The sequence below is a fragment of the Lissotriton helveticus genome, chromosome 2_1, assembly GCF_964261635.1.
Source record: "Lissotriton helveticus chromosome 2_1, aLisHel1.1, whole genome shotgun sequence".
NCBI lineage: Eukaryota > Metazoa > Chordata > Amphibia > Caudata > Salamandridae > Lissotriton > Lissotriton helveticus.
This window is the reverse complement of record NC_136059.1, coordinates 1,897,870,771-1,898,014,949: the sequence shown is the minus strand read 5'-3', so window position 1 is coordinate 1,898,014,949 and position 144,179 is coordinate 1,897,870,771.

Sequence of the window (144,179 nt, the reverse complement as noted above, 5' to 3'; positions counted from 1 at the left end):
GCATCATGTTTGTACAGTACCGGTGGGATCCCGTTGGGGCAGAGTGATCCCATGTCTCTTCCCTTGGTTATTAGGCCTTTTATCTGTTTTTCCGTGGGAGCATATCCTTCCTCTTCAGTGGGGTATGTAGAGTCTAAATCGCCAGCCAGCAGAATCCCCTGTTGCTTGTGGATGTTAGTGCTGATAACCAAGTGAGTTTTGGTTGTGCAATTTTGTGTCACTTTTCCCTTATTGGGGGATTCGATGTCCGGTACCACGATGCCAGCTGCCTTGTTTGGTTCCCCTCCCTTGTTGTTAAAATGGGCGGAGAGGTAGTCTACCCAGTCGGCCTCTGTTATATTGGAACTAATTCCTGGGTGGTTCAGTCGCTCTAGCTTGTGGATTGTTTGCCAGAACTTTGCGCTGTTGTGTTGCTTGGCATTGTGCAATAATTTAGCCCACGTTTAATCATTCTCTTGCCTTATTTTTCTCCACTTCCTCCTTCTCAATAGTGCCTTCGTTTGTCGAAGGGTCGACTGCAGCTCCAGGTTCCCTGGTGTTTTTTGCAGTTGTCGAAAGGTCTGGTTTGTAATACGTTTGAGGCACTTGCTTACTGGACTGGAATTTACTTTTGTTAATTCGTCTTCTGAGTGTCTTGATTTGGTCCCGATCCTGGTTGCAAAATTGCCACTGAAGGTTTTAATTAAGTTTTCCCATGCTGTTACAATTGCAGTACCAGTTTCTTTTTCTCTCTCAAATAGTTTTTTAGCAGTGGCTGAGAGTGCTTCAATGTTGTTGCCGTCGCACCTTAAACGCTTTAGATTAGAGAGTTCTTCATTTGCAGCCGGGTTCCAGGTGTCTAGTGTAGCAGAAGACCTCGCATTCAACAGTACTTCTTGTGGGAGGTGATCACTCTGAACATTGTCACCTATTTTAAAGGTTGCTATTTTGTCGAACATGGCTAGTGTTACAAACGTGTAGCCTAAGTAGGAAGATGTTTTTGAGGAGTGAAAAGTGGCAACTGGTGGATTATCCTCTAAGAAGCGGCCATTCAGAGCTCTTAGATTTAAATGTTCTAGTTCTTGTAGCAGATACTTGGCCCATATTGTAGGTTTGGTAGTGCTTGCTTGGCCCTGGCTCATACATAATCCGTTTTATTTCATTTGACAGCTCCTTTACTGCATTTTGTTTTTGTTTGGGGTGCATGTAGGTGTTAATTATTATAACTTCTTGGATCGTATTGTTGAATTTAAGCTTTATCTGTATTTGCATGAACGGCATTGGGTGATGTAATTTTCGCCTCTAAAAGCTTTATTGAGCCCATTGTGCTTATTGAAGCCAGCATCATTAGTACCCCTGAACTGCGACCAAAGTTGGAGCACTTTGTTGCTGGGACTAAATAGGAGGAATATCCTTGCAGTTCCTTGGCGGTTTCTTCTCAGGTTTCCTGGAGGAGTATTAAATGAAATGTTTTCAAGTAGTTGACTACTTTGTGATCGACCAATTTGGCTGCCAGGCCATTAATGTTCCAAATGCAGAGTTTAATTTGACCTTGCACAAGTAGAGCTGTATGTGGGGTATCACACTCTTGTCAGTTTGGACAGTCTGTTAATATTGTCCGTGTTATTTGCAACCGAGCTTCTGGCCCCGGTTTCAAAATTGGAATTATTGGCACTATGCTTCTGCTTAAATTAGAACCCTCTATTCCAGCAGGGAGTTCGCCAGGGGTTCTGCTTCTTACCCCTCTTAATACTGAAGTGGTGTTTTTGTCTGAGATAATAATTCGGGCTTTTAAGAACGGAGTTGGATAAGAAGGTTTCAGTTCGACACCCATTTTTATACCCCAGTGTTTGAGCGTGCATTCCTCCTCCTTGATTTTGTTCGCGATTTCGCTTGAGTTCCATTTTGTCCTGGTCACCTTCGGGCACTGGCGGTTATTACTTGGACGGAATTCTATGGAAAGTAGGTCCGATGAATTTATATTCCCAAGGCTCGAGATGGAGTTTAGGAGTCGTAAAATGTTCCCCCTGTTTAGTATGTCATCTCTTCCCCGTGATTCATATTCGGGAATGAGAGTGATGCTTACCAGTTCTTTGGTTGTACTTTCCTTAGTTCTGTAAGTGGGGGTTTCGACCTGTAAATAAGGCCTTTGTTCAAGAAGATGGTTCTGGTCTGCTCCTACATCGGCAGAATTGCGAGAGTTTGACGGGAGGGCAGATAAAGACTTGTTTTTGCTGGGAGAGCAGCTTTGTTTTGCAGGGCCCCCGACTGTTTTTGTCGCTACTCATTTTTTGCCAAGAGAAATTAGTTGGATAGTGTCCTCTGGGATGATCCTCCCCAGTGTATTTCGGAGTTGCTGGGTTGTTTGCTGTTAGTGTTGACTCCTGCCTCTCCTTCGTTGTTGGGATATTCCTTTTTGCTAGGCCTTTAGCGGTTGGTGTTACCTCCTGCCTCTCATTCACTTTGGGGATGTCCCTTCTTGCAGGACTCGTGATGGCCCCAAGGTGACAGCCATAGTTGTTATGGGCTCTACGGAGGAGTAATCCAACCTGCCAGGCAAAACGGGACAGAAAGTGGACCCTGTTTCTTCAAATTGGGGGTGTGTTTCTACCGCGGTAACAGACGGTTAATGTATATAAGGCATCAGATAGTGGCTTCTTGTTGCGACCCTTCCTTTTTTGTTTATTACGAGCTTTTCGAGGTGTAGGGTTTTTATTTGAAGGAGCCGTTTTTATTGGGGCCATTATTGGTGTTACGTCATTATCTGCAACAGTGTTGGAAAAGTTAGTTGCTGTTAGTTTGATTTTTAGGGGTTCTGTAGAGGCGGTCTCTGCCATGTGCCGGCCATCTGTAGATGTAAGGGGTGATGGAGCACTGCCTTTTATTTCTGATAGAAGATTCCCTAGCATAGTTGGTAATGTTGTTAGCTTGTCAATTATTGGTGCACAGGTGCATTAAAAATGAATGGTTTGACTACCATGCAGCGCTTCTTGTCCCCGTTTAATTAGGTTATTGTGTTCAGATAGTTTTTTGTCGATCCCCGACGTGAAATCGGCCAATGTCTGGAGGACCGTAAGCTTTCGGTCCATTTTGTGCGATTGATATTGTAAAGCTGTAGTAGAGTATTGCATTGAGTTTAGAATTGCTGCCCATATCGATTCAATGGGCGTAATATTACTGTGGTTGATTCTTTCCTGCTTTGGTGTATTAGTTGGTACAGAAGATGTGTTATTTTGAGCAGGTTTTAGATTGTATGAAGCGACAAGCTCCTCCCATTCCTGTGAAGCCAGGAAGGACAAGTCTGGGCTTGATATATGTGTGTCTTCATAGGGAGGTATAGTGCGGCGGCCTGGTGGTTTACCAGCCAAAAAGCTGTGGGAGACCGCCGGATAGTCGTGTGCACCCAATATCTCTGACTTTAATTCTTGCCGCTGATGTGGGGAACTATTTTTTGGAGGTTCTGAATGGCCAAGAAGCTATGGGAGACCGTCGGATAGTCTGGTGCACCCGATACGCCTGACTTTAATTCTTGCTACTGGCGTGAGGGGCTGTTTTTTGGAAGCAGCAAGAGCGCCATTCCTAGATGATCTCTGAGCAGGTTCTGGGCCGTGCCCTCTAGTATGTCAATTCCAACTTTTGCCCCATTACATCCTCAATGACATTTTCATCTGTCCTAGTATCAACGGCGCTTTTTAGCGGATTCTGGTCGTCTGTCGTGGATGTGTTCCTTTGGTCGGTTTTGACCTGGTTTTCAGCTTGGTTATTAAACTGGTGAATTGAGGGTTGGAATTGGGGTTCAAATGGCGCACTAAGTGACGTAGGAGGAGCCTGATCGACTGACTGATTAATTGGCTGGTAGATTGGTCCAAACTTCTCTGGCTGTAATGGTGGTTGCAGCCCTTTTACATTCGTGCTTTTTGAGTAAATTAAAAACGCACATTTTGTGTAGATATTAGGTTGAAATGTACAGGGCTTTTCCTTTGAGAGGCCCCGCCAATGCTTATGAGGGCACAGTCCCCTTGTCCTCCTTGTGTTCCTTGTGACTTCATCAGATTAACTGGTTGATGAGAAGTTAATTCCCCCATTCTTGGCTTTGCTCAGACGTCATCGCCAGTAGTGGGGGGGTTTGTGCCAGGGCTGGTGCAGGTGGACCCCGTGACTGGGATACTCTCTGTGCTTTACGTGCTTTTGATGGTGAATGCTGGCCCCAGTCGTGGGCCACTTAACTCTTCTATACTCGCCTTTGCTTTACATTGTTTTTGTTTGGACTTGGGCTTGGACCTTAAGGGGGTCTCCCTTACTCGGCCCGATCTCATGACTGGCTCTGTAGATCTTATCTGGTATAACTCGTAACTTGTAATAATTTGAGTCTACTGAACAGATGGAAGTTCCGGGTGGATGCTGCGCTGAATGAGGAGGGGGTGGCTGCCGATGCCCCGGATACTGGAGGTTCCAGACCTAGATGTGGCAGTTGCCCTCCTCACACACTTCCATGCACCTAGGGGTACGTTCTGCTGGAGTGGGGGACTGGCTGCTATTCGCGCTCCTCTCCTCCTTTCTCACTGATCTCTAGGGGACCCCAAGTGCCCCAAACAGAGGCCCCGCAGTCCAGCAGACGAGCAAGGGGGACCTTAGCCTTGTCTTCGCCTCAGCCCACCCCCCCTAATGTCGCACAATGGGCTGTACTCCACTGCACTCCAGACCGGGGGAGCCGAGAGGTTGATTTTGGGTGCTGATGCAAGGGCTGGTGGCAAAGCTGGTGAGGCTCAAAGAAGTCAGAAATGAGGAGAGGCGAGGTGAGGACAGTTTATCAGCTGTTTGGAGGTTCCCTGCCCACTCTCTGCAGGAAGCGGTGGCATGCAGGCCCACCTTGTCCAAAAGCCGCCCCACCTCTGCAACCTGTCCGCGCTCTCTCACTGAAGTTACCCCCCCCCCCGCGGAAACACAGACCTGCAAACTGTGACAGCCACCACTGCTGCCACTGCTGCCTCCCCGCCTCAACCCCCTAAACCATGGTTGGTAGGTGGTAAAGGTAGAGGATAGAGGCAGTTGGCAAAGGTGGCAAGACGGCAGATGGCAATACAATATCAAGCAGGTAAGCAGGGGCAAAGTTGAGCAAATCACTGATAGCTGGTAGCTGCACCGGCCTTGCGCCAGGGCAGAGGGGCAAAGGTCAGAGTAGAGGGCCAGGTGTGCTGTAATGAACCAGAGGGTGGCAATGATGAACCAGAGGGTGACAGTGATGAACCAGAGGGTGACAGTGGTGAACCAGAAGGTGGCAGTGGTGAACCAGACGGTGACAGTGATGAACCAGAGGGTGGCAGTGGTGAACCAGAAGGTGGCAGTGATGAACCAGAGGGTGGCAGTGATGAACCAGAGGGTGACACTGCTAAACTGCCCGGGAGCCCTGTGGGTGTGAGCCCCCACGCTGCTGAGCTGCCATGGGGTTGTGAGCCCCCGCGCTACTGAACTGCCCCGGGGCCCAGTGGGTGTGAGCCCCCGTGCTGCTGATCTGCCCCGTAGCCCTCTCAGTGTGAAAATCATTTGTGCTCAATTGCCTGGGAGCCCTCTGGGTGTGAGCACACATTGTGCTAAGTGCCCCCCTGCCCCCAGTACATATATACCCGTACCGCACAGCACCATTATGCTCTTTCATCATGAATTCTGGTGCCTGGATGCTCCTGATCCGTGTAGGTGGTACCACCGTCTGGTGCTGTCAAAATGTAAAGTCATAACTTGCTACACAGCACCAATAAACACGTGTGCCCCCTGGCACCGGTATGCGCATGTACCAGGCATGCAGCACCCGCATGCCACTGCACCCTACTGCCCAGCGCCAGCATATGCCTGTACGGGCAGTTTAGTATGAGATGGGACATTGTCCAGCAGCAGCTGCATGCGCCTGAACCCACTGAGCAGGATCAGAATGGCTTCGTACCAACACGCGCAGCAGAGCTATCTTGGACATCTGAAGGATTCTGGGGTCCTGTGCCAAACGTATTTTTGCATCCATGAGTTTTCCGAGCGCCATCCCCGTGTAGCTCCTGTGACCAGGAGGCTGCTTTCTCCTCATCTGCTGCTCTGCTCTGTCTCTGACCATTTATAAACAAGATGCATGTGAACTCGCATAGAAGCCCCGCCCATTTGGCCCCGTCCACCACACACTAGTGGTATGAAACGTCTTCCCGCCCGTCCCCACTATAATGGCCAGCTCACTCAAGGGACCTCTGCCCCTTTTGGCGCGCTGGCAAAGTTACATACACACGTGGTCACATATTTGTGCAAAAGGCAAAAAAATCCGCGAGTTTGCAGGAAAATCCGCAAACTCGCTGATTTTTTTTGCCATTTCATGCGAATTCGCGGACCGTCAAATCCGCACATTTCGCCCATACTTAGTCCAAATACTGTTAACATCCGCTTTGGTGGAACTATTTTTTCATAACATTTTCTCTCTTTTTGCTTTGCACTCTTGCAGCATATTATATAAAAATGTATCACCCAGAGAGATTAAGTGACTTGTATAGAATCACAGGATGTTGGGCCACAGAAACATCCTCTCCACCCCTGTGATACTTGTAAGGGAGCTCTTTCCTTTCGCAGGTAGTGATTGATAGAATTCATACATATTCATTACATAGGTGAAACAGATGCATTCTGATGCATTACAGCGTCTTTGTGTGCACTGGGACAGGGCCATCTCCTCTGCTGCTTCACTGTGAACCCACACTCATTATCTTGCGAGCCGCTACAGGAGTTTTCATAGTAACTATAACTTTTTTCTGGTCACAGAAATATCAGCAATTATGACGTAGCCCATGAGATCTAATCGTCTAAGAATTCCGTTGCTATGCAGGCGAAGCTGCAGTGCTTGTGTAAAGTCACTCGGAAGTAGATGGCAGATCCGAGCTCAAACCTCTAAAATGTCAGCGCCTGCTGTACAGGCAGGCCTTCCTGCTTCTAAAATGGCCAACGCATAAGATGGTTTGCCTAGCGCTCGGTATAGTGTTTCAAGTGGCCATAGTTACAGCTTTGGTTGCTATGACACTGCTGGTAACAGGATTGAACTGTATTTTAAAGTGACCCACATGACTCTATTTTGTGTTGCCATGCTCTTGGCAACCTGGTGAAGAATTGCTTTCCACGTCCCCTTTGAAACTTGCAGAACCCTCCCCTCTCCTTGTGGTCGAGCCGATTCCAGGAAGCTGCCTGTGTGCCTCACCCCCCCCCTCAGTTGTGCCAGAGACTCAGCCACATACTGTCCATTGTTGGCAACTCAGCCTGTCACGACCAACTGCCCTGTGACCACACCAACTGATAGAGGAAGCACGAGGCTGTGCCCTGTGACCACACCAACTGATAGAGGAAGCACAAGGCTGTGCACTGTGACCACTCCAACTGATAGAGGAAGCACGAGGCGGTGCCCCATGACCACACCAGTTGGGCAAGGAAGCACGGGGCTGCGTACATTGTGCAATCAGAGACATATGTCCCCTGGCCACGATTGCACCACACAAGACTGTCGAAGAACTTGTCAGATGAGGAACTTATCTGAATAAGGAACTTGTACTGTGCAAATGGGCATGGCTAGCTCTATAAATATGTGTAGGCTGCGGAGTAAAGCAGCAGTCTCCGTAGAATTGTCTTTGTACCATTCTGGGACCCTGTCTTTAGCTCAAGCTAATAAATAACTTGTCCTCCCTCCATGGCTGGTTGTCCTGGTCTCTCTGGTAATGTATGATTTATGCAAGAAGAACCCGTAGATTCTAAGGTGTCCCCTGCACCGCTGGCTTTGACTCTCCTAGTGGGGAGGGATCTCCAAAAGCCGGTTCTATAACAGAATTGGGAGCCTGTACTGGCGTAACTGAAAGAGTGAGTGATGCTGGCCCACTTTGCGCTGTGTCCACCGAAAGCAGGTAACCATCCAGGGGTGGTAGAGACTCCACCCCACAACTCCAAGCGAGGGATGCATCCTGGGGCAGAAAGGTTTTAAAGGGTGACCTTATGCACTCTATCGAGGTGGGTGCTACCAGCGAGCTTTTGATGACCCTGATTGACCCAGATTTAGAGAAAGGACGGGCTAGTCTCTTTGATTTCCTTAGGATCTGAGTGACTTATCTCTTCACTTGACTGTTCATTTTGTGAAAATGGCCCAGCCTGCAACCTTTACCGTACCAAACCGAGTTCCCTGTCTCACGTTCCCTTTCCCCTTGCTGTCCTCCCACACCTTCTTAACTAAGCTGCTCTAATACCTATCTACCACACACCCTCCATTATCCAACCTCTCCTGTACTGCTCCCCATCTCCCTTTCCTCATTGTCTTTCACTCTTAAGTTCCCTTTCCCTCATATTTGTTCTCTACATTATGCTGTTGCCTATATCTATCCCTTTCATCGAGTTCATTTTATCATCCTACATTTTCTTCTTACATTCTTTACTTATCTGTACTTCTTCCATCCTCTACCTCGCTATCCCTATCTGAATACATTGCCTACTCCAACCCCATTTGCAGCTTTCAGAAAAAAATGCCTGATAAACAACATCAAAAACAAAGCCTGATGAGTGTGTGTGGGAAGGAGAGTGGGGATAGCAGATAAATCTTTTAGTTTGTTTTCCGTTTTAGAACAGGGCTCTGTTGCGTTGTAAGTCCAGCACTTATAGGATAACAATTGTACAAGCCCTAAAACTATAAATGTTCTAAACTATTTAAATCTGGCTTAACAAGTCGAGTTTTGGCCACCCTCTTCCAATAGTTTAAAAGCAACACTGTGGTCGTTGAAAACGGAACTTCTGTATAAATGAGGTGCATCAAAAATTAAAACGTTTCCTATTATATTGACCTGGGGTTACACGCAGTGGCAAGAGATGAGTGGATGCATTGACTTCCTTTTCTGAGATTAGAGATATAACTTGCAGGTTAGCAGGTTCTGACTGGGGTAAAAATTAGGCCTGGGCAATCAAAATAAAAGTGAACCACATTTATAAATTGAGTAACTCTTGACTGTTTAGGTTTCGCCTGCACAGCGCTTGGGCTGTGCTTGTGAAATCTATTGTATTTGGTATATCTTACAAGGGATTTAAATTGCACAATAGAAGATTGCAAACATTTTAAAATAGCATACCAGGCTTCTAAAACCAGCATGCATTGGGCAGCTTTTTCACAGCACAATCGGCCTGATTCAGCAATGTCCCGTTTTGCGAGTCCTTAATAGCGATTATTAAGGAATCGCTATTAAAGACTCGCAAAACGGGATTCATGTAGAAATCGCAAAAATAATTGCGATTTCTACAGCTTCCTTATTTGCGATTAGCAAATTGCTAATCGCAAATAAGGAATGACGCTAATCGCAAATAAGGATGCGATTTCAAGGGTGCCTGGGGTGTCCAAAGGACACCCTGTAGCACCCCTGAAATGAAAATGTAGACTGATGTTGCGCACACACATGTCCAAACGACATGTGTGTGTGTAACATACAACTTAGAAAAATGCACTAAAGTGCATTTTTCTAAGTTTTCGCTATTTACCACAAAGTCAGACTAAAGGTAAATAGCGGCCAAAAATTGCGATTTCGCAATTATAAATTGGTTCATGAATTGCATTTAAGGAATCTTAAATAGAGATTCCTTAAATGCAATTCCTCGCAATTTAGCGATTTCGCAATTTGCGATTTTTGCATTTGGGATGATGAATCCCAAATGCAAAAATTGCGCTCGCAAAGGGCCAGATTCTCAGAATCTGGCCCTTTGCGAGCCGTTTTGTGCTTGATGAATCTGGCTGAATGTCTCATATATGCCCCTGCAATCATGGTGAATGCCGGGAGATTTTCATGCGCTGCATGTTCAACGGAACATTGAATCATGCTTGACACGTTTTTTTCATTATAAGCATCAGGTATACTTTGACCTGGCCTATTGAAAGATACCTAATCCCTAACGCGATTGCTCTGCAGAAAATGTTCTTGGCTAGAAGACAATCTCTGATCAAGGATTTGCTGGAAAGAACCTTTCTATATGCTACACTTTTCTGTTTTTATTTTCATCTTACTGCTAGTTTGTATTCACATTCAAGCTTTCATGAATGTCAGCTGCTGTAAGTATGTTTTATTCAATTCATGCAGTTCAGCTGTGCCTAAAATGCGAAAAACTTTATCCTTTAATATTCTAATGATTCTTGCACAACTCTGCCATGTTGTATTCATCTGTTCAGCAGACATGGTGGTTGTTATGCCTTCATTTTACGTCAGTGGAGGCTGGAAAAGGGGTGCGAAATTGCACATTTTATCACAATACTCGCATAGATTTAAAAAAAATATATATATATATTTCCTCAAAGCACTCATGACATTTTGCAGTACTTTCTAAGTACTGTTTCCATACGCTTCTGTGGAAATATGTTTTAAGGTTTTGCATGTAAGGGAACAGAAACAGACTCTGCCGCTCCCCAGCCTCACCCACACTCTTATCTCATTGACAGCATCTTGTCAAGTTGCTCAAAGCTGCATTACAAACTCAGCGGCGGAACTGAATTCTGCAGTGGTGGAAACAGGTGGCATGCATGGTGCAGCGTTTGCAGAATTTGCAAGACCTGCAGATGCCACAAGCCAAATGCGGTGAGCATTTTACTTTCTTCTCCACACTCCAAATGAGTATGTGTTCCGTCATCTTCATGCTGCTGGGCTTTTTTAGGGCTCGGGTCTACGTCACCACGAAGTGGGGCGGAGCTTCCGAGCTCTTATGCATTAGAAAAAAAAAATTCTTTAGGGGTCCGGGCTGCCACATTCCTTAGTGCGCGCCGCGTTTTTTATGGCATCTGCCTAGTGATTCGTTTTCGCTGTGCTGTATATTTAGTAGCCTTGACGTGATAGGCTATATTTACTTTTCGTCCGTCATTTATTTCAGTTTCATGGCATATTGTGTGTGGTTACGTGCACGGCAGACTTATTAATCTTAATTAGGAGCTGTCAGAGTGCCCGTGTAATGCAATACAGAAGGTGGGAGCGCGTTCACCATTGCATTGCATGTATCATGCGCGCGTGTAACATGTACCTTTCGCGCACGGCAGTCCATTCATTTTAATTAGGAGCTGTCAGAGTGCCGCGTTCACGGCGGAGATAATTGAAAGAAGTTTCCTGTAGCTTCAAGGGCAGTCACAGTACTTTTTAAGATACCTCGCATATTCTTCAAGCTAAGACAAGCACCCTTGCCTCGCCAATCCGCGTGTCTTCTAAAATAAAAGTGCGCATTTGCCTCTTCTCTGCGAGGAGTGATTTCCGTTGCTGTGCAGCAGGTGCAGTGACACCAGGGCCTCGAGGGTCTCCCTTAACCCAGACAGTGCTGTATGTTACTACCAGTGGCTGTGAGGGTGCAGCAGGTGCAGTGACAACGGGGCCTCGAGCGTCTCCCTTAACGCCGACAGTGCTGTATTTTACTACCAGTGGCTGTGTGTGTCCAGGGGTGCAGCAGGTGCAGTGACACCGGGGCCTCCAGGGTCTCCCTTAACCCCGACAGTGCTGTATTTTACTACCAATGGCTGTGGGTGTCCAGGGGTGCAGCAGGTGCAGTGACACCAGGGCCTTGAGGGTCTCCCTTAACCCAGACAGAGTAGTGAGTGCAGAGTAGTGAGTAGTGAGTAGAGTAGTGAGTAGTGAGTGTAGAGTACTGAGTAGAGTAGTGAGTAGAGTAGTGAGTAGAGTAGTGAGTGCAGAGTAGTGAGTAGTGAGTAGAGTAGTGAGTAGAGTGGTGAGTAGTGAGTGCAGAGTAGTGAGTAGAGTAGTGAGTAGAGTAGTGAGTAGTGAGGTGAGTAGAGTAGTGAGTAGAGTAGTGAGTAGTGAGTGTAATAGTGAGTAGTGAGTAGAGTAGTGAGTAGTGGGTAGAGTAGTGAGTAGAGTAGTGAGTAGAGTAGTGAGTAGAGTAGTGAGTAGAGTAGTGAGTAGTGAGTAGTGAGTAGAGTAGTGAGTAGAGTAGTGAGTATTGAGTGCAGAGTAGTGAGTATAGTGAGTAGAGTAGTGAGTAGAGTAGTGAGTAGTGAGTAGAGTAGTGAGTAGAGTAGTGAGTAGAGTAGTGAGTAGAGTAGAGAGTGCAGAGTAGTGAGTAGAGTAGTGAGTAGAGTAGTGAGTAGAGTGGTGAGTAGTGAGTGCAGAGTAGTGAGTAGAGTAGTGAGTAGAGTAGTGAGTAGTGAGTAGAGTAGTGAGTAGAGAGTGCAGAGTAGTGAGTAGTGAGTAGAGTAGTGAGTAGTGAGTAGTGAGTAGAGTAGTGAGTAGTGAGTAGAGTAGTGAGTAGAGTAGTGAGTAGTGAGTAGAGTAGTGAGTAGAGTAGTGAGTAGTGAGTAGAGTAGTGAGTAGTGAGTAGAGTAGTGAGTAGTGAGTAGAGTAGTGAGTAGAGTAGTGAGTAGAGTAGTGAGTAGAGTAGAGTAGTGAGTAGAGTAGTGAGTAGAGTAGTGAGTGCAGAGTAGTGAGTAGTGAGTAGAGTAGTGAGTAGAGTAGTGAGTAGTGAGTAGAGTAGTGAGTAGAGTGGTGAGTAGTGAGTGCAGAGTAGGGAGTAGTGAGTAGAGTAGTGAGTAGAGTAGTGAGTAGAGTGCAGAGTAGTGAGTAGTGAGTAGTGAGTAGAGTAGTGAGTAGTGAGTGCAGAGTAGTGAGTATAGTGAGTAGAGTAGTGAGTAGAGTAGTGAGTAGTGAGTGTAGTAGTGAGTAGTGAGTAGAGTAGTGAGTAGTGAGTAGAGTAGTGAGTAGAGTGAGTAGAGTAGTGAGTAGTGAGTAGAGTAGTGAGTAGAGTAGTGAGTAGTGAGTTGAGTAGTGAGTAGAGTAGTGAGTAGTGAGTAGAGTAGTGAGTAGTGAGTAGAGTAGTAGAGTAGTGAGTAGAGTAGTGAGTAGAGTAGTAGAGTAGTGAGTAGAGTAGTAGAGTTGTGAGTAGTGAGTAGAGTAGTGAGTAGTGAGTAGAGTAGTGAGTAGAGTAGTGAGTAGTGAGTAGAGTAGTGAGTAGTGAGTAGAGTAGTGAATAGAGAGTGCAGAGTAGTGAGTAGTGAGTAGTGAGTAGAGTAGTGAGTAGATTAGTGAGTAGTGAGTGCAGAGTAGTGAGTATAGTGAGTAGAGTAGTGAGTGGAGTAGTGAGTAGTGAGTGCAGAGTAGTGAGTAGTGAGTAGAGTAGAGTAGTGAGTAGGACATCACAGGCAGCAGCTGTGCAAGCTTCTTACACTCACAAGGAGACCCCAGGCAGCTGAGTTGCAAGCTTCTCCCACTCACAAGAAGGACATCACAAACAGCAGCGGTGCAAGCTTCTCCCACTCACAAGAAGGACATCACAAGCAGCAGCGGTGCAAGCTTCTCACACTCACAAGAACGACATCACAGGCAGCAGCAGTGCAAGCTTCTTACACTCACAAGAAGGACATCACAGGCAGCAGCAGTGCAAGCTTCTTACACTCACAAGGAGACCACAGGCAGCAGAGGTGCAAGCTTCTCACACTCACAAGAAGGACATCACAGGCAGTAACGGTGCAATATTCTCACACTCACAAGGAGATCACTGGCAGTACACACCACATGAACACACTCCATAACACATAGCAACAATACATTGGCATTTACAATGCCATTAGCTCAAACTCAAATAAATCCGAGCCCGATTGCATTTCCAATGCTTGTTATGGCTTGCAATCTCCCTGTCCTCTGGCTCCCACGTGCTGCTTTACCTTTCCCCACTGCGTGTGCTCCCTATCACTTCTTCCTGCTACTGTTCGCTCTTTTTTAAAAGCAATTTTAGAAAGGCCGAATCAAAAGGTATCCAAGCGCTCTGCATGTGCCCAGACAATAAAATTGCGGACGCAGCACGGAGGAGGTAACTTTGTTTGGGCCTGGTGAGAACCATTCTGTTCACACTCTGTTTGGGGGTATACGTTTACTGCACTTCTACACTTTTTAGCCCCTGTTGCATGTGGGGTACTACTATCGTCTTTTTAAAAAAATTATCGTAATTTTAGCTGCTTGATGTAATTCCTCGTTACTTGACTGGGCTTTCTAGAGGTGCCATTCTATCATGGCAGCGCTCTAGTTTTTGCATGTTCACACCATTTACAGTGTCTGGCTGCATGCATTTACAGTGTAGTTGACAGGGCTTTTACATCACTCAAATGTGCAAAGAGACGTAAAATGTTTACAGAAGGGGTCATTGGCAGCAATAAAACCCTCTCTCAGGGCTGAGTGCAGGCATTTACAGTTCCTTTGCCAAGATGACTTGTTTGTTACACACCTTATTTGCAAATGTATTGCTAAAGTTAACACCCTCCCCCGACGTCATATATTTAATCAATGTTGCCAAGGAACCACCTCTGTCGCAGAAGTCTAATTTACTTAATGCATCTAAATTGGGCATTGATATGTTCTGTGCCTATTGTATCTTTATTTCTGGCATGACAGAGGTGTAGGTTGGTGTTTCCTTCACCAAAATGTTTTTTGGGGAAGGTAAAAGAAGTACATTTGTATGTATGCAAGCAAAATGCTTTCGCCCCAAAAAAAAGTCCTAACACTTTTAAGGAGTTTCTTACTCTTAGATTGGCCAACTGCTCACCAACTTAGAAGTGACCCGATTTTGTATTTATTATTAATCACATAGGTGAAACCTAATGCATGTATCAATGCTTGTTAAGTTTACTTGGTGATTTTTTAAATTGCAAATACTCAGAAGAGACGAAGAGTTTGATGACGCTAAGTGATACTTACCAATGGTAAGAGTATCGTATTGTATTGTATTGTATCTGTGCTTATATAGCGCTACTGCCACCCTATGGGTATCCTGACGCTTCAGATATCAGAGCACTTGATCAACATGATGGCGAGCAGAGAGAAGAACATGTGGATCAGAGTTTCGGAAATAGCCATGTTTTCAATCTCTTTCTGAATTCAGTTAACGAATGCAGAATTTCGCGGCCAAAATTGGGGGTAGACCCGTTAAGGAGTTGATTTTAATTTATAAGGCTAAATGTGTATCCACGGCCATCTATGGCTCAGGTATCTGGGGGATTGACACATCTACCTCAATTCAGCAATCTGAAAACTGCTTCCTCAGATACCTTCTGGGGGTCCCTAAATCCTCAGCTAGCTATCTTACACATATAGAATTGGGTCTCCCCTATATCTCCGACACTATAAAGATTGAGCCTATCCTATTATGGCACAAGCTCTGGGTTACTCCCAAGACAGCCTTTAATCGCAATATAATTTCTGACTGCCTAAACCTTGATGGTATAAGGCAAATTAAACGGCTGTCTTATGTGGAAACAATGCTGACCGAGATTGGTCATCCCGAGTTTTTTAAGAATCCACCTAGCATGGAAATGATGCCTAGGAAAGCCCTGAGAAAACTTGCAATGGACTACCTGGTGAATCAGAGATGGTCTTCGGAAAAACTGAAACATTCTGTTTTAGCTCACCAGCAGATCACCTCAGAACCAGGACTTCAATTGTACCTTGCAAGTGATCTTAGCTGCTATATTAGAATGCTCCTTTCAAGGTTTAGACTGGGATCTTTTTATCGTTTAATTACTTTCCCAGTCTGTAACGACTGGTCGAGAGATTTACCGCCCTGCCCCTGTGAAGATCTCACCCTCCAAACTAATATGCATAGTATTTTATTTTGTAAATTTTATGAGGTTCCAAGAAGGATCCTACTTAAACCAATTTTCAAGAAGTTGGGCCTCCGGTCTTGTAGAAACGCTTTCCTTAGACTGCAACGACTAGAAAATATGGAAGTGGTCCACACCCTAGCAACATTTATGAAACTTTTGGTAAAGTTTAGGAACTCGATGTAACATATGACATATGTTTAGGTATCCTAGATCTTTTTTAACTCATTGATTTTAATGTACATGACTTCTGTGTATGTTGTTTTTATGGTTATTTTTTGTTTTTAATGCACTTGGCACTTTGAGATTATACCTCTCCTTTTGTAATTTACAGTCTATTCGTCATGGCAATGTAATTGGCACTTTGTGATATGTATTCGTTTTTAACATTGTATGCTTTTATGATATTAATTTGAATATCGAAATAAAGCTTCTTTGACCTTTGACCAGTTAACAAATCAATCTGTCTGATCCTTTGTGGCAGCACATTCCACAGCTGTGCCCCTACCACACTAAAAGCCCTCCCCCCCATCCGGGAGCGTTTAAATCTTGTGGTTGCCAGTAGACTGGCACCAGAGGACCAGAGCTGTCTCTGAGGAAGGTACCAGGAAAACGTTCCTGTAATGGGATTGGGCCCATCTCATGTGATGCTCTGAACACCTGGCAGAGTGATTTAAAGAGAACCCTTTCCTTGATTGGTAACCAATGAAGCTCTCTTAGTGCAGAGGTAGAAGACGAATTACGTCGCAGATTCAGCACCAGTTTTGCTGCTGCAGACTGGACTCTTTGCAACCCCTGGAAAATGTACTGAGGGGCCCCTAAATGTTGTAATTTAACAGCGATTAGATGGAGCATTAGCGAAAGACATCTTAGTTCCAGCCGTTATCTTGACATTTAGCGGACTCCATTTTGTATTCACGGCAGCCATTTTGACTGCTACATGCTGACTTGTGTCGACCATGTGCTTTGTCCTATCTTCCTGTTCATGGCACTTGAATCTGCCCAGCAACAGGCTATTCTTAGCGTCCCCTACTTTGCCGCTGACCGTTAGGGTTCACATCTGGTAGTGATTAGCTCTAGATTGCTATGTGTTTGTCAAACCCCCAAGATTGTTAGCTCCTCCCACTGATCGATTGTGCCTCTCGATATTACCTTATATGTACATAAAATGTGCTCTTGTGCTCTGTACCGCCTTCTTTTGAGCCCCTGTGCGGGTATAAATAAACCATGCATTCTTAGTTTGGGGTGCTACTTCTTGCAATGCCGAAGGGTACTGTTTGAACCGTAGCACCACCTCATGAGGTGTAATACATGTTACGTTTTTTATTTCCAGTTTCTGTGCCAACTTCTTTCTATTTGGTCTGAGGACTTCGTGCAGAGAAGGGCGAACCCCTTGCACTAGCGGGTCTGGCTGAGGCCTGCACGACAAATTGGCGCCCCATGTGGGGCTCATCGGCGACTCGGATGCCCGAAGGATTTGTCGTGACGAAGATTTGGAACCTCGCTGAGGACGCGATCGCTGCCAGAAGAGACCCGAGTGTTGGCACCCGAGGCGTTTCTTCCCTTCTTTCCGATCTGACCATCCAGGCGGCGCCGGTCTTCAAATGAGATCTCTTGCATTGGTTCGCCGTGCAGTGACCGTTTGGTCGAATTTAGAACTTGGCAGTTGGAATCTGGACACCCTATGGTTGGTAAGAGCCGTTTTGCGGCACCTATTGTGGGTTTTGGATGCCCTTGTATGGTAAGGTAGTTTTAGGAACACTTACTGTGGCATATTTGTATTTGGAAAAGACTAGTCTAATTTGTATTTGGAATTTAGTATATATATGTGTTGCAACCCACATAGGCAGGCAATGCGAAGATTTTTCTTCAACTATTTGATTTGAACAGCGCAACGTACTAAAGATACTTTAAGTGCTACTTTGTGTATAATACTGCATATTTTGCATTATTTCTGGCATGCCTGTTTTTAGCGCACTTCGAAGGTTGTGTTGCTTTTGTAATGGTACCAGTCTACGACTTGAGGAATCGCAGCCGGCTCCCCCAGAGGGGACGCCTAATAGAATTATGTATGTGAAATTTGGTCTTTCGGCCATAATGTACAGCACGTTGTGGCATAAATATACCAAAAAGGATCCTGAGTTACGGTGGCCACTGAATAGGTCATTGGATGCACGGAAGGTTGAGTATGTGAAGCGATGTATGTTTGAGCGAAGGTCTAGACGAGATATGTTTGAATGCGTGCGTATGTGGGAGAAAGAAGTATGTCAACAAGAGAAGCGTGAGCAAGAGTTGATTGAGAAAGAACAGCGCAAGAATGTGTATGAGAAAGCGCTGGAGTTGAGAAAGAAAGAAGTGAAAGAGTTAACAGAGAGAGGAGAAAGAACACAGGCTGCAGGTATCTGGCCAATATCCTGTCCGACAGCCTCTCTATCCTGTCCTTAATAAACCGTAAGATGATTTTTTGTTACTAGATCGACCTCCACCTCTGTATGCCGTTCCGTCCGCTCCGGCCGAAGGCGAGAAGGATTCTGACACAGAGCAACAAAAGGCGCGGGACACTCGATCCATGTTGTCTGCTGAGCGTGCATCCGATATCAGACAAGCTGCTCGTAAAGCATTACGTAGTGCTGATTCTGCTCCCGATCTTTTAGCTAGTATACAGGGATGGTCGAAAAAGGAGCAGTTATGTTCTATTGACACATTTGCTGCGGAAGTTGTAGAACTGTTTCAAAAATACTCTTTAGTGTTAGAACCTAATGATATAGCAGCTGATCGTAAACAGATGCGTGATGGTCTTTTTGTTCTCTCTCAGGTGGATGACACGATTAGACAGTTGGTTAAATTACGAACTGAAGCGGTTCACTTGAAGGAGCTTGCGGACGCAGCTGCGCAGTCCAATCCGTCTGGAGTGTCGCAGTCTCCTATCTCCAGAAGAGATAAGATAATACCAGTCGATATGAGACCTATGCGGGAAGCCGCGCCCTTGTATGTTCCTCCTAAAGGAACGGGTGACGATGATGATAAAAATTCTGTTAATGCTAAAGGATATTTTGTTTATAATTGGGTATACACTCCTTGGAATAGAGCAGATGTAATGGCGCTTAAAGCAGCAATACCCGATCCGCGTAAAAATCCAGCCGCTTTCTATGAGGAAGTTGAAGGCGCTATAAATTCCTGTACTATGACCCCATGGGATATAGATTTATTTTTTGGCTCAATCTTACCACCAGACGTGTGGCGGACTGTTCGCAAAATTGATGATCAAGTTACTCTTGGTGCCGATTGGAAGATTTTAGAACGATTGGATTTAGAAAGAGAGCCTGCCCAAAAGCCACATCGGTTGATATTAGATCTCCCCGCAGCAATATTAACTAAGCTTAAAACAGTTATTCCCCATAAAAAGATAGATTGGACTGTTTTAGCATCGTGTAAAAAAAAGGTAGATGAATTGGTTTCTGATTTCTTTACACGTTTTGAGGAAGCTTTTCATGATTTTAGCGGTCAGTCTTTGATGGATGATACCGGCAGACATCTGTTTGTCGATAAATATGTCACGAGTCTGTTGCCAGGGATAGCTAGCCGCTTAAAAGCCAGTGAAAGTTTCTGGACTACATCTTCTCCAGCATCTGTTTTAACGATGGCTCAATATTATGAGAGTCAAGAATTAGAAGCAAAGGGTAGCGAAGAAAAGAAATCCAAAGATTTGAAAACAAAAATTATGTTAGCCCAAGTCTATGGTCCGCCCTCTAGAGGCTATGATAGAGGCTACGATAGACATTACGATAGAGGCGGACGTGGATCTTTCAATACCCCCTATACTCGTACGAATTTGTCTATCAATCAATGTGCGTATTGTAAGCAGTTTGGTCATTGGATGGCTGATTGCCCAGTGTTGCGTGCCCAACAGAATTCACGGGGGCGGGGACAAATGAGAAATCGTTCAGGGTTTTCAGGGCCTAGGGGAAAGGGAATAGAGGGGTAGTACGAATGATCGTGCTCGATTTGATACTAATGTACGAGCACAAAATGGACCAAACACTTTTGATAGACAAAATCAATATCAAATGTCTGATTATGTCAAGCCTGACCTTTACGATTCTGCTCATGCATAGGATTGCCTAGGATGGGGTAAGGAATCAGTTGAAGTTCCAGTAGATCAGACGGGTCCCTATGTTACAGCACATGTTTTGGGTTCTAATGATCGGTTTCTGGTTGATACAGGAGCTACTCGTAGCGCTTAGTCTAAACAATTGGTTCCGAGGGCTCCCCTGTCTGGCGTAACTATTACTTCGATAGGTTTCAATGGAACACCTTCCCGTAGCCCATTGTCACAACCACTTGCATTTCATGTCGATAAATTTAGTGCTCCATGTCCGTTTTTGCTTTCTCCAAACACACCAGATAATATTGTGGGTCTTGATATGCTAAAGTATTTCCGAGCCACAATACGATGTTCCCCTGAAGGAGTGCGTGTCATTTTGAATGATAATCATTCCGAGTCTGAAAGAGTTTGTTTTATTAAAGAGGATATTGCATTGGCTTCCCTTCCTAAAACTTTGTGGGCTACATCAGACACTGTTGTGGGTCAAATGGTTATCCCACCAGTACAGATTAGTGTGAAGGAGGGAACTGTGTTACCTCGCTTGCCACAATATAGGATTTCATAGGAGGGTGAAGAAGCACTCATACGAATTGTACATGATCTCATCCAAGTTGGGGTTGTTGAGGAAGTCCCATTTAATGTTTGCAACAGCCCGATTCTTCCAATTCTGAAATGGAGACACTGACACACGAGTCTACAGATTCATCATAGACTTGAGGGAGGTAAACAAGATTGTTGTACCGCAGTATCCTGTGGTTTCTGACATCACAACACTTCTTACTTTAGTTCCCCCGACTGCCACCACGCTTTCGGTAATAGACTTGAAGAATGCTTTCTTTTCGATCCCTATTCATCCTGACAGCCGATACTTGTTAAGTTTCACTTTGAATAATCGATCGTATAGATTTTGTAGAGTTCCTCAAGGCTATACTGAGAGTCCGAGTATTTACAGTCAAGCATTAAAAAGATAACTTGATTCTTTCACGTTGCCCGAAGGTGTAGCTCTCATACAATATGTCGATGACATCTTGCTGCCAGCCAACACCCCAGAACAGTGTGAAAAGTGTACTCTGTCTTTGTTTTCTTTTCTTGCTTCACATCATCACAAAGTGTCGAGAAAGAAGCCGCAATATTGTAGACCAAAGGTAACCTACTTAGGTCACCTTTTGTCTAAGGAGAGACGTGCACTGACATCAGATCGTATACAAGCAATTTTAGACACGCCAGTACCTACTACACAGAAAGGAGTACGTGCATTTCTGGGTCTTACGTCCTTTTGCAGGCAATGGATTTTGGGGTTTTCATACATTGTTAAGCCTTTGTTAGCACTTTTGACGAAAGACACTCCCGTACCCCTTCCATGGACAGATGAATGTGAAAATACTTTTCGACAGTTACAACAAGCCCTTTGTTCAGCACCAGTGTTAGGTACACCAGATTACATAAAGCTTTTTACACTTTACGTGCACGAGAAAGATGGATGTGCATTGTCAGTTTTAATCCAGTTACATGGCGATAAGCAACGTCCTTGTGCTTATTTTTCTGCAGTTCTTGATCCTGTTGCTAGAGCATTACCTGGGTGTTTTCGCTCAGTTGCAGCAACAGCTGTGTCAATACGACAGAGTGAGGGAATAGTTTTGTCACATAAGCTGTTAGTGTTGGTACCCCATGCGGTTGATGCACTTTTGAATCAGACAAAGACGCAGCACTTAACTAGCGCTCGTCTGACAGGATATGAACTGACATACTAGCTCCTCACATTACATTTAAGAGATGTGCAACTTTGAACCCAGCTACTTTGTTGCCGTATCCGGTGACTCAGCCTCAGTCACAAGAAACGCATGATTGTATATTCCTGACTGAGGAACAGACAAAGGGTCGCATTGATTTGCAAGATACGCCCCTTCCAGATGTGGATGGTGAATTGTGGGTTGTCGGGTCCTGTTTGAAATTACCAGACGGTACGACCTCAGCCGCATATGCAATCACCACGCTTGAAACAATAGTGGAGACAGCTCGCATACCAAAGAAATCGGCTAAAGCAGCTGAATTGATAGCCTTGACACGAGCATGTGAGCTTAGTACTGGTTTGTGTGTGAACATTTACACAGATAGCCACTACGCTTTTGGAGTAGCGCATGATTTTGGCCTACTCTGGAAGGAAAGAGGCTTTCTTACATCTCACGGAATGCAAATAATGCACGGAGAATTAGTGCATAATCTTTTGATTGCATTGACATGCCCAAAGAAAGTAGCCATAGTGCAGTGTAGTGTGTACAAGAAAGTGACAGACAAGATTGGACAAGGTAATGCCTTTGCAGACCACGTTGCACGTGAAACTGTGATGCAAAGAAACACTACTCCCATGTATGTAGTGAAGTCACAAGCTGAGAGATGGCATGATGCTAGGCAAGAAGTACGAGAGATACAGAGGACAGCCTCTGATAAAGAACGTGAACAGTGGTCTAAAGAAGGAGAGTTAGATGATGAAGGTTGTTGGAGGAATAAGCAGATGTAGAGATGGAAGCTGCCTATAGCTTTTGTACAGCCTATGGTTCAGATGGCACATGAGCTAGCACATGTTGGAGCTTCCGCAATAACGAAAGTGCTTACGCAAGTTTGGGAGCATCCAGAAATTATTAGCACAGCTAAGAGAGTAGTACAGTCTTGCTTGATCTGTTTACAATACAATCCTGGAAAAGGAACGCGAGTTCCATCTGGAGGTTTTGCTACACCAACTGCACCTTTTGAAGTCTTGCAAATGGACTACATCCAACTTGAGCGTTGTAATAACTTAAAGTATGGTCTAGTGGTGGTTTGTGCCTTCAGTAAATGGATTGAGGCGTACCCCACAAAGGACAATACTGCTATTACTACTGCTAAGGTGTTACTGAAGGAATTCTTCCCGAGGTTTGGTGTTTGCAGACTCCTATGGAATGATAACGGACCTCATTTTGTTGGGGAAGTTATCAAGGAAGTCTTGAAGGGATTAGGAATTAAACAGAAGTTCCATGGAGTGTTCCATCCACAATCAGCAGGATTGGTGGAAAGGTATAATGCTACTCTGAAGCTGAAAATTGCGAAAATTCAAGCTTCTACATACTTGACTTGGCCAGATGCGTTGCCATTGGCATTGTTGTCCATCAGATCAGTACCACATTCTAGAACGGGTCTTACCCCATACGAGGTGGTATTCGGATGACCCATGAATATTTGGGGAGTTCCAAAACCGAGTTCTGTGTATGATGTGCCTTGTGTCTTGATGAATGACTATTTGGCACAGTTAACCGACAGTTTGGTTTCTATTTATCAACAGGTTCGAGAAGCACTTCCTGACAGATCTACAGGTGAAGGCCATGAATACCGTCCTGGCGACCTTGTGATGGTTAAGGCGATCGAGAGGTCAAGCAGCTTGGAGCCGAGATGGTGTGGACCAGAACAGGTGCTCCTTGCTACGAGAACAGCGGTTCGAGTCACCAACAAGAAAAATTGGGTGCATAGTACTCATTGTCGGAAGGTATCGTCGACCTTGGTGGAACCTGCTGTGCTGACCGATCATCGAGATATCTTGACCACGGAGAAAGGCCCTGCTGTATCACCTGACGAATCTGCGGAGTTCTTCGCAGACCAGACGACTCCTGGAGCAACGCGATACAACTTGAGACCAAGGAAAGAGTCTACAGTTTTTTTTGGAGAGACAGGTTGAGCAACCGCACTGGGTAGTGGAAACGGAATGCCGATATGACAAGGGAGGGGGATCAGCCCTGAGTAGTGTAGTGACACCTGTCTTGATCTGCGGTGAAGAAAACAACGTCTACCCACGAGAGAAGAGCTCCTATGATTATTTTTGTTTTTGTTGTTTTGTTCTGTTTTTTTTTTAGAAAGTTGATTTTGTTACTATGATGACCACTAAGAAACAAATATTAGGAGTTATAGGTGTTTTTGTTGCTCTGACAATTATAGCAGTGATCACCTGGTCTATTGAAATGATGGCTCCTGCTCATGAGTTTTTTGTGGTTCCTACTACTCCAGTCCCAGAAGAGCACCAGCATTTCACTCTTCCGTATCATGAGCAGAAGCATCGAGAATCTTATCTTAATAATACGTTTGTCCAGATGCTCCACCACACACACAATGCTACAAATACCACTAATTGTTGGATATGTGGTATGCTTCCAGCACATCAAAAGAAAGGTGGAACCCCTTTTGTTCCACTTCCTTTCTCGCATAATGGTTCTTGTCGAGCCTGGTACACTCTTTTGTTTGCAACTAGGAAACATACAGTAGGTGGACTTCTTTTTCGTCTGAATAAAGAGTGTTATCAAGACAAACATGGGTATCCTCAAGCAAATGGAACTATATGGGAATGGGAGGAATACCGACCGGACAATGCTTCTACGCCATATGTTTTCACCCACACAACAGACTTTACCACAAGCAACCAGTCTGTAATTACTGTTACAAGGACTAAAGCAGACTTATGTGTACAAAGTACTGGACGAATCCCAGTTGGAATTAGTGATTGTGTTACTGGATTAAATATAGATGGAATAAACAACAGCTCATTTTTGGCCTCACATAACACATATCTAGTATGTGGAAGTCATAGATATCATAGACTACCAGTAGGGTGGTCAGGTGCATGTTATGTTTCTTTTCTATTGCCTCCTGTTTTCCTGGCACCTGCTTCATACCACCGAGATTTTAAACTGTTTAGGAATATCTCAATAAATCGTTATAAGAGGACAATAAGAATTGATGAAGTGGATCAAACCGATACTAGTCTGCAGCAATATGTTGATATTAATTTGGGCCTGTTCGCTTTTGTGGGCGCTACATTAAATAGCAGAAAAGTGCGACGATTGACTAGAGTTGTGGAAGCTGTCACTAATCAAACTGCTCTAGCTCTTGGAAATATTACTGAGGAGTTACAAATTGCTAGAATTGTAGCTCTCCAAAATAGGATGGTGCTAGATGTTATGTAAGCAGATAGAGGAGGTGCATGCAAAGTTATCGGTAGTAGTTGCTGTGTTTTCATCCCTGATAATTCGCCCTCAATGTATGACGCAATTCTTAAGCTGCATAAAATAGCTGCAGATATTCATACTAAAAATGGCACTTAGACTTTTGCTGGTTGGTTTTGGACTCTAGTTTTTGCTTGGGGTTGTAAACTACTGACTATTCTCTGTATTGCAATTGCAGTGATTTTCACCTGTTGTATGTGTATCCACTGTGGCCCAATGCTATGTTCTATGTGCATACCTGCTTGTATACCATCCAAAAAGAATACTGTGAAAGCACAACACATGTTAGATAAAGAAGTAGCTGATATAATGCGTATACATATACCGGATGAATGTTTGGATTATCCCAAAAGAGCATATGTCTTTAGCTAATGCTAAAAGGGTAGTCTGTTGTAATTTAACAGCGATTAGATTGAGCATTAGCGAAAGACATCTTAGCTCTAGCCGTTTTCTTGACATTTAGCGGACTCCATTTTGTATTTACGACAGCCATTTTGACTGTTACATGCTGCCTCGTGTCGACCATGTGCTTTGTCCTATCTTCCTGTTCATGGCACTTGAATCTGCCCAGTAACAGGCTATTCTTAGCGTCCCCTACTTTGCCGCTCACCGTTAGGGTTCACATCTGGTAGTGATTAGCTCTAGATTGGAATGTGTTTGTCAAACCCCCAAGACTGTTAGCTCCTTCCACTGATCGATTGTGCCTCTCGATATTACCTTATATGTACTTAAAATGTGCTCTTGTGCTCTATACCGCCTTCTTTTGAGCCCTTGTGCGGGTATAAATAAACCATGCATTCTTAGTTCGGGGTGCTACTTCTTGCAATGCCGAAGGGTACTGTTCGAACCGTAGCACCACCTCATGAGGTGTAATAAATGTTAGGTTTTCTATTTCCAGTTTCTGTGCCAACTTCTTTCTATTTGGTCTGAGGACTTTGTGCAGAGAAGGGCGAACCCCTTGCATTAGCGGGTCTGGCTGAGGCCTGCACAACATAAATACAAAGAGTTACAATAGTCCAGTCTGTTCATCACTGTGCTGCTCACTACCAAGGAGCGCAAATCTTTTGGTAGGATCGGAAGTATCCGGCGTAGCAGACGTAACAAACCAAAGCAGACACTAGCTGTCTTAGTTGCCTGTAACTCCATCTGGAGGTTCTTATCTATTAGGACCCCCAGATTCCGTACCGTGCTGGCCGGAATCAATGGCTCCTCCTCCGGGGTAAGCCTAAACTCCAACGGAGTATACGTGGGCAGCCTCACTGAAGAGCAATACAGCACCTCAGTCTTTCCACCATTGAACTGCAAATAGTTCCTCCGCAGCCAGTCTGCAGTCTGACGCATGCACTCTTGGAAGTGGTCCAAGGAGACTGCCTGTTTTCCTTCCAAAGAGAATGCCAGCTGCGTGTCATCCGCATAGTTTACCAAGTCAACCCCGAACGATTTGATAATTGAAAAAGCGGCTGCAGATAGACATTAAAAAGAAGAGGGCTGATAGCGGAGCCCTGGGGGACCTCGTGGGTAACCGATGATTTGCAGGATGTAAATGGTGCCAAGGTGACTGTCTGTTCTCTTCCTGTCAGGTAGGACCGTAACCATTACAAGGCCCGTCCCCTCACCCCTATTCTTTCCAGTCTCTCTAAAAGGATTGGGTGACTCACTGTGTCGAATGCGGCCGACATATCGAGAAGCACCAACACTGCGCCATTCCCGTTGTCGACCCACATTCGTAAATTGTCCATCATAGTTCACAGAGCAGACTCCATCTGTAGGGAGACAAAGAACTATAAGAAACCTATAAAGACAAAAATATAAGTTTGCAAGTGTATGCTAAATGTCGCATTCATACATGTTTTTCAGTGCACATTACTGATAATAGAATGCTGTATAACTGTATGCAACAGTGATTACTTAGAAATAGATATATGTTTACGAAGCTACAATAAAACAAATCTTAGTCACTCTGCTCAACCAGCAAGTAGTTTTGGAGGTCAGTCGTAAACATACAGTTGCTTTGCATTGGGGAGACAGTAACTGATTAAGTGTTGCTTGATCATGAAATACCTTAAAAAATCAAGAGACAAGATGAGTTTGGCAAAACAGGAACAGTTTATTTAATTAAACAGAGCGACAGGGAGAACAGTTGCAGACACAGGGTCTAATGAGTGTCTAAATTTACAATTGGTCTGTGGCCTCTTTTTTACAGTTCATCGTAAATAATAAAGAATTTCCAGTGATCAATGTATGGTAAGGAATGTAAGTTGCCTTTCGAGTCAGAAATTAGTTGTCTAATGGAGAGTACAGATGAGCCTCGAACTTGTGTGGAAACAATATGGCTAGTGGCTAACGTGTCAAGATGTCCAGTATGGGGAGCACATATTCACTGCGTGTGCGGTATCCTGATTGACTATATGATCTTAACTTATGTGGCATCTGACTTTATGGTGTTTTGGGAGCACACACACCCCTCAGGCCATCTGTACTTTATTGGGGACAATTTCCCTGGACCATTGTACTGTCACTGCGCCTATCTTTCGGATTGATCTAATGTTTCCTGCGTTTGTCAGCCGACTACGTACGGCCCTGCCTGTGAACTATCAATCAGTGACCTTGGGCCTAAGTCTCAGAGCCCGCCTTACTACATATTTGCAAGTTGGGTTGATGTGGCATTTCACAAAGGGCATATTAAATTAATAAAGGCGCAATTTTGTTGATCAATGAATGTATCATCGTTTCATTTTAGCATAGTTTGTTCCATATTAACATAAGGATGTCTGCATGTCTCGTTTTAGACAATGTCCCTTCCAGAACAAGCAACAGGGTGACAAATAAGAAGAGGAGAAAGAGGTTATATCAGGCAAACCCAATAAGAGGTTGTACAGATTAAGGAGGGGTGCACAAGGCATTGAGATATTAATTATGCATTGTCATTTCGGGGGATAAAACTACTTCACAAGCCCTAACCTCGCTCCCTTCAAAGGCAAGCCACATCCATCACATTTACAAGGTGACGGGTGGAGTTGTCTAAAGTGAAATTGGGTCTTAGCATCCAAGATTGCTGGATCCCATTTGGCTCCCACGTGATAAAGCACCAGGTAACTTCATGAGTCTTGACAGAATAACAAGCCCTTTTTTAAATCCTGTCCAAGAGCGACATGGATAACATGATAATGAATCCTCAAACTAGGGCACACGCCCTTTCACAGCAAGAATATCAGTTGCAAGGTCAGATACCCATTTCAGTAGAAATTCTACATGGGGGGAGCAGTGCCTCATAAGAGCGTCGGGAAACCTTTGTTGGAACCTGCAACCCTTTCTCTCCCAAAACTCCTCCAGCCCAGAATATTTCAGATAGTGGAGGGAACCAAGGGTTATTAGAACACTGGAATATTGGTAGCTTGATTGAAGATAATGGAGTGCTCCAGGCTTCTAATGGCTGGTAGAAGCCTGGAGCGTCAACATTCCAATGGAGATTTCAACCCTCTCTACCTCTGTGAGGCCTTTGTTTTATAAATTAGAGCCTTCGACCCTCTAGGGGCAGAATGTTCTAATAGCCTTTGAACTCCCCATAGATGGCTCTACCGGCCATTAAATGCCAGCTCCCTTGTTAAAGGCCCTCACCTTTGGCTCTGGCCTTTAATGCTGGAGTGGGTTTAATGGACAATAGAGCCCTAAGGCTATAGTAATCCATGTAACTATCCCACCCACTGTTCCTTTGGATGCACCGGAACGATTGTCCTGCAAAGCCACTAAGTTTGGCATCTTTATTAATCAATGCAAGTTTCACTTTATGTGTATAACCAGATACTTTCCAGATGTACAGTCTAAAGTTGCCTTTTTGCTTTTTTACTTGGGTGGCACAGATGCCACCTCGAATCAACGACTTGTTGAAAGAAACAACCCACTGTTATATAGCTTTGACAACTTCAAAGCTGTGATGATGAAACAGTTTGACCACCATACACCAATCAGTAGATAACCAATTGTTAAGACTTAAATAAGGCAATAAAGATATATTGATCTATTTAATTACTTTCAACAGACTTGTAACCGAATCAGACAGGCCAAAGCAAAGGAGAACTTTCCTATTTTACAGAGGAAAGAAAGACGAACTCAAAGATGTTTTATCCCATGTACTTAATCCACCTGAGAATTGAGAGGAAATATAGACCTGGTGGTCTAGATTAACAATAAACTAAATGAAAGATGTTCTAATCGAGGGAAAACAGAAACCAAGGTCATGGTGGTACGTGAGAAGATTGCAGAAGTAAAAGGACCAGATGACCCCAAACCCATGCAAATTGGAACTCTACGTGGACCGCTGTCCAAAGAAGAAAGACAAAGCAGTATGGAACAGAAACTCTGTCTGTACTGTGGAAAGAGTGTCAATTTCCTAAAGGACTGTAAGGTAAGTCCTAAAGAGAAAACCAAAAATTCGGACACCACAAAAAAAGACTCCTGAAGTAATACACATGATTGAAGGAAGCAAACTTTCATCTGGACTAGTAACAAAGATGACCAAACTCTTTGTTTTAACAAGACACAACAGACGCGCTATGTAATTCAATTTAATTTGACCGAGGCCACATAATTTAAGACAATTCTGGAAACAGCATGGCTTGAGAGACACTACCCAAGTATAAACTGGTCTTCTAAGCTCTTAAAGCTACAATTCGCATTTTGTCAAGAGCATTGTTGGATGAATTGTGAAGATACATTGAAGTGACCTTGGGTGGTATAACTGTACAAAAGGGCTCATAGCCTGATGCTTATAAGGATTTTGCCAATGTCTTTGATAAAGTTAAGGCAACAACATTACCTCTCCATGGACCATACAGCTGCAGTAACAATTTACAAACAGGGGCCCACCTTCTGAGCAATCTCATTTATGCCCTGATGGAAAAAGAAAATAATCATCTGTGGTAATACCTGCATGTGATGTTGGAAATTGGTTTTATTTGACTCTCCAGCCACGGCTGCCCTTATTCTTCTTCTCTAAAAAGACAGCAATCTCAGAACCTGTATTGATTATAGAGCTTTAAACAGAGTTACAGTGACCAGGTAAAAATGCTGACCACTTTTACAAAACTGAGAGGTGCTTAGCATCCGGGGCATGTTAGAGAGAATGACTAATGGAATATCGCCTTCCATACCACATTCAGCCTATACGAATACTTGGTTATGCCATTTGGCCTATGCCATGCGCCAGCAGCATTCCAGTTTTTTTCAATGAAGTCCTGCACAATTTTATAGACCAGTGTGCTACCATCTATATCAATGATATCATTATTTTTTCCAGCTCTAAGGAAGAGCACATTACTCATGTAAGGCACATTTTACAACATCTGTGTAAAAACCAAATTCATGTCAAATGCCATTCTGAAAAGACAGAATTTTTAGGATTCATTACAACTCCCTCTTGAATTTTAATGGACCTCAAACAGATGGAGGCAGTAAACCGATGGAAATCTCCTCAAAGAGTGAAAGAAGTACACAGCTTCCTTTGGTTTGCAATTTTTTTTATCATGGATCATTGAGCATTTTTTGAGAACTATAGACCCGGTCACAAGACTGTTAAAAAAGGGAGCCACATTTCAGTGGGATTACGAAGCAGATAATGCCTTCCTATAATTAAAGAAAGAATTTGTGAGTGCTCCTAATCGTGCACACCCAAATTTAGAGTTACCCTTGTTGAGGTGGATGCCTTACAAGCTGCGGTAGGAGGAGTGTTGCCACAACAGAATCCACAAACTCAGCTTTTGCACCCTGTGGTCTTCTTTTCACGAACATTTAATCAAGCTGAACAAAACTACTCAGTGACTAACAGGAATGCTCTTGAAGAATGGTGACATTACTTGCTTAGTGCACGTCACACAGTAACCACTCTGACAAAATAGGAACGTGCAATTCCTCAAGTTGGCTTGGACCTTCTCCTCCCGCCAACTAAGGTGGTCCCATTTTTAAGATATTATAATTTTGTAATCCAATTGCTCCCAGGAAGGATAAACAGGAAGGCTGACACTTTTTACCGGTATGGCTGTACAAATGCTGAAACTATCTCGATCCACCTGTTATAATTTCTCCCAAAAACATTTTAAGGTCAATGTCAGTGTCAGAGTCTTTTACCCAACTACAACATAGTCAATATGACCTAGATGTTCGACAACTGATTCAATACAAAAAGGGAAACATTCAATCTCAATTATGTTACGTAAACCATGCGGTACTTTTTACCAACCTAAGAAATATAAAGGCAGGAAATGGATTGGTGTTATTCAAGTACCATGGTAGGTCATCCAGGGGAGAAACAAGCCCTAGACTTACTGCAAAGACACTTTTGGTGGCCATTAATTAACTTATACGCTAAGGAATTTGTGAAGACATGTGCCGTTTGTGTGCAGGGTAAAGGTTCCTGCAAGGTCCCAGTCGGTCTATTACAACCATTACCCATTCTACCACAGCATGGCATACCTTGTTTTTAGAATTCGTAATAGACTTCCCTTCGTCCACAGAATGATTCACCACCATCTTTGGAGTAGTAACCATTTAACTAAAATGACTCACTTTTTTCCTCTTAATGCTCTACCTACTTTCTCTAAATTGGCAACAGTTTTCCTCCAAAACTTTGCCAAACTACATGGAATTTGAGCTGTGATAATTTCGGACAGAGTGCTACAATTTGTGTCCAAGGTCTGGATTTCCTTTTGTGATCTTATGGAAATTCCAGACTCTCCTCAAGTCACCATCCTCAAACAGACGGCCAGAATTAAAGAGTAAATTAGGAGTAATTCCTACTGTGTCAACTACTCCATACAGACAAAGATTGGACTAAAATTTTATGGGTAGCAGAATTTACTTAAAACAATAGAGTTCACATATCAACAGGTTGTTCACCCGTTTACTGTGTAAATGGAATTCACCCTAGGATGTAGACTTAGACCTGACAATAGTTCACTCTAATCCAGTAGTATCAGAATTTCAGGAACACTTAAGCAAAATCCAAAGCCTGATACACAAATACAAAGAGTATGCTGATAAACATCGTAGGTAAAGCATATTTTGTAGTAAAATAAAATTAGAGGCAGACTGTATTATCTCGTTGACTAGAATAGATATGGACTGGATGATAGTACCTGGGAGCCTTCTGGCCATGTTCACTCTTCAAAGCTGATTCGAACCTTCCACCAGAGAAATCCCTCCAAGCGCAAACCTATGGGAGGGGTACTGGGAGAGGTGTACTGTCTGGTCTGTCTCTCTATCAGCAAAGGTCTCATGGGTCAGGAAGACCAATGGCCAATCGACCTTCAAGCGATTATGGGTCAAGAAGACCAATTGCCCATTGCTCTAACATTCAACCAACACCTGCAAAACTGGAGAGAACATGCTTTCATAACATTACGTCCTGAAAGAATGTTTGCCATCTTCAGCGCGGTCCTATTTAAACTGTTCCCAAGAAAGTTTTGGTGCATGTTATTTGGATTTCCTTATCTGTGGCATCCTTATGGTGGAGCTCCGCATTGCCCAGAGATCCTGCCCTAATACTCCAACGGGCTGCAGGATTGGCACTTTGCAAACTGTGTTTCACCAACATAGAAAAAGAGGAAACAATATTGATTGACTTGAGGAGTTTGCTATCGGAAAGGCAAAAGAAAGGAGACTATGTTTTACTGTCCCCTTTAGCCTGCTCTGTGTGTTCCAACTTGTTTCACTTTGTACCACACAATTTTGAAAATCGCACTGTCTGAAGAATGGAATGGGCCACAAGTGCATCCTCAGACACCTCCAACTTATTTCTACAAAAGGAGTTGGATTTAGTGTAGTGAGTAAACTGAAGGGGCATGAAAGACAAATCTTCCTGAGCCTGGAGCAGGCAGCCATTTGGAGGCATTAATAAAGGTGCACCTGGAATCTAAGTGGCCATTCTATAATAATGGGGTAACCCAGAAGGTCAATTACGGACATGGGCACAATACGGGAATGAAAAAAGTGGTCCGTGACCGTGTATTATAGTGCACTAAATTCAATCCTAAACAGTAGGTGCCGCGTAGAGTTTATACAGCACTGTTAACTGATAATTAAACACAACAAATTAAATAAATTATGCATGTACTAGTTTCCTTTTATGCATGTCTATGTCAAAAAACCACACATGAAAGAGCGCCACAATGTAAAGTGAATTTTCAAAACAACATATTTATTTTGGAATAGTCAAGAATTGCGTATTCAATAGTCATAGGTTGCGCGCGAAAAAAGGGAAGGATAGTAGGATAGTGGTGGTGAGTAGTGGAAAGTGCAAATCATGAAGATAAGGAAAAAAGACATTAGGATATTCAAAAAACACTGGTAACTGAGATCAGACTGTGAAAACCTGTCCAGGTTATCACTTTCATTTACATGTATTCTGTAAATTGTGGTGAGCATTCAATGCATTTTTACATGATAGAGCAAGAAGGGTATTGGTACAGGTTTTATTCAGAGGGGCAGCGTTGACGTTTCGACTCGGCTGATGCAAGGTGGGAACTTTGGGGCCTCAGCTGCGAGTCTTCATCCGGACAGAGGGTGGCAACCTAAACCTGGTGCCAAGCCTGGCTACTCAGGTATATGATCCATAAATGTTTCCAGGGTCCAATGTCGCCGAGGGTAACAGCGTTCTGGTCAATCAATTAGACATCCGTCACTGTACGTGTAATTCATCGGTGAGGAACATCTTCCTGGAGTGAAGTGCCTCTCGTCAATCCATCCTGCTCGGTAGCGATTTAGTCCCTTTTTTCGCGCGCAACCTATGACTATTGAATAAGCAATTCTTGACTATTCCACAATAAATATGTTGTTTTGAAAATTCACTTTACATTGTGGCGCTCTTTCATGTGTGGTTTCTTGACATAGACATGCATAAAAGGAAACTAGTATATGCATAATTTATTTCATTTGTTGTTGTGTTTAGTTATCAATTAACAGTGCTGTATAAACTCTACATGGCACCTACTGTTAAGGATTGAATTTAGGTCACTATAATACACGGACCACTTTTTTCATTTCTGGAATCTATGTGGGTCAGAACTCTGATTGAGACAGAGACTTGAACAGGTAGTCAAAGATTGTGTTATAGGGATATCTTTTTTTGGTAGAAGGCGAATGGCAAAAAAAGGAGTTCCACCAAAAAGAAGGCATCAACCACTTGTTGGTGGTATGAGTGGCTGGCGGTATGGGTGGTTGTTGGCTGGCAGTATGTGTGTAGTGATTTGGTGGAGGTGTGTTTGTAAGTTAGCTGAAGCTAGCGATGGTACGATTGGTGTTTCAGTCTTATGACATATGAATGTGATGAGCCCTTGAATGAAAGTGGTTTGTTGATGTGAGTTTTGTGGCGCCCATGGCTGGTAGCATGAATTACTTTTTATGGTGCACACGAAAAATATGCGAGCGGTCAGTGATGTGGTTGGTGCCTTGATGTGACTTTACTGCTCTCTACCAGAAAGTCATGGGTTCAATATTCCAAAACTGTTATTAGTATTCACTCTTTGAACCTATTACTCCTCGAAGTGCCAAAACCACTGTCCATGAGTATGTACTTGAGAAGTGGGTCGGACCAAGGTGGGAAATATAATGTCCTCCACCACTCTGGCAAATGGCGGGCTGTCCTTCACACCTTAAATTATGCTATGTATATATATTTTTTTATGATATACTTACTTTTGATATTAAGTTCCACAATGTTGTTACAGTCACAATAGTTTGAGATGAAAATAAAATCTCAACTGCACAGTGGAGGGAGCAGGACTTTAGGAAACAATGGTGCATAACCCTTACCCACCTAGCAAGTCCTATCCCAAAAACAGTTCTTGGTGCTCAACATTCATAAGAGACCTGGAAGCCATGATGAGGGAACAGTTCTTAGTGCTCAACATTCATGAGAGCCCTGAAATCCATGATGAGGGAAAAAATATGAATGACAGTGAACAGGCAGAAGCTCGAGATGATAAAAATGACTGCTGATGACTGTTGGATGGTTTATATTAGCGCTGGCTGGGTGGGGGATGATGCAGAGGGAGTACAGGGGGTGGAAGAGATTGAATGTTACAATATTTTTTTCCTTCCTCACAGACGTTAATGTCCATCTGAATGTTGTGCATTTAAGCAAAATGTATTGAAACTTTAAAATGATCAGGCTTCTACCAGTATTACTGGCCTAATGTGCTTTCAAAGAAACAATAGTACACTTATTCTCAAAAAATAACCTTGGGACAAATCCAGCAAGGTCTCGTATAAAGTCATCTTTAAGGGCCTATTAAGCTTGACCAATGTGAGATTATGTGGTTCCGGCCTGAGCTGGAGTCTGCGGAGCCAGGGGAACCAGGTTCGAGTCTCAGGGTCGGCGTCAACATCCTGTGATTCTGAGCAATTCAGTGCCTTGAGACCCTCACAGGTGATTTGTTGCGCTTTGCAAATCCTGGATTTATTTAATGTTACTGGTGACACAGTGTGTGATGGGAGATCTTGCTGTAATGACTCATAAGCATTTTCACTTTCCTAGTAGAGCTAGGCCCTTGCCGAGACCTTTTTTGTACCATCACGTTAAAGGTATGGTACCCTGCCTAGAAGTTGATGTATTATAGCAGAAAATTGTAGAAGGCATTTTGAGAAGCCCTCATTCTATTATTATAATGATGATGATATAACAGATCCCATTTAAATTAGGCACCCTATCAATGTCTCCATACCGTGATGTAGAAGCTCCATCCCACCCTGTAATAATTTCCAAAACTGCAAGCAAATCTGTTCATTTCCAAAGCAGACTTTCATGCTTTCTCTAGCTGAAGGGGGTCTATTCACAAGGGTATTTTGGAGGAAGTAATACTACTCCTGCAGTATTTTCCAACACACTCTTACATACATTTGTGAATTACCCCGCAAATATCTAAAATGGGAATAAAATGGGAATATTCTGATACAATAAATACAACTGCACAGACTGTGCCCTCCTTGCACTTTTACAAATAGGGAGTAGGCTGTGTTGGGGCAGATGCAGAAAGGTTTCTAAGAGTACATCAAAGTTTACTTCTAGTAAATAAAGGAATGCTTTTTTCAATCGGCTCCAGTGTTTGTTCACAGCATGCAAGTGTACTTAGTAGAAATATGGAAACTCTTGTTAGTTTTAACGGATATCACACGAAAATATGATTCTCTTTTGAAACAAGTTAATGTACTTTTGCGTTTGAATTAATGCAACCTGAATAAATAGATTAAACACACGGTGACTGAAAAATAAATAATCAAGGATACCAAATAGAAGGAAAAATAATTGATCAGGTATAGTATTGGGCCCCCAGCCCTGACACTTAGGTGGACGACGTTTTAGGTAGATAAGCACATGTGATTAGGAATAAAGCCAACAATCATAGTACTAGAGAGCTTATGCTGTAGGTTGTTAAGGGTGGAAGCAAAAGGCGAATGACAATTGAACTGACAAATATTTGAGGAGGGCTGACCCAGAGTTACTTTTTGTATATTGATTTGTGATTTTTTATTTATGATTTTTTATTCCAAGAACTGACAACACACCTAAAGGTATCCCTATGCGAGCCCAAATGGCTACCTGTGCTGCTCTGTATGTTCTCTTGAATTTAGCGTTTTTTTCTAAGCTCAAAATGAATCCTCACATCCATTTTAGGCACCTGGGTGCATTTTGTGCCAAGAACCTATGACTAAATGCTGGGAGTGGATTGGGGGAATATCCTACTCCAATTGCATATTTAGTGAGCGAAAGCAGCTGCTTGTGTTTGCTACTTCTTTTCTGTGGCCTTTACTGTTATTCTTAGGTCAAAATACATCCTTGTTTCCATTTTGGAAGTGAGGGGCATCTTTGCACTAAGAAAATAGCGATAAATGCAGAATTACTTTTCATGTGTAATTCTGCATAATCTTGCAGAATTTTAGGGTAATCCCGCAAGATTACACTACAGGAAATCAATCAAATTATGCCCATCCCTACAAACCTTGCTTTGGAACACAACACATTGTATCACATTTCTATAAATTATCAGGAGGGAAACCCACAATATAGTGCCACCCTTTCATATTACCGTCATGATTCATGTTGAAGTAAACGTCTAGTGGCTGCCGGCCTGATTTCCTGAAGGCTTGATGAGCCACTGTGTATTATATGAGTGATCCGGCAGTGGAGCAGGGTATTCGATGCTACTTGTTTCCCCCACAAGTAAGCTTAGCCGTGTCACCTTCAGGAAACCCGGCACATCCCCCGTTTTAGGTTGTACGTTATTAAAAGGGGAGAAAGGGTGGGACGCCGCGCCAGCAGCCATTAATCAGGCATAGAGTCTGGCTGGAGCCAAGAGAGAGGCCTGCGGGTAGATTCTACCTAATGCTAAGGAAATACAACAAGACAGAGACAAATGCTTTCCAGCCCAGCGGCACAGTAAACCATAACCCCTTCACGGTCCATAAGAGGCATGCTCGAATTGATTTTGTCCGTTTACATCCGTGGCCCAACCATCTATTTTCCTTGAGGAGTGACAGCTTTATGCGTTGCTACCGTGTTATCTTGGGCCCACGGCCTTATCGTACGTACTGTTTCAGAGTCATTTACTTCCGACGTGCCGTTGAGTTCCCTCGCTCCTCCCCAGCATCGCTGCTGCTTTTAAACAATTTGACTTTTATAGGGTGCAAAATTTTTCGAGCATGTCACGGACACTTTTCTGCCAGTTGTCAGCACATTCCAAGAAAAAGCCTTAGATAAACGCGCCCGTTCTTGGGAAATGCTTCTGTCAGGTGATGTCTCTGGCTCGTTCCTCCTCGTATTTCGGTTGCAAACATCATGGCATTCCTGCAAGGCTCTGGAATGCCGACTTAAAGACCGCGTTGTTGCACCTAGAGCGGGACAGTAACACAACAAAGGGAGAAGGCAGCATATATATAATACAGGCGGCTGGATGGTATAGAACATCTCATCAGAAGCGGGGGTCGCGTGGGGTCAAGCTCAATGTTCTTTCTTCTCTTTGTGAACACAAAAGGAAGTGGATTGGATCCTCTCTTATACCTGCCTCCTACTGAAACTCCTACTTCACAAATACCTACCTGCCCGCTTTACTGCTTTTGTAGATCGGAATTCTCCATTTTCCTTTTGCAATACCAGCTTAATATTGCATAAGCACGTATTTCTTTTGGAGGGGGTAGGGGCATCACTTTAACAGTATAAATATAGGCGAGTAGACTTATCTAACTAACATTTACTTTTTTGGGAGTAATTTACTTACTTGCAAAGGTCACGTAGGACAAGATACACTTTTCATAGATTTCTAGTTTGCCTAAGTATCCTACCATTGAGATCCCTTAAGATTGCTAACTCTAGTTCAGTTAACAAATGGGTTGAAAGCACGCTTCAAATTTACTTTAAAATTTGTTTTTTTCTGCACAGAGAACACCCCTGTAGAAATGAATGTCTTAGTATTCATGTACTGCAAAGTTGCTGCAAAGCAATGGAGATCTGTAGATTCTATGTCAGGGCGAGAGTCTCTGATTATTTTTCTTTTACTTTACTTTATTTTGACCGCAACCAAGTTAAAAGACTACACTTCCCATGAACACCCATCAACGCAGTCACATGCCCTATATAACAGCAAACAGCCATCTTATGTCTTCTTTCTTTGCTGCTGTGCAAACCAGTGATGTGTCTCATTCCTTACTTATTTTACTGCTTTCTATAATGTTTATTAATTAGAGCTTTGCTCATGCTAATGTGCATGGAACTATGCGCTTTAACTGCATGACACCATGTGATAATGATTTTTGATTGACGAGTGCGTGACCTTAATATTGCTTTGCGCAAACTGTATTCAATTGTTGTGGAACTATATACAGTGTTTGTCTGATCTTTGTGGTGCTTTGGAATTGCTCTAGCTTACCGGCTCAGCGGTGACGCCGCAGGACCCTAATTTGGTGGAGTGGGAGCATGGAGAAAGCACTTGCTGGCCTACTCGGCTGCGCAGTCCTTAATTCTATTTTCATGGGCATGCGCATGTGCGCTTTTTCTTCCCAGATTTCCTGGCTCATTAACACAGCTTGATTGAACATCTGTACCTCTGGCCCTGTGATTCTCCCCCTGAGACAACCTGATAATGATATTATCCATGATAGCAATTAACTAATGAAGTCTTACACCTAGAGTGCAGCAGGCTGCTCCTTCCACATTCTATACATATTTTCTCTCGGGTGCCTGCCTGGCGTTTTATTCTTGTGACACTCCCTCCTTGAAGCAACTTTTCAGTAGTTGGTCATTCTCCCCTGAGGTGTAACTGGTGACTGCTCTGCAGCATTATGGCCCTGGCTGAGGCATTTGGTGTGGAGAGGGACCAATATTATGAGGTCCCTGGGAATTCATTGGAGCAGGACTTGGTCGAAAAGCTGGATTCAAGAGTCTAACAATCAATGAACAAGGCCTTAGTTAGGGCTCTATGCCCCATTACACAACACTTGTGAAGTTAAGCCCACCAGCAAGGATGGATCCCAACTCCTCCCTCTCTGACTGGGGATGATGGCTCTCCGCCTCCCGTACAAGGCAAAACCAAAGTCAAATCAGTAAGGGGACTCCATTTGGCGGCCTCCGAAAAGCTGGTGGACTCTCTTTCTCTTATGTTTATAGCACACCCCCTGTCACTGCTTTCTCTCCTTCTTAAAAATATGAGGATTCAGACTCTTTGGGTTCCAGTAGCCCTGACCATGAAGACGAGACAGGTTCCAGCAACCGACAGCCTAAAACTCACCACAGTGAGTCCCAGAAACACCCCAAGGTGCTTGGTTTTGAGCCTGGTGACATCATCCACCTTTGCTCCACCAACTGGCTCCCTCTGCAAGAGTTAGGTGATTATGTGCAGTCTCACATACAGCAAAGATTTGATAAGGAGGTCAAGGCCAAACTCTGCTCTGAATGCCCCAGGCCGGATCTTCCCGGCAAAGTGACTGAAACCCCGGAGATGAATCCAACTATGGTCACATTCCTTAAAAAGTATTCCAAGGATCTAAAGATAGGACTAGACAGGGACTTGCACAATTCTCAGGACAAATTATTGGATGCCACTGGCCCGCTCACTAAAATCCTAAAACTGGCTTTCCAGCCCAAAGATTCAGTGACCGCCCATCGATCCTGATGTCTTAATAGGATGGGCTCAAAGAGCTATGTGATATCCAGGGAACGAAAACTGTGAAAGCTCTACAGAGCACAGGCTATCGATTCCCATGAGAACTAACCCCAAATTGAAGAAGTTGGCATCTTCTGATGTGGGTCCAGTATCCTATTTGGGGCACCTTTTCTTAAGGAATTGGCAAAGTTCGTAGCGACGTATAGTACACTTGACAAAACCCAGGGGTCTCTCAAGAAAGTTTTCGGGCAATCCCTTTTTGGCAGGTCCGGAGGTTTCAGAGGCCGTGTATCCAGCTGAGTTTATTACCAAGGCCCACAGCATGATTACTTCCCATGAGGTAAGGGTGGTGGGCAAGAAACCACCTACAACTCCACTTCTTACCCTTCACATGCCCGTACCTGAAGGAACCACTTCAGAAGAGGGTGGAACAGAGGGTCACGAGGATCCTCCCAAGAATCCAGAGCTACAGGAGAAACTTATTCCTCTCTCTGAAGTTTCTTTGGGGGGCAGAACCAGTCTTTTTCTACACATTTGGCAAAGGTTGGCCCAAGGCTCCTGGGTCCTTGAGTCCGTACAAGGGTACAGGTTGGAGTTCTACAACACCCCTTCCCTGAGCTGCCCGCCCAAAGAAATGTATTTTTCCCAAGAGGGGAGATTTCATCACATCAGAAATATAAAGTCTCCTAGAGAAAGGGGCTATAGGTTAAACAAATCCTCACTTGCGGTCTTCTCAGCTCCATCTTCATTCTGAGGAAGAAAGGGGGTCGGGTCACTACTATTTCCAAACCTGAAAGATTTCAATGCCTGTATTATGTACCTGTATTTCAAGAAGGAGGTATGTATCTTCTACGGGACATCCTTCAGGAAGGGAACTGTGTGGTGCATTTGGATTTAAAGGACGCATATTTAACCACTCCAGTTTATACCTCTCCAATCTCCATGTCATTTTCTGCAGTTTCTGTGGCTATATGCAATGTTATGAGTTCAAAGCCCTCCCCTTGGGCCTCTCCTCTGCACCTCATGGCGCAGTCTTCAGACTGTCCTAACACCTTAAATGACCATCTGTCTCCTTGAAGACCTAGGTTTCATTATTAATACCACAAAATCTGTTGTTATCCTAGCTTAATGCTTATAGTTCTTGGGGTTTCAAAGCTAGTCCTTCCCCCTTAGAAGGTCCGGAATATGAAGAAGGAATTGAGGTCTGCTTTGTCAGCCAGACAACTTCATTGAGATCAATAGCCCATCTTGTAGCGCTTGTAGCCTCTTCTATTCAGGCCATCTTCCCAGTGCCTCTCCACTACTGTGCCCTTCAATGGCTGAAGATCCAACACCTCCAGAAGTACTTCAAATATTCGTACCAGGTCAACTTGTTAAAGGAGGCCATGATGGAGATGTCTTGTTGGTTAGATCACATGCAAGCGTGGAATGGCGGGGTAATCTTTGGCTCTGTTCCGGAGATGATTATCAAATCGGACACCAGCCGGTGGGGCTGAGGTGTGATATGTGGTTCAATCCCCACAGGAGACCGCTAGTCAGAGTCGAAACTCTCTCTACATATCAGTTGTCTGAAAGTCCTAGCAGGTTCTTTTGCAATAAGGAGTCTCTCGCCGGGGAAGACAGACTGTTATATTCTTCTGCAGATGAAGAACATATCTGCAGTTCAATATGTCATCAAAATGGGTGGAACCAGACACACCTCTATGCGGAGATAGCCAAAAACTATTGGCACTTTTTCCTCCAGCATCGGATTTCGGTGGTGGTAGAGTATCTTCCGGGACAATGCAATCTCATCGCGAATTGGAATTAGTACAACCTCCATGGTTACAGAAGTGACTGGAGACTTCACCCGAAGATCTTCAATGCAGTTTATCACCTGTGGGTGTCTTGCACGGTGAATCTGTTCCCCTCTTGCCTCAACCAACAGATTTCAATATTTTTCAGTAGGCGTTTGGACCCGGATGCGATGGATGCTTTTCTTCAGGACTGGTCCCCGTTCCCGAGCTATGCATTCCCTCTGTTTATGATGATTCCCAGGTTACTCTCCCAGGTGAGGTGTCAGAAGGCGCAGATAGTTCTGGGGACTCCATTTTGGAAAGTGCAAGCCTTGTTACCGGTACTCCTCGAGCTAACTTGTGCTTGTCCAGTGCTGATTCCGTTTTAATGGAACCTGTTGCTGGACCTAGTGGGACAGCCTCGTCCTCTGATCCTCTTGGGACACTTCTTCCTATTAGCATGAAGGGTTTCTGGGAGAGATGGAATTTGATAGGTATTTTGAAGAATGCTGGGGCCTTTGTCAGACAGGTGTGGCACACTAGTGCACATAAACGATATGCCTCAGTCTGGAGGATTTGTGCCGTGAACAGAGAGCAGATCACATTGGACCTGATTGCTATCTAGTTATAAACATCTTGGCTACTTTAGCATCTGCAGGTATGGCTTACAGGTCAGTTAATTACTTAATATCTGCCATACCTGCCTGGAGACGATGTCTGCTCCCTTTGTTCAGAGGGTTTACTGCTGCTTGCGGACACTGTTGCTGTCGGTCCTCCCCGCCGCCGCAAATCATTCCATCAGCGGCCGCGGAGCGGGAGGACCACAGCCCCCACAATTCCTGGCGTGACCACCACGTGCTCTTTGGCGCCTGGAGGCGCATTTAACACGGCGCTTCCTCGGCAGAGAGGGGGAAATATCTGCCATACCTGCCTGGAGACGATCTCTGCTCCCTTTGTTCAGAGGGTTTACTGCTGCTTGCGGACACTGTTGATGTCGGTCCTCCCCGCCGCCGCAAATCATTCCATCAGCGGCCGCGGAGCGGGAGGACCACAGCCCCTACAATTCCTGCCGTGACCACCACGCCCACCGACACGCGCTTTTTGGCGCCCGGAGGCGCTTTTAACACCGGCGCTTCCTCGGCAGAGCGGGGAAAATATCTGCCATACCTGCCTGGAGACGATCTCTGCTTCCTTTGTTCAGAGGGTTTACTGCTGCTTGCGGACACTGTAGCTGTCGGTCCTCCCCGCCGCTGCAAATCATTCCATCAGCGGCCGCGGAGCGGGAGGACCACAGCCCCCACAATTCCTGGCGTGACCACCACGCCCACCGACACGCGCTCTTTGGCGCCCGGAGGCGCATTTAACACCGGCGCTTCCGCCGCGTCGTGGGACGCGCGCGGGCGTCTGCCGGGCGGGCCGTCTACGGCTGTCCAGGGCCAGATAAGGCTGGGCTGGGCCAGCTCTCTGTTCACTACGCTCCCGGGTAAGCTTTTCTTAATTCTGCTCATCACGCCTAAGATACCCTATTGATACACTCTGTGGTGATGGAGGGTCGGCGCTGCCTAACACCTGCTCCTATAGGGGGCAGATCTACTGGGACTCTAGATGACTTCTTCACCAGAGCAGCTGGAGTTGTGGGTAGAGAAATTGCTTTGACAGAAAAGCGTTTGTCTATTGAACTTTTGAGTGCCAAACGCTCCTCTATAGGTGGTCTGATAAACGCCGTCTCACCAGCCAACATTGCACCTACTACCCTACTCACGTGTAGCCCCATTGACCTGGATAAACTTGATTTACAATTTGACTACCTCTCTGGGGGTGAAGCTGCCCCTCCCCTGAATGTTTCTTCTAGTAGTAATGCTTTGTCAGAGGGGTTCTATTCTATTGAACCAAGGAAAAGCCTCCAGCCACCAGTTACTCCACTGGTTTTGGAAAATGTACCAACATGTTCAAAGCTAAATGGGAAAAGGAAGATGAGAAGGGGACGACATGCGGGCAGAAAACCTAAGGTTTCAAGAATTTCAAGCCGTCCGAGTATAATTTCCTTAATGAAACCTAATAATACATCTAAAAAACCAAAAAAATCAACCAAAATCCCCCTTGTCCCCAGTGCTTATACTAAACAGAAGGTAAATGTGACTACAGAATGCAAGGAGGAGGAAGAACCAGTGTTATCTTTTAACAACTTGACTCACTTGTTGCGCTCATTTGCACTACCCTTGATCGAGAGGCTCAAAACTATTAATAGAAAGATTGATGCCCTCAGTGAATTAGCTAACGACAATACACGCAGACTTGACACACTAACACTACTTAAGTCTGTACCTGACAAGGGGAACATGTCTAGTACTAACTTAGACCCTAAAGCATCTTCACTAATTTCCATAACTAAGACACACACAGGTCACATAAGAAACTCTGTCCAAAGTCTGCCCCCACCAGCAAGTAAATTTCAAGAACATAATTCACATTCCATACAATCATCAGATTCAGGCAAGAATAAGGACAGGGGGAAGGAAACAACCGAACCAAATATAAGAATCACGGCATCCTTGCCAGTAATTAATCTTCCGCCAGATTCGGCACCTCTGGTTCTGGTACTAGTAAACGTTCCTGTCTTGAATGAGGGCACGAGGGAGAACTTTGACCAACTAAAAAATAAGGCAGTTCACTGGATCACTAACAACACTTCAGAGGGAAATATTATCTGGCAGGATATAATTATGGTCCGTAGAGTTTCTTGGATAGGGAGAAAGAAAAAGAACAAAGCAGGGGAATGTATTGTCCTGAATTTTAAAAGACCTGACCCTGTCAGACGTATACTGAGTGAGGTAATGTTCAATGCTAAGCCACAAAGGAGGGCTATCGAGATTTGCCCATTAGATTATTTCTATAGGGAGCTGAATAGATCCAATTTTAGCAGAGGAAATAATCAGAGTTATATCAGGTACGTGCAAAAACCGATTAGACAGGGATGGGAATATCCTAAATTCTATTCACACCAACAACATAGAGGGGCGTATGGGCAACCCCCCAACTTTGAAGGGATAAATCGCTACTCAGCGTTGCGCGGACTAGAGGAAGTCGACTGACGAAGAACCATCGAAGACAGGGAGGTTTTAAGCACGGGTTTAGAAACAGTGGTGGCACGAGATAAGGGACAGAGTGAGTGTGGACCATATAAGGAAAAACCCATGATGGAGCATTTGGAGGCTCCTCTTCTGATAAGGACGGAACATCTAGTGACAAATAGTGAGGTCGTCTGCACATCAGAAATCTGCTTAAAGACCTACCGGAAGTATTCCCTCAGAAGGGAACTAGGGTCGCCTTCTGGAATATTGCAGGACTCCACACAAAGATAAACAATCCTATCTGGTCGGACTTTATTAAGGACATAGACATTCTCTGCCTCCAGGAAACCTGGTCTCGCGAAGCAATTCACATCAACGGCTTTAAAACATTCTATGTACCAGAAAGCCCCTCTAGACATGGGAGGTGTAAAGGCGGATTGACCATCTATTTTTCAAATCTGTTAAAGATATCCTCTTTGAAATCAGTGGGCTCTTCTAGTGAGTTTCAAATTGTTGTAATACAGGTGACCGATAAGGTAGAGGTTATAATCGCCAACATGTACAACAATATTGAAAAAGGGTTGGTAAATAACATGATAAACACCCTTAACAAAGAAATCAGAATGTTGATGGGCAATACAGCTAGGGACTCTATCTTGATATGGGGAGGTGATTTTAATCACCATCTTTGCAAGATGTATCAAAGTGGATGTGGGGACCATGAAATGTATAAGTCGGATAACCAACCCCATTTTGAGCACATTAATGGGGGAGACGCCTTTAATGACATGATGGCGTCATATGATTTGGGTTTTGTTAACTTGCTATGTAGCCCCCAGGTAGAATTTAGCCCCACATACGTGGGAAGAGGGCACAGCACACTGATAGATTTTGTAACTATAACCAATTCCCACTCTAATTATCTAACTGACTTCTATACATACACTATAGGCCTGAGCGATCATCTTCCTCTTTGCTTTGGATTACAGCTTCCTGTAGACAAAGATTGTTCTATGATTGAAAGTTTAGCTTGGACAAATAACTGTATTTTAAATAGACAGAATGGTTATGCCCTCAGGTGGTCATCGACTAACCCAGAGGTAACAAACAGTAAGATTATCAAACAAGCATTCGTACCCATCACTAGATCTCTCCAGGATGAGGTTTTACACTCAGAGGTTTTGGATTGTTTTTCTGATATTACCAGAATTATTAAAATGAATCTTATACGCCCAGCTGGAAATAGGAAACTGGCTGAAAATGGGTGGTTTGACCCAACATGCTCGAAAACTCACGCACAACTTAAGAGAGCTTTGAGTAAAAACCCAAGAAATCAGGCCGAAATAGTCCAGTGTAGGCGCGATTATAATCTGGCAAGAAAGGCCCGGAAAAATAATATAAAGAATGAAGCGTGGGTAAACCTACATGAGGCCTCCTTGAAAAGGGACAGCTGTGCCTTTTGGGCGGCAGTGAAGGCCCCCTTTTTTTTTAACCAAGAAGATAATGCAAGATTAGAAGTGGCAATAGCAGAAGATTCTTGGATAGACTTTTTTGCAGAGGTCTATAATCCGGGCAGAGCGCGCAAATTGGCTGTTATTGGGGAAAAATCATTAGGGCTTGGTAAGGCCGGTTTTACATCAATTGACCTACAGGTATTCGCAAATGAAATCCAAGTTGCCATTGCCCAGAGTAGGGGTAATAAAGCACGGGCGCTGATGGTATCCCCATTGACTTATTTAGACATCAGCCCGAGTTGTGGTCCCCGTTACAAAAGCGAGTCCTTGATGCTAGTTGTGAATTGGGTTTTATTGATACCTGGGCGGAATCCATAATCATTCCTATATTCAAAAAAGGTGATTGGGAAAATCCCGCCTGCTATCGCCCAATATCCCTCCTGGACTCTTTTATGAAAGTTACCGGGAGGGTAGTCTTAAATCGTTTACAACAATGGGCGGAAGACGAAAAAATCTTATCCCCTGTCCAATATGGGTTCAGGGAGGGCCGTGGAACTGTAGAACAGGTTTTAAACTTTATTATGCTTTTAGGAAAATATTCCCAAGCTAAGGAGGGCAAGCTTTACGCCACATTTGTTGACTTAAGCGCGGCGTTCGATTGTGTCACACATGACCGCTTATGGGAGATCCTGAGGGATTTGAAGGTGGAAGAAACGATAATTTCCTTTTTAAGACAACTTTATGCTGGAGCCAGGGCCAAAGTGAGGTTCGGCACAAAAGGAGAATGTACCAAGCCTTTCCTTGTAAAAAGGGGAGTGAGGCAAGGGTGCATACTCGCCCCATTTCTTTTTAACTTGTACATCAATGATTTAGAAAATGAATTAGTGGCTAAAGTACGTGACTCTCCCCAGGTTAACCACCAACAACTTGTGTCCCTCCTATATGCGGACGATGCTGTGATTATGTCACGGACCCAAGTAGGATTACAAGTGGCCTTGTACACTTACTTAAATTTTATGAACAGTAGGGGCCTAAAACTTAATGGGGCAGATTTATGAAGGCCTTGCGCCGCCGGTGCGTCACTTTTTCCCATGTTAAAAATGACGCACCGGCGGCGCAAGGCCTTCATAAATCTGCCCCAATGTGTCAAAAACATATGCAATGACGTGTGGTAGATCTGGGAATAAAGTATGCCGTTTGTTTGCCGGGAAAGAAAAAATAGCAACTACTAAATCGTTCTCTTACCTGGGTATCGTACTTGAAGAAACTGGGTCATGGGGGTCAGCCATTAGGAATAGGACTCTGATGTTTAAAAGAGCTACTGCAGTACTTATGTCATTCTCGAAAAAGATGGGAAAGAGACCTCCAGAAATTTTGCTTAAAATCTACCAGGTTAAGTGTATTAGCACAGCAATTTATGGAGCAGGTATCTGGGGTATCAAAAAGTGCAGTCAAATACAAAAGGTAGAGAATGTGTTCTTAAGATTTATTCTGGCCATCCCTGCAAGCTCCCCTGTATTCAATTGTCATGCTGAGTTGGGTATTCGATATATCATTGACCTGATCATTATGCAACCTGTTTTGCTTTGGCACCGAATTTGGACTACCCCCGACCTTTTGCTAAACAGAGATATTATTAAGGATTGTATGAGCCTGAATAAGGCCAGCAAAATACCATGGCTGGTGTACATTCTTAAATTTACCAGGGATTTAGGAAGACCAGAGTTCTACCATCAACCTGATTCATTGCTTAAGATTTCTAGAAAAGCTCTGAAACAGTTGTGCTGGTATCATGTTTTTTATCCAGTGTTCCCTGTTAATAATAAACTGTGTGTTGCACAAAGCTTGAATGCTTACGAGGTGTGTACTCGTGAGTTTCCTTCTGACATGAGGAGTTTATTGCTAATTGCGTAACAGAAACACTTTATACCTGTAACAGCTGACACCATGGCAAGGTGGATGCATTGACCGTTTTCAGACACAGGGTTTGATACTTCCATTTTGTGATCTCTTGTTCATTGCAAAAGGTACAGCCGTTGGACCTTAACACCTTCAGCGCGGCGCCAATTTTCGCGCTGTGCTGAAGGTTCTAATGAGCCTACCGGCTCATGACGGAACGGTTCCGTCATGAGCACAGGCCAACCGACGCTCATGACGGAACCGTTCCGTCATGAGCATCAAAGGGGTTAAAGACTTGCTGGTGAGATCACAACCTGAAGCAGCGGACGATCTCTATTCCTTGGTGGAGAATTTTACAGGATGGTTAAGTACGGCAATCACTTCGGTAGCCCCTGCTGAACCAAAAATAATCAGAAGAGGTAAGCCCACTTCCCCTTGGTCTATTGCCACTCTAAGGTCAGCAAAACAAAGTTGTTGCAGACAGGAGAGAGTCTGGAGAAGAGATTACAATAGTATTGAAAGAGAGAAATACAATGTGTGTATTGCCCAGAATAAGAAGCTTATTACATAGTTTAAATCTCCTTTCTTTGTTGAACAAATAATATCTGCCAGTAATTCTACCAGGACCCTCTTTCAAGTGGTCACAAAGCTTTCTGCCCCAGCTTCTGGTAGTGGGACAGAAGGCAGTCAGACATTCTGTGATGCTTTGGCAACAATTTTCAGCAGAAAGTGGAAGTAATCTTCAATAAATTCAACCGTAACGGGTATATAGGTCAGTCTAGGCAAAAAAAACATAGAAAGCCCTCTAAACAAACTCACTATTGTTGAGTTTTTTGCATTAACGGAGGAACAAGTGACCAAAGAGATCTCCAAATCTAAGTCTGGATCCCCACTAGATCCATGCCCTCCTAAGATCTTTCATCTAATTCTGGAAGCTGTCGCTCCTTATAAGACTAACATTTTTAACTCTATGTTTAGTTCATGGATTTATCCCAATCTATGGAAGACAACCTCAGTGCTGCCACTGCTAAATAAACCTAACCTCAGTGATCAGGTTCTGGATAATTATTGTCCGACTTCCAGTCTTCTGCTCCCAGCAAAATTATGGAAGAAAGCCATGAATTATATCAGCCTTTTTGGTAGAGAACAGCCTTCTTGATGACATGCAAAGCAGCTTTAGTAGCGGTTTCAGCACTAAATCAGCCATAATGATGGCAACTGCCGGGTTTAGGGATAAGGGAAGAAGTGCCACCCTTATCCTATTAGATCTATCTGCGGCCTTTGACACAGTCATTCGTGATCTTTAGATTGACCATCTCTGGAATTTGGGGCTTCAAGGCGTAGCGCTTAATCTATTGAGAGCTTTTTTGACAAATTGTATTGAATCAGAAGCCTTTAAGGACTTTACCGCCAAGTCTTTCGGGTTGCCTTGTGGGGTACCACAGGGCTCTTCATTGAACCCTACTTTGTTCAATCTATATGTGAAACCCCTGGCAGCCTTAATTAAGTCATTTGGGTTGGTATTGGTATGTTATGCCAATGACACCCTAATAATTGTTTCAATATCTAACAAAGCACTGGATTTGAGTGAGACCTTTAGAAGCTGCATGAATGCGGTAGGTCTTCCGATGGACCACACCTGTTTAAAATTGAATTCTACAAAGACAGAGGTCATTCTGTTTGGCAATAACCCTAGCTCCTGACCTCCTGCTGGGGCCGGAGGAACTAGGCAATTTGCCAAAACCAATGCAGAAAGTAAAAAACCTAGGCGTTATTATTGATGACCACTTGTCTTATAAGGAACAAATGAACAAGGTCATCTCTGCCTCTTTCTTCTCTCTCTGCATCATCAGTAAAATTACGGATCCTTTGCCTTTAGATATGCTGAAAACTGTTTTCATTCCTATAGTGATATTGAGGAAGGACTACTGCAATGGACTTTATTTAAATTAAGCATCAAAACATTAGACAAAAATGCAAATTGTTAAGAACTCAGCAGCTGTTTTCTAACCAAGACCTCCAGATTTGGTTCAGCCTCCAACGTGGTCAGTAATGTTCACTGGCTGCCAATCAGAAAACATATAATCTTTAAGGGCCTTTGCACAGCTTATAAGGCTCTTCAGGGCTTGGGCCCAGCTTACCTCAGGAACAGGTTTAGTTGGTATTCCCCCAGTAGCACTCTCCATTCTAGTCTTTCTCATTACCTGTCATTTCCCTTCCACAGACTGGCAACCTGGGGAGGAAGGAGCCTAATCCAATGCTCGGCCTTAAACTGGAACCGTCTTCCCCTTGAACTGAAGACAGCTACTCAGCTCTTAAGTTAGGAAGGGTTTAAAGTCTTGGCTTTTTACCCTGGATGAGACCAATTAATTATCTTTGAAGTTTGGTAGCTTTGTTGTACTTTTCTCATTTAGGTGGCGCCAAGATTCCTTTGGGCAATCGTTTCCGCTTTAGAAATATTTTAATCAAATCAAATCCTTTGATGCCGATTTGAATGGAGGAGCCATGGCCTCGAAGTCCTTTACGTTAAGGTCACAGCTGGATGATATCCTGAAAGCAGCGGACCGGTCATCCAATCCACTTTTAAGTCTTTTTACTATAAAGCTATTGTGGATATGGCTTCAATGGAGGTGGCACAGCTTTGAACAAGCATAATCAAAGCCTCCAGTCCTGACATAGAATTAAATGTTTTCTAGCATACGCAATAAGAATTTTCAATTTGATTAAGGACACAGAGGCAAGGATTATTCAACCCTAGAATAAGTATGTATTTGTATTTATACTGTTTGGATCTAATGTTTTTTTTTGGTCTTTTTTTTCAGAGTTTTATATAGCGCAAAGTAGACCCGAAGATATCAGGCATCAGAGCACTTTACATGAGCACCAGTTTCATTACAGATGGACACATTAATTTTTGTTAGGCATGGGGAGATAAAGTGATTTGCCCAGAATCACAATGATTGATGATGTTAAAAGTTTCCAACCTGTTCTATATTATGGGTTCTTCTTTTTTTATGATGGCCAGTGATTATGGCTTCAGTTTTTTCGTTCTTCCTTGGGTAGCAATTAGAAGTAAATGCGAACAAGGAGGAGTTTGGGATATAGTTGTAAGTTCTACTTTGTCGGTTAATGGCCTTCGTGGATATTTTCACCTTATGATGAGGTCTTCATCACCCTGGAACAAAGTTCTTTAAGTTAGACTCCGGTTGAGTCCTGTGGGTTCTTTGAGTTGGCAGGATGTACTAACGTAGTAGGATTCTGGAGTTATGAAAAGTTGATTCCAGTTTTAGGTAAAGAAAGAGGGATAAGATGCCAGTTTGTGATATATAGGGGTGAGGGCTCTGGTGCATGTGATTATATTGATGGTGTTCATGGGAAGTGTAGCCTTTTCACTTTAACATTTCTTATTGGCTGCTGTTAAAATAAAGTAAAGAAAGAGAAGCATAATCCTCACCTCCATGTCCTAAATAGAATTTAATTTTTTTATTGCGGAGGCTAAAAAATGGTACATTCTCCTGTCCCACCAAACTCGTGTAGAGGTGGGGGAGTAAGATTCTAATGATAGTGCCGGGCTTCCTTTGCATCAGGGCCATTCATTTTTTGTTTTGCAAAAATAAACCACCACTTTGGGGTTATTTCTACAAAACAAAAAAATTAGACTAGATGGCATCTCCTTTTGGCCAAGAGGGCTAGCATTGCACATCTTTTGACAGAACAGTTCTCACAGACATGGTGATGATCCTAAAGCATGGTAAACTGTCTATTGCCTAAAAGTGGAATGCCATCATTGATGTTGTAAGCTGCCCAGTATCGCATGATTTTCAGTCAAATGACGAGCATTGGATTTGGCCCAGAGAAAAACAGCAATTTAACTACTTGATCACATCTTGATTTATTTACTAATTCTTCATTTCTCCAGAAGGGAGGACTTTGATAAGGAACTTGCTTCACAAAGCAAAAATATGATACATAGCATGAGAATCAAGTTGGATAAGCCAGATAAACCAGATGTGCAAAGTAACTGTTTTATGAACAGAGACAGGAGGTACACTAACATATAGATACAATGTAAATTAGATTTACAAGATGACAACTCTGTTAATTGTATTGGTGTCTCCTTCCTTTCACACCATGGAAATGCTCTCAATCCTGCCTTTTGTTGTAATTGTCCATGTGTTTCCAAGGAGAGAAATGACTTGGAAAATGTACAACCTTGTGGGTGGTCATAGGAATTTGGCCAATCGATCCTTCTTCTTTGCAATCCTTTCTTTTACCTTTCCCTTCCCCAAAGTGCCAGGCAGTTGTCTTTTTTGAATATCAGTACAAATCTACTGCACGGGCACACATTTAACTTTTATTGCACATTTCTTATTGTTAGGTGATCAACACGTTCTATGAAGAAAACCATTATTTTTAGGCCCATTTATTTTTAAGTCTGGCATTAGCCAAGACCTTTTCATTTTAATAAGTCAGCCAGATATTATTATAAATAAATTAAAATCATTGCAATATGACAACATATGCATAAAAGCAGTACTAACATTAAAAAAAGACTACTCGCCAGAAAACCACTGTTTAATCTCACACTGCTTTATTGCCCGAGCCCCGCTTTTCTGCCAGCTCTTGTGTTTTCAAGTTCAATTTTACTGTTGTTAAAAGTTTCACAAATTGGTAGATGAGTCTTATGTCCTTTGGCTCAAAAAAAGTAATATAGCTGGTCTGCACGAACATTTGCACTATTCTTTAAATAGCTGGTGCAATAAGACCCGACGACTGCTTAGCATATTTTTTTTACAAATGCAAACAACATGGATTAAGTCCTCTCTCATTGTCCTGCAGAACCTGAAAACCACATTTGCTGGTGTTATTAACCAAGGCGGATTATGATTAAGTGAAGGAATGTTTCCGAATCTGTGTTTCATTAATTTTTGTTTTAAATAGACCGAGAAGCTTGATTCCATGCATGGTTGCGGTGCAATTTTTCTGTAACTCTGAATCGGTGGGGGCGTTTGGGAAGGTGAGCTTGCCCTTGACCTAGGATTGGGATGTCATAAGCTTGTTTAGTGAATTCTTGAAAATGGAATATGTGCACTGAAGTTCCCAAATTGGCTTTAAGGTTAGGTTGACCATTGACTGGTCGAGGTAGCTTTTCGCATGTGAGTTTAGGGGTGTTTGCTTATTTCTTGCCAAAGATACTGATTTAGGGTTTGTCTGTTGTATTTTTCAACCTGTAGCATGCTTTTACAAATGCTCACTGCCTGGCTATTGATTGTTTTGTGAGGCCAAACTCCATTCTTATGTGCGCTAGTGATGAATTTCTGGGGAGGGCCAAGATATACCAGTATATTTTTGTAACTGTGAGGTCTAGAATTTTGGCATCACTCCCACAGAGTGCTTTGCCTCCGTATGTCAATATGGATAGGATTTTGGTGGATAATACATTTAGCACTAGGAGAAGTGATTGACCCTTCAGAGATCTGAATAGCATTTGAAAAGCTACCATTAGGGCCAAATGTTTGGATCTAAGTTGGTTCAGATGTGTTGTGGAAGATCTCTTGTTGCCGACCAGAACCCCTAGGCACTTGTATGCCATCGCTGTTTTAAAATGAGTTCCACCCAAATTCCACCTTTGTATGATTTTTCGTCTAGTGCCTACTGCCAACAGCTTGATCTTGGCCAGTTTTATTTCCAATCCATTTCCCTGCGTATATTTTACTAGGAGGTCCATCGGTCTTTAAAGGCTGACTTTAGTTTTGCTTAAAATCAGGTCATCAGCATAAAGGTGTCTGGATAGTTGGAATGCCTCCAGTTTTGGGGTGTCGAAGTTGACCAGATTCAATTGTGTCATCAGATCGGCTAGGCAAAGATTGAACAGCTTTGGTGTAAGCACACATCCCTGTTTTAAACCTATGTGTGTGCCAATTTTCGATGAAAACAATGTTCCATTCCAAGCTTTTTCTTATCCAAGTGTTAGTGTACAGCAGTTGTATCTGTTTTAATAGAGGTGGCCGTATTTTCCAATGGCTATCTTTGCCCATAGTTTCTCACGTTTTAAACTGTCAAATATGGCTTTAAAGTCCACAAAACAGAGCCATAAGGTTGTGTGACTCCTCTGCTGTTGATCCATGATGAAAGAAAGTGTGAATATGTTCGTTAAGAGACTTACCTCTTGGCTGAAAGCTGTTTGGTTTAAGGAAGTGTTTATATATATATCAGATACTTAGTTATAACGGCTTTCTGCCAGCTCTCCACCAATAGCATCAGGGATAGGGTGAGCCCACTTCAGCCAGCACCATACCTCTCTGTGCAGGATGACATTATACCTTTGCACAACGGGCACATATAAAAAGTTGTTCCTTGGAACAGTTTTATAAAAACCACCCCAAAAATTGGCAAAGCCAGGAGTAGGCAGCCAGCACCAGGTCTATTGACTTTGTCTTTGGTTGTTCTTAAATGTTGTACAGCTTAACAAATTACTACAATCTGTTTTTGCACTTTCAAATGAAACTGTGCACATGGACATTTCTGCATGGAGACATTAATCTGGACCTCATTTTCTCTACTTCTGATCTATGAGAATTCTATGACCTGATGTCTCTTCAAATAGCACTTTGATGCCTACGAAATATTTTCGTGAAATGTGTCCTCGTTTCCTCTTACCGGAGGCCAAAACCGACCTTTAATTCTTTTGTGGTGTGTTTGCTACTGTAGCACACCTTTACATTCTCTTTTTCCTCCTGTGTGACTCGAGTTGGACAAAAGAAAGTACATTTTAGTAAATGTCGAGGGAAATTATATAAACAACCATAACAATTATTTATATAATAATATAAGAGGAAGCCTTACGTGATACAACGCCATAGATTGAGGCATGACAATGAAATGCTCAAGTAAACATAACAGAATTACTACATTACCTTACTACACTATTTTTTGCAAACACTGGTAACAGGATAGCACAGAAAGAAAACAAAGGGGTCTTTCTTCCTGAAGGTATGTGGTGACAGAACTATGTTCATGTTGCGTACTGTAAAAGAGCACTCACAGTTAAGGATTTTACATTTTAATACATGTTGTGGCAGCATGTCGCTTTTGAAAGGTAAAAGGCTGTAAATGTGCCATTTTATTTATATATCGTTTGTGTACACACACACTCAGGACATGTTAGAACGCATGCATTTACAACGCATGCCATTACAACGCCGTCATTACAATGACTGCGTTGTTACTACACATACCATTACAACGCAAGTAATTGCAATGACTTTCTGTAGGGGGGGCACTGGAGTTTGGAATAGTATAATTTACTATTCCAACTCTAGTCTGTGCAACAGTAGGGAAGGTCTTGGATTTGAAATCCAACACCTTCTGCCCCCTACAGCAAGTTGTAACGACTTGCATTGTTTATGGTATGCGATGTAACAACGCGGTTGTTGTAATGATGCGTTGTAATGGCATGTGTTGTATTGCATGCGCTGTAAACGATGTTTACCACTCAGTGCCTGATTGCAAGTGTCTGCTTTTGATATCGGATGCGGTAATTACAGTACAGAATTTGTTGGGTGCAGTAATTATCGTTAATTCTGAGTTTTGCCCTGCAAATGGGCTATAACATGCATACTTACTGCCCCAAATCCTGAAGTCTAGATGTTTATTACTCATTTTTTACCTGTTAAAATTTGGCAGGTTTGACTTGCCGAACCTTAATGGGGGTTGCAAACTTTATCGCAGCCGGTAGTAACTTTGTACAATAAACACTGCACCCCTTATAATTGCGATCCCTGCTCAAACAGGTTCCTTCATTGGAAATGCAATATACGACCACTTATATTCGGGCTGATAGTTTCCTTGTTCTTTGGACAAGTCCCTTTCTGTTCATCATGTGAAAGCTTATTTCTTGCAGAATGTCTTCATGAACTCACCTTCCAAGCTAGAAATACAGTGATGCGCTGTCCTAGTCTGTCCTACAGGTCTATACATGCCTTCGCTCACTGTGCTTTCATAGGACATCTCCACCCTGGCTACACCTGCTTCCTCAACTTTCTCCATCTGTTCCTGCTTAAACACACAGGAAGTGTTCGACCAATTCACAGCACGTGTCTCTTATTGTAATTAATGCTCCCGGTTTCATTCATGTATTATCCATATTTATTTTTAGCCCATCTTATTGGTATTTATTCATATTTATGTTGTGCTTTGAGAATAAATGTTATATCTGCAAATGTATTTAACTGATAAACATGGCCATACTTCGATGCATATTGCATTCAGCAAATTAAGCAGCCAAATTTAGCAAAACACTACACCCACAGGTAAATATCGGCATTATACTACAGCTATATTTTAATGTGTCTGTATTTAGAGAAACCTCAACATGTTTTTCAAGTTCCCATTCTGTCTATCTGTTCAATTGTTGCCCTGGAACTCACGAAAGCCAGCATGGTGAGTCACTCTTAAGAAGCGTAACTGTCAGGATTTTTCTGCTTTTAAAAATAAATACAGACTGGAAACATTTTGTTTTCTGTCTGTATTCATCTGTTAAAATCAATTAGTGAAAACGGAAAATTGGGAGCCTTAATTATAATTAATTCTTACCAGCAGAGAGAACTTCCTCGGGAGTGTTTGTCTGTATGGAATTTATAATTTTATGGCAAGACCGGAGGCTCCTATTATGCTTTCTTATCTTGCATTTATTATAATAGCAGCCAAGATAAGTGCAAGAACTACATTTCCCAGAGGGCCAGGCAACAACTGGGCCATGGGAATGAAAAAAAACGAGAACATGTCAACCAATGAGCAGTGACCACACAGATAAGAGTACACACTGACTGCGCAGCTTCCTCTTTTCTTGCTGCTCGCAGTCAGATAAGTGTACCCTTATCTTTGCTCACATTTTACTACTGTTATTTGTATCTTTATATGCATTGCTATTGCTTTTACATTGTTGTATTTCCTTATTGTTTCTTGGACTCGCGCTTTGGCGCCTCTGTGTTCGCGCTAGTCGCGCTTTTTTCCCTTGGTCCGGTTTTGTTTACCGGCTCCTCTTCCCCCTCCCCCCTCCCGCTTGGTATCGCCTGCTCGCGGTCCTCGCGCTGCTCGCGCAGGCTGTTTCCCGCTTCTGAGCTGTTGTCAGCGGCCCCATTTCACCGCGTTTACTCACCGTTTCTCCACAATTGCTCCTGCGCACGTCGGAGCTCTTCCCTCTGTGTTTCCCCTCGCGCTGTGTCCCGGAGTCAGCCCGCCTCCGCACACGCCCCTGTTCACGCCCTTCTCTTCCACTTTTCATTAACACCTTCCTGCCATTCTTTCTCCATAATGGAAAACGACAGTTCTTCTGAGGAAACACCCTCTAACATTGACAAAGGGTCTCTCAAGCAGGACCTTCACAGGTTTATAAATAATTCTGTCGACCAGGCAGTTGAAGTCTCCATGAAGAGAATGTCTAAGCACATGGAGAACACAATGGTCAGCATGTTGTCCAAGGTTTTGGCCCAATCTGCGGGGGATAGCAGAAAACGCAAGGTGGATAACTCTGCTTCTGTGCAAAAGGCTAAAAAAGCGGCAACTTTGGTTAGCGAGTCCTACTCGCCTATGGATGAGGACGATGTGCCTCCCAGGCCTCCTGTTAAGGAGGGGTTTGTCGGTTCAGAGGGCAAGAGAAAACACAAAACCAAGCATGCAGAGTCGCCCAAACAGAAATTAGTAATTTCCACCATCTTGGACACTGACGACGACATGCCTGATGCTGACGACTTGTGCGATATCTTTGATGTCACTGACCCACCCCCCCCCAAACTTCCAAAAAATGATTCCTTTAATTTTGATCCAGTCTATGACTCGGAGGGTCTCCCTATGTTTGACCCGGCCTCCATCCGTCATCCCAACTCCACTGAATGGCTTCCTTCCCATCACGTTGGTGAATATATTTCTGCTCGCCTGCGTCTCCCTCTTGAGGCAGCTGTGCGTTCCAGATTAAAATCCGAATGCCCCAAACCTGCCCTCCCTGATAAAATCACCCTTGTCCCTGCTATCGATCAACCACTACTTACCTTCTTTTCTAAATTTGGTAAAGACCCTCGAAGGGGGGTTGACAAGGCATGGTCCACATGCCAAGACAAAATGTTGGACATCGTTGGTCCCTTGGCCCGTATTTTTGACATGGCAGAGTCTGCCCGTCTGGAGGGGTCAGAGCTTTCTGCCGAGGACATCTCCATGTGGGTCCAGCGTGCCTTCTGCCTTTTGGGCAATGCCAACGCTTCCATTACCCATGAACGTCGTAAGGGTCTTTTAATCAAGTTAGACCCCAAGTTGGCTAACTTAGCTCCTATGGATCCCGGCGCTAAGGCCAATGGCCTTCTCTTTGGAGAGAATTTGGTTCGCGACATCAGTCGCTTTGTCTCTACCTTTGCCTCTCTTGACAAGGCTCAACAATCTATAAAAAAGACTTTCGCCCCTCGGGTTTTTGGACGGGCCGGACGAGGCAGGGGTCGCTCTTCCGGCCGTCCCTACAATCAAGGCTCCAAAGGTGTTTACGACAACTCCCAAGAATACAGGCCGCACTTCTACCCACAACGAGGACGTGGTTTCCGCGGCAGGGGGCGCAAAGGTTATCGCCACAACAACAACTCCAATCAACAAGGTAAGCCCTTCTTCTTTCCCTCCCGTTGGAGGTCGGTTAAAACAGTTTCTTCCAAAATGGCAATCCATAAGTGTAGACCCGTGGGTCCTCAACACCGTTCAGGGCTATCTTATAGAATTTTACTCTCCTCCTGTCCAGACCTCTTTCCCTCCTCCTCTTGTATTTTCAACTCACATGGCTCTTCTCATCTCCACGGAGATTCAGTCCTTACTTCAGAAACAAGCCATTCAATCTTTTCCCTACGACTCTACAGGCTTTTTAAGTTCCATCTTTCTAGTCCAAAAGAAGAACAAGAAATTACGCACTGTAATAAACCTAAAATGGTTCAACCACTTTGTGGTGTATCGTCATTTCAAAATGGAGACGATCCTTCACCTCAGGGATACCCTTCGCCCACACGATTGGATGGTCCGCTTGGATCTCCAAGATGCCTATCTTACAGCTCCTATCCACCAGTCTCACTGGAAATTCCTTCAATTCCAGTGGTCAGGAGTGACTTATTGTTTCACCTCTCTTCCATTTGGTCTCTCTTCTGCACCATGGTGCTTCACCAAACTTCTGAAGCCGGTGGTCGCCTTTCTTCGTTCTCTGGGTATCAGACTCATAATATACTTGGACGATATTCTAATCCTGAATTTGGACAAACAGGGTCTCCTGGCGGATCTCCAAACCACTCAGTGTCTTCTTCTGGACTTGGGTTTCCTTGTAAACCTCGAGAAGTCTTCTCTAGTTCCCTCTCAAAACATGGAGTTTCTGGGTTTTCTTGTGGACTCGAAAGCGGCGTCTTTACGCCTTCCTCTTTCCAAAATCTCAAAGATAAAGGCAGAGATTGCCTCTGTGCTCCACCTTTCCGTCATTTCCCTCAGATCTCTGGCCAGGATTGTCGGCCTTCTCTCCTCTTCGATCCAAGCGATCTTTCCGGGCCCCTTGCATTACCGGGCCCTTCAGCGTCTAAAAATCAAGCATCTTCGCCAAGGTTTAGCTTATTCAGACGTCCTCGCTCTAGACCAAGAGTCACGCACAGAGCTACAATGGTGGATAGACCATTTAGATGCGTGGAACGGGCGCACTATCTTCGCCACATCCCCAGATCTTGTTTTAGAATCAGATGCCAGTCTATCGGGCTGGGGCGCCCGATGTGGTCCAGTCTCGACTGGAGGAGCATGGTCAAAAGAGGAGTCCAGACTGCACATAAACTGTTTAGAGATGCTTGCTGGTTCCTTTGCGATCAAAAGTCTTTCAAAAGACAGGATCCGCTGTTCCATACTACTACGCATGGACAATGTTTCTGCGGTTCATTACATAAATCATCTGGGTGGAACCAAGTCCAAGCCTCTAGCAGACTTAGCGAAAAGTCTGTGGGAATACTGCCTAGCTCATCATCTCTCCTTGACAGCGGAGTATCTTCCGGGCGACCTCAATTCAGTGGCGGATTGGCACTCGAGGTTCCTGCGCAACTCCAGCGACTGGAGGCTTTGTCCCTCCGTCTTTCATTCTCTTTCTCTTTTATGGGGTCCCTTTTCCATCGATCTCTTTGCTTCTCGCCTCAATTCACATTTGCCCCAGTTTTTCAGCTGGCGTCCAGACCCCCTGGCTCTAGCCACGGATGCTTTCCTCCAGGATTGGTCTTGTCATCTCAACTATGCCTTTCCTCCTTTTCTAATGATCAACAGAGTGCTGGCACAAGTCCACCGTCAAGAGACTTCTCTAGTGCTGGTAGTCCCCTTCTGGCAAGCTCAGGTCTGGTTTCCCGCTCTTCTGGAACTGGCGATGGATTTTCCTGTACTTCTGCCGTCCTTCAACGATCTTCTTCTCAATCCTCAAGGCGAGTGTCACAGTCTGATCCTGGACCACTCTCTCACTCTGTTGGCTTGGAAAGTTTCCGGCCTTCCCCTCCTAACATCCTCATTTCACAAGAGGCTGCTCACTTTATCGACCAAGCCTGGGCTCCAGGCACTTCCAAAGCCTACAAATCCGCCTGGTCTCTATGGACAAGCTGGTGTCTGGAAAGGTCTCTCGATCCCTTTTCAGCCCCTCTAGGTCTTATTATCAATTTCTTGGCTTCTCAAGCCAGTGCTGGTAAGGCCTATCGCACTGTCAACCTCTACCGCTCTGCCATTTCCCTCAATCACGCCCAAATTGATGGAAAGCCTGTAGGCTCTCATCCTCTGATTTGTCGCCTCCTAAAAGGTGTTCGCTGCTCTAAACCACCGTTGGCTAAGTATACCTCTTTATGGGACGTTTCTGTTGTACTTAAATTGTTTTTAAGTTGGCCCTCCAATTCTGCTTTGTCTCTCAAAATGTTATCGGCCAAACTGACTATGCTACTTTGCTTGGTGTCTATCAAAAGGGTTTCTGATGTTAAGGCTTTGGATGTTTCTGCTCGCCAATTTTCCCCTACAGGTGTGCTGTTCCAGATTCGCAGATGCACGAAGACTCATTTGGACTCTGTTTTTTATCCCTATTTTCCTGATCAACCCCAACTTTGTGTGGGACAGTGTTTGAAAATGTATGAACAAAGGACAGCTGCTCTCAGAACGCCCTCTTGCTCTCAACTCCTCATTTCTTTTCGTAAACCCCACCTTCCTGTTTCCTCCCCTACCCTCGCCAGGTGGGTTCGCTGGGTTATGTCCCTTGCCGGCATTGATGTCTCTGTTTTCGGAGCTCATTCGGCTAGAGGAGCCATGGCTTCCAAGGCCTTTTGGATTGGCTCCCGCTTAGAGGACATTCTGAGATCAGCTGATTGGTCCAATGACAGTATTTTCCGCATGTTTTACTGTAAGCCTATTCATTCTGTTGCTTCTGATGTTATTGATGTGCTTTAAACAAGCATAATAGGAGCCTCCGGTCTTGCCATAAAATGTAGATTTTCCTAGTTGTTATGACGGAAAGTCTTAATTTTATTAAAGACACGGAGGCGAGTATTATCCCACCGCTACACTATTAACATGTGTTCTCCCTCCCAACAGCATCTCCTGCCTTACCACCGGCTTCATCATAGAAGATCTTCCCTTCAAAGGCTCCGTTCATCTCCTGCTGGGATTTCCCCTCCGGTCCTTCCAGCTCCTTCTTCAGTTTCTTTCGTTGGACTTTCGTTCTGGATTTCAGTGATCAAGGATATTTTCTCCTGGACTTTGGCGTTCTTACTGGTTATGACTATTTTTCCTTTATTTTCTGTTGTTATCTGACTGTCTCTCAGCGAAAAGAGGAAGCTGCGCAGTCAGTGTGTACTCTTATCTGTGTGGTCACTGCTCATTGGTTGACATGTTCTCGTTTTTTCTCATTCCCATGGCCCAGTTGTTGCCTGGCCCTCTGGGAAATGTAGTTCTTGCACTTATCTTGGCTGCTATTATAATAAATGCAAGATAAGAAAGCATAATACTCGCCTCCGTGTCTTTAATAAAATTAAGACTTTCCGTCATAACAACTAGGAAAATCTACATTACAGTGTATGCCGAGGGTTTCTTGGCGCTACAGAAAATGAATGTTTAGAAAAGCAAAAAGAATGACTTATTAATGTAAACATAACCAACATGCTTTATTGAATTGTTCTGACCAATATTGTGATTGTTTGGCAGGCATACACATTTGCATAAGTGACCTGTAGCACAGCTCACAACAAACAACTAATGTAAACAGTTACGCTGAATCTCCAGCTCTTGTTTTATTTAGCAGACTGTACTGCAACAGCAAGGTGGGATAAGAAGGGATAAAAGCACTTATCTGGTCGCTCATGCACAGCCCCAAAATGCTTGCTGCAAATATGGCAATCTTTCAACTAAACCCTCCAACAAGCAATAGCATATTACTCATTCGATAAGTGCTATACAGATGTAATTACAAGTGCAATTACTTTGTATTGAGTTACTTATGTGATATGTTTAATAGTGTGCCAATCATACCCAAGAGGGCATAATAGAGGGATAAGAAAAATGGAGCCAGAAGAGACAACTAAGGCACAGGCCTGAGTTCTGATAGGTGTTTGTCAAGCTTTACTTGTGCTTAATCACAGAGGTTTGATATGAACCATTTCCAAATTGCACTCTCTGTGCCTATTCTGGCGGGGATGATGTTTAGGTGGATTTTTGCAATAAAAAAGAGGTTCTCCATATCTGCACTTGTGTGTATTTAGCATTAAGTATGATATAGTTAATTAAATGTTCAATTGATTCATTATCTGATTGCAACGGAACAGTGCTTTGACATATTTTCATATCATTTTATTTTTTAATAATTTTATTTTTATTACATTTTGTAGTTAAACTTATATTGTTAAGATTTTAGAAGTAGGATGTTTGGTTTATAGGGTAAAATGGTGGAGGGAATTTAAGTTTATGTTTATTTTAATAATTTAGTTTTATTATTTGAGGTTTTTTTAAATAAAAAACTTTCAAAATACATTTTTACAATAGTACTGCATGTTTAAACTTTTAAAATTGTATGACAAATATCTAAAAAAAAATGTAAGTTTATTTTTATATACATATTTTAAATATTGATTGTGTATTATCAGTATAGTTATATTTTGTTATATTAAATATATTTGCTTTATGTTATTTACTAATGTGATATCCTCATTTACAATTTTAAACCAATATTGTTTAAAAAATAATTAATAGATTTGTTTTTAAAAATGATTTTCTTATGTTGGCCTTTCATACAGTTTCTTGTTTTTGTTTTTTTAAGAAATTTGTATTGTATTAATCAATCTCCAGAATCACAGTAAGATAATCATCACAGGAGCTATGACAATAGTACCTGTACATTCCGTTAAAAAATAAGACATATTCTCAGTACTGGATCCGGACATAAACAACTGTAGCCTAAAATTATAGGTGATAACTTTTAAACTACCCCCCCCCACCCCAGGTTGCGAAAGGTATACCCCCTCCATGCCAGGTACAATAAGCCGGACTGCTTCTCACAAGTGCTACAACTACTCTAAATTTTTGGGCTCTGAGTGGCTCCCATGTATTGTTGCCTCCCCTGAACCAGCTTGACCCACCTGTGCCCCCACGGTTCCCTGCGAGGGAGGGGCTTCTCCCATGGTGAGGTCTGCTATCATAACATTCCAAGCCATCACATCATCTTCCAACTTTTCACCTCTCCTGAGACTCTTCATTTACATTTTTATTTTTGTATTTTTTTTACTAGCATTTTCAGTAGTTACATCATAATACAGCAACTTAACTTGCCAGTTTGCAGGTCCATTGTTCACTAAACATGGTACACGCACATGTCAAATAATGCATACAAATAGTGGTCACGGTATGGCTGCAAGTGGAGGATGTACACATCTTTAACACCTGTACAATTTCGAGGGTTCTCTAGCAGTACACAAAAAGAGAAAGATAACAAACACATTTAAGCATGGATACTGAAGTCATCATTAGGGCACCACAGGAAACCCACAATCCCATGTAGACTTAGCCACCCGCCGAAGCCTGCCACCCAGAATACTATTCCCTAACCCCTTGCACGAGACTGCTTCCCCTCCCTCCGGTCACTCCACAGTCAGCCCAACCATCATCGGCACCAGCTGCTCGTGTGTTGGCCCATTGTACATACGGTTCCCAAATGTCCGGAGGTCGGGAGGTAGGCGGCATCAACTCCCAGAATAGTCCCAATTGTGTGTGTCCATATGCTACATCGGCTAGCCAACCTTTAATCCAGGGCACTCGTTTCCTACCCCAGTGTGCCGCCACCCTCCTCTTAGCGAAAAGGAGAAGTAGTGCATGCAATTTACGTGTTTTGGGTGGAGTGTTTTTGACATATCCCAGTATGCCTAGTTCAAGAGATGGGGCATCTGATCGTCCGACAATTTGATTTACCGAGGTGAAGACCTCAGACCAGTATTCTGCAATCGCCGGGCAAGACCATGCTATGTGTAGAAAAGAGGTGGGGGAGAACCCACATCTCCAACATTCATCTCCCTCTCTAAGACCCATCCTGCGCAGCCCTATGGGGGTCCTATAGAATCTATGCAGGCATTTAAAATGTATCAAGCGCAGCCTGTAGTTAGGTGAGAGCTCTGTAAGATGACCGCAGCAGTATGACTATTGCTCTTCGGTTAGGGGCACCAGAAGTTCGTCATTCCAACACTGCAGGGACTTCGGCTCGACCACTGGCACCGTGACCTGCATCTGCATATAGCCTAGTGACCAACCTACGGGGGGACGGAGATCCTACCAGATTCTCCAATGCAGGGAAGACTGGGGGAGCTGACGGGAAGTTGTCGCTTATGGCACGGCACGCCGTACGCAATCTATGGTACAAGAACAGCTCTGAAAATGGCACAGTCATAACATTCCAAGCCATCACATCATCTTCCAACTTTTCACCTCTCCTGAGTCTCTTCATTTACATTTTTATTTTTGTATTTTTTTTACTAGCATTTTCAGTAGTTACATCATAATACAGCAACATATCTTGCCAGTTTGCAGGTCCATTGTTCACTAAACATGGTACACGCACATGTCAAATAATGCATACAAATAGTGGTCACGGTATGGCTGCAAGTGGAGGATGTACACATCTTTAACGTCTGTACAATTTCGAGGGTTCTCTAGCAGTACACAAAAAGAGAAAGATAACAAACACATTTAAGCATGGATACTGAAGTCATCATTAGGGCACCACAGGAAACCCACAATCACATGTAGACTTAGCCACCCGCCGAAGCCTGCCACCCAGAATACTATTCCCTAACCCCTTGCACGAGACTGCTTCCCCTCCCTCCGGTCACTCCACAGTAAGCCCAACCATCATCGGCATCAGCTGCTCGTGTGTTGGCCCATTGTACATACGGTTCCCAAATGTCACGAGGTCGGGAGGTAGGCGGCATCAACTCCCAGAATAGTCCCAATTGTGTGTGTCCATATGCTACATCGGCTAGCCAACCTTTAATCCAGGGCACTCGTTTCCTACCCCAGTGTGCCGCCACCCTCCTCTTAGCGAAAAGGAGAAGTAGTGCATGCAATTTACGTGTTTTGGGTGGAGTTTTTTTGACATATCCCAGTATGCCTAGTTCAAGAGATGGGGCATCTGATCGTCCGACAATTTGATTTACCGAGGTGAAGACCTCAGACCAGTATTCTGCAATCGCCGGGCAAGACCATGCTATGTGTAGAAAAGAGGTGGGGGAGAAGCCACATCTCCAACATTCATCTCCCTCTCTAAGACCCATCCTGCGCAGCCCTATGGGGGTTCTATAGAATCTATGCAGGCATTTAAAATGTATCAAGAGCAGCCTGTAGTTAGGCGAGAGCTCTGTAAGATGACCGCAGCAGTATGACTATTGGTCTTCGGTTAGGGGCACCAGAAGTTCGTCATTCCAACACTGCAGGGACTTCGGCTCGACCACTGGCACCGTGACCTGCATCTGCATATAGTCTAGTGACCAACCTACGGGGGGGACGGAGATCCTACCAGATTCTCCAATGCAGGGAAGACCGGGGGAGCTGATGGGAAGTCGTCGCTTATGGCACGGCACGCCGTACGCAATCTATGGTACAAGAACAGCTCTGAAAATGGCACAGTCCCACCCTCCTTGGGCTCCGGGGTGGGCATGAAACCGTTATCGGGGAATAAATCAGCAAAGGTATGGAGGTGCAGCTTCTGGTCTAGGGATCTACAAAACCCCCGTTCAATACTTGACAGCATTGGATTCTGCAACAGCGAAAGCGAGGGGGTGTACAATAATGGGACCCTAGCCCTCTTCCTCAGCTCCTCCCACACCCATCTCAGCATGCCCGCGGTATCTATTTCCCCCCTGGGGCACCTCACTTTCGCACAAATGGCCACCTTCAGAGGAACAGCATGACCATGTCCTGCTCCACTGCCACATGAGGCAGAAAAGGGGTCAGGTGGACTCAAAAATGCAGATATTGAGCTTGAGCACAGAGCACATAAAGGACCATGTCTGGGGCGCCCAGTCCCCCCCACTCAGAGGCAAAGTCAAAATGTCCCAGGAGACCCTAGCTTAACCGCCCGTCTAGGCAAGGGTTACAAGGTGAGATCTGAGAGTCTTAAAGAAGTGCGATGTGAGTGGAACCGGAATATGTGCGAACAAGTACAGACATTTGGGCAAGATGACCATGTTAGCCAGGGCCAGCCTCCTAGGCAGTGACAAAGGTAACTTCACCCATAATTTGACCTCCTCCTCCAAACACGCAACAGCCCTTCCAAAATTCAAATTCCAAATTTCTTGGACATCCCGGTTTATCCAAATGCCAAAATATTTGACCGCCTCTGCTTCCCATTTCAGGGGGTATTCGGAGTCAACCCATGGGGCAGTGTCAGTTAAAGGGAAGATTGCCGACTTCGATCAGTTTACAGAGACCCCAGCCAGTCCGCCAAAGCGAACGAATTACCGCAATATCAGGTGCAAATTGACCTCCGGGTTCACAAGGTAGAGAGTCACGTCATCTGCATACAGCGATATGAGGAGGCTCCTCGAGCTGAACACTATGGTGTTGTCGCACACGGGCAGCTAAAGGCTCCATTGCTATGGCAAATAGCAGCGGGGACAGGGGCAGCCCTGCCTTGTGCCTCGCGAAATGGGAAAGGGTTCAGAAATCAGGCTGTTGACCCTAATCCTGGCGCTGGGAAAATTATACAACAGACAAATCCTACTAATAAAGAGTGGGATGAATCCCATACGCCCCAGTATGGCAAATACATACAGCCACTCACGGGTGTTAAAGGCCTTTGTGGCATCCAAGAACACTGCTGCAGCGTGGACTGTCGGTTGAAGGTAGTGTAGAGTGGAGAACACTGTCCGTAGATTGTGCGATACTGATCTGCCCGGGATGAATCCCGACTGATCAGGGAGCGCTATCATAGGGAGTAGTGGCTGTAGCCGATTAGCCAACAATTTGGCAAGGATTTTTACATCTACATTTAATAGTGAAAAAGGTCTGTAAGAGTCCATCTCCTCCTCTGGTTTGCTGGGTTTCAACAATGTAATAATCATGGCTTCTCTCATGGTGCTGGGCAGTACTCTCTCCCCTAAGGCCTCCTCATACACCGCTAACAGTCTGGACGCCAGTTCTGTAACATAGGTTTTATAGAAGGCCGTGGTCAGGCCATCTGGGCCAGGGGCCTTGTCAAGGGGCAGACTCTTGATGACTAGGGCGACATCTTCCGTTGTTATTGGGAGATCCATATATTTCCTGTGAGTGTTATTGAACCAAGCTAATGCGATGGAATCCATGAAGGACTCCACACCCTCTGGACATGTTTCCTGAGTGGCAGTGTACAGTGTGGAGTAAAACCCGGTAAAGGCATACAGAATATCCACTTGGCCTCTAAGTGTGGTGTCTGGTGCAGCACGAACCTCATGAATATGAGTTGTGGATTTCGGCGACCTGATCATGCCCGCCAGTGTGCGCCCCGGCCTCTCACCCTTGCCATACCTCCTGGCCTCTGCATATTTACATAACAATTTCACCTCTTGTTGTGCCTCCTCAGCATAATCTAACAGTCTAGATTTTAATCATCCAGTAGTTTCCGGATCCCCTGTGTCATAAAATTGTGTCTCAAGGCCCTTTATGTAGGCCTCCATTTACACTATTGTGCTTCTTATGGCTTTCAAAACTCCAGCTTGTCGGGCTATGCATTGGCCTCTGATCACCACTTTAAATGCCCCCAGAGAGAGGCCTCAGTCCCAACCGACCCCGTGGCTATCTCAAAATAATCTGTAATATCTTTCCGGATCTTTTCCTTAAAGGCTTCATCAAGGAGGGAGTGAGGCAGGAGTCGCCAAGAAAATGCACGCCTTGGCAGGCTGGGGATCACTAATTTCAAGAGACATGGAGCATGGTCGGACAGGGAGCGTGGCATATGCTCTATACTAGTAGTCGAAGTAGCCACATCTCTAGACACCAACCAAAAATCTAAACGGGACCACGCATTGTGATGATCCGAGATGCAGGTACCGTCCCTCAATGTGTGATGTCTATTCCGCCATATATCCACCAACTCGCCATCAGCTATGATCACCATAAGGGCGGATCTAGTCGCCAGGTGCAAAGATCGGGCAGCCCCCCTCCAGTCAAACACGTCATCTAGGACAGCATTGATGTCACCCCCCTATAATATTGTGCTACAGCCAGTCGCCCTGATCCTGTTCAAGACTGTATTGAAAAAGTCAGGGGAGTCTATATTAGGGCCATATATGGCAACAACCACTATGGGCGCACCACACAGGAAACCCTGTATCAAAACATATCTGCCCTTCAGGTCTCGACTGATCGACCCCTCCTTCCAATCCAACCCACCCTTGATTAAGACAGCCACACCGTGGGCATAATTGGAGTGTATAGAAGAATATACATGACCCCACCTTCCATGCCGAAACCTCTGGGATGACGATGCATTTAAATGTGTCTTTTGTAAGAGGCAAATGTCGATGCTATGTTGTGTCAAATAAGCGTGCACCAATCTCGACGTCCTACCATCACTGAGCCCCCGAACATTCCAAGTTAGGCAATTCAAAACATTATCATCCAGATGTGTACCAGTTACCCGCAGTCATAAACCTAGGATTAGTACGAGGGAAGAAGTAAGTATTGTTTTTAGCATAGGTTTAGTTTTGCCAAGAATCTACCAGAGGTTTCTCTAGGTTCTAATCAGCTCCATACCTTAGAATGAAGGCGGTCTGGTATCTCTGTCTCGGGACTCGATTTCCCAACACCCCGCAAGGGGAGTCAGAAACACTGGAGTTGGATTTCTCAGCAGAGGAGGGCAGCTTCCTAATCAATGCGTCAGCTGGAGAGTCGGCTTCCTTCGGCACTTGCTGTAGCAAGCTGCGTCGGGCAAGTAGGTCTTCGAACTGCTTCGAACCACCGTATCTTGCTATAGCAAGTGAAGGTATATTTATAACTTGAAGGTCTTTAGGAATGAAATTGTTGATGTAAAAGTTGGGCATATGAACGATATGAATGAACCCCTGGGGAATAGTTGTTCATTGTAAAACTAACTGAGTTCTTGGAGAAATCAATATTCAAGCAAGGGGAAGTCCCTAACGGCTTAAGCTGGTTTTCCAAGAAATCGTTATGATGTTTGGTGAACAGATGGAAGTAGCCATGCCTGTATTTGGGCTGCATGGACTATGCCTTAATAAGGGCTGAATTTCTATGCCTATATAAGGGCAACGTGAATTGTACCTATATAAGAACATGAATCTGGAAAATTCGATCGGAGCCTAAAACGCCACACAACACCCACTCCACTTTCCTATGTATGACATTACTAAGTTCTAAACACGTTAAACATATCTAAACATGATGTGTTAAAACCCACCCAAAACACATAAAAATTCATTTGTACTGGTTGTACACGAAAAGAGCATTTGTGCTGTACGCTTTTAATGCAATGTTTCATTCTAAGTATATATGTTCACATTTGTAAATGCTGTCTGAATGAATCACGAAAATATACATTTGTGAAATGGCTCATAAATACAGAAAAGAAATGCCGAAACCATTCCATAGAAGATTACATAAACTGTATGAATGTGGATAAGGTCAAATATTGTCTCTGGAAGTTTTCAAAGAATTCTAGTTCTCTATGAATAGTTCTACTTTAAGCAGATTACTTTGTGCCAAAAAATAAAAAGTACAAATTTGGAAAAAGAAAAAGTTAATCATAGAAAAAGGAATCCCAAAGTTAGAATTTTGTTTTGAAAAATGAAGGTCGAATTCAGAGTCTCTCAGAACACTGTGCCAAATCAAAAGTCAGTATCATTGTTTGGAGAAAACAACAAATCTTCTAAGTCTGTAAAGAATTTGTCTACCATTGTAGGTGAAAGTTGGACTACCTTGTTAAGAATATCAACCGCACATAGATGCGAAGCATCGCCATCAGCATTGGTCGCATTACCAATGTTCGTAGTAGATGATACCTGTTTCCTTTCGTACCTCACCATCAGCATTTTGCGTCTGTGAGTGCTTGGGCCGATACTGGTTCAAGCAAAGTATCAACATCCGTTGGCATGACTGATTGGAGTGTGAGACAGATGTCTAACACGCATTCTTCTCCGCAAAGCAGGCAGCGTAGAACAGGGAAGATGCAATATTGCCAAATTGGTCTGAATGACAGAAACCATGTGGTATTTCATTCTCTAAAACGAGTTAATCCCAAAATTTTGACAATGCGCTCACGACACTTCATCACCAGTAGAGTTGTCTCCACGGTGATCTGGGTGTCCCTTGTGGATTGGCTTGCCGTATCGAAGCAGTAGGAGCAAAAATAGTATCCCTGCAGCGAGTCCCGAAATGAGAGGCAATCCGCCAAACACAGAGTGCACGAAGTTTGGAAATATTCCTAGGACTGCTTCAAAGGGTTCTAACAGTCCCAAAAAAACTGTCTTAAATACATGTACAATACCACTCGTATAAGACATGTTTAAGATACGACTTAACATTTCTGAGAAGTGTATAGGGCAATTTTTAGTAAAGAGGGCATGTATCTCTGCAGAAGTCCTTGCGACTTGCAGATCATAGGTCTCTTTGGCCGAGGTCAGAGGCACAGTTTTCTGTAAAAGAAATGCTTTCATTCTGCTTAAAGTATCAATTTGTATAGAAGAGATGTTCAGTGAAGGCCATAATGGTGACTCCCGGTCTGTCTTGGTTTTTGGAAACAATACTTGCATACAGCAAGTGACCCTGGCTGACACAGTTACGAGATAGGGTAAACCTGGCAACATGCCACAGCAGCTGTGATCGTTCAACATGACATAACTTCTATTAGAAAGTTGTCCAAAAATTGGATCAATCACCGAAGCTGTTGAACCTTGCAGGTGTCAGGATAAGTTGCTAGTGGAACCATTGCAGGCCCCATGTAAATTAATACCCTGACAAAGGAGAGAACCGCTTAGTGCGTTTTCACAATTTTTACCACAAAGAAACACTTGTTTCCCCCACTCCAACATTTGTGTGTGTATGGTAATTCCCAGGATGTCTTGATGTATTCTTTACCCAATCTTTCATATATGCCTGCTGGTATATGTTTTAAGCAATACTGAAAATGGAAAATTGTAACAGGCAGAGTGATTGTTCAGTGTATTATCCATTCAATTACTGGCTTTTCAGCGACTGTAAATGACAATCTTTCCAGTTTTTTAATGCTTTGCACCGTATAGTCTGCTCCCCTCTGTGCCAGTTTGATCTGTTAATCAGTGAGATTGAATTCTGAAAACAGTGACGTAGTATTAATTAAACGCCAAGTCACATAGCCTGAACGAAGGTTTTGTAACATCCAGTCTAATAGCATGATAGAACGTAGTTGCGAATGACCATGTTGCAGTATGACCAAGTCCTGTTCCATTATGTCTATGGTAGAGGATACTATGCTGTCCAAAAAATATATCCTGGACGTCAGAGTCGTTAACCCATTGTCAACTACAGAGAGAGTTTTCTCTTAATTAATACGATCAATTTCTCGTATTCGTTCTGCAGTCTCAGCTTGCGTAATCTTCTATGCTTCATTATACAATGCATAGATACTGGTGTATATAAAACATTTATGAAGCGGTGTTCTTGGTCCTAGCAAGAATTCCCTAAGATCAGCGTCAACTTTAAGTAAAGATAAGTGTTGTTTAACATCCTTTAGTGTAGATCTATGTAGCCACGCAAGGCACAGCTTCCCTACACGGTATGTTGTTACTATTCCTGGATGCTGTCTCTGAACATATCTCGGATCTGGCCTAGTGAATGTGAACCACCGTGTTATATTCAGGAATCTATCTTGACAGGTGTTTGTGTCTGTGGGTCGGATTAACCATTTTTTCCAATCTGGATCTGTTCTGTTGTGATGCAAAATAGTATGTACGTCGACCTCTCCCTCTGAATTGTTACTGCTATCAGGTGTTTGTGTAGGTATAGACGGATTGTTTAAGTCTTTTATCCTGGCAAACCCAAGACAATACGTCTGTTGCACAGTGTCATTCAAAAACATAATTTTCTCTGGGATGATGCAGGCTCTAAATAAAGCTTTTATCCCCTGCACTTGCCAATCTTTCGTGCCCCAGACAGTTTTTGTCTCAATGTTGTCTTTCCAAAAGTCAAAACCTAATGTAGACAGCTGAGCATAAAAGGCTGTAGAATACATTTGCTTGGTATTTGTCAATATACATTTCAATCCTGTCTTATTAATATATTTAAAGTAAAATGATTCTGGATTTGAAGTATTAAAACCTGAAAAGTATGGAAATTTTCCATTATATGTTTTTGAGCTACCCTTTGGTGGCGGAGGACAATGTTCCATTGGTTATACATCAGTACATTTCTAGGATTTGCAGATTTGTGCAACAAATGATGACCATTGTATTTATAACAATACATTTGTTCATAATCTGACGAACCTTCTAAGTATTCATGGTTTGTAAATTTTGTAGACATTTCCAAGTCTGACATCATATTATTAACAGTCTCGAAGTCCCAATCATCAGAAAAGGTACTAGATGAAACAAAGTCATTCAAGGAAATCTTGAACTGGTGTAGAATCTTCAACAGCTCTGTCGGGCCAAAAATGTCATAGGCAGTTCTGTCCCAAGCTATACTACCAGGTATAGGAATGGCTGTGATGTTCACTGATGACAAGTCTCTTCGTTCACGATGAGATGATTTGTGTGTTGTAAGTTGATGTTCTTACTTGCTGTGTCCTTTTTAACAAATCTTCAATTTATCAGCATTCCCAAAGTTATTACCAGAGTCACCCAAAGTAGAAGAAAAAGCACTCCCAACACAATCCAAAGTTCAATCCATGGTGAAATCAGATAAGTCTTTTCCAGGTGATGAAAAAAGTCATTTGCTTATTCTTTGAAAGTTCTTTTTACTGGCGTCGTTTCAGGTTTGCTGGTATCCTCGGAAAACGTATCAAAGTTAGTGAAATAGCCTGACGCAGTTCTGTCAATTGTAGGGATTGCATTAGGATTCGTTGAAATCACTGGTACCTTTTGATCACGTGTTACATTTGTATAGTGAGATGCAATTTCATTGTAGACTGGTGTTTCTTGACAAATTGTTATTTGGGTCTCAAGAGGTACAAGTTCCATATCTTTGTTGCTTAGTCCTTCATTTCGCACTGCAGATTCCTGAAAGGTGATGAGTCTCTCAGTTTGAACCTCTTGGACAGTAGCCAGATTGGGGCATCTGCTACATTGTCGGAGTCCACTTGGCCTACTGCTTATGATGTGGTTTGACACAAACCTGTTCTCCTTTTTACCAGCAAGGGGCGGCATTTATACTGTTCTTGATCCGTGGATTGCTAGGACAGGTACTGGTTGTCTGTAAGAAGGTCCAAATTCCTTCTTGTCCGCGATCTTTTCTCTGACTAGATCCCCAAACTTAGGAATCCAGACAGGCCTTGCTGGGACCGTCGGTTTCTCTTCAGTAGTTGTTGGCTTCAGGAACACTTCATTTTGTTTCATTCTTATTTCATTTAAGTCCTGTAAAACAGCCAAACGCCTTAGATATCAAAGGGTTTTTGGTCGACCACTGAAGTCTGACAATCGAGATCCGAAATTAACATTCTGGTCCCAAAAAAGACTTCATATGCATTGATACCCCCTAGAGAACTTCTTGGCAGATTGTTAAGACTACGTTGGACACTTATTAGATGTTTGACACACCCTTCACCCGAGCCTAATACCCTAGCTGTTATAGATTGCTTTATGTCCCTTTTTTTCTCTTCACTACCAAATGACCTCAGGATGGAATGGACTAGAGTACCGCAATACAACGCCCAATTTTGCCATGGCCTCCTTGTAAGCTCGAGAGCTAAACGCAGGACCCTGGTCAGAATGTAGCGTGCCGACTGCGTATGTGCCGATATAGACTCCCAAATATTTTATAACAGTTTGAGCGTCAGCCGAACGCTGAGGCCACATCCAAATGAATCTTGAACACGAATCCACTGCGACCATGATATATTTATAGTTACCATCCCTCTGTAAAGGACTGCAGTAATCCAGGTAAACGCAAGCTAATGGTTTATCTGAAATTAACAGGGGCGTCTGTGCAGGACGTTTCACTGTAGAGACCTTCATCTTTTGGCATATTTCACATTCCAAAACATAGTTTCTGGTTTGTTTCCTCATGCGTGGCCACCATTCCCACCCCAATCTATCCCAATTTGATTAAGGTATTGGGCAATATAGGGGTAATATTTACTATTGAAAAAACAAATACGTCCCTTGTCAGTGTCAAAGCTATTTTGGAACTATGATCTTACGCAGTGCTGGTACTTGAAGTCAACTGCAAAATACCATACAGAATCAATGTTATGCAATTTAATGTACGTCAGTGCAACACAGAGAACAAATCACAAACTAAATCATATATGTAAAATGTATTCCATTAATTTATACAATCAAAATTAAAAACGTATCATATTAAAAACAATTCACGATTTTACTAGAAAACAGAAAAGCCGATGCTGCGTTTCGGTGAGTAGACAATTGTTCACCTTCTTCAGGACAGTTTTCTAAACAACAGAAACATTAGTTATTAACAATCTCATGTGTTGCTGACGTACAACTTCAAAACAGTTCTATGCATACATCTAAACTTAATTTGGTATTCATCCATTAGGCCATACAGGGAGCAATTTTGTGCCAGGGCTGACCACAGTATCTATATTATAACACTGTTAGGACTACCCACATTTCTCTCTAGGTCATAAACATATTTATTATACACACCATAACACATTTTATCATACCCCATATCTTTTTTAGGAAAAAAACAAGCAATTTTCATTACAAACAACACATATTACCAAAACGGACTATACCAAAAGTTTAGGAAGTTGCTAGGATTAAGTTCCACTAGACTTCTGATAAAACAGCAATGTGTATAAAAATGGGGAATCTTGAAGATGTCTCACCAATTCAAAATCTGTTGGGATAAAAGAAGAAATACAGGGCTAGAGAAAAAGTCTTTTCTCAATGATACCTTCTTGAACATAGTCTCTGTTTAATGACCCTATAGTGCTTAAGAGAGAAACCAAAGGATGTTGGTTATGTTCCTGGGTGCCACTGTTATTTTATTGTTAATTTATTGCGAACAAAGAATCTAAAGAAAAATTATACACAGAACTTTACACATGGTTTAATTGTTGAATGGTTAGCCCGAGGAATTATATATGGGCTTACCTTAAAATAGGATAAAAACCAGAACCACATTCATGCCAAATGATGAACCGTGATTGGAGGTATATCCATAATTCCTATTGCCAATATAAAGTTCAGAGACTATAGGGGGGAAAGACAATATGAGAGATAATCACTACCAAACTCATAGGACTAATTTATATTATTGTCTTAAGGAAATAATCCCAATATTACCTGATCAACTTGTTGTGGGTTTCATATAGCCAGTAAGTAAAAAGGCTGTAGGAATAAAACAACATATTATATTTAAATACCTGGAGGGCCTCACTGTCTCTGTTCCAAGTTTATTCTGGTAACTTTATATTTCTCTGTTACTTAGTTCTGCAGAGGAGGTATCCACACCTACCTTCATTTAGACGTAATGCGTATAATAAAAACGACTGGTACTTTTGGTACTTCGATATAAAAGTCACCCTCTTTGTGCCAGTGTATATTTAATTTGTTACACGACATTTGGACGAGACCAGATGTTTATAAGTAGGTATCACTTCTTTGCACTAGATTGTGTCAATCGGACAAGCAGAGCGAATATTTATTGTTTCATACATCACCTCTCTATAGACGTAGCGTTTTTGCGTGTGCCGCTTCAACTTCAAGTACCAGCACTGTGTAAGATCATAGTTCTGAAATAGCTTTGACACTGACTAGGGACTTATTTGTTTTTTTCAATTTTATTTTTTATTATTCTTAATAAGGGTACCTCCCCCTTTGTTCTTTACGCAACATTTACTATCCCCACTCCAATCTAAGCCAACTTGAAGAAGGTGTTGGACTCCACAGGGGTGACATTTATTATTTCTACTACAATCTAAAACATTTTATGCAAGATGCTACATACTCATTGTTGTATACACAATCATTACTCCATACCCACACAAATTTTAGAATATTTAAAATTCACTTAAATACCCACTAACCAAAACTACAAAATGCATGAATTGATATTTAAACATTATATTATCTAAGAATGTTTTACTTTTATTATTAAATCATATATTTTAACATGTATTTATTACCATTCTTAAACTTATAGCCATAGATTAATTTAGTTATTTTATTAACAAATTTATTAAAAATTATGTACATCATTACATTTAATTATTATATATATATTTTTTAAAATCTAAATATGTATTTTAATATTTAGAACATTTAAAAAATCATTCACTTATCATTAATATATATTTATAAAAAGTAGTATAGAAAAAAACATTTATACATTTACAATATTAATTTTCATATAATTAAAATAATCAAAATTAAGGGCCTTATTACGAAGTCGGCGTTGTGCAACCGTGATTGACCAACCTCCGGTCTCATACTCCCATTTCTCTATTGGAGCTTGTACTGCGGCTGTAAACCGGCTATAGCACAAGCTCCCAAAGAGAAATGGGAGAATCTGTTCATCCTTGCACCGCGTGCCACATGATGCAGGGATCAACAGAGGGCACCATAGGTGCCCTCTTGAGCCCCAACCAGAGGCTGCACGAAGAAGGGGGCCCTGCTAGGGCCCCCCAAAGCCCGACATGGAAAGCCTGTCAGAAACTGATATCGACGGTGGAAATACTGTCCATAGGGATTACAGTGAGACCTCTGTCTGGCCGATGAGTTCCTTGAGCCCATCAGAATCCAGCCAGAATGACGGCCGGTTTCACTTTTGACCACCTGCATTGTAATGCAGTGGTTGAAAGTGAAACCAATGAGGTGACTCAGAAAACCCCTGACCTGTGGTCGGAGGCTTTCCGAGTCTCATCATAATGAGGCTCAAAATGAACTTTAAAATATTCACTTTAAAATAACTCCCCAACCTTAGCAACTAAAACCCATTATCCTTCTGTTAAAACAAAATTATAAATCCATTATTTTTATACGTAATACAACTCTAACACAAAGTTCAACATAATAATAAACTATCTTATTAAAAACACAAATAAAAAAGTAATAGATAGAATAAAATATACCAATCAATCATATACAAAGCAACACAAGCAATATTGCATACCATGATATTTACTAAATCAATATTTTTTTATAACGATATTAAAAACAACGCTTAAACCGATATTTATACCTTTGATATACCTGTCGATTACATTTTTGACATCACAAAGTTTTTGACACATTGTTTTGGTATCATGATATTTTGTTCTGATACTTTGTCCAAACATCGCCCAGATTATTTTATGTACATGGATCATCCCTTTTACTTACATATATTACAATTTGTTACCTGTGCTCCAGTGACCATTAGTAAAAGACATGCCTCTGGGGCATTCCAAAGTTAGTCCAAGCTCCCTGTCATCGTCCTATATTCCTGTACTGACCTCCAGCCTCTTGGCCAACATTCAGATTTTCCTCCTATTTCGAATTCATATTGGGCTTCGTGACAGCCTGGATGCTTTTCCTACCAAAGTCTACACCAATACTGACAACTAACTTCATGCAGGACCTGACTTGCATTACAGATCTACTCTGGGTTTTGTAGCAGTCCAGTTATTTTCCTGGCAGGGTCTGCACATCCAGGAATATCCTGCTCAGTGTGTAGGCTCTGAATTTCTAGGGTAAGGATGGGTGGAGTAATCAGCAAGTTTATAGCTGGCAAGTGCAAAGTAGGTTTGGGCAAAATTTTAATTACGCAAGTGAAATTCAGGAAATTCCAAAATTGTGATATTACAAAATGTGCAACATTTCTCAAAATTTAGTACTGTGCAATCTTCTCATAATTTTTGCATGTGGGGGAGTTGCTTGCACAGTAAATGTGTTGCCAGGAGACATTTTCTGCTCAAACGAGTCTCCTTTTGGTATCTTGCAAGACTTTTTTTAAAGTGAAGTGTGTGTTTTCTGTTCAAAGTCATGCAAAATATTGGCAAACCATAAATTTACATTTCGTGAAATTTTTCAATAAACAGAAATATGTGATTTCACACATCCCTAGTGCTATTTTGATCACGCCTGAGATATGATCATTTAAAAAAAAAAATCTTTATTTGGTTTTACAATTATTATCTGCCCACCCCCCCGGTCAGACAAGTCAAGAGACAAGCTAGGAGAAGGGAAGTAGAACATGTGATCCACAAAGAGGAGCAAACTTATAAATAATTGCAAAATACCATACCCCATCCTGATTTTACCAAAATTACATAATTTACAGTCCTATACACTTTATTTGGCGCCTGGCCCGACCATTGCTCCATTCTTTGGTCTGTTCTGAGGCTAAGTTCCAAACTTTTTTGAAGCGACAACTACTGCTGGATGTGGTCTTGAGATTGAGACCATTCAATTAAAGGGGACCATATTCTCTGTCCTTTAATCCACCGTTTCCTGCCTTTTGTTCTGTATATTGCCATTTCAAGATTAAAAATTGCTAGTAGTCTAGAAAGCCACTGATGGAATGAAGGAGCAATGGGATCCAACCAAGCTGAAGCTATACAAATTCTTAGCACCGCCATGGCAATAAAAATGAATTCATAACCAGTAGTCGGGTTAGTAGGATTCGTTGCCCCCAAGACAACCACTTCATTAGGCAAAGTTATCTCTGTCTTCAGAACCAGCGTTAAAAAACTTTCAATACTTGCATTTAAGGACATTAGGCCTGTACAGGAGGAGAAGATGTGTATACAGTCAGCATTTGGTAACATACATCTGAAACAGCACGTGCCCCTCCCATTCCCCCATTTAGCTATTCTGTCTGGAGTGTAGTACATAAAAAAGCACATTTTGTAAAACTGCGTCTGGAGTTTAGTTGACATAAGAACAGTTTGAGATAGGCCGTAAGCAAGTTCAAATTCTTCTGTCGTAGTAGTTAATTTACTCTGCCATTTTTGTGCGGTTTTCTCTAGATTATACGGGAATTGTTTTAGTAATAGTGAATATATTCCCCCAATCGTGAATTTCTTTTTGGAGTTGCTTAGTATTTCGGCTGTGTCTATTTTGCCAAATAGTGCATTTCCTCTGGTATGCTGTAATAAAAAATCTCTAATTTGGAGATATTTAAAAAAGTCTCTCTATTCCAAGTGGTTCTTTTCTCTCAGTTCCTCAAAAGAGTATAACCCTTCTGTGGAAAGAAGGCATCCAATATGTGTGATTCCTGCTGTATTCCACCTATTATTACAAACATCACTAAATATTCCAGGAAGGGCGGGATTGTTTTGGAGAGGGGTGTAAAATGAAAGGCGCCCTATGCCCAGCAGTTTCCTTACGGCTTACCATACCTTAAATCCACCCAACAGTGTTTTTAATCTCACTTTTTTATGATAGCTGTCAAAGAGATATCTCCAGAGATAGCCAGTACTTCTATAGCCCAGGGTTAGCTGGTGGATAGAAGGCCCATCATCTATTAGAGCTGTCTCAGTCCCACCAAAATTGAAAAGTTTGTGATTATATAGTAGTATTGTAGCCCAATAATATACCCTCAGATTTGGGAGGGCTAATCCTCCTTTTTCTTTGGGAAGTGTCAGGAGTTTATAAGCACGTCGTGGTTGAGTGTATGCCCAGATGAAACTAGAAAAGGTATGTTCCATTGCCTTAAACCATTGGTCTGAGATTTCTAAATTTATAGCTCTAAACATGTAGAGGATTTTTGAGAAGTATACCATTTTCAACGCATTTACCCGGCCGATCAGGGATAGATGTAAGTTATCGATACGGCGGAGATCTTTTTGCATTGTATCCAGCATGGGTTTTAAGTTTAGGTCAACCAGACTTTCAAGTTTAGAGGTAATGCATATGCCTACGTATGTGGTCTTATCCGTGATGCGAGTATCAGTCACATCACTTTTGTTGTTCAGGACTATTTGTGTTTTCCCATGATTAAGTGCATACCCTGCTACTTTCCCAAAGTCTTTGGCTTCAGTTTCTATAATGGGCATGGCTAGGATTGGATCAGCGGTCACTATGGCGATATCGTCGGCATATGCAAGGGTCTTGGTAAGATATCCTTGTGTCGATATGGGCACTATACCCCATTGTATTCGAATCGGCGAATGAAGGGATCTATGTATATTGCAAACAGCAACTGTGAGCACGGACACCCCTGTCGAGTTCCTCTTGAAATTGCCAGTTATTTAGAAAGACTACCATTGACCATAACAGTGGCCCGCGGGTTAATATATAGTTTCTGGACAGCCTGTATGAATCCTTGTTTAAAACCCACGACATTGCAAGCCAAAAGAATGGCCAGGAGACCCTATCGAAAGCCTTCTCAGCGTCGAGAAGTACTAACGCCATAGGGTCTCCCGCCACCTCGGTGCTGTCAAACAAGCGGATCACTCTCCGAATATGATTTGTGGTCTCCCTCACAGGCACGAAGCCGTGTTGGAATTTGGATATAACTTTATGAATGATTGGTGAGATATGATTAGGTATAAGTTTAGAGTATATTTTTGAATCTACATTAATCAAAGTAATAGGGCGGTAAGAGCCCATTTGGACCGGGGGTTTGTGTTTTTTGGGAAAAATGACTATTTTAGCCCTCGACTAGGAGTTTGGGGGTTGTCTCCCTTCAAATATATGTATGCATAGGTCTAGTAATATGTCTTTAAGCTGTTCTAAAAATGTTACATAAAATTCCAAAGGAATAGCGTACAGTCCGGTTGCTTTCCCACGGGGAAGATCCTTCACTGTTTTTAGAATTTCATCTATACTCTGGATTTCTTCTAGTTTTTCCTGATGTTCTTCGTTAAGTTTCTTGAATGTATCTTTATAAAGGTATTCATTGACCCTTTCTAGATCCGCTTTCCCCAATTCTGTCTATAGATTACTGTAAAAGCACAGGGAATGCCTCTCTGATCTTCCCCGGGTCAGATACCAGACCTTATACTGGATCCTGAATCTCACGTATGATATTCTGTGTCGATTGTTGTCTCATACGTATCACCAGTTGATGACCAACCAATTCATTAACTTCGTACACTTTTTCACGGTGAGTTGTAGCCTTTTTGACCGCTTTGGTAGTGAAGATATTTGCAATAGGCGCTTTGGCAATTGTCCCTGATACTGAATGTTAGTAATTTCTCCAGTAGTTAAGGATTCTTATGTTGCCCTTATAAGATCTTTTTCAGCACTCTGCAAGGCCTCCTGTAATTCTCTGAGGGAGTCTCTTGCTAGCTTGTTAGCCCTTAGTGAGTATTGCATTGTTTGTCCCCTAATCTCCGCTTTTAGGGCATCCCAGACATATACTACCGAGGTACTCCCGATATTATCTTTTAAGAAGTTAGAAATCCAGTCTCTTATGTGACTACAGTAGTCATTCTCAAGGAGCAGGTATTTCTCAAATGTCCAAATTATTTGTGTCTGATCCTTTTGGGTCAAAGCTACCATACATAATAAAGGGTTATGGTCTGAAAGGATTCGGGGTAATTTTTTTGTTTCTGCAGTAGATCTCAGTGGGTTGGATATCAAGAAATAATCCAACCTAGCGGGCGTATGATGCGGGTTTGAATAAAAGGTGTACCCTGGGTCATTAGAGTTGGAAGTTTGCCATCCATCTCCAAGCCCGTGTGTGAGGCATAGTTGCTTTAGGGCCCTAAAGACCTTAGGTTTCCGACCATGATACTGCCAGTCGTCTCCCGTTGACCAATCGGGAGGAAGATTTATATTAAAATCCCCACAAATGAGTAATGGTAAGGGCCAGTGGGTGAGTTCATTGGAGATTTGGTTAATTACAGAGGGGTCGTAGCTGTTACTCCCATAAAATGAGCAAATAGTCATTGACTGAGATTGTCCAGCCTGATACTCTGCAATCACCCATTTACCATATTTGTCTGATTTCCTCTGGGTAAATCTATTCCCTACACCTTTAGCGAGAATTGCGACTCCTTTTATCCGGGCTCCCTATGTGGTCGCACCAATCAAGTTATACCCCAGTGATTTTAGCAGATGTGACTGAGAACCCTCAATGTGAGTCTCCTGTAGGCAAACTATGTTATCACCTAGAGTTTGTAATCCTACTGAGACAGTTTGCCTCTTTTTGATATCATTTAATCCACAAATGTTCAGTGACAAGATTTTTAATATCCCCATTTAAGCAAGGTTTGTTTCTTGAATGTATCCTTCAATGGGTTGATTAGTGCTTTAGATACATAATATTCCACTCCCACCATCACCTTCACCATAAAAACAGCTATGACATTAGAATTGCACTTCTCCCTAAGAACACAAATGGACCTGCCTGACCTGACCTTCCCGCCCCTCCCCTTACCCCCCTTATCCCCCGCCCACCACCACCTTTGGAGGTTTGACATATGATCATTATTCAGCTCTTTTGAAGTCTCTTTGAGCTTCAGCTCATTGGTGACTTCTTGTGCAGATTTCCTGTTCAACTGACCCTCTGTTTCCAGAGACTTCCGGATTTCTGTGTTACAGCAGTTGTTAGCTTTCCTAAATATGCCTTGTTTAGCATTGCATCCTTGTTTGTTGAGCTACTGCTGATTATGAGTGGTTTTTGTTCCCTGAGCTAACGATATGTTCGGTGCTAATTTCACAATAATGCAAAAATGATTATAATATGACTTCCTTACGGAGTAGCAGTATTAACTTTACCAATGGATATCATCAGTGCACTATTATTTCATCATCTTTCACTGATTCCGTGAGATACCCCCTTCTTCAGGTATTATTAAAATATCCCTAATCTTTGGATCCCACTTTACCTATTGTCTCAGTTCCCAAGTTCCTAGTGCACTTTATTCCCATCTGTTCTGCCTTAATTCACTATGTCTGGGTCTGTTGTGTTTGCTTGCATTATGCCAATTGTTAAATAAGTTTTGCTTCTTTCCTGTTAGGCAGTTTTCTTCTTTTGATTAATGTTTATCAAGGTTGTATAGTAAGTACTTCAACCTTGTGTGCTCCTCTGTGATCTTCAGAATTTGTGGCCAGAGCTGTTAAAGTAGGGGGGGGCTTATTTTCCACAGTGAGTATTTGGTATGTGTTTTAATTTAGAACATCATAAACATCAAAGCACCACTGAGCCTGCCTTTCCATGTCTGCCCTGGATGTGGATATTTGGCAGACAGTGTCTGCAACACCAGTTGTGGATGAGATACTTACTGAGCTCATTCTTACTCTGTGGAGCTCTCTGAGTCCTTTACTCAACATCCTTTTCTGTTAATTCTATGTATTATCAGTATATCTTTGCGCACTCTGGATATTAGTTATTCTGAATGCTGAATTACCTCCATAGTGTTTGTTCTTTTTGAGCAATGTCTTATTTTGTTACATTTTACAGGGTGTCCTACTTGGGTCCCTCTTATCCTCTGACTCATTGACTGGTCTTGTGCAGCTCTCTCTGGCCAATATAATTTTCCTGCTTGTTCTCTTGTTACAACGCCCTAACAGACCCTCGACAATTTAATGGGCTCAAATAAGTACAAAATGCTGTGACCAGACTGCTTCTTCACATATATGGAAGTTACTATATATTTCCAGCAATTTATTTTTTAACTATTTGCCAATCTTTAACTAACTATGCTGATCACATAAATCAGTACACAATGTAAAACTTAGATAACTGCCTGTTCATGATGGTGGGACCGCCATAAACTGATAGTTGGAAAGGGATATCCTAATCTCAATGGTGGTGCATGCACAGGCATCACTTCCATTGTAGGGGTAGGAATCCGACTGCTGTGCTGACAGGATCTTTGATCCCGTCCGACCTTTACGGTCCTACTGGCTGCATTGTAATGCAGGCGTCTGACTGATGCCTGAATGGCCTGTTGGTAGCAATACGTCCGCCATCATAATGAGGGCCTCTGTTTGCAACTGTCCATCACTCAATAAAAAAAAACTCAACTTTAAAATGTGGCACACAGAAGATATGCATTTTAAATTTCTCAGCTTACATGGGTAAAAAAATTTGATCAATTGTATAAACCTTTCCCTCTCTACTACTTTTCAAACAATTCTTGTACTATGTTGTTTTAGAATTTCACAACAAACTCACGTACAATAAATTACATGTACAGCACAACACATTACCTCCAGCAAGTTAATTCAGAAAGAATCACAGTGTATTAAACAAAAAGTGTATACAAAAGCAAACCCCATAGAAGAATGTAAATAATTATGTTTCCCCTTCACAAACAAGGTTAAATGTCAACCCATACCAAGCTCCTACATTAATGCTTCAAGGCCAAACCTTGATAGTTTAAATGGGATTATTTTATTAAAGATGACTGACAGAGTTCTGCCATTGCAACATTAGTATTTGTTTTCCCCTTGTGTCATTGGAGTGATATGTACAAGAGGTATATTACTCCAAGAAAACTATTTTATAGCAAGGCAGAGCCAGCTTTAGTTTAGGGCAGTACAATTGGTATGGCTTGACTAGGCGCTGACCTGGAGGGGGCGCTAACCTGAGGTGCAGGCACTGTCTTTAGCAATAACTTACAATTTAAAAGCAGCTGATGCAGAGTTCCTTGTGCATCCAGCTTTCGTGCAGCAATAAAAATGTCAAGATAACTCTTGTGATTAATGTTCCTGCTAGAGAGAGCAATCAGAGTTTTGTCTAGTGGCAGTTTTGACTTGCCATAAAGTAGCACAGAGTGTTAATATGCCTGCAGCAAAGAAAAGATCTGTATTTGAAGTGGATAGCTGAGTGGATTAGTAAAGCCAACCTTTACCAGTGCTTTAAAACAAATGAAATGCATGCAAGAGAGGGACTATGGAGAGATAAGGGGCTCTTTAGCCGGGTGGTAGTGAGGGAATGTGAGGAGAAGGTCAGGGTGGCACTAAAAACGATTGTTGCACTGGGCGCCAGCAGTACTTTCATTTTCTTAATATGCTAAAATCATCAATGTCAATGAGTATTATACGTTTTGAATTAAGAAAATGAAAATACCATTCAAACAAACAGCAGGCCTAGAGGAAATTAGGCCTAGAGTCCATTTAAATTACGTGGGCAAAATTAACGAACATTTGCTCAATATCACATCAAAAGATTTTGCATAGTTTTCAACCACAACAAATTCGCTCATGTATAAAACATCTCATCCAAAGACTGATTTGTTTACACAAGTTACACCATTGCGTGGAAATTGCCATGTGAACTAACAGCAAATTACATTTTGCTTTAAAAGCAGCTTCTCAAAATTTCTCAAGAAAATTGACACATTTCCCCACCTACCTTGCTCTGCTCACTACCTTAGATTTGGTGCTCAAGTGACACTGTTTTGTGTGAAAGAGGACAATAGGTGCTTATGAAATCATTATGTGATGTGGCTTGATATAGTTTGACTATGGGAGAGGGATAGGCTTGCATGCCTCAAGATTCCTTTGTCAACTGCACTGACAGAAAAAATGAATTTGACATACATTACCAAAATTATTTCTGGGACAATTTGAAAAAGGCTTGTATCATACAGTGGCTTCAGTAAAAGATACACCTACAAACTAAACTGTTGCTTGCCAGTTCTTGGTCATTGCCACATCCTAACCCTCAAAGAATCAGTGTCAAAGGGAACACAAAATAACAGGTATTGAGACCAGGCCCGGACTGGCCGTTGCAGGCACCGGGCAATCCCCCGGTCGGCTGCGAGGGTGGGGGCCGGTTTTGGGCCCCAGGGGGCCGGTTTTGTTACAGGGTCGTTTTTTGCAGCATAGCTGCAAAAACGGCACTGTAACAAAATCGGCTGAAAACCGGCCCTAGCAAAGAGCACGGTCGCACCCCCCAATGCCCTGGGGGCGGGGGGGGGGGCGGCCGAGCACTTTGCCAGGGCCGGTTTCGGTTCCCAGTCCGGCCCTGATTGAGACTGAGGAACTTAGGTACAGCCAAAAGGAAACAATTTTGCACTGTAACTATCAGTTCTTTGTAAGTGGAATCTGCTGCCTGCCAAAGACATGCCTTACAACTACCAAAGAGTGCTCCTCTGCTCTGCTGGTGGTTTCTGTCCTCCCTGCACTCGCCTTAGGACACCTGCATTATCATTTGGCAGATGTACGCCCCTGGTCAAACTCTCCAACTGTCACTGTCCCCAGAGCAGATATCTAAGTCCTATGTCAAACTCAAAACTTTCTCTTCGTTGCCAATTCCTGCAAATAACACCAAGTCACAATTTACCGTACTGGCAAGGAAACCTGGAACCTCCACTGCCCACCTTGTCATTAGCCCAAAGTCCCTTGGCTTCCATAATGGATAGTACCCTCAGCTTCAGAACACATCGCACAATAACCCATGACCACATGGTACCAACTTTTCCTGCTGTAACAAGTACAATTTTTCCTACCAGAAGCTGAATAAAACATTACAAATGTTTACCCTGTTGGAGGTGAGGCTCTATTCTAGGCTTGGGAGTAATTTTAATACTGCGGAGTACTTTTAAGAAATTCTTCTTTACTCTTTGATGCGGAATTAATCAATAATTACATGACTACGCTAACTCACATAATTAGGAGTGATTTTGGAAGAAAATATGCATGGAAAAAATTAATTTAGCAACTGCAAGCAGCTGCTCACACTGGTATGCATTTGTTTTGTATTAGCTCTATTTTCTTAGCGTATAATGCAGTCTCATGTCCCTTTTGGCGGCAAGGGTATATTTTGCGCTAAACAAATATTGCCAAATGCTGGGAGTAAGCTCGCGAGCTACAGGTAACTCGCCAGATACTCATAAGTAGCTCTCCTGTAGTTAATCTTGCCAACGAAATTATAGGCTTTTCCTTAGTTTAATTAATACATGTATACCAAAATCGAAAAGTGTATATTTGGGACAGAAATGCTTGTATTTTCAGAACTCACAAGCTGATGCTTTGGGAGATGTATTACTAATAATAACTTGGTGCCAGGGGCATTGCAGCAATGGCTGCTTTGAATTATCCATGTAGAGGTATTCCACAAAGCATTTTTTACATTACTGCTGGGAACCATACATTACTTTGCTGGTAATATTGCACATGGTGGCCACTAAAGTAAACTTGTCTGATGTGATCAGTATTACAATTCTGATACTTGTAGCTTGGGGTGATTTTCATTGAACCTAAGTAGCTCATACTTTAGAAAAGGTTGGAGACACCTGATTTAGATGCAGGTGGGCATTTTTGCGCTAGGAAAATATTAGTAAATAGTAAATTACTCTTCATACGTAATTCCGCCGAAACGTGTGTTATTTTCTTGCAATTCTGTGTAATTACTCTACAGCAAGTTATGCAAATTATACCCACCACTACTCTTTTTACTGCCATTCTGGAAAATACCCTGGGCCCTCAACAGCCCTCCTCTCCGCGATAAGTGTCCTACCTGCTGTGTGTTACCTCATGAAAGAATACTGGAATATTTACAGAAAAACATGTATTAACACATATTCTTTTAAAAATAAACAGCATTAGTGGTCAACAATGGTGCTCTACAGTGCCGGCAAATGTCAAGCTATTCAAAGTCTCCAATAAAGCCACAGCAATTATATTGGCAGATGACAGACCAGTAGATGCAACAAAAGAAGACACCAGATTTCTACCTTGCTCTTAGAGATCAGCTTATATCCCTGTTTTAATTCAATACCCTCAGATAAGAGCTCAAAGCCCTGGTCATCAAGTAATACTTGGTCAATGTGTAATAACAAATCTGTGTACCATGCATCTAAATGTTCCTCTGAGTGTAGGCCCAGAAGTCAGCATCTAACCCTCTTCTCTTAGATTCCTTCTAACCCTACTTGATCCACATCCGACCTTGTTATTCCACTTAACCTCCTCGCCCACATATGTATAGCTCTCCATACTAGAACTGTGCTTCATAATAGCTAGGTTTGTTCTATATAAATCTTCAAATATAAATATTTCAAATTTTGCAGGTGACAAAATCCCAGTTTTAAAGAAATTGATACTTACTGATATTTATGGATGGGATATGTAATCCCACAGAACATTTACATTTCAATTAAAATTTCAAGTTTTGAGTTTACATGGTTCAGTAGGATGACAAACCCATACAACAATCACACCAACCCACTATCATCAATGGCAAAAGGCAATAACGAGCTCATTTATGATGCAAATACAATTAAAAAGTGATAGGCAACACAGTGCATATACATTTGCAAATTAATAAACTCATCATCGCAATTTTCGGAATTTGCCTATGAAAGGTTTACACATAGCTATTTCGTGGACCTTATATTAAAAGATCTTAACAATAAAAAAACATTTATTATTAATGTATTTGGGAAGGGAATAAAACAATACAAATTGCTTACTAGTTTCAAGTACATCAACCTGGCATAGGCGTTATCAAGATGCAGCTTTACTCCATTTTCTTGTCACAACACCATTTGGTAGAATTCATAATCTGAATTTGACATAAATTGATCGGGTGCATGAAGGGTACAAACTCTTACAATAAGACTTGCAGCCCTTGACCTTTTTATTGGCAAGATAGATATTGTCACTTGGCACTGATAGTATAAGCTCCAGATTAAAGTTCTCAGTACATTCATGGAACCTTTACTTCACTATAAGCCAATGCCTAGCCTCTAATGTGTCAAGGCGGACACATTAAGCGGGTATTGTAGCACAAGCGAACCGTAGAACCAATTAAATAAGCTCCCTAGTTAAAAGATCTCGCAGAGTATTTCTGAAGCCATATCCAGAAAAGTAAAGGTTTAAGTGGGCTTGGTCCGAAATAATTAAAATATGCAGCACCGTGGAGAAAAACTATGTGGGGGTCGCTGGAGAGAGTGACAATAGTGTTTTGAAAAAATATTTTGTACAGTAATTAGGCAGATAACTTTGGTCCATCAAGCGAGGTCTGCCCTGTAAAATGAACTAGCAAGCACAAAATATTCTAAGCAGCAAAGATTGCTGAAAGCAAGACAGTCATCAAACTTGCAGTTGAAAGACTGCAAGACAGCCACTGTTGATCTGATGAGGTTTCTAGATTGTTTCTGCTGTTTGGCACACTTGCCAGACATGGCAAACCAAATTCCTAAATTATCAAACTCTGATACTGAGATCAAAACACAAACCTTTACTTTGAACCCAGTCAATATTTTAGATTTGTGCTCAATAAGCATGTTTAGATTCAGTGCTGCAGTTTACAAACCTTGCCAGAAGCAATTTAAGTTCATTTTCTGTACGATCCCATAAAAGAACATCATCAGTATAAGCTAATATTGACAGTTGGTCAGAAACCCAGTCTGGAACATTGAACTGGATTGCCTTTTGATCAGCATTGAGGCCATTACAAAAGATATCAATAAGGAGTATGCTAAAGGACAGCCTTGACATGCTCCTTTTCAAGATGCCAAAGTGCCCTGTAAGTGTTCCATGCAAGCCACATTGGACACAAACCACAGTACCTAAATAAGGTAAATGGAGCAACTCTATCACAACTGGGTCCAACCTCAAACATAATGTTGATCAGTGGAGGTCTGTACACCACATCAAAAGCACTTGCTAAATAGGTGGTCCTGTTTTTAAGGTGCACATATTTCATAATAATGGCTTGCACGCAAAATGCTTGGTCAACTGTCCCCATACTCTAATAGAAACTCGCTAGAGCCTTACTCAGGTGACTTTGGGCCATATGTATCAAGCAAAATTGCGATTGCAAATGCTGAAATTCGTGGAATTTCAGCATCTGCGATCGCAATTTTGCTTAGTGGTATGTATGAGGCAAATCTGCGTGCAAAATAAGGAATCGCAAAATATGCGATTCCTTATTTTGCAATTGCATTTAAGGAATCGCAAATTTTGCGATTCCTTAAACTTCAAGTTGGTGGTAATTTGCGATTTCTTCGAAAAAAATGCACTTTTTTGCATTTTTCAAAGTGCAATGTGAAGCACATACATGCCCTTAGGGCATGTATGTGCGCCACATGCGCACACATGCACATTTCAGGGGTGCAGCAGGGTGTCCTTTTGACACCCTTGCACCCTTGAAATTGCATTCTCAATTTGCGATTCTCTAATTGCTAATCGCAAATTGAGAATGTCTTCCCATTCATTCCTATGGGCCTCTAGGCCCATAGGAATGAATGGGGAGGTATTCCTTAATTGCGAATCGCAATTTGAGATTCGCAATTAAGGAATATGTAGGATTCGCAAAATGTATTGCAAATCCTACATACATAGCATTTTGCGATTCTCAAATAGCGATTCGCAAAAAATCGCTATTTGAGAATCGCAAATGAGGATTTTGATACATATGGCCCAAAGTTCCTCGGTCCACTCCTGAAGCAAATCCAAGACTATATGTATGTATGTATGTATAAAATATTTATAAAGTACGGCTATCGCTCCAAGGGAGCATCTTGGCACTAGGAAAGGAGGATAATACTCAGGGTTGCTGCGGACCAATGCAGGGATCATATAAGCGAGAGGCACAGGTAGTCCAGGACTGCGAAGATCCAAGTTTTCAGCAATTTCCTGAAGGCGCATTCTGAGTGTGTGAGTCTGAGATGGCAAGGAAGCAAGTTCCAAGCTTTTTTCCCAAAAACAGCTACAGATTTTCCACCTTTTGTTTTACTCCTAGAGGGAGGAGGTTTTAAAAAGTTTGCTGACTAAGATCTAAGCAGACGGAAAGTGAAGTAGGGGGTGAACTTGGCCCCTAAATATCTGGGACCTGATGGTTTCCCTGAAAGTAATAAGCAAGATCCTAAATATTACTCTTTTGTGAAATGGTAGCCAATGTAGGCTTTTAAGGGTTGCAGAAGCAGAAGAAATGTGAGGGAGCTTCAACACCAGATGTCCTGCAGCATGTTGTACTGTCTGCAATTTGTTTAGAGTTGTTTTAGTGGTCTGTGCAAACAAGCTATTGCAGTAGTCCAGTCTCAAGGTGATGAGGGTCATGGTCACTGTCTTTCTTGCCATGCATGGTATCAGGTTAAAGAACCTTTTTACGGTTTTAATCAACTGGAAACACTTACAGGCTTCCACGCTTGTTGGTGAAAGGATAGTGATGCATAAAATTTTACTCCTAGATGCTTTACCATCTCCACCGTGTCAGGAGGTGGGGGTGTCTTTGGGCAACCATAAGCTAGGGGTAAAAGGATTAGCCTTTCCTAGTAACATGATCTCAGTACTTTGGGTGTTACATTTAAGATGATTAAGTTGCATCCAGCAGATGACTTCTGTAAGACATAATTGAAACCATCTCTTCTGCAATGGTGGAATCCTTGTCTAGCATTAGGATCAACTGAGTGTCATCAGCATAGGGAGTGGCTTCAATGTTGAAGAATAATATCAATGCTTTAAGGGGGGCTTATATACATTGAACAGAACCGGGCTAAGGGTAGATCCCTGCGGAACACCAGAATTCAGTGGTTTTTCTGTGGACCGGTAGTGAACAAGAGTAACCACTTGCCTACGTTTGATTATGAAGGACTTTAGCCAGGCCAGGGCTAGATGGGAAATACCGCAAGTCTTCGTACGATGCACTCGAATGTAGTGGGAGATGGTATCAAATGCAGTATCATGACAATTAATCTGGAAAGTCGGTGACAGTTGGTGCTGGACCTGCCTGGGGTCGGTGTTACTGTTTCACTTGCTTTGAATGAAGCTTTTCTTTATCGATTTTTGTCCTGGACTTACTAAACTGGTGAGTAGGATGGTAACAATGCCTTCAGGCAGAGGAGAACCAACCCCACATAGTTATTTACTGTGTAAATAATAGTGCTGTTCGAGCACGGGCAGGTGCTACTTGCTGTGGAGCTGTGAAATTCAAACTGCATCCCTGGGATTGTATGAGGTTCCTGGATCTCATTTGAAGGATCTCCGACACAGGGATCAGTTGGCTAGAGACCTACAGACACTCTGGGCATGAGTCCGAGCTCGTGCTAGGCTCGCACTGCTGGAATGCTTGTTGCAAGCACCGCAAGAGTAAGACAAAATACTTTGTTCTTGTGTGCTGACTCTTGCGACTACACAATTGGTCACAATGATTGTCAAGTGAAGAGCTGCTCGAGGAGCGTAACGCGGGGAATAGTCCTCATCTGATTTTAGTACAAGGATCTGCGTGAATAAGATGGTCTTCGACGTGCATCGGTTTGACTCTGTGCTTACGAGGTGAGGAAATAAGCTGTCAATGCTGAATGGATTATATATGCAGAGGTGCGTCTTCATACTGGATGTACATAAACTGCGAAGAAGGACTAGTGAGCTTAATGAAGAAGGTGTAAGGCATCATCAAGAATGAAGGTAAAAAGAGGAAAATGGACACATTAAACGACAATGATTACTTTTTCTATTTTTTATTGTTTATTTCAAGAAGACATCTTTGTTCAGAGTGGGTTTGGTCTGTGAAATTTTGTGAGACTAATTACTAGTCAAAATGGCTGTGCAAACAATAACTGCTCCTCCCATGGCATGGGAGAACTAGTAGGAAGCATTTGAGACATACTTAGAAATACTTAGAGGCAATGTAGGGAGATGTCTTTATAGTGAAAAGAAAGTTAGCCATGTTAAAACACAACCTAGATGTGAGAGGGAGAAATGTTTTTAAAACATTACCAGTGCTAAATGGTGAGGAAGGGGAGAATGGTGATGAGTCAGATGACGAGGAAGGATTTGATGATGAATATGTCAAAGCAATGGAGGTGTTGGAGGAGACTTTTGGTAAAAAGTTGAGAATAGTGATGGAAAGACACAATTTCTTTTCTTGTGATCAGTTACCAGGTAAAAATATTGAACAATATGTGGCAGTATTAAGAATGTTATCTGTGTCATGTAAGTTTAAGAATTTACAAGAAGAGGTCATTAGGGACCAGATGTATCAATAGGGCGAGTAATGTAAAAATTCAAGAAAACTTATTACAATGGAAAGATACTTTGTTGGAAAAAACTATTAGCATAGTGCACCGCATTGAAAATACCTTGCGTTATGTTAAAGAACTCAGCAGAAGTCATGATAAAGATAAGGTAGATGAGAATAATGTGAACGCTCTCTAGAAAGGTAATCCCTGGAAAGATAAGCCAGTGGGAGTGAGGTATAATAAAGAATTTCAGAAGGTGGCAAGAAAAAAATAGTGTTCTAGGTGTGGAAGCACACCTCACATTGCTGAATCTAGTGCGTGTCCTGCCATTAATGCCCGGTGTTATAGGTGCAAGAAAACCGATAATTTTTCTAGAGTATGTTGATGAGGATGCCTGGAGATGAGTAAAAGCAACATGAATTTAATTAGGGAACATCAAGGGGTGGAGTGTTGTGACATATCTAGCGATCAGGTGGAAGTGTTAGTACTGTGTGATGTTGAGGAGCATGATCATGTTGTGAGTGAGAACTATCCTCTATGTAGTTGAAGTAAATGGTCTTGAGGTGCCCATGTGGGCAGATTTGTGCTCTTCTTATACATTATTCAACAAATCTATGTCATCAGAGAATGTGAATTTTATGCCAAGTGATGTTGTACCACAAGGATATTGTGGTGTCACATTACCTGTAATGTGATACTTTGAAGCAAATTTGTCATATAAAAATAGGAGTGCATGTGGAAAAGTATATGTGGTTGAGAAAAGTAACAAATTATTTGGATGGAAAGAACAACGTTCTTTCAGGTATTACTTACAACGCAATCCGATGTAGACAGGTGGAAAAAGGTTACCCTAAGTTATTTTCTCAAGAATTGGGATGTTTAAGGAAATTCGAACATCGCATAAATTTGAAGGATGGTGCGGTGCCTAAGGTGCACAAAGTATGGAATGTACCTTTGACCTTGCGGAAACAATTGTCTGAGGAGTTTAATCATTTGTGTGGTGAAGGAATTATTGAGGCAATGGAAGTGTCTGAAGGACTAAATCCAATAGTTCTGCTGAAAAAATCCAATGTAAGGATACACATGTATTTGGATCTTAGAGATGTCAATGATAACATTTGAGTGAACAGACATCCGCTTCCTAAAATGAACGAAATGATGAATGTGAGGAAGGCAAAATATTTTACTATACTAGGTTTGTCCAGTGCCTATCATCAGGTGCTATTGCATACCGGATCCAGTCATTTAACTTCATTTTTAACTCCTAAAGGAGCGTTTCAATCTAAACGCATGCCTTGCTGTGTTTCAAATAGTCACCAATAGACTGATAGACAATTCAGGAGGGTTTGGGTCAATAGTTCCATGGGTCTGAGGTTTTATCTTATTTTTGTATATGAGGACTTTTTGAGCTCTCCTCCAAGAACCTGGTGTATAACCAGACCTCACCATTTCATTGGCTACTTTCAATATACAGGAGGGCCAACATTCAAGATCATTACTCTAGCCCTGGTACCTTATCCGAGTTAGGCACTTTCTCCAGATTCAACTTTAGGCAGACTAAATAGTTTTATTCTGGAAAGGCTATCCAAATCCGCTTGATAGGGAATAGTCAAATTAATTAGAATTACAAGTTGGATAACTGCCTACACAATAATTTATGTCTAATAATCATTTAAATTAAAAGTTCCTTTTTGTGTAAATGTGATAGAAAAAGAGTGATAAACAAGCCTCCTATTTCTTATCCTATTGTAGTCTCAAATATCCATTATTATATTAGGTTTCAGAATAACATTTTCATGCAGTGTTTTACATTGCAACCATATTATGACATGAATGGGACTAAAACCAAGGGGCTTAATTAGAGATTGACAGACGGGATACTCCTTCACAAATGTAGTGGCTAGCAACATACTATCTTGATTAACTAGTAAAAACAATCCTCCTGGCTGTACTTAGAGCTAGCAATTTCAAAGAATCTCCTTGAGGTCTCTCATGTATGCAGTAATTGGTGGACCAGCAAAACCCACCATCTAGTGAGACAGGTGCTTCTGTATGTGATCAGAAGGTTTAGTGTCAGGATAGGAAGAGTGGGAGACTCCAAGATCACTTTGGCTCCTAACTGCTATATGACGAAGAGCCATATTATCAATCAATCAATCAATCAATCAAGGAATTTAGAGAGCGCACTACTCATCCGTGAGGGTCTTAAAGCACGGTGGCGGGGGGGGGCTGCTACTGCTCGAACAGCCAGGTCTTGAGTAGCCTTCTGAAGGTTAGTAGGTCTTGGGTCTGCCGCAGGAGGATGGGGAAGGTGTTCCAAGTCTTGGCGGCAAGGTAGGAGAACGATCCGCTGCCGGAGGTCGCTCTTCGGATGCTGGGGATGGTGGTGAGGGTGCGGTTGGTGGAGCAAAGCTGGCGGTTCGGGTAGAAGGGGAGTCTGTTGAATTATGCTGGTCCGGTGTTGTGGAGTGCCTTGTGTGCGTAGGTGACAAGCTTGAAGGTGATTCTCTTGTTGAAGGGTAGCAAGTGTAGGTCTCTCAGGTGTGGTGGGATGTGGCTGTGTCGAGGGATGTTGAGGATCAGGCAGGTCGAGGCATTCTGTATGCATTGCAGTCGTTTCAGCAGTTTTGCCGGGACTCCCGCATAGAGGGCGTTTCCATAGTCAAGTCTGCTGCTAACGATGGCCTGCTGGGTGACCGTTTTCCGTGTGTCGGTGGGGATCCATCTGTAGATCTTGCGGAGCATGCGGAGGGTGTTGAAGCAGGAGGATGAGACGTCGTTGACCTGCTTGGTCATGGAGAGTGTTGAGTCGAGGAGGAACCCCAGGTTACGTGCGTGGTCGGTGGGCATTGGTGCTGGTCCCAGGGCAGTCGGCCACCCCGAGTCATCCCAGGCTGATGGGGTAGAGCCGAGGATGAGGACCTCCGTCTTGTCCGAGTTCAGCTTCAGACGGCTGGTCTTCATCCATTCGGCGATGGCTTTCATTCCTTCGTGGAGGTTGGTCTTGGTGGTGAGGGGGTTCTTGGTGAGGGAGAGGATCAGCTGGGAGTCATCGGCGTAGGAGATAATGTTGAGGTCATGCAGTCTGGCAACGTGGGCGAGCGGGGCCATGTAGATGTTTAACAATGTCGGGCTGAGGGATGATCCTTGGGGTACGCCGCAGATGATCTTGGAGTTTTCGGAATGGAAAAGGGGGAGGCGGATGCTCTGGGATCTGCCAGAGAGGAAGGAGGTGGTCCATTCCAGAGCCTTGTCTCGGATCCCTGCGTTGTGGAGGCATGAACATAGGGTGTGGTGGCAGACCGTGTCGAAGGCGGCTGATAGGTCCAGGAGGATGAGAGCTGCTGTTTCGCTGCTGTCCAGCAGGGCCCTGATGTCGTCGGTGGCGGCGATGAGGGCAGTTTCGGTGCTGTGAATGCTGCGGAACCCGGACTGGGACGGGTCTAGGATGTTGTTCTCCTCGAGGTAGCAAGTCAGCTGCTTGTTGACGGTTTTCTTGATGACCTTTGCCGGGAATGGGAGCAGGGAGATGGGCCAGAAGTTCTTAAGGTCCCTTGGGTCTTCCTTGGGTTTCTTGAGCAAGACGTTGATCTTGGCGTGCTTCCAGCTTTCGGTAAGGTCACGTCTCGAAGGAGATGTTGATGGCCTTGCAGAGATGGGGTGCGATGGTGGCGCTGGCTTTGTTGAAGAAGTGATGTGGACACGGGTCTGACGGGGAGCTGGAGTGGATGGTGTTCATGATTTTGATGGTGTCGTCATCGTTGATGTTAGTCCAGGTGAGCAGGTGGTCATTGTGGGTGGTGGCTGTCGTGGTGGTCTGGTTGTCGAAGCTCTTGTGGTTGTCTGTGATCTTACGATGGAAGAAGGTGGCCTGGGAATTGCACAGGTCGTGCGATGGTGAGATGTTGTTGGTGTTAGAGCTGGGTTTGGAGAATTCCTTCACAATGTTGAAGAGCTCTTTGCTGTTGTGTGCGTTGTTGTCAAGACGTTCCTTGAAGGAGGTCCTTTTGGCGGATCTGATGAGGTGATGGTGTTGGCGGATGGCGTTCTTGAGGGGTGCGTGGTTCTCTGGTGTCATTTCTTCTCTAGTCTTTGGCAGGTTTGTTTGGCGGTCTGGAGGTCCACGGAAAACCAGCTGGCATTCTTGTTGGTGTGTCTGTTGTAGGGTTTCTTGATCGGGGTGAGGGTGTTGGTGCAGTCATCGATCCATCGCCTGAGGTTACTGGCGGCAGTGTCGGGGTCGGCGGGTGGGCTTCGGGCAAGGGTGATGTTTAGCTGGTCTTTGGTGATTTTGCTCCAGCAGCTGCGGGGGATCTATTGGGTGCAGTGGTGCGTGGTGGGTTTCTGGAAGGTGAAGTGAATACAGTGTTAGTCAGTTCAGTGGAGTTCAGTGGTGTGGCTGACGGAGACGTGGGAGCTTGCGGAGAAGATGGGATCAAGCTTGTGGCCGGCAGAGTGGGTGTGCATTGTGTCGATCAGGGTGGTGGAGTTGGTGTCATTGTTGTTCTTGAGGTGGAAGTTCAGGTCTCCGAGGAGGATGCAGTCTGTGGAGGTCATGGCGTGTGTGCTGACGAAGTCGGCTATGGAGTCGCTGAACTGAGGCCTGGGTCCGGTGGGTCTGTAGAACAGAGTTCCCCTGAGGGTGGTATTGGGATCAATGTGGATCTGGAAATGCAGGTGTTCGGCGGTGCTGAGGGTGTCGTCGGAGTAGGTCGAGACCTTGAGGGTGGACTTGTGGATGATGGCAATTACCCCTTCTGTTCTGTTGGTGCAGTCTCTGCGGGTGATCTTGTAGCCGCATGGGATGGCTATGGTGATGTCCGGTGCCGAGGAATCATTCATCCAGGTCTCTGTAAGGAAGGCGACGTCCGGGGAGGATGTGTCGAGCAGGTCCCAGAGTTCGACGGCGTGTTTGCATGCGGAGCGGGTGTTCAGTAGTATGCATCTGAGGTGGTTGCGTCCCGTCAGGGGTTGGCGGCTCGGAGCCTGGTGAAGCTGCAGCTCCAGCAGGAGGAGGGTCTAGAGCTATTCTAAGCATTTAAGAATTAATGGAGTTAATGAGAATCTGACTGACACATTATACGGCGTATTCTCAAAGTAATTTAGGAATACGTGTAATAGTACTCCTGAGGTACTCTTTTCTGTACTTTTCCCTTGCTTTTGTGAATTGGCGGCAAAACATTAAAAATGGGAATACAATAGTAGTATTCAGCTAATATTCATATACAGTTTATACAACTAGAAAGAACTGTGTCCTGCAATTTTACTAATAGGGAGTTGAGGGATTAAGGGTTAACTCACCAAGGCATGGAAGAGTGTGTAAAAGAGTACTCCTGATTTACCACTGCCATACTTAGAAATGCTTTTGCGAATCAGTCCCAAAGTATCTCCAGGCCCCAAACCTACCTCCCAACTTATCCTGCATCTACAGCGCCACCTGGAATAATCTATCTAACCAGAAAAAATGTGTCAGTCTATTTGTTATCAAATGCAGCAGCTACATGCCGGGCATAGCACCAACCACCAACTGCTATGCCACTGCCCTAGACCGCCACAAAGCACTGCTACAAACTCCAATCACAGAGATTCCCATGGATGCATGCCCCAAAAGCTCACCTCACAAAATAACTGGATACCACCAAGAACCAAAATGAGTCCACTGACCCACAAAGCAAAAAACCTCAATACAGGCTCTTCCTGGATGTGATTGTAGTAGAGCTTCATTACCACCCTACAAGGCGGAAACTGTTGATAGTTGAAGGCTGTTTCCTCACATCTGCTAGAGGAAAAAGAATGTCATGAAGATGATGACCAGCTGCACAGTCACACCAAGAATGTCCTGCTTCCCCACCTGGAAGAAGCACCTCCTCCATGTTGTGAAGCAAGGGAAGCGGCTGCATTCTCCAGCAGCAGTGGCACCGATGTTCTATACCAAATATGGACTAATTCTTTGCCATTCTTACCACAAAAGGCAAAACTGTGCAATACTACTGTGGTTTGACCAGAATTTTAAAAACACATCAATGAAACAGTGCCCCTGATGGAGCAAGGATTCGCATATTACGCGACTTGCTTGGATTCATGAACCTCGAAAAACATGTAACAACGTAATCCAACCTGTTTTGTCTTACTAATTTTCCTTTATATTGACATTGGGGTGTCCTAGTGACGCTTGTCTATGTGTTTACTAACTCAATAACGCTCGTAGCTAAAAATGGCCGCTGCTTGGCGGGGTTTCCTTCTGCGCATGCGTTAGTCACACTCACGTGACGTGACGTACTTGCAGTTCTGGTGGGAATCTTTTGCGCTTGCGCATTTGGCTTTAAGATGGCTGCTTGTGTCCTCACATGGTGAAGCTTGCACTGATGTTTTCATGTTATTGTCTGTTTGCACTAAACTCTCACGCCATAGTATATTTTAAGTAAAGGGGTATAGAGTAGCTATTCATGGTATACAGTGTATTCATTTATTTCTATGTTTTAATTTGTTTTCGCTTACTTTTCATGTACCGCGATATTGAGGGTCTGAGGGACACTCGAGAAGCCATATTGAGATGCTTTTCTGCGCATGACAGTCTTCTGCCGGTGGCATTGAATGGCTGCCAACCAGAGGTCGCGGCCAAAACGTGCCTGGGAAGATGCACCTTCACCCAGCCGAAGAAACTAAAATGTCCTGCATTAGCAACAAATGTATTACTTTCCATTGTATTCTGTAGAATAGGTCATGGGAACCCCAAAATCAATAGGCGGTCCCAGAATATGCAAATATAGGCTTGTAGAAATCAAAAGTGATTGGTGTGTTGACCTATCCTACTTGGGGACCAATCGAAATTGGGGATTCTGACACTTGCAACATTTGGGGGGTGGTACACTGACCCGAAAACAGTATAACTAGCCTAGGTTTAGCTAGAGAAATTGTCCGACTTGTCCGAATAGCTGACCTGTCACTGACCCAACGCACTCAATGGGTGACTGATACAGAGAGCTGCGGAGCACTCTGTCCATAATTTCCATAGACTCACGGGGTTTTGCTAAAGAAACCTTAAGTGCTGGCGGAGCACTTTGCTGGGGAATTCGCTAACCCAATCGGGGTTCTGACTGATAGCTGCAGAGAGGATGGAGCGCAGGCGTTTCTTCCATACTGCGGGTGCTGGTCGTGCCTTGGTGGTCCTGTCCTGATCCTAATCTGGGTTTCCTTTCCTGTCCTGGGGTGTCCATTCTGCACCTGCTGTCCCATTGATGACTGTCCTTCCTTGGGGTATTTCCTGTCCTTGACTGATCCGTGGCCAGGGTTGGTCTTCACACCATTCTAGGTAAATATAGTGCTGAAACTCTATACTGCACCTTCTATTTTTTCTGTCTTTTGCTTTAATAAAGACATACTTTTGCACATAATTGATTTTCCATGCTTTTCGCAAAGCTACTGATTGAAAAGCTCATACGATATTGCTGTTTTCTAGCATGTTCCTATGTTACCCTTCCTTTAAGCACATTTCTCCAGACTTTTTATGAAATATAGATGTGGTTTATAATTTTCTCCTTTTGCTAACTGAATTGATGCTCCTAGAATTATAGCGTGTTCCATTTTTACCTTCCCTATAGGTGTATAGTATTCCAGAGTCTTGCAAATTAAAACTAAAAAAGCTCTTCTCCCTACCCGTATATCAGTGGCAAATTTTTCCCATAGAGACTTTCTAGCGTGTTCTTAAAATTTCCGTAATGCAGTCACTTCATTAAGTCTAAACTCTGAACTTACTGACTAGCATGTTTCTTGTTCTTACTTTCCCGTAAACTCATAAATGATCAGCTTAATTTACTTCTTGTATGGTTATGTGCTCTTCATTATTTTGATTATTGATTGCCTTTTGGTTGTAAACTTGATGCTTTCCGAATCTGAAATTTAGATAAAATCTTTAAAACTTCCCAGTAGTCTGTGGTCATTTTATGAAAATATAAACGAAATATATGTTGGTATTTTGTTTGCATTTTTTTTTCACAGCTAGCTCCCTGATCCATTGTGGTCATTAGGTACCCATAACGGTGGATTGGTAAGTCGGGTACAGTAGGAATAAATAGGAAGGAACTAGGGTTACTGGTAGTAGAGTGTAAGGTCACCTGATTAATGTATAAGATAAATTGAAGTTTGGCCCGATACGTATATGGTGAAATTGTTGGTTGGGTGACCTGCGCGCTCTATCAGTAATTTTCTGGTAGCAGAGCTATGGTTAGGGACTAGTTAAAGTAAGATAGGACTAGTTAAGGTAGCTAGGTAGGTCGGATGCTGCTAAATAGAGATTTTGCTGCTAAATTGTGAACATATTGTTGATAATAATTTGATCGATCACGTAAAATGTTTTTGCTTCGAAAATTATGAAATGTTTTAAATAGTTTTTCTTACTATTATATGGATAAATGTATTAACCCACTCGTTAGTGATTTGTTTAATGTTTGTCCGGAATCCCCGGGGAATTGAATAGCGGGTGGTGAGAAGAATCCACGCCCTGGTGTGGTCACTTACTAGAGGATAATTGGTGCAGGTTAGGCAGAACTGGAAGCACTGATTAGGGTTCTCTGAATGTATGTTTGAATATATGATAGCAAAGAGTTTGCTGGCAAAACTTCTACTGTGGCATAACCTAGTAAGGGTCACACGGCAGGAGTAGCAGGCTCATCTGAGCTTGGGTGACAGCAAAGGGGTTCGCTAGTGAAACTTTAGACTTAGTATATATCCCGAAAAGAAGTGGATGAGTCAAAGAAGTAGCAGGTTCCCTAATGCTTGAGTGAAGGGTAGGCGGAAGAGATCTATCCGTAGTGTGTGAAAAGTAGACAGAAGAGGTTTACTTGCAGTAAAACGCATCTTTCCTTTCTAGACACTCGAGTACAGTGGCGAATGTGTTTTAGTTGTTAAATAACTAAAAGCACTTGCACTTTAAGAAAGAAATGAAGTTTCCGTTACCTTGTGAGGGAGGGAGTCAGTTGCGGAGCTGCTCTGACGTCACTCTGTGCCGCGCTGGTATTGGTCGAAACAGCGAGTGTGTAGCGGAGCTGGAATTGTAAAGGAGGGGTGAGTGCCGAAGCGTGAGAAACTGTCTCGCGAAAAGGCCGCGCACCCATTGGTCAAGATTATTTGAAACCGTGCACTTGATGGTTGCACGAAAATAAAATAAAATAAAAGAAGCATTTGGATTGGGAGTGATTTGTAAACAAAGTCGCTCGCAGAAATCGTATGTGGCACACGTATAGACCAGTGACTAGACCTGATCCACGACATTTAGGGTTTGAAAATGATCAGTCAAAAGGGCATAACACCAGCATTATGTACGGAAATAAGAGAAAATTGTCCCTTGTAAACAAAGTGAAGAATTATTTCAAAAAGGACAAGCCTATCAAAACTAGAGAAGGTGTTGTCATTCCGCCACCTAATACTCCCGCATCTTTCATGATGTTTGATAAAGGGTACCACTCATGTGTATGGTTGGAAAATTGGGTGGAGTACACAAAAGATGACGGAATTTTGGCTTTTCCATTAGAGGGTACATTTAATGGCAGGATTTTATTTAATTTGAGAACCCGAATGAATGATTTGCATCCCAGACCTAAATTAACGCAGTACGAAGCATTAGAGGAATGGGAAATCGAGGTTTTTGAGAGAGACAAGCCCCGATTAGACAAAGGATTAACAAAATGGTATCCAAAACTGAAACAAGAAACCCAAGATAAAAAGATGAAACAATGGAGACAGAATATGATAGTCGAAGGACTATATCCAATGATGGCGATGGGTGGTTCTGTTGGGGAGAAAAAGGCAGAAAAGACTAAACACTGGGTAACTAGTGGGGAATCGGATGACGATTATTTGGAGGACTTATTCATGAAAAATCCGCCTCCTTATAATGAAGGACCCAGATCCTCTAGTGCAGGAGATGCTTCTCAAAGACCCCCATATGAGGAAGGGAATAGATCCGTAAATGCAAGAGACAGCTGTCAGATTCCTTCCTATAACGAGGGCCTAGGACCCCTAGGTGCCAGAGACACTTGTCTAAAACCACCATTTAGTGGAGAATCAAGATATTCAGGTGAAAGGGACTTTTGTCCAAAGACCCCTTATGAAGAAGAACCGAGATCCATAAATACAGGAAGTCTGTTCCCGAAACCTAATTACGGTGAAGGACCAAGTATGACACATCCAACTGCCCCAACTGTGGGCCCGATTAACAGAACTAACTTAAGACAAAATCCTAAACTTACTACTTTTGGTATGCACAGAAGTTAGGATTTTGTCTTAAGTTTGTCTTAAGACAGACTTAAGACAGACGTAAGTTAGGATTTTGTCTTAAGTTTGTCTTAAGTCTGTCTTACATTTGTCTTAAGACAAACTTAAGACAAAATCCTGACTTCTGTGAATACCAAAAGTAGTAAGTTTAGGATTTTGTTTTAAGTTAGTTCTGTGAATCGGGCCCATTGACTCCGCAAATAGTACCTGAAATAAGCCTGGACAGAATACTGCAGGAAAGAGAGCGAGAGGCTCTAGCCCAACAAAGAACCGAAATAATTCAGAAAATTTCCCAGTTAAATACAAGTCCTGAAGCATTGACGATCCCAGTAACTATTGGAACAGTGATTCCTTTGTATGGGAATAATCAGGGAAGTCCAAAGACTCCCATCATTACCCCAACTGTAGTACAGCCAAGAAAAGAGCCCTTAATCGTAGATGATCAGACGAGTGAATGTGAATCTGAGGTCTCCTTAATGGGTTTGCCGATCAGGGACGCAGGAAAGAGTTTGCCGAAGAGACATAATCCTTTCAATACGAGAGAGATTCAAATGGAATCAACTTCAGGTACCAAGAGTGTCACATTAGTGACTCCTGAAGAAATTGAGAGATGGAGTCGAGAATTAGAGAGACAAACTCCTCAGTCAAAACCCTTAGACATCTACAAGCTGAGAATAGAAATAGAAGAATTAATGGCAGGAAATGTGGGGTTAGACAGATTAAATACCTATTCCGCGGAAGAGCTTCTATTTATATGTAAGAGACTTACCCGTGATACCAGAGTATTCCATGAGAAATTAACAGGCACTGCAGCTAGTATGGGAATAGATATTGGAAAATCAAAGCCCTTGCAAAAACCCTACAGAGCAGAATTCTCAGACAAGGATCTAGAGAATATGAATGTGTCAGGAAAGAAGGCACAGATCAAGGAATTGCTGAACGTGTTGCAAAAATGGGGAGACTTAGAAAAGTGGAAAGCCAGGTGGGCAAAGAAAAAAGAAGAGGTTAGATCCAAACAGATGACTTCTGAGTTTAAATTAAAGGAAGCAGACAAGCCAGAACAGTTATACCCTATGAGAGAGGTGCCAGGTGGGAAGTATGTGCACGTTCCATGGTCCAGACAGGATATTGTGTCCTTTACCAATGACTTTCCAAAAATACGAGAAAAGCCCGTGGAGTGGTACAGACAAGTAGAAAGGTTTGTAAAAGTGCAAAAATGCCTATGGAAAGACCTGGATGGGTTTTTCGACATAGTGGTTCCTGTAGATTTATGGACTGAGTGTAAGATTGCCGTTGATTGGCCTAATAAAGAATACACGAGGGACCCTGCTACAGGTGCTCCCTCTGATGAGGTAATGAGAAAATACGATCAGGTAATGTTACACCTGAAGAAAAAGGTGCCTGCAAAGGAAACTGATTGGACCAAGATAGATAGAATCATGCAGGAAAGGGATGAGACTGTGCACTCCTTTTATGAAAGACTGTTACAAGTGTTTAAAACATACAGCGGTATAGATAACATCGAGATGAAGGATATGACCAATTTCATTTACAGGTTTGTAAACGGTTTAAGACCTGAAATTTGCCAGTGGATCAAAGACAATAAAATCTGTTGGCAGTCAAAGAAGATTGATGAGGTCTTACGGTACGCAAAGTACTGTGAAGACGAGATGGCTGATAAGCGAAAGGCACTGAAAGAAAAGGTCATGTGGGCACAAGTAAAACTAGCAGAACAGCAGGAAAAGCAATTGGGTAAACTGAATAAGAATTTTCAAAATCAAGGTTCTGGGGGAGGAGGGAAGCCCAGAGTGAAAATGAGTCGAGAGGAAGCCAAAAAGAAATTCCCTTGTCACCAGTGCGGAGAAATAGGGCACTGGAGAGACGAGTGTCCATACGCACAACATAATAACCCTCAAACCCATGATTTAAATCCACAGACGCAGAATGAAAAGCCAAGAAAGACCCAGCAACAGGTAAAGGCGAGTCAGTTGCCTCGTGCACCTAAGCCGAATTATAAGGGAAAAACACCGCAGGGTGAAGACATAGAAATCTGGGGAGCACAGGAGGATAGAAATGCAGCAACTTCGCAATTTTTATTGAATGATACTTTCCTCTGTGACGACCAATACTGACGGGGCCTGAGGGGGGAGGACGAGGAGTGCGTACTTGGCGCCTCCTTGCCGGTAGACCAGTCAGGGCCATACATTGAAGGAAAGGTTGAAGGCAATGATGTCACCTTTCTGTTGGACACTGGTGCTACCCGTTCTACTGTGAGAACAGCAGACTTTCCAAACCTACCCCTCTCGGGAGAAGCAATCCAAGTAGTGGGTGTATCTAATCAATTGATTAGTACCCCAGTTAGTGAGCCCATGGAGATTACAATAGGGAACTTCAAAGAAATGCATAGATTTGTGGTTTGTGATACCAGTCCAGTAAACTTGCTGGGACGTGATTTGTTGTGCAAAATGAATTGCACCATCTTTTGCACACCAAAGGGCGTCGAAATTCAAACCCCAGATGAAGATGGAATATACAAATTAATGCTAATCAGACCTGACTCAGAAATTAAACAACTTACCCGAAGAACTCCAACAGACAGTGAAACCAGAAGTATGGGATTTTACGGGAAAGGATGTAGGCTTGATGGCAAACGTAGACCCAATCAAAATAGCCATGAAAGAAAATGCAGTTTACCCCAATACCAGGCCTTACAAAATGAGTGCAGAAGTGAGAGCCGGAGTTGCCATTGAAATAAAAAGATTGCTAGAAGCCAACATCATACAAGAAGTAATGAGTAGCCCATGTAACTCACCCATAATTGGAATCAAGAAACCTAGTGGCAAGTACAGGGTAGTGCAGGACCTGAGAAAGGTAAACAAAATTGTTGTTCCGTGTTGTCCTATTGTTCCAAACCAAGCAGTGATCCTGTATCAGATTCCCTGGGATGCTGAGTGGTTCACTGTGATTGACCTATGTCACGCATTCTTTTCGATCCCATTGCATCCGGACAGCAAACTTCTTTTCTCATTTGCATTTGACAGTCACGTGTTCATTTGGAATCGCGTCCCCCAGGGGTACACAGAGAGCCCCTCGATCTTTAATCAGATTCTGAAAAAATGCCTTGAATCTTTAGTCTTACCTGGAAACTCAGTTTTGGTGCAATACATAGACGACCTCTTGGTGGCATCTAAGAGTCAGAAAGACTGTGTTGTTGACACCATTGCCTTACTGAACCATCTCGGTGAAGGAGGACATAAAGTATCCCCTGACAAATTGCAATTCTGTACCAAGTCAGTAAAATATCTGGGGCACCAGATAGAGAAGGGAATCAGGAAAGTTACTTCAGAAAGAATCAGGATAATTCGAAACATGCAGCTACCCAATACTCAGAAAGAAGTCAGAATATTCCTTGGAGTGGTAGGTTACTGCAGGCAATGGATTGTGGGATTTGCAGTCCTAGCCAAGCCTTTGATAAAAATGACGAAAAAAGGAGCAAAGGACCCAGTGGAATGGGATGAGGAAAGCTTGACAGCATTTACTAAATTACGAGATGTCTATGTACAGCCCCTGCTTTAGGAATGCCTGATTATTCTAAATAATTTGCACTGTTTTGTGACACACGAGACAATTGTGCATTGTCAGTCCTAACTCAAGAGCATGGTTTGACTAGACGTCCAGTAGCATACTTCTCTGCTACCTTGGATCCAGTGGCTGCTGGATTACCCGGATGTTTAAAAGCAGTCGCTGCAACTTGCATGAGTCTTGAGCAAAGCGAGTCCATTGTTATGGGACATCCTGTAACTGTGTAAGTTCCACATACAGTTGTAATCCTACTGACCAGAACAAAGACCCAGTATCTCACACCTAGTCGGCTGACTAATTATGAAAGGATCCTAGTAGGTGCTGCAAATGTAGTCATTACTCGGTGTAACATATTGAACCCAGCAACCTTGTTGCCTGAGTCACTGATGGCAGAAGCAAAGGGAGAGGTCGAGCATGACTGCATCGACCTGACTGAGTTCAGTACTAAACCACGCCCAGATATCAAAGAGATGCCCCTGCCTGTAGAAGATTGCGAGCTGTTTGTAGATGGCTCATGTCTGAGACATGAACTTGTAGGCCTAAGTGCTGCTTATGCTGTAGTCATGGTATCGCGCACTATAGAAGCATCCTGTCTATTTGGAGTAAAGTCTGCACAAGTAGCCGAATTGGTTGCATTGACAAGATCCTGTAAAATTGGGAAAAATAAAAGAATAACCGTATATACTGACAGTCAGTACGGTTATGGAGTTGTGCATGACTTCGGCCAATTGTGGTTGCAAAGAGAGTTTCTGACTTCTTCAGGTACTCCTATCAGAAATGGAAAAGTTGTACAAGAATTACTGGACGCAATCCAGTTACCAAAAGAATTGGCAGTGGTCAAGTGTGCTGCTCACAAATCTGGCACTGGTCATGTGACAGTAGGTAATAACTATGCTGACCAAGTAGCCCAACATTGTGCCAGACATCGAATGTCTGTTAATATCAAATTGGGGGGATATGGAAACAGCTGCCAACTTATGGTGTTTGAGGATGTGCCTACATGGGAGGAATTGAGAGATTGGCAGCATGCGGCAACACCAAAAGAAAAGGAAAAATGGAGAAAGCTTGGTTGTCCACAGAGAAGCGAGGATGGTGTCATTGTGGGCCCTGATGGTATGCCTGTGTTGCCTAGACGCCTGCTTGCTTCTATGGCCAGACTGATACATGGAGATACACACGTTAGTAGGGATGCCATGATACGTATTTTCCAACTGATATGGTACAGCACGAAGTTCAGGAAAGTAGCAGAGTCACTCTGCCAGAGGTGCTTGACATGTCAGCAGCTCAACGCTGGAAAAAGAATAGTAGTTGAAATGGGAAAAATTGGGAAGTCAGGAGGTCCCTTTGTAAGATTGCAAATTGACTTCATTCAGTTACCCCTTTGTAAAGGAATGAGATATGTCCTTGTCATTGTCTGCCTGTTTTCAAAATGGGTGGAAGCTTACCCAGCCAAAAAGAATGACGCCATCACTGTAGCCAAACTGTTACTACGAGAACTAATACCTAGGCATGGGGTTCCGGTCACAATTTAATCAGATAGAGGTGGGCATTTCCAGAATGTAGTAATTGACCAGCTCTGTAAAGCCTTCAAGATTACCCAAAAGCTGCACTGTGCATACCGTCCAGAGGCTTCTGGAGTGGTGGAACAAGTAAATGGCACTATCAAGTCAAGATTAGGGAAGATGTGTGAATCTACTGGCATGAACTGGATAGAGGCTTTACCTCTTGTCCTGATGGGAATCCGAAGTATTCCAGACCGAAATACAGGCCTGAGTCCCCATGAGATCCTAATGGGAAGAGTGATGAGACAAGCATGGGTACCAGGATACAAACTGATAAGCATTTCTGATGATTTGGTACTTGAGTACTGCAAGCAACTGGGTGACCAAGTGCGTTCTATCTCTCGCCAGATTGGGGAAGACGCCGTCGCCAGTCCAACAACTCCAGTCCATAAATTGGTTCCAGGCGATTGGGTTGTACTCAAGAAGCATACTCGTTCAAATTGCCTTGCACCGAAGTGGGGAAAACAATGCCAAGTGATACTGGTGACCACGACAGCGGTGAAGTGTGCCGGCGTCCCAAAGTGGATCCATGCCAGCCATACCAAGAAGGTGACCAAGGACAAGGAAACTGACGCTGAAGGTTGTCCAGCTGAGGGGTCTCCAGACGTTGGTCCTGAAGTAGCTGATGACGAACAACCGAGCACCAGTCGAGATGAGTGGATACCCATAATCGACCTGACTGATGACCCAATCAGAACCAGAAGCCAGAATTACTCAGACAGAGAGTGGAATAGTGAGGAAGAGACAGGAATAGGAGAAGACAATCAGATTATTGAAATCCATGTCAAATCTGAAGAAGAAGAAGATCAGATAGGGACAGAACAGGTGATCGACACACCTCCAAGAACTCCTGAAATTGAAAAGGGACAGACAGAAACTAGTGCGAAAGTTCAAGCGGAAGAAAATCAAGGGTACGAAGTGCTTGAACAGGATCAGATAGAAATAGACGAACGTGTTCAGGACACAGAAATTGGAACGCCCAAAAGACTAATAAAATATACACCTGAACAAGGCCAGCTTAGTAACCAGGCAGAAGAAACAGATATAAGACCTGGGACTAGTCAGACAGGAAGGGAAAAAGCAGGAGCAGAAGTGCCACAATCAAACGAAAATAAAAGAGCATTAGAAGAAAGCCAAACCACAGTGCCAGCCAAAAGACTCAAGAAGAAAAATAAAGAACCAAGGTTCTTTAATAGACTGAGACTGAGACTAAAAACAGTAGAAGAAAAACTTGAGCAAAGAAGGCAAAGTTCCCGTATAGCAGAGCAAACTAGAGAGAACTCCAAACGAAGAAGTGATCAAATAAAAAGACTGAACGAAAAATATCAAGATCCTGAATGGACTTATTTGGTGTTGGAGGAATTTGAGGATCTTGATATAACTGACGAAAGTGACGAAGAACAGACAGCTGACCAGTCTGCCGAAGAAGACGAACCAACCTGAAGTTGCTCAGTGTAAGCTACCTGTGCAAAGTTACAAAGAGGGGTTGAGAACTTCTTCTAAGCGAAAATGTCTGATTCAGATGTGAATGGAAGGCCTAGACGTAATTGTTGTAAAACATGCTGCAAAGTATGTATAGGTAGTGTAGCCTTAGTGTTAATATTATGGATAGGTCTAACAATTACCATTCCTTACATGATGAGCAAAAGTACTAATATTGACCCTACACAGACTGTGACAAAAGACACTGAAGAACTGACAACACGAAGTGTAGAAAGACGTGAAAAAGCACTTAGCATTAGACAAACAAAAACAGCCTTAGAAGCACCAGATGAGGAAGGACTACATTATCACGGAATCAAAAACCAGACACATTTAAATGTATTCGCAAACCTTTTAGTGCATTATGTAGAAACCATGGAAATAGAAGATTGTTACGTGTGCATGAAGCTACCTACTTCTGTAGCCGAGGGAGTGACATACCATCATTTGCCACTAACATGGAATTTCCTGTAGCATTTTAGCTAGCTTATTTTACAAAAGAGGACCGTTACAGTACTACTACTCTAACTCAGACGTGATATTTTCTGAACTTCCTATACGTGGAAATCTGAATCCTGTACATACTAAAAGTGACGTGACGGGATTGCTCACCTGTTGTTTCTTATACTTGCTGAAGGCGTTTTGGACTGCGAGCACGAAGGACTCGCTCTTCCTGTTGCTGTTGTTTTTAGACTTGCTTTTAGCCTTCACTCCTCGCGGAACCCGCTTCGCGGGTCCCGCATCGCCTGCGGTCATCTTGGACGGCGCTCAAAAACATTGGCGCTTGAGCTCCTGAGGCGGTGGTGAAAGCGGGGCTGCGAGCGAGGGGAGGCGCAGGACTACCAGTCCCAGGAGCACCTTACCCTCGGCATCTACACCAGCTGACCCGCTCTCCCTGCTGGCCCCTCCCCCTCCTCAGCGCAGCTAAAAGCCAGCTCGTCAGTTTCCCCGGTGGATTGCTCACCTGTTGTTTCTTATACTTGCTGAAGGCGTTTTGGACTGCGAGCACGAAGGACTCGCTCTTCCTGTTGCTGTTGTTTTTAGACTTGCTTTTAGCCTTCACTCCTCGCGGAACCCGCTTCGCGGGTCCCGCATCGCCTGCGGTCATCTTGGACGGCGCTCAAAAACATTGGCGCTTGAGCTCCTGAGGCGGTGGTGAAAGCAGGGCTGCGAGCGAGGGGAGGCGCAGGACTACCAGTCCCAGGAGCGCCTTACCCTCGGCATCTACACCAGCTGACCCGCTCTCCCTGCTGGCCCCTCCCCCACCTCAGCGCAGCTAAAAGCCAGCTCGTCAGTTTCCCCGGTGGATTGCTCACCTGTTGTTTCTTATACTTGCTGAAGGCGTTTTGGACTGCGAGCACGAAGGACTCGCTCTTCCTGTTGCTGTTGTTTTTAGACTTGCTTTTAGCCTTCACTCCTCGCGAAACCCGCTTCGCGGGTCCCGCATCGCCTGCGGTCATCTTGGACGGCGCTCAAAAACATTGGCGCTTGAGCTCCTGAGGCGGTGGTGAAAGCAGGGCTGCGAGCGAGGGGAGGCGCAGGACTACCAGTCCCAGGAGCGCCTTACCCTCGGCATCTACACCAGCTGACCCGCTCTCCCTGCTGGCCCCTCCCCCACCTCAGCGCAGCTAAAAGCCAGCTCGTCAGTTTCCCCGGTGGATTGCTCACCTGTTGTTTCTTATACTTGCTGAAGGCGTTTTGGACTGCGAGCACGAAGGACTCGCTCTTCCTGTTGCTGTTGTTTTTAGACTTGCTTTTAGCCTTCACTCCTCGCGGAACCCGCTTCGCGGGTCCCGCATCGCCTGCGGTCATCTTGGACGGCGCTCAAAAACATTGGCGCTTGAGCTCCTGAGGCGGTGGTGAAAGCAGGGCTGCGAGCGAGGGGAGGCGCAGGACTACCAGTCCCAGGAGCGCCTTACCCTCGGCATCTACACCAGCTGACCCGCTCTCCCTGCTGGCCCCTCCCCCACCTCAGCGCAGCTATAAATCTCCCACTTGGTACCGCAACGCGGGAGCGTGCGGGAGCGCGCCGGGAGAAGCCCGGGACAAGGGCGGGACCGTCTGAGGCCGTCAGAGGCTGAAGTAGGCTGGGCTGGGCCCTCTCCCTTTGATCCTTGGTATCATTTTGTTTGATATTTTTTTACAAGCTTGTTGTATATCTTAGAGAGTTTGATCAATTTTATTTTATATATTTCTTTCTCATGACGGCTAAAAAACTCCGCTCTGGTCGTGTTCTAGTAGGGAAATCCGGGTCTAAAACTAAATCTAACCCTTTACGCAACAAAATTACGTCCTCTATGCAACTTAAAGGCCAGTGTCAGCTTTTTAATTTATGGGATAAAGGGAAAGAAAAGTCGTTTGAGTCACAGACCCCAAGTGAGGCACCAGATTTTAATGCTCCGGAGTCTATTAACATGGTTATTAACGTTTCCTCTACCTTGAGTTTGGTTCCTAGTCAATCTCTATTAATACCTTCTAGCCCCGCAATAACAAGGGGTTTGCCTTTGACTTCACACGACTTGCAATTGAGTCCGAATGTCACTTCAGAATCCTTGGGTAATAAGGCTTTGAAATCCGATAGTACTGTTCTTCCTCAAGCGTCCCTTATGGAAATTCCCAAAGTTATAGTGAACCCTAGTCCTTTGTTAGTTTTGCCAGTTAATCCGCCCATCTTAGAAAGGGATTTTACATTACCTGACATCGATTTAACAGCTCACAAGGATAGGATGTTAGCTTTACAGGGGAATTCTAGGGGCATCCCAAATTCAAGTGAAGTTATATCCATTTCAAGTGCGGGCCCATTAAGTAGTACACCCTCTAATAAATTAGATTTTTCCCTTGCTCAACTAAACTTTACCTCTTGTTCTGGACCTATTTTGAATAACTTAGCTGAGGGGTCTCCAAGTACTGATGGGAAGTTAATTTCTAACTCATTATTTTCTTTGGAAACAATTTTATCTTCGATTCTGAGCCTACTTGAAAAATTTGTGGGAGGTTCTGAGTGCATTTTTGACACGGTAACTCAAATTTTGCAAGTTCTTTTGCAAAATAGGAATGGAGCAGTGTCTGATTGCCCGCCAACGTCTGCTACCTTGTTGGAGATCCCCAAAAAAAGTTCTCCAAGTGCTCAAATAGCACGGGATTCAGCCCAAACTCCTTACTTTATGGATAGTCAAAAAACAATGAACCCAGCAGTACTTCCAGCTGACCTTAAAATTCTCAAAGCGGTTTCATCTGGTGCTAATTGTGTAGCTTCCATTAGTGATAAGATAGAGGAAGTTTCTATGTCTCCAGTCAACCATAAGATTGAAACACCCTCTCTTTTCCCTATATTTTCCTTACAATCTAAAAATGAGGAGATCTGTATAGTAAATACTGGAATAGCTGACAATTTGCTTCCCCTAAAACAAAAAAAGAACAGAATAAAAAAGAGAAAACCCATTCGAAGATTCTCTAAAAAAAGACAGAGAAAACTTCTATTTGATAAAAGTTTGGAACCGATTTTGGAAGATCCCCCTCAGGCTGAGCAGTCTCTTGTCTCTCAGGAAGATATGATTGCTTCCCCTAAAGTGGAACTTGTGTGTACAGGACCAGGTCCCACAACTTCCACTAATCCCTTCCTCTTTAAGGTCACTTCACCGTCCAATAATCCTTTTTTCTCCCATCTTAACCCTTCAGTAAGGTCTCTCCAAGATGTACCCAAGGTCTCCTCTCCTTCTGTTAATCCTTCCCTTTGCCCTCTCAATCCTTTAGCGAGGCCTTTCCAAGAAGCACCCTCAATTATAACCATTCCCCCTAAAGAAAAAATAACTGTAGATACTCTGTTTCTTGATTTTTTTCCCTTATTTGAAACTGATTTGATCCTAAATAGATCTGCCTTACTTATTTGTTTCAAAGAGATTGATAGTTTAAAATTAGTTCAAACATCTGATTTGGATGTAGTATATCTTCTTAACTCTTTGATAGGGAGATCTACAAGGGTGAAATTTCAATCTAAAATAGTGTCAAATCTTATTTTACAGTGGGCAGAGGAATTACAAATCAGAGGAATAGATGTTGTGCCTTTCTTTGGGGAAAAACGAAATCAAAGTGCTGTTCCCAATCTGTTATCTCCCCCTAATACGGGTTTGTTGTCATCTGATTGGTCTAGTTCTAGATCGGAGGATTTAAAAATATGCGTATCTAGGAAGGAAAGGCGAGTGTTATATAAAAATCCTCCTCTTAAACAAACTGTGAATGATGATCAGTCGAAATGGAGTTGGTTACCAGGAGTTTTAGCAAGTACATCTGTTTCCTGCTCCAAACTGCATTCAAATTTTTAACAAAGAGTTGAAGCTCATGTCGTGGAATACTGCAGGCTTTAAAGATCATAAGGAGAAATTAGGCTTTTTGTATTCCCATAAGGCAGATATAATCTGTTTACAAGAAACATGGGTGGAAGGTAGATTAGCTCTTGAAAAAGATTATTTTGTGTTGGAAAATGGTGCAATCGCTTCTAGAAGAGGCCATGCAAAGGGAGGAATAGCATGTTTGTTAACAAATAGAATAAAATGGAACTATTCACATTATCTCGATCCAGGGAAATTGTTCCAGGCAGTAACCTTAAAAGATGTATTTAAGGACTCCCCTAATACATCGTTGGTAGTGATAAACATCTATATTCCCCCAAATTGTTGCTATAATGATGGTCTCAAAACACTGTTCTCCTTTTTAACTAAAACTATGGATGCTTCTCCGCCTCCTCATGTATTAATGTTTGGGGATTTGAATTGTAATATATCCACTTGTGGGCTGGATTTATTCAGAAACAATCTCAGGGAGGAGTCTTTGAATATACCATCGGCCCAGTTTCCTGTTAAAGTTAAAACCAACAAAAGAGGAAAACTTGTCCTAGAAGGCCTACATAAAGTTGACTGTTTAATAGTAAATGGGAGGCTTCCTTCTGACACCCCGGCTGCCTTCACGCATAAATCAAATAAGGGAAAATCTATTATTGATTATGTTATGGCAGATTATGCCTTATTTTCCCAGTTGAAAAATATGAAGGTCATAGAGTCTAATCTTAGTGACCATAATGCGTTGATGCTTATAGTCTCTGTCAGTCTTCCGAAAGTAGATTCTTGGAGTATGGATACGGATCTGGTGAATTTTGACTCCAATTCAGGGAAATGTTTCTGGAATTTTCGCACCTTTGAAAGTTTGGTGTCTCTTTTGAATCAAACAGTCAAGAGTTTATCTCTTTGGGAAGGGAGAGAGTTGTTGGGATTTGCTAATTTTTTAGAATCGGTAATTTCCATAGCGGAAAAGAAACCCTATGTGAAAAAATCTCTTGCAGTCCCTCATCCTTTACGGGCTATAAACATAGAAATAAATAAAGTAATAAGGGGGCAATATTTATCATTTTCCCAAGAAGCCAAGCATAGGTTGTCAATTTTAAAAAGAAGAAGAGTTAGGCTTAAGGCCCGTTTAAAGCGCAATAAGGAAGATTCTCTTTGGATACAACTGAGGGAAGCTTCTTATAACGGCCAAGCCAAGACTTTCTGGTCTTTAATTGGCAAGGGCTGTGGGACTAGAGCCAGTGCCACCCCTATTGCCATTGAGGAACAGATTTGGGTCCAATATATCGAGAATCTGTACAGTAATAATAATTCACAATTACCTATTGTGGAATCTAATCATGCCTCCCGTATATTTGATTGTCCATCGGTAAAGGATATTGAACTTGCTATTATGAACATGTGTTCCTCTGGTGCGATGGGTCCAGATAAAGTCCCCATCTCTGTATTAAAACACCAGAGCGAACTTTGGAGCAAAATCCTCTTTCCTGTATTTAAATTTTGCTTTTCGAGTGGAATAGTCCCCCCTTCCTGGAAAGGAAGTATCATTGTTCCTTTATATAAAAAAGGGGCAAGAGATCTTCCTCAAAATTATCGTCAAATCGCTTTGCTTGATGCCATTGGTAAAGTTTTCGCAAAATGTATTCTTATTTTAATGAACCAATGGGTAACTGAGTTTAAAATCCTGCCTATTGAACAAACAGGTTTCAGACAAAATCACGGAACTCTAGATAACTTGACTGCACTTCATGTTATCACGGAAAAATATGTGAAAGTCCGTGGTGGGCAGGTTTACGGCGCCTTTATTGACTTCTCCACCGCTTTTGATAAAGTGGATAGAATATTGCTCTGGAGAAAGTTATTTGATTTAGGTATGCCCCCTTTCTTATTAAATTAATTCGCGCACTTTACTCAGATACCTGGTGCAGAGTTCTACTGGGAGGTGAACGTGGTTTATCCAAAATAATTTTTACTTCTAATGGGTTAAAGCAAGGTTGACTGCTGGCTCCTTTGCTGTTTTCCCTTTATACAGTTGATTTACCTGTGGCCCTCTCAGCATGCGCTGGTATTGCCCCGTCTTTGGGTGGAGTTCCGATCGCATGCCTTATGTATGCAGATGATATCTTGATTTTGGATCTTACCCCGAAGGGCTTGAATAATCGTTTGCAAGCGCTGTCTGAATACGCCGAAAACCATTACCTATTGATAAACACGGCAAAAAGTAAAGTGATGTGTTTCTCCGGTAAGAAGAAACCCAAATTCCTTAATTTTCCTTGGGTGGTGGGGGATAAAAAATTGGAAATTGTGAAATCTTACACCTTTCTGGGTAAAATTGTCACAAATAATCTAAGTGACAAAGCACATATGGATAATAACTCCCGGAAGGCTATTTCACAGGGAAAGAGTTTAGTATCCCTATATAAAGCAACAGGTAGAAGGCATTTTTCTATTCTTCTCGATGTTTTTAGAGCAAAAGTTCCTGCCTCCCTGTTATACGGTATAGAGTTAACAGATCTAAGAAAGTGGAGTTTTTTAAACTCCGCAGAAGGGAAAATTCTGCGTAGTTTATTATCTGTTAGCACAGCAAATTCTACTGTTTCCCTGAGACAGGAATTGGGTTTACGCAGTAGCTGGGTACAAGGTTTGGCCAGTGTTATACGTTGGGTAGTAGGTATAGCAAAAAGTGAGTCTAACACCTTAAGAGATCTTATAAAAAATGAATTGCTGGGAAACTTTAATGACTATTCCTTACTTGTAAAAAACTTCAGATTCGCTGTGGTACAATTGAAATTGGATGAAGAGACATTATTTTCTTTATCCTCTTATCAATTAAAAACTATCCTGAAATCTACCACATGGGAACTGGGGTTTTGTCAGGACAGAGATTCCCGGCTGTTAAAAAAAGGTGGCACTCCTGTTATTGAGTCCTGTATTTTGCGGAAAGCTCAACCTTATATGTACTGGAACATCCCTCATGGCGTTCGTCGCTTAGTGTACTTAATAAGACAAAATCTGCTTCCGTTGAAAGATCTTTGTGCTAGATGGTACGGACATTCAGCACTTTGTGATCTTTGTCAGATGTATGACCAGGACTTAAATCATGTTATTTTTGTTTGTCCTGCCTTGATGCCTTTTAGGCGTAGATGGTTACGACCAATTTGCCTTCAACTCAACATTCTTTCAGCTTCATCATTTCAGGCGGCCTTGATTAACCCTCCTAATGAAATGTTTTGTTTTAAACTGTACGGTTTCTTTAAATGTTTTTTGGACCTGTATTAAGATGTTCATATTGTTTTTTTTTTGTTTGTAGTGTTGATATGATATTTATGTGCTTCTTGCTTGGTATGTATATTTTGGTTTTTATGTGGACCTCCAATGGAGTTCCTTTATCATAATAAATAAAACTTGAAACTTGAAACTTGAAACTAAAAGTGACGTTACACGTTATATGGGAGAATACTTTCTGACTATAGGTACCATAGATTTAGGTGAAGCACACAGAGATAACTTGACCTGTTCATTACATGAACAAGAGAAAATGTTTCTAAACATGGCAGAGAAAAGAAGGGAAAGTTTCCAAAGGAAGGCAAATGATAAAAGACAGAAAACTCCTAAGTGGGCTGAAAACATGGAAAGCACCTCAAATGGTGGGGCTGGTCCTGCTTTGTTGCTGGATTTCGAGAGAAAGGGGAAACTTTGTCTTCACCGAGAAAAGACTAGTTACTATAACAACATTTTCATTGGTTCCAGTCAATGTGAGCACAATTACAAGGTAATTGGAGGATGGGGTTTCAAAAATGGGTCAGGACCTGTGTTTCCCGGAATTTATTATATATGTGGAAACAAGGCTTATTTTAAATTGCCGGATCACTGGTATGGAAGCTGCTATTTTGGAATTGTCTTCGCGAAAATATACCATGTGAATGAAATTGCTGGAAGCAGTGAAAACACTAATGGCTTAGTGCGTAGTAAAAGAGAAAACATAGGTGAAATAGTAGGTAGTATTTTTAGTGCCTTGATACCTGCAGTGGTAGTGGTTCTGAATACACACAAAATTTGCAAATTGTCAACAATAGTTGATCGGTTGTCTACTGACACTGCTGGTGGATTTCTGTTAGTCAATACCGAAATGGTTGCGATCAGATCTATGGTTTTGCAGAACAGACTTGCTCTAGACACCTTATTAGCAAAAGAGGGCGGAGTCTGCCGGATGTTGAAAGTGCAACATTGTTGCACTTGCATACCGGACCAAAGTGTGCAAATCAAAAAGTATGTAAGGAACATTACAAATTTGGAAAAGGAACTCATCTCCGCTGTAGGTCATTGGTTTTCTAATTTAGGTAAAGGTTTTTTGTTAAAGGTACTGATGCCAATTGGAGTAATAGGTTTCATCATATTCCTCATATTTGTCTGTTGCAAATGTCGCAAACACCAAAAGAAGTACACTGTGAATAAGAGAGGTGTGAAACGGAATGTGGATGAGCTTGAATTAGAAGAACTGAATAATCGGATTTATAAAAGAGTGAAGAATTCACACCCTAACAAAGAAACGAAAGAAAAGCTGAATAGAATGTTGGAAGAAATTGAAATGAACAAGGTGTGAGAGAAAAGTTGGCATCTGGTTCCATTGGTTTTGTGATGATAGTAAATATCATCAAAGAGGGGATTGATGGAGCAAGGATTCGCATATTACGCGACTTGCTTGGATTCATGAACCACGAATAACATGTAACAACGTAATCCAACTTGTTTTGACTTACTAATTTTCCTTTATACTGACATTGGGGTGTCCTAGTGACGCTTGCCTATGTGTTTACTAACTCAATAACGCTCGTAACTAAAAATGGCCGCTGCTTGGCGGGGTTTCCTTCTGCGCATGCGTTAGTCACACTCACGTGACGTGACGTACTTGCAGTTCTGGTGGGAATCTTTTGCGCTTGCGCATTTGGCTTTAAGATGGCTGCTTGTGTCCTCACATGGTGAAGCTTGCGCTGATGTTTTCATGTTTTTGTCTGTTTGCACTAAACTCTCACGCCATAGTATATTTTAAGTAAAGGGGTATAGAGTAGCTATTCATGGTATACAGTGTATTCATTTATTTCTATGTTTTAATTTGCTTTCGCTTACTTTTCATGTACCGCGATATTGAGGGTCTGAGGGACACTCGAGAAGCCATATTGAGATGGTTTTCTGCGCATGACAGTCTTCTGCCGGTGGCATTGAATGGCAGCCAACCAGAGGTCGCGGCCAAAACGTGCCTGGGAAGATGCACCTTCACCCAGCCGAAGAAACTAAAATGTCCTGCATTAGCAACAAATGTATTACTTTCCATTGTATTCTGTAGAATAGGTCATGGGAACCCCAAAATCAATAGGCGGTCCCAAAATATGCAAATATAGGCTTGTAGAAATCAAAAGTGATTGGTGTGTTGACCTATCCTACTTGGGGACCAATCAAAATTGGGGATTCTGACACTTGCAACATTTGGGGGGTGGTACACTGACCCGAAAACAGTATAACTAGCCTAGGTTTAGCTAGAGAAATTGTCCGACTTGTCCGAATAGCTGACCTGTCACTGACCCAACGCACTCAATAGGTGACTGATACAGAGTGCTGCGGAGCACACTGTCCATAATTTCCATAGACTCACGGGGTTTTGCTAAAGAAACCTTAAGTGCTGGCGGAGCACTTTGCTGGGGAATTCACTAACCCAATCGGGGTTCTGACTGATAGCTGCAGAGAGGGTGGAGCGCAGGCGTTTCTTTCATACTGCGGGTGCTGGTCATGCCTTGGTGGTCCTGTCCTGATCCTAATCTGGGTTTCCTGTCCTGTCCTGGGGTGTCCATTCTGCACCTGCTGTCCCATTGATGACTGTCCTTCCTTGGGGTATTTCCTGTCCTTGACTGATCCGTGGCCAGGGTTGGTCTTCACACCATTCTAGGTAAATATAGGGCTGAAACTCTATACTGCACCTTCTATTTTTTCTGTCTTTTGCTTTAATAAAGACATACTTTGCGCATAATTGGTTTTCCATGCTTTTCGCAAAGCTACTGAATGAAAAGCTCATACGATATTGCTGTTTTCTAGCATGTTTCTATGTTACCCTTCCTTTAAGCACATTTCTCCAGACTTTTTATGAAATATAGATGTGGTTTATAATTTTCTACTTTTGCTAACTGAATTGATGCTCCTAGAATTATATTGGTTCCATTTTTACCTTCCCTATAGGTGTATAGTATTCCAGAGTCTTGCAAATTAAAACTAAAAAAGCTCTTCTCCCTACCCGTATATCAGGGGCAAATTCTTCCCATAGAGACTTTCTAGCGTGTTCTTAAAATTTCCGTAATGCAGTCACTTCATTAAGTCTAAACTCTGAACTTACTGACTAGCATGTTTCTTGTTCTTACTTTCCCGTAAACTCATAAATGATCAGCTTAATTTACTTCTTGTATGGTTATGTGCTCTTCATTATTTTGATTATTGATTGCCTTTTGGTTGTAAACTTGATGCTTTCCGAATCTGAAATTTAGATAAAATCTTTAAAACTTCCCAGTAGTCTGTGGTCATTTTATGAAAATATAAACGAAATATATGTTGGTATTTTGTTTGCATTTTTTCTTCACAGCTAGCTCCCTGATCCATTGTGGTCATTAGGTACCCGTAACAGTAGATTGGTAAGTCGGGTACAGTAGGAATAAATAGGAAGGAACTAGGGTTACTGGTAGTAGAGTGTAAGGTCAACTGATTAAGTATAAGATAAATTGAAGTTTATGGGCCAGATACGTATATGGTGAAATTGTTGGTTGGGTGACCTGCGCGCTCTATCACCCCAAGGCAGCTGACCCAAAGTTACCAATGGCTTATAGGGACTGACTGGAAGCCCCTGGCAATTCAGACCTAAAATGGTGGGGAAATGCTTAATGACCAACAGAAAGCTTTTCCATCACAGGTCTAATTTAATTAAATGGTAATCAACCAAATCTATCATTGAAAACCCCTCCTATTCCAGAAAACCATATAGTGTTTCTGGATTAACAGGCGAAGGCTCTACAGAAGTTTTCTTCAAGTGCCTAAATAACTGGATTGTGGACTTGGCTAGAAGGCAGCTTTATCGTTCTTCTTTAAGGCACGTATCAAAATGTCTTGGAGGTTTATCTTAGTGGAAACTGGGAGTGATTCACAAAGTCCTGCAGGAGTACCTAAAAGAGAACTTTTGTAGCACTCTATTATGTATTTTTACATGTATTTGTGAATCGGCCCTATAATATCTGATATGGGAATAAAATTGGACTTATCAGGTCATGTTCATATACAATTAGTACAAATAGAAAGGACTGTGCCAATTTTGCTCTTTTACTAATAGAGAGTTGCATATTTTGGGTTCATTCACTAAGAGCTCTAAGAGAACATAACAAAAGTACTTCTAGAGAACTGCTTCCATGTACTCATAAATGGTTTAGTAAATCAAATAAAATTCACAGATACATGACAAAATAAGAATATAACAAAAGATATATTGCAGAAGAACAATATTTTGGAAATATCAAGGGAGGGGATTTCCTATATAGGTTAATGTCTTGCACCCCTGAAGGAAGCTGGTCAAATATATTCATCTAATGTTTGGAACAGAGGTTCCTGAGGTAATGTGGTCTCAAGATACGAATCAATTTAGTAGCAAAATAATAATATTTTGTAGTAATAGAAGTGTACCTCTCTGTGGGCAATTGGGTCAGTGATCACACAAAGACAAATACATGAAAAGGCCTGTTTTGCTCGCAGAAATGGGGAATATGTTTTTCTAGAAGGCTTAGCTTAAATTCGTGGATTCATATGATTAATACACCTTCGGAGTTAGGTTTGCTTTTTGACTTTCTTAAACATGCACAGCTACAAGAAATTCCCAGAACGTATTGCACAAAAAATGTGAATTAATTATCTCTATCATATCAAAAAGAAATAAAAGTCCATACATACAAAAATACTTAAATAAAGTACATGGTGTGCCAAATGTGCCTTTTAGATCAGAAAAAATAACAAGCATTTACAATGCAACGGTTTCGCCTTTGACAAAGTTAGAGCCCATGCATCCCTCCTCACACCCATGCATCCCTCCTCACACCCATGCATCCCTCCTCACACCCATGCATCCACAACCCTGCGCGTCACTCCCTGCGCACATCCCCTGCAACCACCCCCGGTCAAGTGCCCCGGTGTACATCACGGACAGATGCCACCACCACCCATGGCCCCACCCTTGGACCCCCCAACAAACTCTCTCTTACCTCAGGGCCGGGGGCAGCTCCAGGGCCGGAGACACCTGCAGGGGCAAAGAGAGACATTAGAGGGTGGGAGTGAGAGTTGTCGGGTGAGAGGGACCGAAGCCCCTCAGGATAGAAGGAGTGTGGAACGAGATGGGGTGTTTGAAGAGAGAGGGGGATCCCGTCAGCAGTTAGTTTCCTCGGGGGGTGGGGCCCGGCTCGAACACCAGCCGGGGAGGATGGGTGCAGGGGCTGATGGGCACCGCTCGGGTCTGGTGAGGGGGCGCGCAGACGCGGGGGGCATAGAGCTCTTCAGGACCTCGGGTCTCTGGGGGCAGAGCGGGGGGTGGGGCGGAGTCCTACAGATGGCCGGTGCTCCTCCAGTGGGGGGGCAGAGCTCGGAGCCCTCCTGGAGTTGCAGAGTTTGGATGAACCGAGCCCCCACCCCCGGTCAGCAGCAGACCCCAGAGCACACGCGGCGGCTCAGTGGGGGTGGGGTTCTTGCAGAGTTCGGGTGCCCGGAGCTGGTCGGGATGAGCAGCTGAGCTCGGAGCACACGAGGCACAGCTCGGATCCGGGGGGGTGGGGGCGGAAGAGTTCGGGGAGACAGCACCCCTCGGGGTGACCAGAGCTCGGGTGGAGGCTCGGGGCGAACAGTGACAGCGGAGCTCGAAATAGGAAACGGCGGAAGGGGGGGGGGCAGAAATCGAAGATGAGGGCGGGGTGAAGCGGAGGGTGGCCAGGGAGAGGGAAGATCACGGGCAGGGGGTGCACCCGGGTGGAGCGGGTGCCAGCGCTCCGACCCGGACGTGGGGGAAGGAGGGGGAGCTCAGCCGAGTGGGGAAGGGAAGTGTCCGGGCGGGGAGGAGGAGTTGGGGGACACTTGGGCAGCTCGGGGTACGCACTTGGTTCGCTGCACGAACCATCCATGATTCAACCTGATGCCCATTAATCGTTCATCACCTTTGAATGAATGGCATCTGTTGTAATTGTAGCACTTCCGGGTCGCACAACAGACAATCCCACTGCTGGTCACATCTTCGGAGTTGTCCGCGAGTAGGAACGCCTAACATGTAAGGTGACCGAGAATTGGAGCTTTGAAGCACATCCTTCGAAATGCTGATTGGCTGTTGCGTAGGACCGCATTCAACACCATTAAACAAACTCCTTTGACTGTGGGCGGGGGTCCGGGGAATGGTTCATTTTAGAGTTGTCCGTGGCTAGTGAGAGCTCCGCCATAGTTCAGCGGGTCTGTCCTTCGCGTACCCGACTGGTTAAGGTGGCGACGCCGGTGACTCTGGATGTGAAGGCTCCTGATGGCCGTTGGTCTGTTCTTGGCTGACGTTGTTGGGCACGCCTGTTCACACATGTTATGGGGCTTATGCCGTGCTGTTTATTTATTTATTTATTTGTGCAATTTTATATAGCGCAAACTTTACCCGAAGGTGTCAGAGCGCTTTACAAAAGAACCAGTTGAAAACATAAGGACTTAGGGTTACATGCGTGAAAAAAAAAGTCAGGTCCCGGGCCGGCAGCCAATGACAGCGCGGCCCAGGACAAAGGGGCGGGACTTAAAAAAAGACCGAGAAACGCCCCCGAATCGCGTTTTCGCGAGAAAGCGTGATTGACAGCCTCTGTCTCCCAATTGCTAGCCTCCATTTATGGAGCTAGCCAATGGGAGACAGAGGCGGAACCAAAGCCCATATGTAGGATCATGAGATTTCGCCGTGGTCGGAGCAACTGCTACGCAGTTGCAACGCCCAGGGCGAAACCTAAAAATGTGATAAACTTTAAATAACTGAGGTGGATCGAAGGGGCAGAAAGACTAAGCACCAAAGTTGGATGGGTGGGGGAGGGTTAGTTGGGGAGGGTAAGGGGAGGAGGGGGACACCACGGGGAGAACATAGAATGTATAACTGTTGGAAATGACGATGACCTTGAAAACAAATGATTAAAGCTTTGAACTTGTCGGTAGGTTGGGGATGAAAAATGAAAACCGTGATGTATGTCATGCTACTGTTGACTGTATAACATGCTGAACATGTACAATCACGAATAAAGTTCTTAAAAAAAAAACTTTAAATAACTGAGAACAACAGAGTCCCATTATCCATCATCCTTCCTGTCCCAGTTGTGCTGAACATGAGGAGCCCTGCCTCCTAGAGTTTAGAAACATGCTTACTGATTTTGTTATGCACCAAGGGATGTAAGTCCCTTCTCTTTATCCATATATCTTGTATGAATCCTCTTCCTACCCTCCCGTTGTCCTGTGTTTTTTTCCTGTTTTCTGACAGGTAAGTGTTTAGCTTTTCATGTTCACAATTGCTTACTATTTTTTGTGGTTTCTGTTTTGCTGAGCGGAAGGGGAAGGGAGTGCTCCACCTGCCCAGCGCTCCCTGATCATGTGCTGGTCTGGGGCAGGAATGAAACGCAGTGCAGCTGGAGGGCAGTCGGAAGGGTCATGTTGATGGCACACTCACACCTGTGGTGTGCCGTTGACGTGACCGGGGTTAAGGCTTCACCTGTTGATCTACAGACCCGATTTTGCGAGAGGAGAGATTTGGTCTCAGGACAGTAGTACACAAACAAGAAACTACTGCTAAAGCGATGTCTTATCGTTGGTCCTGCCAACACGGAGACAGCAAACATCACGGGGAATAAAGTCCTAGCCAGAACTCATAAAATTGAACCTCTGCAGGTTAAAGATGAGGAAATCCTCTCCCTTTTCAGGCCTGACCTCAAGGCCATAATCAGAGAAGCTGGAAATTGAGCTTTAAGTGAACCTCACAGTAAGAAACAAAGATGACAATCAATACACAATTTACAGGGGTAAATATGTGCAAGGCAGTAGTGTGCAGCAGATGCTCATGCATATTAGTGAGGCCCTGGGGTTTGACAAGAAACCACAGAAGGAGCATGGGTTTTATGCTCAGTATAGTGGTTCTGCTAGGGACGTCCTCCCTCTACATGATGCCATTAAGAATATAGTACTCGAAGAATGGAAGGCTATTGATAAAATGAATCTTCCCCGCTTTCTAAATAAGAGGTATTTACTGGAGAAATATGATGATTAGTATCCAAAGTAAATACTGTTCATGCAATTGTCTTCATCGTTGACTACAGAAGACTCAAAACTATCAGACGTAGAGGATAGGAAAGTTGAAGGTGCCCTAAAAAGAGCTTATGCATGTTCAAATTTTACAATGGGAGCAAGCACATATGCAGCATAAGTTGAAGGTACCCTAAAAAGAGCTTATGCATGTTCAAATTTTACAATGGGAGCAAGCAAATATGCAGCATATGCGAACTGAGTTAAGCTTAAAGACTTTCAAACCTCATATGACTCCTTCAATAGAAACAAGATCACCTCCCGATTTTGTAAAAAAATTAATTGATGGTACAATATCTATCCAATCTAACTATCGATAAATTGTGGTCGGTAGCTTCTTAAGCAGGTGTGACTATAGTAGGATGGAGGCTACTCTGGATGAAGCTGTGGATGTTGATTACTAGGCCAAGGTCTTTTGTTGAGAAAAACAAGAAGGAAAGCTCTTTGGTGGCAAGGTTGATAATACAATGAAGTAGTCTAAAAAAGAAAAAAACTCCTGAAACCTTTAAACTGTTCTAATGTAAAAGGTCTTTCTTCTATAAAAAGCAGATACAGTACCAGAAAGTTAAGTGTCCTTTTCGTGGCTGGGCCTATGGCCAGGGGGTTTTGTTTGCCTCTTAATCCCAGCTCCAGCCCTCTTAGCCACAAGATTAAAGGAACCAAATGACTATATGAAAGTGGGAGGAAGGCTGAAGATGTTCATTCCACACTGGAACAACATGATTCACGACTCATGAGTACTTTCAATAATAACTTTCCATTATAAAGGACGATTACTTGGTTTCATTCAGATTTCAACTTCCGAATTGCTGGTTCAAAGTTAGACATTTACCAAAGGTCATCATAAAGGGAGTAACCATTATTCAGAGAGCAGCTTTACTTATTTGCTATGAAACAAGGCAAAACTCCCAATTTCTGTAAACCAGAGATGCCATGACTTTAATTAAATCCAGTTTTTAGCACCCATAGAGGTTGGAAGATTACAACCAGTTCTGGATTTGAAGACCTGAGAGGTCACCTGATTACAGTCAGTTGTTTGCAGTGACCCAGCAGGTATCACAGGATCTGAAGGGGTGGTTTGTGGAAGGAAACCTACTAAAGGGAGCTCCCTTTCAATGTCCCACTCCACTTCTGACTATTGATGCCAGCCTCTGGAGTTGGTGAAGTGACATTGGATTAATTGAAGGTATAGGGACAGTAGTCCAGGGGATAGAGAGCCCTCTCATCCAAGTGGAGAAACGTGTCTGCCATTTAGGAGGTAATGAAAGTATTCTAGACAATCTGGTGACCAGACATTACCTAAATCGCCAGGAGAGTAAAAAGGGCAAACATATGCACAAAGGATTGACAAATCTGTGCATTGGGGAGAGCAGAATCCGAAAGCCCAAAAACTGTCTCTATTCAGGGGAAGATAAATTATAAAGCAGACAGCCTGATACTCAAACTTCCTTCCTCAGTGACATTTCAGATATCTTGATGTCCTATCAACCAAACTTGTCTTATATTCGGAACACCCTGGATAGATCTATTTGTGTCCCCTCAAAATGCTCTACTTCCAGTGTTCTGCATAAAGTCTTGGTGCCCTCAAACTTGGGCACTGGATGCAATGCAAGTCCCCTGACTTCCATATGGCTGTATGCCTTCCCTCCTTGATTCTTCTACTTTAGTATAAGTTATAGAATATTTAGGGAGAACAACGGACAGAATTAGTGGTGGTTCCATTGTGGACCAGGCTCCCATGGTTTCTTCACATTCGAGAGATGGCAATGATGAATCATTATCAAATCCCATTGAATACTCCATCTCTTCAATTCCCCACGTTATCAAAGGATCATCTATGAAATCTAGAGGCCTGGAAGTTAAGAGCATTGATCTACAGTTACTGGGGTGCTTTAAATAGGTAGCAGCTGATATTCCATCTTCAAGGAAACCCTCTACTATCTCAAAATATAATAAACATTGTGGTGTGTTCCAAAAATAGTGTTTGTCTAGAAAACAAGAGCCCACCAGTATAGATCCTTTCAAAATGTTGGAATTTTGGAGAGATGGTTTCTTGAAAGGGTTAGCCCCTGCAACATTATCTATGCTATGGACAGTGTTGGTAAAAGCTTTTAGAAGCTCAATTAGTGATACAGCAAATATTTACCCCATTGTTACTCATCTACTTAAGAGTTTCAGACTTAGGGAATCAGTGTTAACCGGGATTTATCAATCATCTTAAGAGGTCTTCAAGAAGGTCCTTTTGAGCCTTTACAGAGGACAAAGGTTATCTGGTCATCGGCCAAAGTGTCTGTCTTTCTTAATTGCTGTAACTTTGGCAACAAGGTTGGTAGAACTGGGCTCTTTAGTCATTACGCATCCCTGTCTTAGGTTCTTTCCTGACAGGATAGTGATGCTCAGATTTGTTCTGAAAGTCCAATCAATTTGCAGGAGATAATTCTCCTAATACTTAGATTGAAGAGAAGAGATCAGGGTCTAAAACTCAATATTTATTTCCTTTGGGGCTGCCAACAAAGGTAAAATTTTTCCTATTTCAATGGTGTGGGTATGACAGATAATCCAAGCATACAAGTCAGCAGAGGTTTAGGTGCCGCAAAATGGTCAAGGTTGTTCCAAACGGGGCGATTTCAGCTTCTTGGGCTGAAGCAAATGGGACAACCTTAAAGGAGTTCCGTAGGACAGCAGCATGATCAATTCCACAGAAGGTTTATTAAAAACAGTACCAGCTCCCCGACACCTCTGCCTGAGCTCTCTCTCCAGCGCTCAACACGATATTCCCACTTCCTCTTCCCTGTCTGTGCCAATGTTTTTCTGTGCTTGTGCTTTATGATCCACCAATGGGTCGTATATTATCTGTAGTATTACTGCTGCCTTCTCCTCGCTAGCCAGCCTGTTCCTGTTGAAACCAGTTAGCCCCCACCATGCTGCACTTTTCCAGCCATTTTCCACAGACGCCTCCCGCCTCCTAGAGCTCCTCCCACCCCAGTACCTACTTAATGGAGGTTGCACTGCAACTGTGCCACCAGCATGCCAAAAACATTCCAAATGCAAGCCTGTCTGCCCCCTTCCGCATCTGGGCTGCTCCCAGGGCCAGGAACCCTGGTCCCTCTGCCCTCCACCAGTACACCACCAGTGAGCTACGGTCCCTCAACCTCAGGAGGGAAACCAATTGCTGCAGCACCTCACCGAGATGCACTGCACTGTTGCTTTACCTGTGAAGTCAAGACCTCCACATCCCCAACCCAGCCGACACCCGTTCACATGTTAATGCTCCACTGCACGCTCTTCAACATTTGGTTCTCTCTGTAGGCATGCCACAGATATCTGGTACATCATCGCCAACCTCCCCCTGACGTGATGTTCCTCATGGGAACGTGGCTCAGCCCCCCATCACCATCCGACATCGCCACGCGAAGCCCCCCAGCTACAAGATACTTCACCGTGACTGCGACCACCCAGGCAGACAAGGTTGATGGATCGCCATCATCCTCAAAGACACCCTCCAATGCACCACTGCGGAGGACCTTAGTATGCCGATCATGGAACAACTCAACTTTCAGATCAGAATAGATGCTAAAACTACCTTCAGAGGAACCCTTGCCTACAAACCATTGGGCCCCTGTCCAAGTTTCTGTAGTCAGACTTAATCACCCCACTGGAGATCGACTCCAAACACTACATCTTCCTGGGAGACATGAACTTTCACCTTGAAGACCCCAACTACACCAACTCTGCCATCCTCCTGGAGAACATGAGCAACATCGGCCTCTCGCAGAACGTCGCACCCCCACGCACAACCAAGCACATTGCAGGACACACACTGGACATGATCTTCTCCACCAGTGACAGAATCATGTTCTCCCATGCAACCGAGCTAACCTGGACAGACCACTGCTTCGTCCACTTCACCATCATCGGCTCTCTAGAACCCCTGCCCAAACATCCTGTTAGGATATGAGCTGGGTAGCACCTGCCTGGACTTCAACCTCCACTTCACCTCCCAGAAGTCAGAGCGGGAGGAAGAGGAGGAGTGTGTATTAAGCTGCCCGTGCACACAGGCCAGTGTGCGTAATTTTTTTACTGTTCCGACGCCTGCATGATGGATTCCTGCCAAGACTTTCCTGGGCTGTGCTTGTGGTGTTTTAGTTTCCAATCTCCTGGAAAGGAGGACCAGTGATTCCAAATTCGGGTGGAGATCCGCTTCTTCTCGACCTCGCTCCATGGAACCTTGGAACTACGGAACAGGTCAGGCGGAGTACTGTGACGCTGAGGGCATCCGTCTTGCATCCCCTGTGAACGGTCTCTCGGTCTTGGTTTTCCCCCTCCTTCTCAGTGCTGCCTTCCAAGGGGATTCTGGACGGTGGTAATACGGCCTGTTGCACAGGCATCGAGCGGGGATAGAGGTTTCATCCCCCTTGGTGCTGTTCTCGGTGCTGCACTTTCCTTGCTGGACCCAGCAGAACTGTTTGCCTTCAGGTAGGAGTAAGAATTGTGGCCTATGGATTTTGGAGACACACTATTTGACAGACTACTACTTGGACATCCAGTGGATATATAGTTTGTTTTCTTCCTTGACTATTGGATTATTTTTTGTGAGACAATGAAGTAATTGTTCTATGTTTTTGTATAAGACTTCATTGGATTGGCTCCTGTTTTGGGGTTTTCCTGGTGTTTTTTCCTTTGGTATGTTTAAATGTGGTTTCTTAAGGGGGAGGAGAGAGAAAGGGCAATAGAAAGAAAGAATGTTTGTAATATGTGTTTTTCTCTCCTAGGAGTATGCGAAGAGGAATGAGAGCACCCGTTACTGTCATAGGTTGTGATGAAATATACAACTATATGATTCAGGTATGACTCCGTCGTAGCGAGACTTTATCTGTGTAGGATTTTCGAGTTGTGTTTCATGGTCTCTTTTCTCTACTACACGACTTCCATTCCCAGCAGGTCCTTCCCTAATCCCTTTTCCCTCGCTTGATCGCCCTAATACTCTGTGTATATTGTCTGAGTTGGGGATGTCAAGAGGTGGAGCTCCTATTGCATTGCCCGATTCTGAGGTGTGCTTCCTGGGGTACCAGAAACCCTGACACCTCCCACCCAGCCATGCCAAAACTGGAGTAGCGTCAAAGAACCTCTCTGGAGCTCTGCCCTCAAAGAATCCAAGCTCAACCTCTCCGACACTCTAATGTAACGTCCAGAGATTCTCAAATTGGATCTCTACCACCACCCACTCCATTGTCTCCATGATGAACAGAATCAGCAGCAGGCCCACCAAGCACGTCAGTTGGTTCATTCTACTGACCCTCGAACGCAACTGTAAGAGACTGGAAATACATTGGCGCTCCAACAGGAACCCCACGACCACAGCACCATCAAGTCTGTCCTCCACAACTCCCACCACCAACTCAAGGAGGCCAAGAAGGACGCCCTCATTATTTGAATTGAGGCAAGCGCGAACCACACCAAAGAACTCTTCAGCATCGTCAGTGAGTTCTTCTATCCAGCTGCCACTGAGAGCACAATCCACTCCTCCCAGGCCCTCTAGACAGCCTGGTGGACCACTGCCACCATAAGATCACAGACATCTACAGCAACTTTGACCCACAACCCACCAACACCAGCCACCTCCACACACCAACCGGAGCTACCATCCCCTACCGGCTCACCGAATGGAAACAACTCTTGTTTCAAGACTCCACCACCATCATGAACTCAATCCACTCCTTGGGGCACCCACAGACCCCTTCCTGCATCACATTACAACCTAGAAGGGATGAAATTAGCAGCAGCTTCACTGGGATCCTCAACTCTTCGATCACCATGGCCACTGTCCCTTATGCATGAAATCCCATGGATGTCAAGCCGGGCCTGAAGAAACCCTCAGCCGACCCTAGAGAGCTCAAGAATTACTGCCCCATCTCGCTACTCCCTTTCTCCACCAAGGTCCGGAAGAAAGTCATCAACCGCCAGCTCAGAAAGTACCTCAAAGAAAACAAACTGCTCGATGCCTCTCAAACCAGCTTCCAGTCCAACCACAGAACTGGCACCACCCTGATTGTAGCAACAGACGATATAAGATGCCTCCTCGACCAAGGTGAAACAGCAGCACTCACCCTCCTCAACCTCTCGGTGGCCTTCGACACGGTCTACCACCACACCCTCATCACCAGAATCCATCACATCGGCATCCAATGCAACACCCTCCACTGGATCTCCTTATACTTCTCTGTTGAAGCTCAGTGGATCCAACTACCTCCATTCTCCTCCGTACACAAGAACATCATTGGCAGCGTAACCCAAGGCTCATCCCTCAGCCCCACCCTCTTTATCACCTTCATGACGCCACTGGCCGACATTGTCCGCACCCATGGACTCAATATCATCTCATACACTGAAAATAGCAGCTCATCCTATCCTTCAGAGAAGACCCCAACACCACAAGAGCCAACTTTCGGAACACCATTTCGGACGTCACCACCTGGATGAAGATCAACTGCCTAAAGCTCAACTCTGACAAAACGGAAGTGTTCAACTTCGGGAAAAAGCCCTCTCCCTGGGAAAACACCAGGTGGCCTATCAAACACGGCCCCACACCAAACCCCACTGACCACGCACACATTCTCAGAATCATCCTGGACAGCCAACTGACCATGAAGCAACAGGTCAATGCCATATCTTCTTCTTGCTTCCATACCCTCAGCATGTTCTGCAAGATTTTTTAATGGAGCCCCACCTCCACCAGGAAAACAGTCACCCAAACCCTCGTATCCAGGCACCTCAAAATATGGCAAAACACTCTACGCTGGAGCCACCAAACAGCTCCTCAACCGCCTCCAGATCATCCAAAACACTGCAGCAAGACTCATCCTCAACCTCCCCAGAATAACCAGCACCACCCCCCACCTCAAAAGCCTGCACCGGCTCCCCATCCAGAAAAGATGCCTCTTCAAACTCCTGACACACGCCTACAAAGCACTGCAGGCTCTTGACACACCAACCATCACCTGGCGCTTCACCGACCTACCAGGGAGCTCTGCATCGCCTCCCTCCCTTTGGCGAGCATCCCCCGGATCCGTCGGGCCACTTTAGAGGTCGTTCCTTCTCCTACCTTGCCACCACATCTTGGAACATTTTTTTTTATTTCCCAAGAGTTTCAGGAGGATTAACAGAAATCACAGATATTTACATTTTCTGACCTGAAATGATGCCTTTGAAAATATTCAACACTGCTGCGTTTTTAAAATTTTATGATTACCATTATGAACGAATGACAATCGTGGCAATAACCAGGCAAACAAGTATGAGCACATTTAAGTAAATCTATTTATTGCCAATTAAAACGATTTAGTGGCCAGCTACAGAATGCTAGTGCAAGCAAGCTACATATGTGTAAACAATGAGTATTTTAACCTTGCCCATACCGGAAATATTTCCTGCCACCTTACACACATAAGAACGTGACAGTATTTGTCTTCTAGGAGATCAGGCAAACTTGGTTTTCCAGTAAGTGAAGCTATGGTTGGTACAATCACTGTATTGTTACCTAAAACCACACATGGAGTGACTCAGATGACAGTGAAGATTGAATAGGAAAAAGAGATGTATCACGTACAGTTTTGCATTTTTTCTCTGCACTGTTTAATCAGACCGTCCCATCAGCTAGCTAGTAACAGTAAGAAGGAGTTATTTCACCCTGAAGCATGTTATTGCCTGCCGCTGATAGTTTTGGTTTCCCGTTAGTTAGGACAGGCTGGTTGTTCTGCCACACTGGGATCTCAGTAGTAGGCTGCATGCCGTCTAGGGGCTGCCATGACACAACCAGGCCCCATGGCATCATTCCAGTCACAACCTCCTGCAGTGTAGGGCTGGTTTGCATTTTTTTGCAAGTGTTGATTTGGGATTCCAGTCCTCCCATACTCATTTGGCTCTTACCACCACCTCAGTGTGAGTGGTAGCAGCCAATGTCATGCGTGCGTTGAAAGCTCAACCGGGGTATGATTAGATCACAGCATGCTTACCGAAGTTTGCCTATATTTCCAAATTCTTGTGTAGTACGATAACTTCAGGACTGGGGACAGTCTAGCAAACAATATTGCAGTATTTATTTAATTATTGAATTTATAAGGCGCACAGCTACCCAGCAGTTTCCTGGCACCCAACAGGAGTTCCGCTGACAGTCATTTAGCGGGCCACATATACGAAGCATTTTTGCTGTTGGAAACGGCAGATTGGGCCGTTTCCGACCTCAAAAAATGCTTTTACATATGTACAAAGCACATATTGCATATTGTCGAATTACTATTTGGGTTTGCAATTCGGTATTTGGAATGATTGTGTTTAGGGTGTCCATGGGCGTCCGCAGAAATTTTTCCAGGGGGGGGCAACATTTTTACTTCATCACCATCCTCCGACATGATTGAGCACAAGTATTAAATAAACAAATAAAAAAATCTAATAATACAAAGAGCTTAAATAAACAAAGAAACCCATGGGGTGGGAGAAAAATCATGTGAGGCTTCACAGCAGATTACCTGGCAACCACAATGAAACAGAGGAAAAAACAAACAAGCATTGGCATAGCCAATAGGTCTCGCCTTTGGGACCTTATAAGTGTTTAGCCATGCAACACTTGAAGTTGTTGCACCAAGGATAATGTACTAGACAACTAAACACTTAAAAGGTCCCAAAGGGGAGACCTATTGGCTATGTCAATGCTGTTTTTTTTAAAAATGACAAGCAGTGCTATATGGCTCCGGCTGCCACTTAGTCCACCACATCCCACGTAGATGCTGCAGCCATCCTTGAATGGTTTTAAAGCCAATTCAAAAGCTGTCACCAGTGTATGTTAATCCCTATCTCAACTGTGAGACTGCTCTCCTGCTTCCCAATTCTATTAAATACAAATGATGTAAAAAGAACATCCCTTTCTGAGCTGCACGGCTCATCCTACCCACGTTTAATGCGCAGATTTCAACTGGTTGAGAGGTAGACAGGTGTAGAGAGGTAGAGAGAGGTAGAGAGAGAGAGGTGTAGAGAGGTAGAGAGACAGAGGTAGAGAGAAGTAGAGAGAGAGGTAGAGAGAGAGAGGTAGAGAGAGAGAGGTAGAGAGGTAGAAAGAGGTAGAGGTAGATGTAGGGAGAGAGAGAGGTAGAGAGAGAGGTAGAGGTATAAAAGTAGAGAGAGAGGTATAGAGATAGAGGGAGAGGGAGAGAGAGAGAGGTAGAGAGAGAGAGAGGGAGAGAGAGAGAGAGAGGTAGAGGGAGAGAGAGGTAGAGGTAGAGAGGTAGAGGTAGAGAGGTAGAGGTAGAGAGAGAGTGGGAGAGGTAGAGACGGTGAGAGAGGTAAAGAGATAAAGAGTTAGAGAGAGAGGTGGAGAGATTGGTAGAGAGAGAGAGGTAGAGAGAGAGAGGAAGAGAGAGAGGTAGAGAGAGAGGTAGAGAGAGGTAGAGAGGGGTAGAGAGGGGTATAGTGAGGTAGAGAGAGGTAGAGAGAGAGGTAGAGGTAGGGAGAGAGAGATGTAGAGAGGGAGAGAGAGAGGTAGAGGTAGAGAGAGAAAGAGGGGTAGAGAGAGAGAGAGGTAGAGAGAGAGGTAGAGAGAGAGAGAGAGGTAGAGAGAGGCGTACGGGTAGAGCGAGAGAGAGGGAGAGTGGTAGAGAGAGAGAGAGAGGTAGAGAGAGAGAGAGGTAGAGTAATAGAGGTAGAGAGAGAGAGGTAGAGAGAGAGAGGTAGAGGTAGAGGTAGGGAGAGAGAGAGAGGTAGAGGGAGAGAGGGAGAGAGGTAGAGGTAGAGGTAGAGGTAGAGAGGTAGAGGTAGAGAGAGAGTGGTAGAGGGAGAGGTAGAGAGGGAGAGGGAGAGAGAGGTAGAGAGAGAGGTAGAGAGAGAGAGAGGTAGAGAGGGAGAGGAAGAGGTAGTGGAAGAGAGAGAGGTAGAGAGAGAGGTAGAGAGGGGTAGAGAGGTAGAGAGAGGGTTAGAGAGAGTGGTAGAGAGAGAGGGAGAGACAGAGAGGTAGAGTGAGAGAGGTAGAGGTAGAAGTAGAGAGAGAGAGAGAGGTAGAGAGAGAGATAGAGAGAGAGAGGTAGAGAGGTAGAGGTAGAGAGGTAGAGAGAGAGAGAGGGGTAGAGAGAGAGAGAGAGGTAGAGAGAGCTAGCGAGAGAGGTAGAGGTAGAGAGAGAGCAGTAGAGAGAGAGAGAGAGAGAGAGAGAGAGGTAGAGAGAGAGAGAGGTAGAGAGGTAGAGGTCGAGAGAGAGAGAGAGAGCAGTAGAGAGAGAGAGAGAGAGAGAGAGAGAGAGAGAGGTAGAGAGAGAGAGAGGTAGAGAGGTAGAGGTCGAGAGAGAGAGAGAGAGTGGTAGAGCGAGAGAGAGAGGTAAAGAGAGAGAGGTAGAGAGAAGTAGAGAGAGAGAGGTAGAGGTAGGGAGAGATAGGTAGAGGTAGGGAGAGAGAGAGGTAGGGAGAGAGAGGTAGAGAGAGAGGTAGAGAGAGAGGTAGAGAGAGGTAGAGGTAGAGAGGTAGAGAGAGAGGTTGAGAGAGAGGTAGAGAGAGAGAGGTAGAGGGAGAGAGGGAGAGAGGTAGAGAGAGGTAGAGGTAGAGGTAGAGAGGTAGAGCAGAGAGGTAGAGAGAGAGAGGTAGAGAGAGAGAGGTAGAGAGAGAGGTAGAGGTAGAGAGGTAGTGGTAGAGAGGTAGAGAGAGAGAGAGGTGGAGAGAGAGAAGTAGAGAGAGAGAGGTAGAGAGAGAGGTAGAAAGAGAGGTAGAGATAGAGGTTGAGAGAGAGAGAGAGAGAGAGGGAGAGGTAGAGAGAGAGAGGCAGAGAGAGAGAGAGGTAGAGAGAGAGGTAGAGGTAGAGAGAGAGAGGTAGAGAGAGACAGAGGTAGAGAGAGAGAGAGATAGCGAGAGGTAGAGAGGTGTAGAGAGAGGTGTAGAGAGGTAGGTAGAGGTAGAGGTAAAGAGAGACATAGAGAGAGAGACGTAGAGAGAGAGGTAGAGAGAGGTAGAGAGAGAGCGGTAGAGAGGTAGAGAGAGAGGTAGAGAGAGAGAGGTAGAGAGAGAGGTAGAGGTAGAGAGGTAGTGGTAGAGAGGTAGAGAGAGAGAGAGGTGGAGAGAGAGAGGTAGAGAGAGAGAGGTAGAGAGAGAGGTAGAGAGAGAGGTAGAGAGAGAGGTAGAGAGAGAGAGAGATAGAGAGGGAGAGGTAGCGAGAGAGAGGTAGAGAGAGGTAGAGGTAGAGAGGTAGAGAGAGAGAGGTAGAGAGAGACAGAGGTAGAGAGAGAGAGCTAGCGAGAGGTAGAGAGGTGTAGAGAGAGGTGTAGAGAGAGAGGTAGAGGTAAAGAGAGACATAGAGAGAGAGACGTAGAGAGAGAGGTAGAGAGAGGTAGAGAGAGAGGTAGAGAGAGGTAGAGAGAGAGGTAGAGAGAGAGAGGTAGAGGTAGAGAGGTAAATTGGAGATCCTAGCATTTCCAGAGCATTAAAGGCACTACTCATTTGTAACGTCATTCCTTTCACTGCCATCCTGCTTTATCTAAATAACTAGGGCCCTCAAATACAAAAGGATGTTGTGGTCATAAAGCTTACAATTTGCAGCATCACAGTGGTTGCTACTGCAAAACCCCTTTTTAGAGTTGTGTATAACCTTCATGATTGACAAAAGGGGTTCTGCATCTTACTTCATATTGGAATTTGGAGGGGCAGTGGAAAGGGTGCTATCTTCAAATTGCAATTTACAATGACATATATCAATGCTTTTCAAACGCAATGGCAGTCGCAAACCATTGATCTGATACCAACACTGAGCTGCAGTTGGTACATGATTCAGAAAAGAAAAGTTGTCCCTGTGGGACAGCTTTCCCTTCGTAAATCATGGCAGGCGACAGTGAGTACAGACAGTGGTCCAGGGGCTACACTCGATACTGCAATGAACATGAGGGACTGCCCCTTTGGAGCTCAAGGCGTAAACTCTTTAATCCATCTCATATGCAGACCCTTCTGTAATACTAGTGCTTATGGTGCAAAAAACAGGCATATCGTGTGTGGTGCAGACACTTGTGTTCAGTTTTAACTCTTTTTCAGTTGTCAACAAAATATTTTAATTCATATTTTGGTTTCCATTGTTTTATTTTAGAAATAATGGATATATTAAAAAAACGTATAACAACAGTTAACAATGGAAACCTAAATATGAATTAAAATATTTTGTTGACAACTGAAAAAGAGTTAAAACTGATTATTACCATGGAAAAGAAATTGATGAAACTTTAATGTTCGCTGAAAAGTGCACACATCCATCGGAACAGAAGTGTCTGGACCACACACGATATGGTATACGAAAGGGCACCTAAAGAGTAGGTACCAGGATGTAGTAGCACCAACAAAAGAAAGGAATATAGCTTGAGTACGAATAAATCACGAGTGCACAGAAGGACTTTCCAGTTGATCTTGCAAAAAACAGGCAGCACACCCATTGCATCTCTGGGCGAATTGTGTAATTCGGTGCCGGCGTTAATGAGGCTTTGATGGTTTTCACCCCTTCCTAGGGCCCCTGGCTGCAGCTCCACTCTTCCTTAGCTTGAAAAATGTGCCCCCTCCCGCCGCCCCCCCGAAATTCGACTCTAGGTGCTCCTCTGCTTCAAGCTGTGTGAGCAGCCAGGCCCGGACCTTCTCTCTTGCCCATCAGCAGGACCGTCATTGCAAGCGCTTTCTCACGCTTTTAAAATTGACGGCCCTGCAGACAAACACCACTTTGGGGGCTATCAATAGTGACGGACCGGTGTTCCAGGGGGGGGCAAGTGCCCCCCCTTGCCCTCCCCTGCGGACGCCAAATACTGAATCTGAACGGGATGTATAAATGTTTTGCGATCGAATTACAGTCGCAAAACATTCATATTTTACCGACTCCTTGAAGGAGATGGTAACCCATTCAAAAATGGGAATTGAGAATGAAAAAAATGTTTTTTTTTAAGAGCAGGCAGTAGTCCCACGGACCACGGACCACTGTCTGCTCTTAAGAAAATGAAACTGCACAGTTTCATTTAATTGTTTGAAATGCGTCCTGTTTTCCTTTAAGGAAAATGGGTCACATTAAAATACATTTTTTTTTAAACTATTGCTTTATTTAAAAGCAATCACATACTTGGTGGTCTGCTGACCTCAGGAGGTAATCATCCCTGTGATGGCGTTGATTCCTAATTGGTTGGAAATTGCGTCTACCTCACCAATATACATGAGGTAGATCTATTTGCCACCCACTAGGAATCGCTAATGAAACTCAAAAGAGTTTCATACATTAGAAATACCGATTTCTGATTGTGATTTGTAGAGAATCGCAATTAGGAAATCGGTTTTCCTAATGTTAGCACATCTGGCCCATTGCTCCCCATCATTCGCAACCACAGACATGCACAACAATGTTGTTTGCACCTTTGGAAGAGGACAAAAATATTTTTGTTGCTCTGGTATTAACAGCCACAGTTTGCTGCATTTTTTTAACCTCATCTAGAGCATTGCCTTCAATTCTAGGGGACATTGGTGGAGATTCCGGCCCGGTGGTGGAGATTTTGGCCAGTGGCGGAATCTCCGCCACTGGCCGGTATCTCCACCACTGGCCGGAATCTCCACCATCGGGCCAGAATCTCTACCTCCGGGCCGGAATCTACGGCCCGAGTGCGGACATAAAGTTAGTATGAGTAAGTGCATTCTGTGAATACTAAAATGAGTAAGTGCATTCTGTGAATACCAAAATGAGTAAGTACCTTCTGTGAATACCAAAATGAGTAAGTGCCTTCTGTGAATACCAAAATGGTTGTAAGTTTAGGATTTTGTAGTAAGTTAGGGCCATATGTATCAACATACCCTTTTGCGATTCCTAAATAGCGATTTTTAAGGAATCGCTATTTAGAAATCGCAAAATGGTATGTATGAAGAAAATCGCTATTTTTTTAGCGATTCCTTAAAATTCCTTAATTGCGATTAGCAAATTGCTAATCGCAATTAAGGAATAATTTCCCATTCATTTCTATGGGCCAGGAGGCCCATAGGAATGAATGGGAAATTATTCTCAATTTGCGATTCGCAATTTGCTAATCGCAAATTGAGAATAATTTCAAGGGTGCAGGGGTGTCTCAAGAAGACCCTGCTGCACCCCTGAAAATGACATATGTGCGCATATGGCGCACATACATGCCCTTAGGGCATGTTTGAGTGTCACATGGCACCATTGGATTTTTAAAAAAATGCTTTTTTAAAAGAATTCGCAACTTACCACCAACTAGAAGTTGGTGGTAAATTGCGATTCCTCAAGGGCATTTTGGAATGTATTTTTTCCTTGATACATTGCATTTAAGGAATCGCAAAATTTGCAATTCCTTGAATGCAATCGCAAAATAAGGAATGGCAAATTTTGCCATTCCTTATTTTGCACCCAAATTGTTTGATACGTGCCATTTTGTGAAAATGGGTTCGCAAACGCCGAAATTCTGTGAATTTCGGCGTTTGCGAACCCATTTGGCCTTGATACATATGGCCCCATGTTCTCTGAATTGGGCCCAGTATTTTATTAACGTGTGTTGGAAAACATGCAAATGATGAACTATAACTAATAAGATTTATCAAACAGTAGGATTGATTCTGATTACAGTAGTAAATTTGACTGAAATCTTTCTCTTTGTCTGTGTAGCTATGTGTGCTGAAGATTACAAACGAAAAATAAGTGCTACACATTTCTATTTGATGTTGCTTCTGTGAAACTTACAGAGAATGTACTTCACCTATATAACAATCTTATTTTTCTGAAACAATATTAAAATGGTATGATTTGTAATGCATTTACATGTTGGTAGATATAAAAAGTACCCTATTTTGACAAGTATGATTCATAATAATATTAATCCTATTAAATGTTCCTGAGTGCATTAGAAGGTATACAAAAAACATGACATATTCTTTATACATGTAGGCTTATAATTCTATATACTGTGTTGTATTAGCCTAAATTAATATGGGCCTAAACACATTTACAAAGTTTCTTGCCTTGTAAGTCATCCGCTTTTAGAAGGCCACACCTAGAACATTGGGGGGGTAGGTTCCTGTACAAACTTTGTAATCTTTTGAGAAGTCCAATACAAAAATTGCAATAGTGAAGAAGTGATTAAGTTTCAGGTTGGCAGACTTAACCACTGAGTAAATTCATTTTGAAGATCTTTCCCAGACTATTTGTGTCTCAGACCAGTGAATACCCTCTTCACAGAGTACGGTCCTTCAATTTTCTGACCTCGGTTTCATGCAACCTCCAATACCACTGAACCACCTCTTTAGCTTTCGGAGCGCCATCCTGCAATTCTGACTCAAACTCCAACACTCCACATATCTCCTCTAAATTGGCCGCGAACCAAGAAGGCAGCTGAATATATTTAATTCTGGGTCTTAGCTGCTAAAACATCCCAAGGGAGAATGCCCTGTGTTGTTACTAGCACCCCCCAAACCTTAATCCCTGCCCCCCACAGGGGAGCACTCAGCCCGTCCTTCAGACACTCCAAAGTCCCAAATTGGTGAGAAATCTGAATAATAACCCATATCCAATCTCTTCCTCACCCCGAGCCAGCAGAGGAGAGCCGTCTTCAAGACCTTCAAGCAAACCTTTTTTAAAAAAAATTATTTTCCCCAAATTTATACAAGAATCCTTCAAAGCAGCACTCCCTTACAATCTCTCCCAGCACTGCCCCCCATGTTGAGACCACTGGTTTACCCAGAAGCATCCTGCAGTTTTTAACTGAAAGACCATAAAATAAAGCTTCAAATCTGGCCAAGCCCCCCTTCTCTAACCTACGCAGTAGCTTTTTCCAATCAAGCAATGCCCCATAGACGCACATAAGAAGCCTCCTATTCTTGCCTGTATCCTATCCAATATCGAGGCTGGAAAAGTTAAAGGAATGCAATTAAACAAATGCATCAGTTTGGGTAATATTACCATTTTGACCAAATTGACTCACCCGTATATTGTTAGCGGGAGGTTCCTTCATCTAGATAGTAAACTGTCCACCTCCTTTGCCACCCTATCCAAGTAGAACTTCGGGATTGCCTCTAAAGGGTTTGAGATTGTGATACCCAGATACCTAATCTCAGCTTGCCCCTTCCCTTTCCAGACTGATGTATTCCAACACATCACCTCCGACTTCGCATTATTCACTAAATAGCCTGAGAAGGCCCCAAACTCCTTTACCAGAAACTCCACCCTAGGGATAGTGCTTACGGGGTCCAAGTTGTAGATCATTAGGTCATCTGCATATAGTGCAATTCTATTGTTGAACTGCAATGCCGTGAAGTGAATGGCCTGACCTTCAGGGCGCAGGAGCTGTGCTAGCGGCTCAATATAAATATTAAACAGTGATGGAGAAATTCTCAGTGAGTGAGCCATTAAGGTCCTAGCATTTGTCTTCTCGTAGAGCCCCTGTAAAATAGAGACGAAACATGAACTAAAACCCAGTACCTCCAAACCACCCTACAGGTATGTCCAACAGACCATATTGAAAGCTTTGGCTGCATCCAGTGTAACAACAGCCAAAGGCAGCAGCCGGGTTGTGAAGAGATCTATACAACCTATCAACTGCTCAGTAAGCTCATGGATGTGCCTCCCCGGGACAAAGCCATTCTGATCTGCTTGTATAAGTTGAGGAGCAAGCTTATCCAATCTTCCTGCCAAGATTCTTGTATAAACCTTATAGTCCGCATTTAAGAGTTATATTGGTTGATATGAATCAGCCTTCGTGGGATCTTTTGCTGGTTTTAAGATTAAAACAATCATGGCTTCCTTCCATGAATCAGGGTTCTGTACCTTCCCTAATAGATCGAATTGAACAAAGCCTCCCATACTGAGACAATTTCCTCCCTTAAGAGCTTATACACTTGTGACGGGATGGCATTTGGGCCTGGCGCCTTCCCATTCTTGCTACATGATAGAAACCCACTAATTTCCTCCGGAGTTATCGGCGCCTCCATAAGCTCTTTCCCTTATTTTGAGAGCACAGGGAGGCCCACGCCTCCCAGCCATTCCCTAGGTTTATGGGGGTCCGGGAAAGAATGCTCTGTGTACAAAGCAGAAAAGAAGGCGACCAGAGGTCTCTGCATAGCCTCATGTTTGTTTGAAACCTCACCCTGGGAGCTTACCACCAACTCCATGATCAAGTTTTGAGATCTCTCCACTTTCACCTTCCAAGCCAGCAATGCCCCATCTCGTTCCCCAGGCTCAAAGTGCCTCATGGATCCAGCCTGCCACCTTTCCCTGCACTTGGAGTCAATCCTAATCTGATACTTAAACTGTGCCTCTTCTAACTTCTTTAATAATATTTCCTTATCAGTAACTCCATTCTGCTTCTGTAAAGTAGTCTCCAGTGACTCAACCTACTGCTCTAGTTTGGCCAATTTCACCCTCTATTCCCTATGCTTTAAGCATCCCTGGCTATTTAGTAGCCCCAGGATCAAAGCTGTAAATGGGTCCCACACGACTCCAAGGGGGGGCTGAGCCTTCCTTGTCGGTAAAAAAAACTCAGCTGTGGCTTTTTTAAATATAAGTGCCAGATCGCTAACCAAAAGGATAGCTCGCTTCAAGGCCCACCTTAGATTCAGCTTATATCCAGGAGGTTGCAGTGATAAAATAATAGCTGAATGATCCAAAAAATGCCCTGGGAGACGGTTGACATGCCTGATATGTACTGCTAAAACCCTATTGAGAAGAAAATAGTCTAGCCTGGAAAAGTGCCTATTTCTTTCGCTATTGAAGGTGTATCCTCTCTCCTGACCTTTTAGATAACGCCAATCATCCACCAATCCCAAATCCTGCATCATGTTTCTGAGCACTTGTCTCATCCTTGGTGCCTGACCCCCCTCTCTCCGGATTGATCTGTCTAGAATAGGATCCAGCAGAGTAGTCAGGGGCATCTCCTTTCCCTTTATTGGAGTCTATCAGTGCATCCACATCCTCCACTGTACAATAGTTGTACATTTGATTGTTACAGATGATGTGAAGAGTTGCTGGGAATTTTTGCT